This window comes from Labrus bergylta, chromosome 8 (genome assembly GCF_963930695.1).
Source record: "Labrus bergylta chromosome 8, fLabBer1.1, whole genome shotgun sequence".
NCBI classification, from domain to species: domain Eukaryota; kingdom Metazoa; phylum Chordata; class Actinopteri; order Labriformes; family Labridae; genus Labrus; species Labrus bergylta.
The window spans coordinates 22,177,750-22,321,928 of record NC_089202.1 but is presented as its reverse complement, the minus strand read 5'-3'; the positions used below and the strand labels follow the sequence as shown (position 1 = coordinate 22,321,928).

The 144,179-nt window shown below is 42.6% G+C and overlaps 2 protein-coding genes across 2 annotated transcripts; both read left to right on the top strand.

Annotated features, from left to right (window-relative positions):
- Positions 1–32,525: 32,525 nt before the first annotated feature.
- znf385d (zinc finger protein 385D) lies at positions 32,526–125,549 on the top strand. Its single transcript, XM_020640391.3, has 8 exons — positions 32,526–32,789; positions 44,083–44,225; positions 76,089–76,196; positions 93,043–93,211; positions 108,932–109,324; positions 113,044–113,225; positions 116,882–116,983; positions 123,469–125,549. The coding sequence occupies exons 1-8, from the start codon at positions 32,768–32,770 to the stop codon at positions 123,721–123,723; spliced, it is 1,374 nt and encodes a 457-aa protein (XP_020496047.2). The 5' UTR covers positions 32,526–32,767; the 3' UTR covers positions 123,724–125,549.
- On the top strand, positions 84,114–84,963 carry LOC136179794 (tetraspanin-8-like). Its single transcript, XM_065957861.1, has one exon. It carries the CDS (start codon positions 84,114–84,116, stop codon positions 84,810–84,812), a length of 699 nt encoding a protein of 232 aa, XP_065813933.1. The 3' UTR covers positions 84,813–84,963.
- Positions 125,550–144,179: the final 18,630 nt, after the last annotated feature.

Genomic DNA, 144,179 nt, shown 5'->3' with positions numbered 1-144,179 from the left:
ACGGCTTTAGGAAGTTAGTGTCCTCATGGACACATACTGTACAGGGGGATCAGCAGCTCCTGAGGCTGAAGAAGTTCACCCTCTGATGGGCTTTTGTCCTCATAGTGTCAATGAGGGAGGTCCACTTCAGGTCCTGGGAGACTGTGGATCCCAGGACCATGAAGGTGTCAGTAGACACAGTGCTGAGGATGGTGAGGGGGAAACAAACCATCGTAGAGTTTAGGAAACATTTATCTCCAGTTTATTTCTTCTGAGTTTTATTATTTCAATAATTCTATCTGCACTTTGACATTTAAAATCATTTGATTAAAAGTGACAATAAATGGATGTTGGAGTCTCACAGTTACAGCATCCATATAAGTAATTGCCTCTAAAGTCTCTCGTGCAGCTATTTTCCTCTGAATTTTAATGGCATCGCTGACAAAGGACAACTGGGGCAGTCTATTTTTCAGTTTGAGCCTCTGTTATTATTCGCCTCGGTTCAATGTGTCACTAGTGCACTGTCAATGGAGCTGTCACTTTGACAGGCGCAGGGCTTTGCTGAATGGAGAGCTGGTTAGAGACACAGGAAGCTGTCAACCATATTCATACCCTTCAATTCTGAGCATGCGAGCTCCTCATGCTGGCTTTGGGGAAGAATCCCAGCTCTGGACACAGCATGATGTTCGACCACCATTTATTCTCTTTCAACCACAAGGACAAGTGTCTTTTATTATTCGTCTTTTAAGAGGTTTTATTCCAAAAATGCTAATTCAAAGGGAAAAAAATCTAACCACACATTAAGAAGTCTAAAGGAAAAACTGTCATGAATGTAAGAAGAAACGGCTCCCCTCCTCCCTCCTGCGCTGGGTTTTTATGTAACATTATGTTTCACTGATACTTCAGATATCTTTAATTCTGAACAAAGCTCTTCATTTAAGGACGGTTGTTCAGAAACAAAAAAAAAAAAAAAAAAAGAATAGATCTGGGCTGAATCAAAGAGAACTGCCAGCGCTTTGACAAGCAATGGAAATCTCTCGTCCTGCTTCCCTTCACTCATCACGGAATCGTTTAAAGTCAAAACATCTTAAGATTTGATTTAATTTCTTGCTGCTCTTGCTGCTTCTAAAGCCTTTTGCAAGAGATTCTGAAACGAGTTATGAAGATCAGACAGTTCACTTGTCTCGCTTAGCGGAGCTGCCCTGGGGGCCTAAGTGAGGCCCAAAGCGGAATTTCTTTATGGAGCCCCCTCAAAACCCGCCCCCGCCCTGGCTCACATGACACACAAAACTTATGGTGCCCCTCCAAATTGAGTTCATAACAAGATGTCAATTTAAAAGCACAGTGTGTAAAATCCACCACCAGAGGCTCTCAATCAAAACAACAACAAAAGATGACGTCAAGGCTAGCGGGGAATCATGGGAGTGATTCTCTCTGCTACTCCCCCTGATGAAAACGAACTCCGTGTTGACCGTAGTCATGACAAACAGGCGAAACCGACCTGAGGAAGAGAATATGTTTACCAACAATGTATCCGAGTATAATTTGCATGATGTTTTTATCAGAGCAGCACATACAGCAACAGTACGGTAGCTTTTAGCAGCAGCTCACGCTTCCTTATGCAGCAGTCTTTGACGTTACATCCGGTGTTTCCACAGCAACTATAAACATTTTGTCTTTATCATGCCGAGACAAGACGCGTCCCTTTACAACTATAAAATTATGGATTTTTCTTTATAACTGTTGGAAATATTTGAGGTAAGGTAAGTACTCAACAAAACATTATATATATAACATGGGTTTAGATATTTGAATGTAAACATTGTCATAAACTTCTACATACCATAACTTTAACTTGGCATCCTTTATTTGGAAAAACAAAGTATGGGTAAGATAAATAAACGTGGAATGAAACGGCCTAATTCTGATTCACGGAGGGTTGCCGCTTGGTTCAAGGCAGATTTGACAGGGGAAACAGTATCATTGTTAAATGTCGGAATTGGCAGGAAGGAACTACGCAGTGTCTGTGTGTGCATGTCAGAGTGTGTGTGTATGTGAAGTTTGAAGTTGTTTGCATGTCGTGCCTGTTTTGCTATCATCATCATCACTTTTCATCATCAAATTCAGACCCAAATCTGAACTTTATTACAAAAAAAATCCATCCACACAATAAAAATTCTAATGTTTCAAACCCTAAAACTAAAATGAAAGAAGGGTCAGTCTTTCTGCTTTGAAGAAGCCTGATCTGGGTTTTTATTTAACATTTTGTTGCACTGATATGTCAGATATCATAAATTTGGATCAAAGCTCTTTGTGTGCAGACGGTTCAGAAACAAAACAAACGTGGATCTGGGCTGAATCAAAGAGAACCGCCAGCGCTTTGACAAGCGATGTAAATCTCTCATCCTGTTTCCTTTCACTCATCGAATTGTCTTTTTAAAAACATCCAACGTTTGATTTCAGCTTCATCTCTACCTGCTCACGCTGCTTAAAACACTCCTCGTAAGAGATCAGGAATGATTGAGTTATCGGGATCAGACGGTTTATTTGTTTTACTGAGTGACTTCTCGTGTCTGGCGGGGTTAAGAGGTTGGAATCTCCTAATTTTACAGGAATGTTAAACTGGAGTCATGCTGCTTTCACGAGGGTTGACAGGAAATTAAATTCATCTGTCACTTTTTTTTCCCCCTCCGTCTCGGATGTCATGGGGTTTGTAGTGGAGACAGAAGTGACTGAAAACACACTAATAATAATGTTAGAACAATAAGCTTGTGCAGCTCCAACCGGCTTTGTTTATTATGAAGAGTTTTTTTGTATACAAATCTTCAACATCCTCATGAGATGAATGTGGCATTAATATGAAGTCTCAACACAGATGGAATAATATAAACACTGAATTCTTCATGAGCTTGTTTGGATGTGAGAATTGCATGAATTGGACCTTCACTTCGTTTATTGTGTGTTTTTATTAGCTGACGGCTAATTCAAGGGAATTATAACAAAATAATCAAGCTACTAACACACTCAGAAGTGAAAGGTCCATTTGATTAAACTTGTGTTAACAACAAGGGCAAAAAAACATGGACTTTAAATATTAAAGGACGAAGAAGCCTGAGTGACGTCAGCCTTCTGTTCCTACAGGGGGCTCTGGAGGCTCATCAGCAGCAGCAGAATGTAAATTCTGTCTCAGTCTAAATTTCAGTCAACCTAACGACAGGCTGAGAGCTGGAGCTGAGGCGGGTTTTAAGCCTTCTGACAAATCGTTACACCGCGCCTGCCTGTCAATCATGCCAGCTACACGTCTAACTACACTCGTCAAAGTGCAGGATTTTCCTACAGTTTGCAATGCACTTCGGCATTGGGTTCATTTTTCAACCCGAGGTTGCTGCTGGGACTAAAACAATCATTCATGAATCAACGCTTCTTTTCTTGGTCAAAAAGCTGCATTTTCTTCACTTAGCTGTGACTTTACAAAACAGCATGGCGAGCTTTTAACTTTCAAAACTGTCTCCAACAATAACCCTGAAGTGTTTATCTTACATTAAAAATATTTTTTTATTGTGATGCTTTAAACACAAACTGTTCTGCAGCTGAAACAGGATGTTAAAGGGGGGGATACAACCGAGCTGCCATTGGATTATTTTTAGCAGCTCTGTTTATTTATCTGCAAGAATAATTATGCTTGATTATTCACAAGGGGCAAGATCCACAAAGCTCGACTAGACTCAACAACAGAAAAAAGCAGGTTATTGTAATGTAAGTGACTAGTGCGCTGCTTTGCTTACAGCTGGGACTAATGGAAAGCTCTGCATTAACATACATGTTTACATGAAATACCGATATGGACCGCAGTTTGTCCATGAGCTCAATTGTATTTTATCGCTTCTCTGTACCCATCCCTACTGTGAACAGCCAAGTACAAGTCAACTTTAAACAAACTCTAAGCGGGTAAAACCTCAAATAATCCACAAAAACAACCCCTGTACTGTGAAAAGACGCTATAAACAAAAATCCCGTCTGCAGCTGTTATCATCTCTTAAGCATTCATCCCACTGATTCCTTTGGTTGAGTCCTCTCCTTTCTTTCTGTAAAACCACAGATGTTTCTCAGCATACAATGAAAGTGATGAAAACCCCATTCCAGTAATGTTTCTGTGAATTCAGTGGACCGAGCCCCAGTTACGTAAACACCAGTGAACATTGGACTAACATTCAACAGGTGGAAGGAAACAGGAGTCCAAGAGGAGGTTCATGTTCCCTTGGCTTGTTCTCCCAGTCTCAGTTTGGCAACACAAACTCAATAGATTAGTTTTGGAAGCCGCTCTCTGTCCTCTAGTGGTCAGAAACCAATATGGATCCCAATACTGGCAACAGCAAAACTCTGAAAACATAGCTGCAAGCAGAGAAACACTGTTTTTAAGGAATGGGGCTCCTCCATTCTGCTCACTCTCTCTGCCACATAATCCTCCAAAAGTGAAAAACAATCTTTATGTTTATGCATGGAGTACACTTTTTAAGCACTCATGTTCATTTGTCACACTCCAAATCTGTAAACATGTGCTGCTGCTTTCACTGTCTGAGCTTTAAACCCTCCATAACTGTGGGCACCTGCGGTTAAGTTACCATAACCATTCAGTAAACCAGAAACATCAGCGGCCAATTAAAAGACATAAAACAACACCAACAAACCATGGCTGGGATGATGCATGACGGAGGTTTGCTGAGTGAATTAATGAGTGGATTAAGAGACTTTGCATGGCGATAAATGTGCTGAAGTCCTATAACAAGCTTAGTAAGCCGTTTAATGTGTCTAATTAGGGGAAAAATAGATGTTAGCATGCAAATAAATACCAGTGGTAAAGGAGAAGAAACCTCAAGGGATGGCCTGGTTTGTTTGTATGAGTATTTTATTTAAATGAAAAATCTCAACAACTGTTTGTTTGTTTACCTTGCCATTTGGGAAAGACGTTCAAAGTGCCCAGAGAATGAGTCCCTATAACTTTTGTTATCCCCTGACCTATTAATTAGCACCATCTGCAGGAAATGTTTGACCAATCCAGTACAATACCCAGGACAATTGATAGAAAACGTAGAAACCCATTGTCCCCAGGAGATTAACATTAGCTTTGATGATCCCATTATGTGTCTTCTAGCACCAGAATGAGGGTGAATTTGTGATTTTCTTGGGTAAAGAAAAAAGTTGGTTACATTCATATTTTATGGGCCAGATCCCTGCAAAACTTGGGACATACCCATCAGCTACAGCTCAACCTTCTCAAATGACGGTACCAATTTGGATCAATCTTTGGTACAGACTGAAATATATTGGATAGATTTCCTTGAAATTTGGTACAAGCTTTCTCTGGGCTCAGAGGATAAACCCTTCAACATTGGTGATCCCCTTATTATTTATCTATGACAACCAGCAGGTCAAAGTCTTTCTGTTTTACTCTGTGGAACAACTAAAAGAGCATTTTAGACATTTTCACTTATTTTTAATTATTTACCTTTTAATTGTTTTAACTACATATCTTTTATTCCTATTGGTGTGCATTAGTCTCTATTTCTAAATCCATTTTTGTAAGTCCCATGTTTTGTCACTATTTTTATGGTTTTTTTCTTGTTTTTCAGTCGCTGTAAAGCACTTTGAATTGCATATGATTTGTCTGAAATGTGCTGCATAAATAAAGCTTGATTGATTTATTGAAATTCTTCATGAGATATTTTCTTCGATGAGTTATCTTCTAGAAAATGTTTTACAGAACTTTGACATTCATGTTCTCCAGATGTTTGGCTAAAGTGATCCTATTACTTGTCTTCTAACTCTAAAATTACATTTGCATATTTTGGTTATGAAGGAAATTTCTCTACAAATGGATGAGTTGCCCCAAAACTTGTTACATATATCCACGACATCCAAATCTAACTTTTCCTCAAACTGCAAACTCCGGTGTTCAATGCAGAAGTGCAAAAACTGGAGTTCCTTAAGTGTCCACCTGAGTAGGGCAGCAAAAGCCCCAGAAGTCCTATTAACACCACTTTTAAAAAGTTACAATTGACAGAATGAACACGTGCTTACATGGAAAGCATTAGGCAGGAACAGCACACATTCCTGCACTGAAATGCCTAAGGCAGGGAGAGAAGCAGCAAAACCCCAACAGAGCAGGCATCAATGACAACAGCATGACATTGATGAGCTGGGGTGGAGGAGGGTTGCATCCTATTGGTGTGATTGGCTAATCCAATAGGTTGCTGCTTTTTTTGGATGCTTTAAAGCAAATCAGCTGGCCATGAGCTGATGAGGGCTTGCATGAGATCAGCTGTTATCAAAACACTGGCATGATGGCAGAGCGTGACTCTGTGCCCTGCCTCAACTAACGCTACACTCAGCGACCTTCCTCATTGGGTTTAAAAGTCTGCCACATGAAACCAATGGGTGACATCCATGTTTTATACACTCTATGCTTTTTATCTGGCAATGTTAATGGACTATTAGTGGTATGTTATTTAATGATCAGTTATCTGCAAAACTAGTGAGTCCCGTCATTCATGGTTCCCAAAAGATAGATAGTATTTATGGCGGTCATATTTCTCGTCTTCCAGCGTCAGCACGCGGTTTACATTTTTGGTTTTGGGTCAAAATATTTGCTGTATTGCTCTGATATTTGGTGCAGAGAATCATGCACCCCACAGGATGAATAATGATAACTTCAACAAGCCGCCACTTTTTAATCGGCACCATTATCATTCTTTAAATTGGTGCAATACTCTAGTACTAATTGCTGGCATGCCAAGCTAATGCCGTCATTAGCAATTAGCTTAGAGAGCGTCTATGGCTTTGAACTCTTGATCCAGTTTCACTTAGTATGTCCTCTTACCTGACAACACAATGAGGTGTTTGTTTTTCAGTTGGATGAAAAGGTGCAGTTGTGTAAAAGGTTTTCCTGCGGGACTTTAAAGCATAAAACCAAATCTTGCAACAGGAAAGGAATGAGTAAATTGCACCAGATTGTACACATAAATACAGTATAATGTCTCCCAGGAGACCATTGAATTGAAATTGCAGCTTTCTTGATCCATGCCTTTATGTTCTTGTAAATAACAAAAGTGCACTAAGGAGTAAATGCACATGGGTTATCGCGGCTGCAGAGGTTCAGAGTAGTGTTTGGATTCATGGTTATATCACGGCTGAGGACCAAAAAGACGTCGTCATACTGATGTCATCAAAACAAAATAGCTACCGTGACGACCCCAGTGTGCTCTCTGTTATGTCTTCAGCGCTGAGGGGAAAACCAGCCCCCCATCCTAAAAAAAAATCTCACAGCATGAATAAAAATTAAAAAAAACATGTGCACTAACTTGCTCTTCATTTTACAACACACATTTTCCTTTCACTTCAATCCCTCTGTAATAGTCGCGAGGGTACAACTCAATAAAATTTTTTTTTTTAAAAAGGCCCAATATAATTCATTTGTTTTAATTCGATTCACACCCTTCAGTCATTCTCAAGGGGAGCCATCTGGTCCCAAATTCATTCCTCTTTCTTTCCCCCTCTCTCCTGTTCCTTCTGTGGAACTGAAGCGATGAAGAGAAAAGGCGTACAGCTCTTCCCCCTTTTACTCGCTCAATCCGCTGACACACAAATTGCAGCGAAAAGAGTAAAAAAAAAAAAGCTTCAGGGTTAAAGCTCGCTCATCAGTCGCGCTGGAGGTTAACAGACCAGATGTTTCAAGACAGCGCTGCTATGAAGCACTTGACTTATGTCCAATAAATTCCAGTCGCCAAAAACCCGCAGTCAGACTTTTTTTTTTTTTTTTTTTTTAGTGTTTTGTTGTCAGTGAGTACACGGTCTGAGAGAATTAGCCAACCTGAGCCAAATTGTTTCCATCTCCAGGAACACGGTGTATTAGGTCTCTCAGGGCTCCACTGTATCTCAGGAAAATGTAATTCTAGAGGCTTTGTAATGGATTGGGCTGTCTGTTTTTTTTTCTATTGTCTCTTCTATAGCCATCCACCATAGTGGGTGAAGCTGCGCCAACCATGTGCTAGAGCGATGCAGAAAAATGAGCCAGTTGTTTGCCTCCTTTTGTCCCTCTTTAAAATCTGGGCCAGACAGGCAGCACACTCTGCTCCAGTGCTCTGACGCTTCTCTGTTAATGGAAACTTCATCCCTGCAGTGCTTCTTCCATCAACACAGCAGTTCTTATTCATAATTAAAGCATCATCATCTGATATTAATAATCATGAATTCATTAATTTAATGTTTATTTTTCTAACTGCTTAATTTATTGTATCAGTAAAAGAGGTCAAGTGCTTCCCAGCGTTTTGCAAATTTTACAGCAGCTATAAAGAATGTCATTACAAACAGCCTGAATAGGTAAATAGCCACCGACTGGAGCCAAACCTCGAGGGGTCACTTTGCACAAATGCATTCTGAGCCAAAAATATTTATGAGCCATTTTATGCCAAATGCAATTCAGCGCACGTATGAAACGTCTGCGGAGGTTAGAGATCAGATTTGTGATTTGAGAGTCGCCGTTCCCGGACTGACGGGAGAAAATGTGGTTAGAGGAAAATAAATTAACAATGCTTCCCGCTCCCTCGACAAACATTGTCCTCATAAGAGCCCCATCAGCGAGCAGCAGACGGCGGGCTGTGATGTGCTGGGAAACAGTGGAAGTGGGTAAATGAGTGGAGAGAGAGAGAGAGGGGGGGGGGGGGGGGGAGGGCGCTGTGCTTGGCTGACACTCCCCTGATAAATAAAACCCTCCAAACAAACTCGGAGAGATGTTCTACGAGATTACGTTACACCTATCAGGAAAATTTGACACAGCTCCCGGAATGCAATGTGTCTGCGGAGCTGCGTTTTACCGAAAATAGAGCTGATATCCAACAGGCCAGATCTTCTTTTTCCTTTTTTATTTTCTCCTCTGAGTCCATGCCTGACAGCAGTTAGTCAAATAGTCTTTTAAAGACCCTGGGAATCAAAACGCACAGCAGCCTTTTGACAACACAATATGGGACGTTGTTATGAGTATAAAGGTAAGCATCTAAAAGCATGTTAGAGATGACTTTCAATCCAATGAAGAATATTGTCATTTAAAGTTCCTGTGTGGAGTTTTTATCTGGTTATGAAACTGACTGATGCCTCTTTTATGACCAACAAAAGCAAACAAGACCATTATCAAGAAGACTGATTATTTCTTCATCATTCTTTTAAATGCCTTAACCACTGCTGAAGGAGGAGGTGTCAGTGACAGTGATTACGTCAGGTTCTGCCTCCTACTTTTTCCCGGGCCAAAAAGGATTCATCATCCCTTCATCGCCTTACACATCCCGAGGTACTTTGAGCGCCGGTTCAGACGAGACAGCGAGACTTTCAAGTGGCCGATGATTACATTTTTAAAATGTAAGCACTTGGTTCAACTCAGTCAATAAGCTAGTGATACACTTGCCTTCAAACTCAAACTTATCTTTAAAATAAGAAGTTACATGACTTCAGTAATGTCAAGGTGATGCTGCTGTGGGGCGCCGAGCAACCAAAGGGTAAGGGCGGGAACAGCTGGCGACTCAGACAGGAAGCCCTATGTACACCAGACCGTCTTATTTCAATTCAGCCTGAGCGGTCGACTCAAGAAGGATCCTTTGTATCCCTAGGTCTACCCCTGAACCCCTGAGCCAGCAGCGATAGCAAACCTTCGGTGACCTTCAGAAATGAATAGTTTGCCTCCTAAGCACCATGGTTGTTAGATTTGCGAGGGAGACGTCAACCAAAATGTGATTGGCCACGCCCACACAGTCTTGCAAAAAAGCCCAAACAGCAAAATGACTCTCTTAAAAAAAAGAAAAGAAAATCTAGGTTCTTTATGAGTTAAAAAGGTTTATTTTTTTCTACGATTTCTGCCTGTGATGAGACTCCCAGCTTTGATATCATAAATGCCTTACTTTCCACATTCACCGCGCTCGACGCGATGTAAAAATACACCAAGCTTGAAACTTTTTGACTACACCGCTGAGATTTGATTTAGATTAGCACAGATGCGCCTCTTTGGAGAGTGACTTCCCCATAAGGCTTTGCAATCTGTATGCAAAAGCATCATTTTATTTATTTTTTTCCCATTTTCCCCTCAGATGATAAATGAACGAGCCTCTGCGTTGTCAGCTCCTATTTGTCAGGTGAGGGGTTAGCAGGCCGCCTGTATGTAAAAATGGCACACGCTCGTGCCGTCGCATGATTCAAACGAGGGTTTAACTCATCTATTAGGTCTCGGATGACACGTTCATCTGATGAAGCGGGGAGGATTCAACGCTAAAGCAGCGGCAGTGTTTAAACACATTACCCCCTGTTTGTGTGATAACGACTCAGACACAGTCGGCTCTACAAACGCCGTCACATTTCTCCGCTCGTGTGTTGGCAGATATGGGAGTGGAGCGGGCGCTCTGCGTGTTACCGTGTTGCTGCAGATAAGGCTTCAGGGAGATGCTGTGTTCATCACTTTACAGGAGGGTGAAATAAGATGGTGTCTCGCTGTCTCCCTGACGGCAAGAGCAGATCTCATCAGAGGAAAAAAAAAAAAGGAGCCGTCTGGAAAAAAAAAAGGATCTTAAAGGAGAAAACGAAAGAAGTGCGAGCGCTGTGCCAGTCTTGCCTCTCGCTTTTGTCTCACCTCGACGCCTCATTCAGGCTCCATATCTCTGTAAATTCACCCTCGCATTTTGTCCCTGAGTTTTTTCATTTCTCTTCCAGCCATCTTTTTCTTTACTTCCTTGCTTGTGATGATGTGAGTGCACAAATCAGCTCCTCTTTTCAGCCCAGAGTTTTATACTAACAATGCCCCCACAGTCTTTAGGCCTTGTTGATAAGTGAGACGCTGCAGCTCCCCCAAGGACCAAAACAGAAAGTCTTTACATGCTTACATATACATACATACAGTGCTTCTATGCTGTCCTCGTTCCCAGGCTGTAGAGAGTTTGCATTATATTTCGTTCTAATTAATCTTATTGCATTGCATGCTTCTCTTCTTGATTAATTTCCTCTCTTTGCTCTGCTGGATTGTCGCCTGCAGCTTCGACCACATGAAAATGGATTTGATGTTTTTGCAGGTGAGAAGACGCCTAAGCCTCAAGGGCGAACTCAGTAGCATGAATGGTTGAAATATGAAGGGTTTTTCCTTTTTTTGATTAGGTTTTTTTTTTGTTGGACATCTTCTTACCTGCAAATCAACAGAACAGTGTTCACATAGAAACACTGGGAAGAAGACGCTCTGCATCAAAACAGCTGTCGAACAAGATGTGCTCTCCATTTCTGTCTCTTGTCAGTAGTTTGAGAGACTATTTTTCTTGTTCTTGTAGATTAATTGGTGAAAGCGAGATGAGAACACATTAAGTATTTTCAGTGTAGCCGCAGTTTTGAAGCCATACAGTGAAAAGAGGAACAAAACCTGACAAAGCATTGCTAAATTCTGCTTGCCACTTGTCCTGATGGGATCAGCCCTAAGTTCCCACATTTCTAAGAATTTTCTCAAAATTAGGCCCTATGTTCCCACAGGGTAGGGTTAGGGTAAGTTAACTGGTACAAATTTATGAAAAAGGACATGTGGGAACATAGGGCCTAATTTTGGAAAAAAATCTTAGAAATGTGGGAACATAGAGCTGTGGGAACATAGGCACGCTCCCGTCCTGATAATCTCTGAAATGTAATTGCAGCACATGTTAATAAGCGACTGGACTTTGATTATGGCCTTGCAGTGAAATGCATAATGAATTTTAGGTTCACCAGTTTTTGAGCCTGTGCATAAAGCATATGAATCTATAGCTTATATAACCAAAGGAGAAACACTTAAATTAAAACAAACTGTAAAAGTAATTATTAGATATACGTATAGTTGGTGTCTTTGTGCTGTTACTGTAAATATTTAGCGGGACCTTTTCTTGCTGTGTGATACTTTCATACTGCTGCACACGGGCAGTCTTCTTCGGCTTAAGTTCGGGGTGTTGAATCAGCAGCCTGGACCGGAGCTCACTTGGCAGACGTGTTGGCTGGACAGCCAGCGCTTATACCACAAACTAAAGAGTCTATTGAAGAACTGAAAGTTTTAATGAACTTGCTGCTAATTTGTTTTCACCTTCATTATGTTGTTGGGCTGGTGGTAATTTGCCTGTTGAAGCCGGTGTGGTTTCTGGATTGTGCTGAATCGAGGCTTGGCAGGTTGATGCGTCGACGGAGCCAGCGGAGAGATAAACGTTCCCTTACTGAGGCTCAGTGTGGAGAGAGAAGACTGTTGTTAGTCTTACTTTATAGCAAAAGTTTAATGGCAAAAATTATCTAATTATTGTATTAATCAAATTCCCGAGCTTTACTGGAGCCTCCTGTTTTTCATCTATCATAATTTTCAGAGCTTAAAATACCTGAAGAAAACACAGGGACGACGTTGTTCCCTTAATACCGTCCACATGGTAACAGTTTATCTGATGTCTTACTAAAGCCCTTTTTTTTCTTTTTATTTAGCCTTTCACTAAACATCACATGGAGCAAATGATGAATCTGTTTACTCACATGGCAGCAAGGTCTTCTTTTTTTTAATCTCTCCTTTAATGCTTTTAATTAAAAAACTCTCAGAATAAAAGAAAAATGTAACACAGGTGTTCACATGTTCTCCCGTGAATGATCTCAGATTCATTTATGATGATACAAACATGTTTTGACGGGTAAAGGGAGATGAAAGCACTGCGGTAAAACATCACAAGCGTGTCGTGTTTGTGTGGGCGTAGAAGCTGAAAGCTGCAAGGAAGAGGTTAAAAAGGGGTACCTGCATGTCCAGGTTCATGCTCATGAAAAACTACAACTAAAGGACTACAAACAGCAAAGCATGCTCTGGGAGTTAAACTGTTCGACTCTGATACATGGCTGCCTTGATTCCTTTCACTTTGAGGATGAAGCGATTAAACACAAGCTGCCTATGAGATTCATGCAAGAAGACACATTATCCATCCATCCATCCGTTTTCTTCCGCTTATCTGAGGTTGGGTCGCAGTGGCAGCAGGCGCAGTAAGTCAACCCCAGCAACCTTCCAGCTCCTCCTGAGGGATTCCGAGGCGTTCCCAGGCTACAATGGGTTATAAAATCCCTCCAGCAAACTCTGGGTCTACCCCATGGGGTCTCCTCACAGTTGGGCGTGCCCGGAAAACCTCCAAGACACATTATACCAATTTATATTTAAAGTGTAAGCCTCTGTTTCTGCTCCTGCTTTAAATCTTTCACATTGTCTTCAGGGCTTTAAACTAACACCCGCTAACTGGCCAATTGGGAGTAAAAATTAACTTTGGCAGGTAACATTGTAGAGTTACTAGCCATTTTGGCTGGTGATGAATAAAGCAAATATAACTGCGTCTGTTTAAATCAGCAGGCTGCAGAAATGATGCAACAAGTCAGTGTGGTCAGATTGGGCAAATTTGGCTGGTAGAAAATCTGGTTGGCTGGTAACTAAAAATCTACTAGCCATGTTGGCTGGTGATCAAAAAAGTAAATTTAAATCCCTGATTGTCTTGCTTTATTTTGTCCTTTGTAGACTCCAGTTTCGTATTTCTTATAAGTTGCAATTATAAAAAAAGAATTGGACTACTACAGAGTCCCAGAAGGGACATGAAGAGATAAAAATAAGCAGTGTGAATATCAGAAGAAACACGGACTACATGTCTGATTTAGCTCGCAAGCTCAGAACAACTCTCACTTACTGCACAGTCAATGCCTCACACAAATGAACCAGAGGAATATGTTTAAAGAGGACATATTGTCCCCCTAAATGAAACATCTGTGCTGTGCTTTGGTCAAAATATAACATGAATCAAGCACCAGAGGAGGTTTGTGACCCTGTATAAACCAGCTCTCTCAGAACGCTCCGTTTTGGTGTGTGTGTCTCTTTAAATGCAATGAGCATGAGGACCAGAATCCCACTGTGACATCACAAGGAGAGCAAATTAGAAACGGAGTATTTTTCTCTGTGTTGTAAGACTCATGTAAACAAAGGACTGGATGGGTTTATTTCACATTTTGTGGGTCGGTAGACCCAAATAAATGTTCAAAAACACTGTACAAGTGGATTTTTCATAATATGTCCCCTTTAAGTTTTAAAGGATAACAAACTGCCTGCAGGACTTACACTTAACTAACACAGTGGAATGACTGTGGAAAATATGGTGCTTGCTATGGCTTTTAATTACAGGTAATAGTTTTTAAATGATATTAATCATTTAATCATTAATCATGCCTAAGGCATTTGTCTTTGGAGGCTTTGGCTTAGTGGTAGAGTTGGTCGTCTCTCAACAGGAAGGTTGGTGGTTTTATCCCCAGCTCCTGCAGTCACATGTCCTGGGTGTAATTAGGGGTGTGGGTCTAGCTGAAAGGCGGGAATGTTACAGCTGATTGTTGGGAGGCTGACTCTCCTCAGCTCCACCGCAACATTCCAAAAGCCCAAACTAACATCACACAGGACTGCATCAATGCACAGACCTCCATGAGTTATGAAGTACAGGAAGATAGTTACCATAAAAAACCAGCAATGCATGATCGGCTCACCCTCTCATGCTGACACCTCGGCCAAGCCCAGTGTTTAACATTCATGTATTGATTTTAAACGTAATCAATGTTCCTGTTCCATCAGTTGAAGGTTTAGCTTTATTGCGCTCTGGGAAAAAAAATGGTTTGTTGACTCTGTCTGTTGAGATTTAACCAACCAATATGATTATTTGAGCTCCCGATGCAGCTGTGTTTGTACAACCAAAACACCAATCTGTGTGTGAGATATTGTGCGTGACGAGGGAATGAAAAACAAATGAATGAGAGGAGGAAGTCTGATTTATTGTCAACCTCCGCTGTATTTTAAATATTTAGTTTTTTGCATAAAAGGAAACAAAGAAAAGCGCTAAGATTAAGTGGCCCTGGTAAATTTGGTCACAAACATTGATTTGTCTGTAGACAACGGAGGGAGATGAGACTAGAAAGACCGGATTTTAGCCTCTAATGTGATAGCTTTGATGGCAAAGTAATTTCCCATCCATCATCTGTGATCCCTGCGAGGTGTTAATGTTGATTTTCTCAGCTGACATCTGGAAATCCCGCATTTATCCCCCACTCCTTCAGACGGGACATCTTCCACTCCAGCTGTATGGATTTCAGGGCCGCGATGATGGAAAATAAAGAGTGCTGATCCCTCCCAAAGTGCATCGCTCTCTGTAACCTTGACAGTGACTGCTGGTGGACAGGGGGGGTTGCAAGTACTTCCAGCGGAGAAGGTTTCCATTTATCTTATGGTGCAGTGGAGGCAGCGGGATTTATTGGGCTTTGGGTGTCATCCTGTGACAAGGTGCACATTCTTTCCGAGCATTATGGTCGGGGATGATAGTAGTTGTGAGCTCCCTGTAAATAACCCTCGAGGTTATGTCTTTTATTGAGTTATACATTCTGATAAATTTACGATCGAAGCCCTATGGAGGAGAATATAAACGAGTATACGAGGAAAATTCCCAGCGAAGCATGAACAGAGGTGGAGGAACATTACGGCCTGCTGGAAAGGTGATAATCAGAAAAGGATGCGATGGCAAGTGTAAGGCAGCATTGGCAAGAGAACACAAAGCCAACCTCCGACATGCAAACCCGCCTGGTATCAAGTGTTTGGTATATCTATAATTCTGTCTCATATAAATGACTTAACATGTTCTGTATTTGTGGGAAATTAGCCAACCGGGACCATATCTGTTTTTGGGATTCATAATATTGCCAAAACACATCCTATCACTTATCACAGAACAAACTGGAGATTTCAGCTCGTCTACTATCCAGGACTTTGTAGATTAAACGATTATGAAAGAGTTTTAAAGGACAGGTACAAAAACAACTCTTCCTACTGTAAGATGGAGATGAGGTTTATTTTTCTGAAGTTTTATGTTGTAGATCTTTACTTTTCCAATGGTTGAGATGATATACATTAAATGATGTATGGCTAACCTCAGCGGTCTTTGACGTTACATCCTATGTTTCCATGGCAACGATAAACATGGTGGCTCTGTCATGGCCGCTTCCGCAAAAGACATTACAACTATAAAATGAAGGAGTTCTCTGGCTTTGATAACTGTTGGAAATGTTTATGTTTGAGGTAATGTACTCAACAAATCAATTTTAGTGTAAAAATTCTACATATTACACCTTTAAACTTGCTGGACAGCCCTTCTTTCTTCTTCTAGTTATTCATGAGTAACAACATTTCCTACTCTTCTACTACAAAAGAATTTGGCGCTGTTATCTGCACAGTTTTGTTTTCACACTATCTCTTTGTATGGTAATTAGCCTCCACAGTCAACAAGATGTAACACGGATTGCTGCTGCGTGCAAACAAAACAACACACCTGACAATGAGCTCTGCAGCCACTCAGCTCGATGCGCTGATGAGATCAGTTACTCGAGTCCTTTTGTAGTGAAATGAGTGGCTCATTAAGCAGAGGTCTGTTTGATTCGTCAAGTCGAGCACGCTGTAGTGCCGACTCGCCGCCTTCATTTTTCTGCTGCTCCTCTTCTCGGCTCACTAATCCAGTGATGCTGGAAAATACAGCAAACATTTTCTCAGATGGTTTACAAAGGCAGCCTTTGTTGCCCCAGCCAAGAAAATTTTGGATCGGATCACAAATGCATTTTAAGCACGGCAAGTGGATGTATGACATGCTTGTATAGGCAGTGAAGTGCTTACTCAGGCCCGTGCATTCCTGATGTCAAGGAAATTCTCAGTTTGTTGAAAAACTAACGAAGACAGATTTGATAGGAAAATTGATCTTTTTAAGCCCTGGATCTGCACCGCTAGTGAGGAAAATATCCACTGGGTTTTGTTCTGCAATGAGATTTCCACAGTTTGAAAAATGAGACACTTACTCTGAGAAAACAAGTCTGTGTCCAACATTAATTTATAGGCAACCTTTACTCTTTCATAATTAATGAGGCAGAGGATGTTCTCAATGTGTTACTAATGCTACCTCTAATTAGTTTCAAATACTACTCCTGCTAATGAAAATAAACAGCCATGTTTCCACATTCGGCATGTGAAATTAGAGTTCAGGGGGATTCTTTTTTATTGCTTTACCTGTAAATGAGAAGTGAAAGAAGCACTGACTCACAGACACAAAGCTTAAATACTAGTTCATGGAACTAATACACAATTACACAAGCAGAATCAGCTGGGATCAGGCGTATGGATATATATATAGGGCAGTATATACTGGGGCAGTAGCTCAGTCTGTAGGGACTTGGCTTGGGAACTGGAAGGTCAGAGGTTCAAGCTCCGGTGGGGACCAAGTCTGGAAATTGGTCTGGTAGCTGGAGACGTGCCATTTAAGTGCCTTGAGTAAGGCACCAAACCAACAACTACTCAGACGTCTCTCCATTAGTGCATGTCTATAGGATCCTGTTTGTGCATGTGTGTGTATTTCAGCCTATGTATGTGTAATGTTTAAAAGTATAATTATTAATCTAAAGTATAAGAAGTATGAAAGTAGTAAATATAAATGGACAAAGCCTGAGTGACGTCACCCATCTGTTACTGTAGAGGGCTTTTGGAGTCCCATCGGTCTCCATGCTGGAAATCCTGTCTCAGCCTAACTTTCAGTCAACCTAACGACAGGATGAGAGCTGTACCTGAGGCGGGTTTTAAGCCTCCTGACAAACCTTTACATCACCCCGACCTGTTAATCAGGTGAGCTACAGTTTTCAAAACATTCAGCCTCCGCCTCTAGGAGACACCCGACAAACTGCAGGATTTTACACTTCTGCATTGGCTTCATTATTCAACACCGGATTTTTCCACTTTCACATAACTCTACCCCTCCTCTGTGCAGGCCTTTATTATCTTTTTTCAAAGTGGAACCAGTGGTGTAGTCTATGTGATACGCAGGTTCATACCCCCCAGGAAAGGTCCTGGTTCTCTGTACACCTCGTAAATTGTGAAAGGATAAGAAACAACCCACACTCATTGCACACAGATGCGATGGAAGCGAGCAAGAGAACTGGTTCAAATATAACTGATTCTACCCGTCCTAAAAAGCAGATGCAGAGCTTGCTAAACACTGAAGCCTCAGTGTCATGGAAGTCTGCATGAGCATTGACTCTAGGGAGTAGCGGGGTCGGGAGGGACGGCTTTCTCCAATGTCAATTTGGACTGCAGTACCCACTTTAAACACTAGGTGTCAGAGTTACATATTCCTCCTTTAAGAACTATGACAATTCTAGCATTTCCAATAGAGACTTGGCTCCTCTTGGTATCTCAGCTTGACAGAAATGAATGAAAACGATTGGGAATAAAATGACAAATACAAGCACAAATTGAAATGGAATAATGCCGTGATGATGTTTATGGAGTGTAAAAGATTTAAAGGCGTTGACTTCATTGTGTGTGTCACTCTGAACCATTTTTTCCCCATAAAACGTAAAAAAGGGATAAACTTTGGCGAGAGTTTACTGAAACTACAAAACAAGTCACCAACCAAGCAACCAAACAAACAAGATGAATTTCTGATATCTTCCTGCTGCTTCAGCACTCTGCTCCAATTCGGATGGAAACACAATCAAACTTGAAGTGGAGTAAACATAAGTCTTGGTTTGTCTCAGCTGTCATTTCCTCTGGACGCTGTATTGACCTTAATACGCTCTCAGCAGCCACACTAAGAGTGCATGTGGAGATTTCAGGGGGGGAAACTTCCAACTCAGTTTTCTGAGACGCTGATGCAAATCAGATCCGCATTGACCCGACATTCTGAAGGCTTGGCCGAGCCGACCGTGCTGCAATCGATACGACCGCACCAAGATCGGCTTTAGGTGCCACGGGTCCGTGTGTTCCTCAGTGAGCGCTCTGATTTATTCCCACAGAAACATCCTTATTCCTGGCCGGTTTAATTAAACTGTGAGATGTCCAACAACAACAACAGGGAAAAGAGTCACAGCCAGAGATCAAGCGGGATAAAGCGCAGACTTTGGGTGGACTTTGATGTTTGAGTCATCGAGGTTGGCTTGACAATGTCACGCCAACAACACAGTCGGCCATGAGCGCTCGTAAAGCCGTCTCCGGTGCGTAGCTAATGACATTCCACTGTTAATACCTCCTCGGCTTTCATATAACAAGAGTCAGATGATCAGCCACGTAGTCAGCAGTAATATTTCATCTCTCAAAGCAGCAGCAGCAGCAGCAGAGATCTCCTCCAAATCCAGAACTCTTTAATGTAACGACTTGTTTCAACGTCCTTGTTTGCATCTCCAGTGGTTACAAACAGCAGACCGCGCTGCAGAAACCACAGTTTACTCTCCATGTTCCTCGCAAGGACAGATGTTTAGATATCTGCCATCTCTTGCACATGTTGCTCTCTGCCTGATTTAGTGCAGGCGATGGCTTTTAAAACGGGGAGTGCATGAGAGAGGAGACGGTCAGGAACACATAAGTCTCCAATTAGACGCTGTTAAAACTGGGAACTTTGAGTGTAGAGTTTGGCAGCAGAGGAGGTTTTTCGACCACACTTCTCTCGTGTCAAACTGGGAGTGGAGATTTAATAATTACCGCTGTAGTTTGGGACATGACGGGCGCTGGCCGACGAAAACATAGGCGAGCAAATTTAATTTTGGACGCCTGTTGTCTCGGATCACATCATTGCTGAGTCCAGCAGACTTCCCTTGTTTTTACAGATATTGCAGAACTTGTTTTGACTCTCCTCTCCTTACCCAGAGTGACTTCATAGCCAAAGGCCTCTCTGAGTTCTCTATTAAAGCCTTTCATGTTCATATTAAGCCCCAGCACCAAGAAGCAAGGAGTAAAACGGTCCAAGATTAGATCAAAACACCAACTCTGTTGACTTCAGAAAGCGCTTCCCTTTTAATAATCCTTAAACTTCAATGCCGTTTTTGTCTAAGCACTTTGCTTAATCTTGTCTTTTTCCCCCCCCCGTCAGATCTTCTCTGAGCGCTGGTAAACATTTATCTGAGGCAAACTTGTCTTTTAGTCGAGTGATGAGCTTTTGACACCAATTTGTGTTTGTTAGACTGCAGCAATCCTCCCTCCCCCTGAGATCAATACCTCGACTCGTCTCTTTTCTGGCTGCTCGGCTTTACAAGCTGTAAAGACAGATAAAGTGGAAAGAAAGAGGGAGAGCGAGATTGAAAAAGAGAGAGGGGGAAATAGGGGTGGTGGGAATCACAACAGCCAACCTGCTGGGTAAATCTGGAATTGGTTTTATCGCCGGAGCATGACTTCCCCTGATGTTTCCTGCTCGGCCACTGTGATGTTTCAGATCAAGGTTATTGGGCTTTTTGAACTATTGTTAAATTCATGGGCCAACTTTACCGCCAACAAGGGTTGGGAAATAATGACATGCAATTACTTATGTACTTTCCATCAGTGTTTTTGTTCTGACAATGTTTTACTTAGGCGGCCATATGGGGCCAAACAAACCAGCTAATTAGACCAATAAAACACATCATACACCATCTTACCAAAGACAAATCCAAGGGCTTTATTATTAACAGACAAACACAAACATGAAACAAATATCAACTCAATAACTAATTCGACAAGACAACACTCAATCCCTGCCTGAGAGACACTACACAGCCATCCCAACTCCAAAAGCATCTCTCCTCCTGACCTCAGCACTTGGCTTTTAAGCTCTGAGGCCAGGTGCACCTCGTCAGGCAATCAGGGGCTTCACCTGGGCAGAGCTGGAGACTACAGGAGGGGAGAAGGGACAAACAGTACAGAGAACAGAAATGGTAAATGGACTTGAGCTTATTTCGTTTTTTTCTAGTCTTCTGATTACTCAAAGCTCTTTTACACCGCAGGTCACACCTACACATTCACACACTGATGGTAGAGGCTGCTATGTAGTGAGACCATCAGAAGTAACTAATCCATTCATACACATTCGTACACCGCTGACGAAGCGGCGGGAGCAGTTCGGGGTTGTCTTGCCCAAGGACACATCGGACATGTTGCTGCAAGAAGCGGTTGAGAGACGACAACTCTGAGCCACAGCCGCCCATACATACAGCCGTAACAACCTCCTACATTTATTTTTCGTTTTGTATGCCCTTCCCAACTTTAACCGTGTTTTTGTCCTTGCAAAAAATTTCCTGAAATTTTGGGTTGGTGACTGAAACTGCTACATCATGCTTTCCGTTTGCCATAATCAATCAATTCATCTTCATTTGTATAGCGCCAACTAAAAAAAAAAAAAAAGAATCTCAAGACACTTTGCAAAACAACACCCAGCAAAACCACAGTGGCTGTTTGTGTTCACACATGCATCTCACCCAGAAACGCACCAAAGGAGAGCGTGTAGCCAAATGGATGGAAGTAAAGCAGTCAACATGGCAGATGATGTTAGAGCCAAGTCAGACCAACCAGACATTCCCCATGAGACTAGTTTGCAAGCTTTTGAAACAATATTATTCAATTTTTCAGGCTGTTACCGTGAAGACATGAAAGTTTCAAAATCTACAAAATATGATGCAAGGTTCAGCTAGCTTTGCACAGAACAGTTGGTAGATATATACTCCAAATGGCAATTTTTTTATTTGACATTTTAAGTACATTTTAGTTTTTGTGTTTTTCCCATTTCTACTTTAGTAAAGAAGTTGAATCAACACTTCTACGTCTCCCAATCCTTTTTTCACGTACCTGTACTTCCACGTGAGTAAATAATGTGTCTACTTTTGCCACCAGTCCTGCTAAAATATATTTCTGCCTCTAACGGGGATTTCTGAAGTCTAATAATAACTTAATGTTTGAATAAAAAAAACCACTGAAACTCTTAAAGAAGTCAGTGTTTCTGCTGAAAAAGGAAACCTCCGTATCACTGACGCTCATGGGAGTCGACAGCTCTCCTTTGAAAGTCAGACTAATCTAATTTTTTTTTTTAAAGAGATTAGCAACTTGTCAAGGAAGGGCAACCCACAGAGTGTATGTAAGGAGTCTCTGGAAAAGATTAGGCCTCTAAATGAAGAATTCACTTACAAAACATTCAGCGTAATTAAAGTCTGATAAATGCATTGAGATGAAACGAAGGGCGTTCCTCCTTCGTTTTTCGCATTCAGAGCGTCTTCTCAACAATCTGACTCCATTAAAAGCTTTGCTTCGAGGCCGTGGACACTTCCTCTTTCTTCCTTCTATGATTGAACAATTAAATGAACAAATGAAATGTGTGCAGAAAATGAGATTTCATTACAGAGTAACAGCGTGGAGCTTCACGGTTGGCGACATGACGAGGCGATTTAAGACACGTTTAAAATGTCTCGACTGCACCAAAGGAAAAAAAAAAACAGCTTTACAGGGCGTCCAGCAAGGGGTTAATGTCTGACGGTGTGATGTAGTTTTGGCCATGCCGACACCCGCTGCTTCCGTCGTAGGGCGCACTTGAGGGGCCGATTACGTCAAAGCAGCGCGTCGGAGGCTGTCCCATTTTGGAGGCTCTGATGGCATACAGCACAGTTACAGACTTAGCACGAGTTAATTGAAGAAATAAAACACCAAATGAAATGAAAACAAATCAGATTAATAGTGCGGTACGAATACCCCAGCGGGTATAATGCCCACCACATGTACAGAGACAGAGGTTATAGCCCTCAAAGCGGGGGTTAGACTCCGACCTTCAGCACTTTGTCATCTCTCTCTCTCTCTCTCTGTCTCCCTCTCTGTCTCTCCCTCTCTCTCTCTGTCTCCCTCTCTCTCTCTGCCTCTCTCTCTCTCTCCCTCTCTCCCTCTGTCTCTCTCTGTCTCCCTCTCTGTCTCTCCCTCTCTCTCTCTGTCTCCCTCTCTCTCTCTGCCTCTCTCTCTCTCCCTCTCTCCCTCTGTCTCTCTCTGCCTCTCTCTCTCCCTCTCACACTCTCTCTCCCTCTCTCCCTCTGTCTCTCTCTGCCTCTCTCTCTCCCTCTCACACTCTCTCTCCCTCTCTCTCTCTCCCTCTCTGTCTCTCCCTCTCTCTCTGCCTCTCTCTGCCTCTCTCTCTCCCTGTCTCTCTCTCTCTCTCTCTGCCTCTCTCTCTCCCTCTCACACTCTCTCTGCCTCTCTCTCTCTGCCTCTCTCTCTCCCTCTCACACTCTCTCTGTCTCGCTCTCTCTCCCTCTCTCTCTCACGCTCTCTCTCTCTCTCTCTCTCTCTCTGCCTCTCTCTCTCCCTCTCACACTCTCTCTGTCTCGCTCTCTCTCCCTCTCTCTCACGCTCTCTCTCTCTCTCTCCTAGCTACAATAATAAAAGCATGAAAGCCCAATAATAAATGTAGTGTCGTCCCGGGCACTGATGGCCTGCAGCGGTTAGCCCCATGCATGGAGGCTATCATCCTCCTTCCGGGAGGTTCAGGGTTTGAAACCGACCTTTGACATGTCATTCCACACACTGGTTTTCCTAAACCATCCGCTGTAATATCAAACAAAGGCATAAAAGCCTCCGAAAAAATGTGTCACAGACAAACTGCTCTGCCTTGGAATTCCTTCAAAGTGCTTTTCAATCATTGTGCGTTCACTCTCTTGTTCCTGCTCTGGATCCTCCCTGCTAACAATCACAGTGCCCACGCTGGGTGCTGTAACTTCTCCATGCCGTTCACTATCTGTTTTCAATTACCTCATTGGGTAAGAATGGGGAGGGGGGGGGGGGGGGGGGGGTGCGTGCTGTTGAACAGTGCTGCGAGTACGCTTTGATCCTCTCTGCTGAGAAACTCCAAGGCATAAAAAAAAAAGAAAAGCCAGGATGAGAGACGGATCAACAGTTTGGCGAGCGGTCGAGCGTTGCCGAGTATGCAGGCGCAGCATTTTCAGGCTGATTACCTGAGACCCCATTTCTATTCCATTTTCAATCTAACAGCAACTGGAAGTGTAACTGCAGTGGGTTTTTACGTGACATATTATTCTTTTACTGCTGCAGGCTGCCATAAAAGGCCGACCTGGAAACTCTCAGAGAAGAAGAAAAAAAGGTTCATAACGTCGGACTGTATCTCATGGTGCCGCTGATATCCCGTGAAAAAGAAAAAACTATTTCAAACACAGGTCTGCAGATGACTCACGGCTGTAACTGGAAACAGCTTGAAAGCTTCTCTGACATGCCAGGTCCGTTTTCGAAACACTGCCACTTGTTTCAGCCGGCGCATATCAGATTTCTGAATAAGAGCTCGTCCAACTTCTCTGTTTAGTAAGTGTTCTAGCCTACAGGTACGAGCGGCTATCTTCCCGTCTGTTTCGCTATGCGCCGGGTGATGTAAAACACATGGAGAGGAAATGGTGGGAAACCAGATTCAATCCCAGAAGGGCTTAGTGGGAGGGACGCAGGCCGCAGCACTGCCGGCGCACATTTAGATGGGTTACACACAAGCCACATTTGACTTAGTTGCCGTTTTATGTAGCAGTGCAGTTCATAAACCCTCCATCACGGTCATCAGTCATCAGTGTCATACTTTACTTTAAGAAGAGTGTGCGGTTCAGTCGAGGCGGGCCACAACTTTCTCATCTAGTGTCGGGTTTCCATTTATGCAGTTATGACATTTCTCTCTCCGTGAATGACTCATATAATCGCTCCTGAACCCAGGCATATAAAAATGAAAACGCTCAGCTTAGTAATATAAGGTTTGTGTTTTGTTTTTTTTCCTGCCTCAGTGTTGTCATGACATTTCGGTTTCGCTGCCGTAGAGAGGTGTGGTGGTGTGTTACAGGGGATTACAACATCTTGCATTGCACAGGCGGCTCCAATGAAAGATGTGCGGTCAAGCTCACACGAGTATTCATCTTATAACTGCTGCATGAACTGGACCTGGATACAAACGTGCTGCTAAAACACTGACATTGCTCTCCGTTCACTTCTGTGTTGGTGATTTTAGGATTTAAGATTAAAAATTAACCTAATAGAAGAACAGGAAATTGTCCGTCTGTGGATGAACTATTTACTGCAATGAACTGAGCATCTCCCCCTCCCCCTCCCCTTTGCACTAAAGTACAAAAGTGAAGCCAAATACCATCATGACAGGCGCTGACATATTGCACATTTGGAGTCACAGTCTGTGCAGTTAGGGATGGCCTGGGGACGTCCCGCCAGTCCACAGCAGAACAGATTCTTGTGTCAGTTATGGAAAGTTCTATTACTCTGGTGTTAGTGTTTGTTGAGTTTCCTCTCATTGTTCCTCCATTACTCTGCTAATCTGGTGCACACGAGTTGTCAATCGTGGCTTTATATCTTATTTTATAACATCAAATAGCTCATTGAAACCGCTGTTGATATAAAAATTAAAAGCATAACAAAAACATTTTTCAACTGCAAAATAATGGAAGTCCAATCCATAGACTGTGAATATTAATAAATGAAGCCTGAGTGACGTCACCCGTCTGGTTCTGTAGGGGGCTCTGGAGTCCCATTGATGGCGGTCAATCTGTCAACCTGTCAGTGTGGATAACATGTATCATTCCTATCAAAACGGATGCGTTGTTAAAAAATATAAAATGTAAATTTGTAATTTAAAAACAGGCTTTTTTGAATGGGTGTGTATGTGACTTCCGGTGTTCCTGGAGCCAGCCTCTAGTGGACACTCGAGGAACTGCAGGACTTTGCAAGTCATTTTTCAAAAAAGGAGGTCTCGGCTTGACGTGATTAAAAATTGCTTTCATTAATTTAATTTCTGCGATTGTGATTTAAAAAGTAAATAATTTGAAAGCCCTAGAGTGTGTGTGTGTGTGTGTGTGTGTGTGTGTGTGTGTGTGTGTGTGTGTGTGTGTGTGTGTGTGGGGGGGGGGGGGGTTCTTTCCTCTTCGAAGGAGGGGGCATTACAGAAAATGAACCAGAACCACTGATGTGAATGTCGTAAATAAAAGTGAGCAGACATGGACACAGAGCATTTCTACAACTCGTTCTGTTGGGATATCTCACATTCAGCCTTACATAATTAGCTCTATTCTGATAAAAAAAAAAAAAAAAAATGAGGGAATTACTCAGCTTTTAGAAGCTTTCTCTCTTCATGTTTCGGCGCAGTCGGAAAATGCGTCTCAATTGCAGTTTTATTTTTTTTGTGCCACGTTTTTCAACTCATGGCCTCTTCTCTGTTTACAACACGCTCTGTTGGCTGTGAACAAAACCTAGCAACCAATAGTTTACAAGTCTGGGGTTAATCATGGTAGAAAGCCTCCTGGAGGAAACGTGGTGTGTGCACAGGCAGCCACATGATACAGGTCGGATATGGCTGAAAGAGAGTTAACGTTAAAAAGTGAGGCTGATTACAACGAGAGAAAACTACAAGAGTAATGTACTACATAATGTGGATTTTTCATTTATACGTCAGCTTGACTTGATATAGCCCACTCTTCCTCTAATACTGAGGTCCTGGATGTAAAATGGAGCCCCGTTTCCACCGGGCAGTCCGGTTTGGTTCAGTACAGTTTGGTACGGTAAACCCTAATCTTGCTTGCGTTTCCACAGCCAACCGTACCCTTACACATCAAAAAATCACAGCGGCACAACATAGTGCATAGTGTAGACAGCCAGTGAATCCAACAAAGAAGACACAGTAGACAAAGCCTTCTCCATAGCTGCCCCCTCCCTCTGGAACTCAACGCTGCACTGACCTGTGTGTTTGTTAGTTTGTTATTACTGTGTTGTCTTGATCTTGTACAGTCCGTGCATGCACAGTGTCTTTGAGTCTCTGAGTAGTGACAGAATGGGAATCAATGGGAAGTCTATTGCTGGAACATCAACAACAACCATAAAGATGAAGAGTCTAAAGGATTACAAGTTTAACTGTGCTGACGTCTCGGCGAGGACGGTTCATTTCAACCCCCTGTCAGACACTTTTTTTCTTGCTTTAATAAAAGAGTCTGGATTGGGGATTTATCAAATAGAGACACAATGTTCCAAACAAATTACAACAACTAACAAACACATGGACTAAAGTCCCCTTGATGAGATTATCCCCGTCCTGAAACTGTGCATCACATTGTGTTTCTGTTACAGGGTCAGCTGGTTGTTCAGTGGCGCCACATGGCTCGACCTCACACAAGATTCTGATTTTTGCTTCAGGCCAAGACAATCAGAAGCCTCCCTTTGATTTTCTCACAGCCTCATTTCTCTCGTTCCTGTGTCTCTTTACAATCCTCCAGCTCCTCTTCCCGTCTTCCCGGCTGCCGGTGCACGGCTTTGAAAAGTGGAGAGTCTTCCTGTTGATCAGATAGCCCTATAACTAATGAAAAGCGTCATGGAAGTGACAGCAAGATTAATGAACTATCCCCGGCTGCACTTGCATGCGGCGCGCTGGGGCTTTTCCTGCGGTGCTGCCGCCGCTGCTTAACCGCTATTTATGGTGACAAATAATGCCCCATTCTGCCACGGACACCTGCGAGTCAAGGTTAAAAAACATATTTGCCACAGCCGGTGCAGGGCGGAGGACGACAGAATGGGGGGAACGGGGATAAAGAATGGGAGAAGGAGAGGAGGAGGAGAGGGGACAAAGAGGAAAGAAGAAGAGAAAGGAAGAGCTGCCATTTCAGACAGAGAATGAACTTATTTACTGGAGGTGGACTCTGCTGGGGGGAGTCGGCGGGGGTCAGTGGGAGGGGGGGGGGGGTGGACAGGGAGAATGTGAATTCAGGATTAATTGAAAACATCTGTGCGGAGCAAAATGGCCGCAGCAGAGGAGCCTGAAGAAGATGATAGCAGAGACGAATCACACAGGGCGCTGGAGAACACTTGTTATGTTTGATTCAAGAATTTATTTTCTTTACTCGTGAGGACACGGCTGATGATGTCACCAAAGGGTTGTCTGTCTGGATGGATATCTTAGTGAGTGTGTGTGTATGTGTGTGAGAGAGAGAGAGGGTTTGTGTGCACAGGCAGACATCGCTTTGATCAAGAAAGCATCTCATTCACAGTCGATACCAGCGGGCCGGAGCTCAGGAGCGGTCAATTCTGTCTGACCTTCACCGTCGGCATTACAGTGGGCCAATCAGACAGAGTGTGTGTGTGCGTCAATGTGTGTGTGTGTGTGTGTGTGTGTGTGTGTGTGTGCTTGAGATCAAGCCAAACCCCAGGTGGTTGTTAAGCACATGCGGGAATACAATCCAAACATTACATTCACACAAAAACAGAGATTAACACTCTGATACACGCATGGACGATAATGCTTAAACCCATGAGACTTGTTGAATAAACACAACACATCTGGACATAAATACAGATGCAAATATGCTTCTGATGTACATACACGTGCAGAAACATGCATACAGTCCTCCGTCAGCAGAAACAGCACTAGGAAAATATCTCAAGCAACGTTTGACATTTAAATGGTTGTCGAGGAAAAAAATTACGACTTTGCAGGTTCCATCTTCTTTTTCTTGTTTTTTTTTTTCAGCATCACACTCTCTATTCTAGGCTCGAACACTGGAGGTGTGATGAGTTGCCATTCATGTGAAGTGAACTTCAAAATAACAGCCTGACACCTTGAACCCACCGCGTCGCAAATGCCCTCGAACACAAACGAGACCGATAAGTGGAGAACTGATTGTTATCACTTTGATTTCCTCTGGAAACAAGCACAGATGTTTTCTGTGCTTCATAAACATCCCGTCTTCTCCCTAAATCGAGCTAAGGAAAGCCCCTGATTATTTGAGTTACAACTTCAAGGAGTGGGATTGGAAAACACAACGAATGGAAACACATCACTTGGAGAATGTTCCTTTGAATCAAGAGCTGAATGTTTAAATGATCCACTCAACAATCAGACACCTGCAGTCTGTATCTGGATGAAAACAGCACATTGATGCCAGGTGAAGATCCTGGCACTGTGGTTGTGATTGGATTCAATTCGTCAAACCACTTTCAGGGATGATCCCGCCCTGCAGGTTATCGTCCACATGCCCGAACTAAATGTGGTTTGCGCCTTGCTCCGGTCGATATGCAAGTATATCCTGACACAGCCCTCATACGACTTCATCTCCATTTTCTGCACTAAAACCCTGCTAAACCATGCCGCTCGGCCCGCACAAAATGTCTCACTACATACAGGATTATCATATTATCACGGAAGTCCGCACAGTCGATGCAGACTGAGCAAATCCATTATTAAAACAACACAGGTGGGGAGAGGAAGTGATGACACGCTCTCAGTTTGTGTTGATTATGAAATCATGAATTTGTAGTCATGATTAAAATATCAACCACAAAATCAAAACAACCTTTTCATATATTGAATCAGTTTTTTTAAGGTTTATTTTTGGGCTTTTTCTGCTTTTATTTTAGAGATAGGACATTGGATGGAGTCAGAAATGAGAGAGAGAGAGAGAGAGAGAGAGAGAGAGGAAAGACATGCAGGAAAGGAGCCACAGGTCGGATTCAAACCCGGGCTGCCTGCTTGGAGGACTTGAGCCTCCTTGCATGGCGTGCCTCGCTAACCCTTGGGCTACTGGCGCCCCCGCAGATGGAAATGTTTTGATATATGAATGGTCATCTTGTTGCTATGACTTGTTGACATTTTTCTATGCAGGCTCATTTTCCCCTCTGAATTCATCATATTTTCTTGCTTGTGTATGTGTGCTTGCATCCTGTTGTGGTGTGCGTGTGTGTCAGGGGCTGTGTGGGCATTACTCAGCTTTCATCATCATCTTTTGTGTTTATCTTCGGTCAGTGTGTTGTGCAAATAACTTGGCATGTAAGATTTTAGTGTTTCTTTAACTCTATGTGTGCTTTAAAGCAGCTTCTTCATATCCCAAAATAAGCGTCTCTGGTGAAGCATCTGCACCCGTGTGTGTGAGTGCATAGCAGATGCATAGTCGTAGTTTGTGCATGTTTGACGCCCGTGGACGGAGGTTATCATGTGTGAGTGTGACGGCTACAGATAGAGAGCAGCAGCTGCCCTGGCTCATGGCTGCAGGAGCAGAGCAGCAGCCTGATATCAGCTCCTGTTGAGTCTGATTACAACCAGCCAGAGAGCGAAGAAAATACAATTCATGACAAGGAAGAGACAGAGTGAGTAAGTGAGAGAAAAACAAGACAGAAGGGAGCGCAGTGTAACAAAAAGCCTGCCTGGGAACGTGTGTGTGTGTGTGTGTGTGTGTGTGTGTGTGTGTGTGTGTGTGTGTGTGTGTGTGTGTGTGTGTGTGTGTGTGTGTGTGTGTGTGTGTGTGTGTGAGCATCGGAGAGAAAACAAAAGAGTGAGTGTCATCAACAAAGGGTGAAATGAGAGTGTGGAAGAGGAGAGAGAGAGAGAGAGAGAGAGAGCGAGAGAGAGAGAGAGAGAGAGAAACAAAAACCAAAAAGAATCAATCATTGCACTTACATGCACTTAAGTAACTATGTTACTGTCGCCTTTCTGCACTAATCTGATTTCTGTAACCTCATATAAACAAAAAACCCTGTTTTTATAATTAGGGGTAGGTGATTGGAGAAGCATGATAGCGTCTTTGTGTTTGTGCTTGAGACAGGACTTGGGACAGGAAAGTATCTCTGTGACAGCAGAACTGAAAATGTTTTGCACTTTCAGAAAAACAAAGTTGCCTCCAAGAGCATGTATCAGTCTAAAGGCTCATTTCTGCTTCCTTTATATCCGTCACTATGTCCATACACTCCCACGCATTCTTCACGATGGCATGGATGTTAAAAAATGCATCCACTAGAGGGCGCTGTCGCGCACAGACCTCTACTTCTCCTTCCCTTGGATCCGATTGTCTACTGTACACTGCCTGAGTGACATTACCCATCAGTTCCTGCAGGGGGCGCTGGAGGCCCATTGGCGGCGGTCGCCATGCTGGAAATCCTGTCTCAGCCTAACGACAGGATGAGAGCTGGAGCTGAGGCGGGTTTTAAGGCTCCTGACAAACGGTTATCAGAAAATTAACTCCCCGTTCAATGTGTGCCTATCGAGACATGAGCTAATCAGACCAGTGTTGTTGTTTTTATAACCAGGCTGTAAACACGTTTATCTCTGCTGTAAAAACAAGCTTTTTTAAATGGGTGTGTATGTGACTTCCTGAGCTTCTGCAGCCAGCCTCTAGTGGTCACCCGATGAACTGCAGGATTTTGCACTTTCACATTGGCTTCCCTTTTCAACACCGGGGGTTGCCGCTTGGATCCAACTGACATTCGGTCCCCGTCTGACCTCCACCCATCTGTTAGGTAACATCATTTATATGTTTATATATTACCATCCAACTCGCACAATCTCTCCTCAAAAAGTTCCTCCATGTTCCAAAGTATTCTTCTGCCTTGAGTTTGGCTGGTTTGGCTTGGACTCTTTGGCTACGCTGCTCGGCACTGCCTCCATGATTTCAGGTGGTATCGAAGAAATCAGGAGGCTCCGTCTGTTTCCGTCTTCGATCGGGCGTATAGCACATTTGAGCCTTACCAACTACAGCTCTTGTTAGGAGTTTTAAACTGGTTATGAAACAGACTGAAATGAATGCTGATGTTTGCTATCATGCTAGTTAGCTTATTTCTGTATTTAGCCATGTTTTAAATTTTACACTACTAATGAGACAGCTGTGATATTATATCGCGTACATATAATCACCTTTCTGAGCGTCAATGACGTTTTAGGACACAACTGAGGAGTAACACTTTGAACAGATGTGCATTAGCATTCCAACCAGGCAGAAATAAGTGAGCTGTGAACTCTCCCTTTAGCTCTGCCTGATACAGATGTCTGTCTGTGCTGCGACTGAGGTTGATAAGAGCAGTGAGAGTTAAAAAGACAAAGTTGTACATGATAATAACAGAAAGCTATGCCCGATAAGCTACAGCCTATTTAGCTTAGAGCTCCATAGAACCATGCCACACCACCGTATGCACCTTAAAGTTAGGGACTGATTAGGGAAGATTAAGATTTCCTTCAATTCAGTTAGTTCATTTTTCTGTTCTGTTGTTGTTACACGTTTTCTGAACACCTGAGTGACTGAAAAGCCCAGGCTGAGGACTTTAATACAAAGGTTTGATGCTCTATTTCCTGTGAGTCTAATTTCTAACATGACCTGATTTCTACCTGCATAGGAAAAAAAACAAAACTTTTTTGTATGCATGTGAACGTGCTGATTGAAAGGAAGCGGCTGATAAGAGACACAGGAGGCAAAGAAAGGAAAAGCAATGAGAAAAAAGAAACACAACGCAAACAGAGAGAGAAAGAGGAAGGGAGAAATAAGGAACTGGAAGAAGTCGAGGGAACAGTCAGAAGAAAAAAAAAGAGCGGAGAAGAGAAAGGGGAATAAGATCAAATAAAAGAGAGACAACGGGAGAAAGCAAGGAGTGAGGGGAGTGAGTGAGAGGGGCTTGGTTGACACATAAAACAAAGATGAGACACCTACAGGGAGAGTGAAGAGAGAGAGGGAGAGAGATTTGTGGAGAAGACGGCTGTTGCTGGAAAATGTAGATAGACACCTCGGAGAGAGAGAAGAGAAAGAAGCGACGGGATCCAGCGTGTGGAGGGGGCAAGAAGGGAGGAGGGGAGGGAGACAGAGGGAGGGGAAGAGCTAAAGAGGAGGGGAGGGGACGAGACGGGCGAGGGAGGGAAAGAGGACCAGCGCGAGTAGAGAGAGAGAGAGAGAGGCAGATACGGAGGTCCACAGACAGACAGCAGCAGCTTGCAGAGTGCAGCATGCAGACTGGCCACTGACGCTGCTGTGGGATTGAACACACACACACACACACACACACACACCCCTGAGGAGTGTACGAGACATGCCCAGGCTGCTGTCCATGGACACACACACACTGGCAGGGCACCAGAGAGGAAATACAGCAGACCCCCGAGCCTGAGGAGCGATGGAGAGCAGCATGTTCTTTGGTGAGTTTGTGTTTACATCTCTCTCTTTTTAAAAAAAATTCTCCCTTCAGATTTCTTCTTTTTTACTCTTAAAGTACGTCTGCTCACTTCTTCTGGATACATACAAAGCAGCTCAGGCTTCCATGAAAAGAAGAGAGCGTGAAGTTACACACCTAAGAGACCTGTTTCTGGTGGTGTGTGTGTGTGTGTGTGTGTGTGTGTGTGAGAGTGTGTGTTCACTGCATGTGCTTTGTCACACTCCCCCTTCTTCTGAATGTTAATGTGCTCAAGCCTGGATGTCACTCGTCCTGGAAAAACTGCAAAAGATGGAAAAAAAAAAAAAAATGTAAAAGGAAAAGATAAACGCGAGAAGTTGTTCCTAAAAATGTTGAATGAACCTGCTCCCCAGGTAACCTCCCTTCCTCGTGCTCATCCTCGCTTCCCCAGCTGGCTTGGCTGTTCACTGTGTCTGTGTGACCTCCTGACTGTCCGTGGGAATCCAGATCTCCAGCCTTTGAGAAGCCACTTGAAATTCTGTGTAGGATATTTAGATACATTTTAGAGAAAGCCCCCTCCGTTAGTTTTTCTGGAGGAGGCTGGTAGGAAGACTTAATGTGCGAGCGGCTTCCCGTCAAGTGCTCCTCTCACGGCTGGCTTACTGTCACACAGGAGGAATAATTACACAGGGATCCTGAGTTCTGAGGGGGTGATTTGTTAAATGAAAGACCTTTTTTTTTTCATCCCGGGGATTAAAGCGATCTGAAGTTACAGAGCGTGGCTTGTAGGAGCGAGCAGGATTTTCTCTTGTTATGCCATACACAGAGGAGGAGGAAGAGGAGGAGGAGGAGGAGGGGGGATTGAGTGCTAGGAGCTTATAAATGAATAAGCTGTCAGGTGCAGAGACAGCTTCAGTTCTGTGAGATGTTAACGCCGATGACGGTCAGGTGTGCAGCTTCTGAAAAAGTAACGAGAAAATAGAGGGTGATGCAAGGCGAGCTGGTTGGAGGAGTTTGGAATTTGCCCTCGTTTCACCCAAAATCATCAAAAGTTTGCGTAAGGAAGCTTGTCAGCCTCAATCAGGGAACAGTGCAGGCAGGTTTCTTTGGTTTTATTTGCAAAGATTGCAGAGTTGTTTCAATACCGACTCCAGAGTCTGTATCAGCTCACCATCAGCTGCTGCTGGTCGATAAAGGGCGAAGGGCGCCGCCTCACTATACTCCCCAAAAATTAGTTTGAAATATATGGATACGTTTCTGAACAAGCGAGGTAAATATTCTTTAGTTGGTGAGTGAAATGTAGAATCTGCAATTAAAATGCACATTAAAAACGTTCTGTGTCTTAAATCGATGGTCAACCAGTTCTGGACCGGGGAGCGAGAATTTGCGCCATTAGCCTCCAAGTTGCTCATGTGCATTTTGCTCCCCTTCAATTAAAGACACAAGAACTTTTTGGGGTGCAAATAGTTTGCGCCCATGACAGCCTTACACACCACCAGAAAGTCGGCTGCAGAGGGACGCGTTCCCTTGAAACGAGACATAAAGAGCGGGCCATGTGGTGTCACTGGACTCAATCAGAACAGACTAGAAAAGCAAGTCAGCAGTTCTAATTCTGTTTCCATAGAGTACATAAAATATTTACCTCTTAGTAAAAGTGCATATTGTGTTGTATAGATCAAATAGAATAGATGATTATTTACGTTAAATTTACAGCTATCGGTTAAAGGTAATTCTAATTACTTGTTAGCATCAAGCTAACGACTTTAAGAGCTACATCTGTAAGACACAGGAACGTCTCTAATTGACTGTATATTAGGGGTGGAATTAACCTCTTGGTATCAAAAGTGAAGCGATTGCAGAAATGCATTAATTATTACATTATTACATTCAATTAGCATACCTTCTAATGGCCAGCAGGGGGCGACTGCACACTTAATGAAAATAAGTCAAATCGTCAATAAAACTATGAAAAGTTATAATTCTTTTTAATTTTCCCTTCTGAGTTCATCGCCTCAATCTGGTTTAAAATCTTCTCTTACAAAGCATATATTCATTTTGTAGATGACGGTGCTTCCTTAGACTCAAATATCATAAGAAGAATATGCCTTTGATGGCTAACTGTGACCGAGTTCAATCTTAATTACAAAAGGAAAAATATGTCTTACAGCTCGGTAGAAAAAATAAACATTTTAAGACGACTGAATAAAAATACGTACAATTGTAATTTAAATAGTTTTTCTCACATACATGAACCAAGGAGTGCGTTACAGGGACATACAAAAATGTCAGACACAGTCCCCAGAAACAATGAAACAGACAGAAATAAATGCACGAGTATATCCACTAACAGGAGGCCTCAATGCTTGTTGAAACCATCATCAGTCAACGATGGTGAAAAGGAAACTTTTCATCAACAGGATCATCCTGAGAGGTGAACAGTTTGATGGATTTCAGAGATGCATATTTTAAAGAGATATTTCTTGGGTCATTTTTGCCTGTATTGGATAGGACAGCTGAAGAGAGACAGGAAATGTTGGGAGTAGAGAGCGGGGGGGGGGGGGGATGACATGCAGCAAAGGGCCTCTTGATGATGCTTTAAAAAAAAGAAGGATTTTATAAATCTTGTCCGAGCTGACCTTGGCTTGTCTCGATGTGATTGACAGGTCACCTGGATAAAGATGTACCGATGCCTTTTATCCCTTTGATAACATATTGTCACTTTGATGGCAAACATTTGAAAAAAAAAAAAAAATAGCAAAGGCTGAAATAACTTAAAGCAACGATGAACAATCGGTGATGTCACAGTAGACAAGTGAGCCCCTGTTACAGAGTCAATGTTGTGTTTTTGTCAGACAAAGTGTTATGAACCATCTTATCTTCAGCGCTCGGCGTGTAAAACTAGAAGAACTGAAGGAGTAAAGGTCAGTGTTTGTGTACAGGATGTGCGTCGCTTTAACATTTATGAATTCACTCCTGAGTGCACGAGTCCGCCGCGGCTCGGGAAGAAAATAGATGGGCACGTCTTAAAAGATTAATAACACTGTTTGTTCAGCAGCTCTGCATTTGCTTGCTATTTAACTGGAACCTGTTTTCTATTAAAGTGATTAATATCAGGAGGTATAGCATGAAGAGGACCGCCAGAGTCTTGACCTCGTTTGAAATGAGACTCCGAGATGGAAAAACTTTAAAAAAATAAAATAAAATAAACAGATCAAAAGAGAGAGCATTAAAAGCTGTCAAAGCATCAAAGACAGGCAATAAAACAAGCGTTACCCAGCAGGCTAATAGGTCTTGAGTGTGTGCTGCAATCATACAAGCTATTAATGTTGTTGAGTTGAAAGGCCCGGTGGAAAAATCCATCCGGTGTGTCTGACTTTGCGGTCAGCGTTTAGCAGCACGTAAACGTCTTTTTGGTTAACCTCAGATTACAGAGCTCACTGGGAAGTGATTTTTGGACCCGATTCAGAGACAGCTGTGTTTATTAGCGAGGCCTCACTCATGACAGCAGCGAGAGCTACAGTATGCTAATCTGAGGAGGACGGGGGCGGGGGGGGGAGGCAGGAGTGTGGTTGTTGTGTAGCTCGCAGCCAAACACACGCCGCAATGTGCCACATGCTGCCGAGATTTATGAGCTTTCATGAGAATACGGAGCTTATCCTGGAAAAGGTTAATTGGAAAATCAGCACAAAGTGTAGCGTTGGAGAAAATAAGAATGTTCCAAAATCTACCCTTTTGTAGTCACTTTGTTCCGAGTAATGGGGGTGAAATGATTTTATCCTCCTCGCTTGAAGGGAAGTGCTGATTTCGGAGCACGCTAAGGGTCGCAGAATACAATCAGGAAAAAAAAACCCCACAAAAGTCTTAATCACATCCGGGGCGTCATCGGCATAAGAATGACTTTCAGTGGATTCAGATTTATCTAATAATTGGATTTATGTTTGCTCAGGGAGAAGAAGGGTTTTATTTTGAACCTCTCAGCCTCTCTGGACAGATCTTATCGTCGGAGCAGCCAGGTTCAGGACACTAAGAGGAGGCGGGCGGTGGAGGTTAGGAGAGATGATTAATTATTAATGCCAGTCTGCGTCCTCCAGACATCGTTTTTACTCGCGCCCTCTCCTGTCACGCTGCCGCAGGAGTAAAAAACGCTTGGACCCAGATCAGTGAATCTTTCAAGGAAGGGCAAAGCAGAGGACAACCGGAGTGAGAAGTACATCATGATACAGTAGAGATACACACATCCTGCCCAATGAGCTGATCATAACGTCTCTTACTGTACTGTTCTGCATCATTAAACGCAGCCTCAAAGGGAATGGGTAAACAAAGGCCAGTGGGTAAAAAAACGTCCATCCATTCTGAGCCCATTCAAATAGATCCAGAAGTCGGATCACATCTCGGTTCTGCATCGTTACACTTCTGGGCAGAGCGAGTAAAAGAGCATCTCCAGAAAGCCCCGGGTTTAATGTGTCAACTGGTTTGTGATAATTTGATTAATTGGAATTAGGATTTTTAGAATATGCACGCCTGCAGGTTGATATCAACTGGCACGATGAAGTCCTTGTAGCTTCAGTTGTTTTGTTCTGCAAGAAAGAACTCTGAGATGAACTGAAATTCACACACACATTGTCTTGTCTTTTAAATGTTAATGAGTAATGTGAAAGCAAAAGATCACACCTCAAGAAAACATGGAGCTTTAATTTCGACTTGTGATTCTTGGGATATAACAAATGCAAAATCATTCAGGGGGGGCTCAGCTGGTAGAGTCGGTCGTCTGTCAACCGAAAGGTTGGGCGTCTAATCACCAACTCCTGCAGCAACATGTCTGATGTGACCTCGGGCAAGACTCTTAAGATAAGATGAGATAAGATAACTCTTAATTGTCTGTTTGCATGGAAATTTCACTTGCATTACAATCCCCAATCAAGTCACATCACACTAAAGAGACAGAACGAACCCCAAATTGCTCTCGCTGCTTCGTTGGCAGCGTATGAATGAGATCGGTTACTTCTGATGGTCACTTTACAAAGCAGCCTACGCCCTCAGTGCATGAATGTGTCGGTGTGACCTGCGGTTTTACACTGCTACTACTTTGAGTAGTCAGAAGACTAGAAAACCGCCAAACAAGCTGAAGTCCATTCATTCTCCTTCTGTGTGTTTTTTTTGTTCAGCTGCTAAATGTTAACATGTTAACAAGCTAGTTGCCAACTTCTGCCAGTCTGATGTTCGGTGACATGAACACGGCACTGATTTTTTTGTCTTTGTTTTTTTTCCCTGAAAACAGCTGCGCATTGCATCTGTGAGGAGAGGGAACCACAAGCTGACAGATGCCGAGAAGCTTCATTATATATATCGATAAGATCAAAACTAATCGTAGAAAATGTAAAATGTAAGGACACCAGCTCTTTGCTGTAACTAAGCTAGTAGCAGAGAGATCTCCCATGATTCCCCGCCAGCCACGATGTCATTTTTTGTTATCGTAGTATTGATCTTTAAGGCGTTGCAGAATCGCAAGAGTGCACGGCACAGCAAAGCTCCACATACACACACACGCGCGCACACACACACACACACACACACACAGCCCTGTGCTCCGTCCCACTCTCTCTGCTCTCTGTTACGACCTCAGAAGACGGTACAGAGAACACTTGTTCCCACACTACACCTCTGAGACAAGAAATGACCTAAAATGACCTTTTGCTAAGCTGTGATGATTTTACTGAGGAGTAAAAGGTTTCAAATCTGGACAAGATGATACCACTTTTAAATCACCTGAATATGATCTTCTGTATAGAATACTCTGGAAATTAAAAGTGATGATGCAGCAGGTATTTTAGTCTTATTCATGATTTATACTTTTTTTGGAGTGTCTGGTCTAAATTGGTTCCTGGTTTGCTGTTGGGAGAGCTGATGACAGAATGAAACCGCTGTTTGCAGCGTTCTGTGTGGCCTGAAATCCAAATCTGTGGCTCAATTTTTTTTTGCATAGACAAACAGTTTACAACCTTATAAATCTCACGTTCAACCGTCGCATATTTGCTGTCAGCGGCTGCATGAGAAAACTCGGAGTGAGACGTTTCACTCAGCAACAAGACGCCATTCATAACGTAAACAAATCAGTGCTGGGAAGACTGTCGAGAGGGGAATACTGACTTATAAACAAGCCTCTCCTTCAAATAATTACACTTTGAATTATAGTTTGTTTCGACCTTTTGGAATACATTTGTTTTTATGATCTAAATACAACCGCTGACAAAAATGCAGAACATAATTAAAGACTAAGCTGTAAAAAAAAAAAGAAAATCGTCTTTTTTCTTTGGATTTCTGCTGTTTCACTTTCAGGTCACTCAGTCAGACTTCTCTGAATGTATTTTAATGACTATCACCTGCTGACCTTTCAGTTTGGAGCGACTCTCCATGCAAAATAGATGACAGGGTCTGCTGGAGAGACTCGGCTCACCTCCGCCCTGCACGCTGCCCCGAGGAGTCAGGTTTTGAGGCCATCGGCAGAACTCAAATATTTTATTTTTTCATCCAAACTGGAGTCAAATATTGACACTCCAAACAAAGCAATAATTAGAGAAGCCATCTGCTCTCCGAGAGAAGACTCTAACAGCCTGTTTCTCTGTCTTATAGCCTGAGCATCTTTAAGTCACTGTGATGCTCACAGGTCTAGAGTTCAGATGAGCAGCCATGAGCTCTTTCTGCAGCCCCTCTGCTCCGTCTTACATTTTGCTCTGTTACTGGTGTTGACAGATGATCGGCCCTCAGGGAGTTGAAACACTAACCTCTGCTGCGGGCAGGAATGTGCTTTGTGTTCAGGCATGTTGGCTGGATTGAGATTGTTTTGTTCTCTTTCACAACACGAGACAAAAGAAAATCAATTTGAGTAGATAGAGCCTGAATAATGTGAGCTTAAAGGGAGGAATGTTGAGGGGGAAAAGGTTAAATCCAGTAGAGATTAGACACCGTCGAGTGCATTTACTCTGAGTACGCATTTGTTTAAATTTGTACCTAGTGGGGCGCCGGTGGCTTAGAGGTTAGTTCGTGCGCCCTGTGTGCAGAGGCTGTGGTCCTCCGGCTGGGAAAAGGTTGGACGCTTCTCAGCACGTCTCTGTGTGTGTGTGTTTCTAGGTAGAGGCAGACAGGCACAGTGGCGATTCTGGAGTCTGTTGGGGCCCGAGCAGAGGCGCTGCTTAGGGCCCCAGACCAATAGGGGGCCCCCAAGGGCTGACAAAATTTGAACTAAAACAGTGACCCATAATGTGCAAATTTTTGCAATGACAGTCAGAAACCTCCTGGGGCCCTATCTGTCAGCATTCACTTTCATTGCCCTGCTGAACGCTGGTTGGAGGGACCATCAACTGATTTTTGCCTTCGGCCCCAACAGACTCTAGAATCTCCACTGGAAATTTGTTTTTACAGGGGGCCCCTACAAACAGCAATCGTCCCTATTATGTTATAAATAATCTGACACCATCACATTTTTTTAGAGGTAGTTATGTTATAAAAGTGTCTCTCCCAATGGTTAGGGCTAGATGAGCATCAGTTACTATTATATGAGTGAGTGCTGTCAGATGGGGGGTTTCCTACTGTTGTTGTAAACGTTGCACCTTTTTGAGCCACTGCTGTGGTTTACAGTTTATCAGCCCTCGGGGGCTCCCTACTGGCCTGGGCCCCCCAAGCAGTTTCCTGCCTTGCCTATTGACAAGCACCGCCTCTGGACAGGCATGGGAGGAGCGATCGAGGGCAGGATGCTTATTATTCGATCCCGGATTGTGTTAACATCTCCGATGGATAAATTATAAAATCCCAAGAAATATTTTGCCCTTTTTTTTTGTATTTAGTCAAAAAACGCTGCTCTGGACCGTTAATCAGAGTGCAATCACTCTGTGTTACTTTTTTAAATTAGTTCCTTTTTTTTTCTGTGATTAATTAATCAAAATGAACGTGATACATCGACAAGAAAGTCAAACTGTTTCACACTTTCAACAACCTGAAATGTTGTGTAAGTTTCTAATTCTGATCGACGCAGGACTCTCATAGACAACATGACGGTCTGTGGATGCAAGAGCAGAAAAAACCCTGAAGGCAAACCCCTTCCCCTCGCTGCCCAGTAATTTCAACACGTTACATGAACCCGTCGTGTAATCCCGTGTGAAAAGGTCATGGTCGTTTCATGAGTAAGAAAAAAAAAGAGAGTCCATATTCACAAATTCAGGAGACTGCTTTTAAGCACAATTTAAACAAGCTCAAGCCCATTCACCATTTTATAGACGTAAAGTTTTGAATGTTGCACTCATAGCTTCTTGGAGTGGAGTGTGTCAGTAGAAAAAAACTTTGAGACTTTATTGTGTTTTCTCTGCTCAGCGCTGGAACTCATCTCTGTGTGATGCCACGGAGAAAGAAAACTCACAGACCTCAGCCGCAGTGACACGTCAGATCTCATCTCCCATCACTCCAAACCAAAAAAACAAACACGACCCTATCAAAGAAAATCACATTTCAAGTCTTCACTCCTCATCTCGCTGCAGAATAAGGCCCACACATCAGCCCTGCTGTGTGTGTGTGTGTGTGTGTGAGTGAGAGCGTGGCTGTTTTGACTTTACACGTCGGGCAGTGAATGGTGGATTTGACTTGGCGCGAGGTGCGGCGCGCCTGCAGGCTGACGTCAGGCCCTGCATGTCGAGAGATGGCACGGTTGGATGCTCTTTGCAGAAGGACATGCTTTGCTAAAGTTGGGACTGGGACGTGTCTCCACATGAGACGGCATGTGTTCTTTTTCCAACAGATGGCAGCGCTCCGGCGACTGCAGGGAGAAGACTGAGGATGGCGCGGTAGAAAGTGGCGGGGGGGGGGGGGGGGGATGGGGGGCAGTCTGTGGTTTCCCCTCTTTACGTCTTGTCTTTATGACTTTTTGCTTTTTATTTACCCCTTACCACAGCCCGGGGACAGAAACGTGGCAAACCTTTTGTTTTATTTGTCCCAAGACGGTGGTTTGATCCTGGATGTGCCAGCGCTCTAGAGCCACGTTGGCCTGCAGTTCCACCGTTGTAAAAATATGCAGCAATAAAAGAAATCATCCTTCTGGTTCTCATTACAGCTTTGCAAAATGGCTTCTTTAATTCCTAATGTTTTAGAAGGCTGTGACAGTTTTTCTCCGCTGTTTTTTTTTTGTGTGTGTGTGTGTGTGTGTGTGTGTGATCACTCCGTGTTGAAATCGTCCCCGCGCTGGTTCCAATTGGTGGTTTTCTGACGCTGCACTGCTGGCGTGGCGCACTCACATGACAATATAAGTGAAGTATTTACTTTCTGTTTTTCCTGGAGATGTGTGGGCCAGACCTCTGCTGCCGTTGAATCACCTCATCAAGACGCTCTGTACCGGCTGCAGTGATTCCACATCGGCCGTTTGCGGGGACAGTTTCAGAATGAGAACATCTGTTTGCAGAGATAAACATCATCGCAGCATCACGGTCAAAGGCATCCACAACTGGCTCTCTGCGCGCATTGTTTGTGTCTGAGTGTGATTAAGAGAAGAAATTAAACTCAGGAATTTAAGAAACTGCACCCAGTGTGTCAGAGACAAGATCTACGAGCCAGGTCATACAGACGGAGACCGACGACTGATGCAATGTGCCGTCATGATACAGGATTTTTAAACTTTGAAATGATACAAGTAGAAATCAAATCATATCAATACCTATGTTTGATACCAAAACAACAAATACAGCAGTCCTAGGCTCTTAATCTTTGGGAATTTTGAGTGGAGAGTGGAAACTGTTGATTGTTGTTTGACATTGTTTGTGTTTTGTGTTATGTACTGTTTTTTTAATGGGAATCCTCTTTTGGACAGAAGCGACGCTGTAAAACGGGGTTTCCTCAAGGGGACAGTAAAGTCTAAAGTTTATGTTAAGAAGGGTTCAAAGTTTCATGGGCAACTATCACCATGAGCATCGGGTCCGGATGAATGAATCCAGCCAGGACACTTTATTTGTGGTTTTCTAGATTTATTTCCCTCCATTCAGTTCAAAAGGGTTCAAATAAAGAGGGAAACAAAGTGAGTGAGTGCAGTCTTTAAATAAGCAGCAATCAGGTGGATTCAATCTAACTAATGGTGCTCAGAGGTCGTAGGGGTCGCGTGCAGACCGTCTATGGTCCTGCACCAATCGCAGAGACTAAACGTCACCACTCCCTCCTGATTATTTCCTGCTCTGTTCTCAGGTCCGCTCACTCTTACTTAACTTTTTTTAAAGATTTATTTTTGGTCTTTTTGCCTTTATTGGATAGGACAGTAGATAGAGCAGGTCACCAGGGAGAGAGAGTGAGGAAGGACATGCGGTAGAAGGAGCCACAGTTCGGACTTGATCCTGGGCCGCCCACCTGAAGGACTGTATCCTCCGTACATGGGGCGTAACCTAACCGCTAGGCCATCTGAGCCCCTCACTCGGCCTTTCTGTGGAAATCCTAGGGGGCTGACGGGTGAAACACAGATTAGAGTGTAAAAGTGTGGTTTTTTACATTCACACATGCAGCTCAACCTGAAAACTTCAGGACTTTTTTACGAGTTTTTTTTTTGCACAACGCAGTTTCAGTATGCACATGCATAAACTTCATCACCCCCTTCCTCCCTTTCGCAAGTTTTCCTGAATATTACCTGCTCACACAACAGCTTACCCGGACTTCATGCAGAAAATGTGGAAGGAAGAATTCCTGGTTAAGTTGCGATGAATGAACTGGCCGTGTGCATTCACTTAATGGGACACACAATGGGGCACTCAAAGTAATCTGCTCTACACACAGTCTACGAGCCTGCTGACACAAAGCCTGCTGACACAGAGCTTTCAACAGACTCATTTCATCTTTAGAGCTTTTTCTGCAAAGTGAATTGTAGAATTAAAATCTCAGACAGAGCTTGTCGATAAATGTTGAGGAGATAATTTTGTAAGATTTTTTTAAATGAAGTGCTGAAGACTTGAAATTCCCCAAATTTGAGATAGAAAATTAAGTAGAGAATTTATAAAGTTGGAGGTTCTTCCACGGTTTAATCGTTCAAATTATCAAAAAGATTTATTTTCTTTCCGTGCCCATTAGACGAGTCAACACACGGTACAGAATTAGCAAGTTCTTTTACTCCTGACATCGATTGAAAGTGACTTGACCTGAAGTGAAGGATGTCTGCTTGGCTTCTTTTGTGTCTCAGGTGCTAAATATTTAAATGGCTGACTGAATAACGCTGCGGAGAGACACAGACTAAACAAACACCAAGACGGATGTAAACTGAAAGAGTCTCAACATGTTGCCTTTTGTCCCCTCCCCTCCCACAGGTAACACGTGTCAGAATGGCCTCTTGCCCGCTCTGATGCGTCCCACCCTGCCCGCCGTCCAGACCTCACTGGGCATGAAGCAGTTTCTCCCGTTTCCGTTGGACGCAGCTTCGGCCGTCCGCCTCTTCCCAGGATTCAGCGCGGTGAGTGTCCGGTGTGTCGTGTGATTTTATCTCAGGCTATTTCACCCTCATGAAGGTCATCAGATGGATAACAGAGTTGGTGTTTTTTAAGATTTATTTTGGGGCTTTTTCTGCCTTTATTGGAGAGATAGGAGAGTGGATAGAGTCTGAAATCAGAGAGAGAGAGAGAGGGAATGACATGCTGGGAAGGAGCATCAGGTCGGATTTGAACCTGGACCGCCATTGTAGGACTAAAGCCTCCGTACATGGGGCACATGCACTAACCACTGTTCCAACAGCACCCTGATAACAGTGTTTTTCAATTTGAGAAACACCTGATTACTCGCTTTTCATCTATAAATCCCAGATGTGTGTGCACGTCTGTGTCTCTCATCTTTGGAGAAATGTTCATTTTAATCAGTTTTCACTAGAAATGCACTGATATTGAAAATCATACAGATTGTGTTGATCATGTGTTATGTTTTACTCCTTCAATGGATTTCATACAATTTCTGGTAATTTGCAGGGGCGTGGTTTTACCTTTGTTTTTTACCTGTTCAGTTGAGTGGCAGGGGCAATTGAGAACGGGCTTCAGAGATAGTTAAAAGGTATAAATCCTGGGAGCGAAGGTTGTAACTTCAAGATAGATAGATAGATACTGAATTGACCCCGAGGGAAATTCAAAGCATCCAGTAGCAGGTAACAAAGACGTACATGACATGAAACATTTGTTACAAACTAACCACAAAACCGACGCAGAACCAACACAGAATACCCCTAGATGAATCAAACTTCAACCTGTGCAATTAAAAATAGACTTATACAAGAAATGTACATAACCTGTACCCGTTCCTGTAATTTTTTGTGTGTAGCTCCGTTGGTAAGGTGGAAGCAGACCGAGAATACCCTTATAGACCGGCCATATTATCTGCATTATCTGCCGATATCTGCTGGTAGCGATGTTCCACCATTGCATCCATACAGTTTTCATTGTAAGCTGCATACAGTCACAAGCTTCACACCATCTTACGTTTCAGTCATCTGCCTTTTTTCCTTTCATAAATGTATTCCTCTTTCATCAAAGGCTTTCTCCGAAATCTCCTCGTGAAACATCTCATTGAAACGATGCTTTCAGATCTCTAATAGAAGACTCCTGAAGGAGAGCGAGGAGGAAAGTGGTGTTGACACTTAAGAAGAGTGCATCTCTCTGTGGCAGAAAAGTTACTTTTATTTAACACGTATTTATTCAATTTTTACATTATACAAACAGTTCAAAGTGGATATTCTGCCATTGGGTTGTACTCCTGTTATTGAAAGCGTATCATTTAATCATGCATAAATGCAGAGGAGCATCCATGGAAAACATTAGGTTATTGTGATAGTGCACTTACTCTCTGGATCGTTTGCATATTCTGCTCTGTCTTGGTGATTTAATGGCAGCTCTGCCTTCAGGGCTCTAAGACCAAACCTCATAAAGAGAGAGAGAGCGAGAGAGAAAGCAGGTTGTTGCTCTGGGAGGAATTTGGCTGCAGAGTTCGACTCATCTCCTTGTTAACATTCACATCTGTTTTTATTTTCTGCACAAAACACGGACATGTAGCTTACCATCGAGAAATGTTGGAAACCGGTCGGCATCCTTGTTGTCTGGCTGCAGTAACTCTGCCCGATGTCTCCTTGAAGGACTCGATTACTTGACAGGCACTGCAGCTAAAAGCATCTTTGAGATAGGACGTCTTTTGTGTGAGATTCTCAGAGCTGTAGAAGTTTTGCAAAACACACTCCACATTGCACCAGCAGTATTTAGACACTCCAACATTGTGCCTCTTTAAAGAGTGGCTTTTTTTCTAAACCACCTACTACTGTACATACTACTATAGATGTAGCATGCCTTATGTGCTGCATACTGCCTTTTACTGCGTAGTAGCTGGTATGACTGCCTGTCGTGGTTATTCTACAGCATGCCACCCCTGGTTAAGCTGGTTTCTGGTGTTGTAATGAGGAAGCAAACAACAGCCCAGCTGACGGCAAACCCTGCTACTTCACAGTCTGACAAAAGCTCACAAGTTATTATTTTAGATTTCCATGATTTTGAGAATCAACAAAGATAACTGGTGGTATCTTTGTGTGGTTTGGTCTGATTGGGATTATTTCTCCTGTTGATTTCTGTCTTCTGATCTCTGACCTGGCGCTTTGCATTATGGGAAACAGTACGCAAAGGAGACAGGTCTGATGCATACTGTAAGTTTTTTCCAGATTCAGTACGACATCAGGGTAATTTTGGCAGACTGCAGATCTTGCATTTGTTCGCATAATACACACTGCATTGTGGCCGCATCAGTGAGTACTACTTGTAACGGTAGTGCCTGAATGGGCGGCGCCGTCTCTCTTCCTCCACATGGTGGTAGAGCTGACAGTTGGAAAGGTGCAAAAAAATAAACATGTTTGAGCCTCTGAGTGACACATAAAAAAGCTGAAGGAAGTGCGGTAAATGGATGTAACTGGATGTATGCCACAGATGAAGCGGAGGGACCAACTTGAGGTTAAGTGTCTTGCCCAAGGACACATCAGACATGTGGACACAGAGCTGAGCACAACAAACCGAGATGGAGTTTGACTTCACCCTCTTTATAGAAAGTCATATATTGAGTTCTGATATATTTGATATCTGCTAATGTTTAGTATGTTCTACCTTTAAGAGCTTGCTGTTTGTTAAACAGCGCTGATGCATTTCAGAGACGCACTCTTGAATTGATCTCTCCTCCAGTATTGATAAGTGGCATAAACAGCTCTCTGAAATGCAACGTTAGCATGTGGCTACAAAGACCTTATTGGATTTGCAATCTGCGAGGGCGCTACCCTGCAAATGGAGCACTCAGCCGCTGCTCACTCACTGTAGCAGGACTCGTGTGCACGCCGCTATTTACCTATTGATTTCTCTCCTTGAGTAGAAAGTACTCACGAGGAAATATGTGGCCTTGCGCCGTTCAAATCAGTGCGGTCATCAAAAGTATATGATGAGCCGTGGAAACTAAGAACACTCGAACAGATAAAAAAAAGGCTTTTATTAGTTTTTGAGACTTTTTCTTTTCCAGCATCTTCTTTTGAATTACAAGGAGAGCTTGATTTAAATAAGCTGGATAAAGAGTTGAAATATGGATCACAGCTGGATAAGAGAGAGAGGAAAAAACACGCAGATGAAGGGGGGGGGGGGGGGAGGGGGGACGTCAGGGAGAAAAGACGAGATAACCCAGGGGAGGGACGATTGTTTCTGTGAAGAGAGTTTCATGAGAAAGTTCAGGAATCCGCGTCCCCCTTTTTCTAATCTGTATTTAACAGACTCGTCTGCAGATAATGAGTAATACACTGGGAGGCCTCCAAGTGGTGGAAAGCTGATACTAGATTAACACAAAGTAATCACCTCTCGCTCTCTGCTGCGCGCACACACACACACACACACACACACACACACACACACACAAACTCCTCACTCTCTCTCAGACTCGTTTTCTTTCTCTTTTTGTCTCTCAAACTTTCCTCCGAGCTGCTGATCGTCTGATCAGCTGCAGAATGTGGAGCAGCCGGGTTGATCTCTGAAACCTTTAGAAACAAATGTTCTCGTTCTGTTTTGCTACCTTAAGAAAAAAAAAAAAACACTTTCAACACCGGTGCACGTTGGGTATCAAGGGTGCGACAGAGGAGCCTGTTTGCCAGCGCGGAGGTCTGATCTGGTTTCTTTGTGACACACAAGAAATGTTTGACAAATCTTGGAAACAGAGCTGGGGGGGGGGGGGGGGGGAACACCTGAAATGACAAATCTGAAAACCAGAAAACCTCGGAGAGTCGTGGGAAGTTAGAATTGGAGTGAAATAAAGGTACACTTGTAGAAATGTGTGCTTTAGAATCTGAAGTGATTGTCTCCTAAGTGGGGAGTGAATACCTTGAATAACCAGAGAAGGTTATTTGGATTAGTTTAAAAAGAGAGAGATGAAAGATAAAGTGGAAGAAAAGAAGACAGAGCAGGATGAGAGTATGAGGTGATACGAGTAAAGTGAAGGACAGGTTCAGGAGGGTTTTAAAGGAAAGTTTAAGGTCATCTCACACTCCGTTTTTCTTCTGAAATCGGAGCATGTTAAAAAATAAATTCGATCACATTTTATGTCAATCATGTTTGACTAAAGAACTTTCTCCAATTGGATGATAGGTTGTGAAGTGATAGGGTAAGAGGTCAGAAATAAAACAAACAAATGTGGGTGATATTTTGATGGATGCATTGTTAAGAAAAAAAACTACTGTTATTATTTTTGGAAATTTAAAATGAGGATGCAATACTCTCGCCTCTCTCCTGCTTTTTATGCTGAGGACCTTTGATTGGAAGTTGGCTTCAGGTGATCTCGATCACCAGCTGCAGGATAGAGAGAGCACCGACCTGCAGAGCAACAGGAGAGAGACAGAGAGAATCACACACACACACACATGCTATAACGCTTAACACACGTGTTTTTGTGTGTGGCTCCGGTCAGTCGGTTTATTAAAGGTGCAGATCTGTGATTATAATTGCGCACAGAAAGCAAACAGCTGCTGGAATCGGCTGCAGCACATTTCAAGAGTTAAACATCAAACTGAAGCGAGTTTCCCGCTGAGAGCGCACACTTTGGATCTGCTGGGTGAGGTCAGACTTGTTTACGTGCCTCCAGGGATCAATAAACACTTACACGTCCTCATCCAGAGAAGGAAAAAAAACCTCAAATGATGGTATAGACGATGATGACATTTGTTCCATTAATGTGCTGCAGAAATGAGGACACACTTCATCCAGGGAAAATCACATTATTGGAAGTGTTTGAACTTAAAAAGCAGAGAAAGTGTGTCCACACCTGCATGAAATGGGACTAATACCAAAGTCTCATGTCAAGCCTTTTTGCACAATCTTGTTCTAGGCTGAAAGACACGATCATGAAGTCCTTAGCCGCAGGGAAGGAAAAATATTTGTTATCAGATTTTCTCTCCTCCTCCTCCCCCCCCCCCCCCCCCCCCCCCCCGATGGGTCCTTTAAGAAACAATGAAATGTTACAGAAAAATGTGGCTTCAGGACATTAAAAAAAAAAGGCCTCGTGCATGTTACTACACGTGCTCTCAGATACTCACAGAGCGGTGAAAAGGGCTTTGAGGAGGCTCCAGTGTGATGGGCGCTTCTAGAACAAAAAAATTAAAAGCAGGGTGGAGGAGACGTTCAGAAACATGTCGTCGTTTAGCGGTCGTGTTTTATTAGCAGGTGTCGAGCGGTTTATGAGCAACTTTTATGTTCGTTCACTCACAACAACACAAGAGCTGCTGATTGATTTAACACAGACTGTTTTTATTGATGTGTAATTTATGTTTGTCATGTGGCGGTACAGGTGTTGTCCTTTTAGGATCCATCCGCCCGTCCATCATCTAATTATCAGTATCTGCAGACGTACGATTTTTGGCCTCTTTCAGAAATGTTGCACAACTAGTAAAAAAAAGACTTCTCTCTGGTCAGGTTGTCAAAATGTTCAATACTTCGCTATGGCCTTTTTAAACGATACAAACTCCATTTTTCAAATCACCAGAAGTACAAAAGCTTTTGTAGAAAACTGCTCTTGCTCAAGTCATTTTTAGTGCGGAAAAATTTCCAACATTTTTGTGCAATGACGACAGTGTGCAGCTTTCAGCAGTAATAAAAAAAAACAAGACATCTCCAAATATTCAGGACAATATTCCGAACTAGGACTTTTATTTTTTGTTGCTGTGGTATCAGAACAGGCATCAGTATTGTTTGATTTTTACTAGAACCAAACCTTAAAAATCTGGTGACCAAGTGGCAACCAACCTGATGAAAAATGAATCCAATGTCGGAGTGTTAAATGCTGAAATTCCTCGATTGTCCACTAGAAGCTGGACCCAAACGGCCCACAAGTTCTATACACACTCCATGTTAATATGTCTACTTGGATTGCAGAAATAAACGTTTTAAACCGGTTAAAAAAACATCAGCACAGAGGATCACTCCCGCAAGCCTCTACATCATCTTTTGTTATTGTTTTGATTGAGAGTCCCCTGGTTTTTTTTAAAAAAAAGCATTTTGTCATTTATTACAGAACCTGACAATTGAGTTGCACAAATTGGGTTCATTCTCTTTCTTAAATGTCTGCACTTTTTTCTTTTCTACTACTTCCTGTCTCTGCAACAGACTCGTTTTCTATTTTCGCTTGCATCTATCTGCAGCATCTCAAAAAATAATTCACTTGTAACATGTTTTACAATGGCACAATTGAATCTCCTTTATATTCTCCATCCTTTATAATGAGCATCAAACTCTCAGCAGCAGCTCGGCTAGTCCTGCAGATGAATACATCAGTGACCCTCCTTCATGGAAGTCATGGAAAAGAATCTGTTGCAATCAGCATTTTTTGGCTTTGTCCAACCTAACATTCATCATCATCAAGGAAAAGCTCCAGTGTTTTGCTTTGTTTCACTCCAGAACCAGAACTTGGATTCGGAGCAGCTTAAATGACCTCATGTTTTACTGCAAACGCTTATCAATGTTTTGTGAAATAATTTTCTCCACCTTTTAAGGATAAATTTTATCTTGTTTTCTTTTTTTTCCTCTGAAGATTTATTTGTGTTGTGGAGAGAGAGAGAGAGAGAGTGGGGAATGGCATGCAGGAAAGGAGCCACAGGATAGACTCAAACCGGGCCGTCAGCCTGGAGGACTACAGCGTCCATACACGGGGCACGCACACTAACCACTGACCCACCAGCGCGCTAAGAGAAATGTTATCTTTTAGCTGATGGGAAAATGTCACAGTACACTTTGATTAAAACAGAACATTCCAGTTAAACTTTCAACACTGTCTGTGACTGGACGTTAACCGCGTCTGAAACTCTTGACATAAAGAAAACCTGAGGATGACATGTGGTTTGTTTGCTGCAAAGAAACAGAGCGGGATCTTTGCAGAACTTTCAGGATTGCTCTGCAACTTTCCGCTGATTCAATCAGACAGGAGTTATTGAAATCGCCACCTGGAAAGAAATGGAGCAAACCTGAGAAGAAAAGGAGGGGGAAAGGCAGTGAGAGCTCAAGGGGAACGAGGGAGTTTTGGAGTGTAATGGAAGAGAAAAGTGAAATTGGGGGAGGGGTGGATTAGTAAAGAGAGAGAGGGAGAGAGCGAGAGAAGGAGGTGTGTGTTTGTGGGTATTTTGGTCATCTCTCTCTGGCCCTGAAAATAAGATCTATCTCACCCGGAGCCTGCATTTGTCTTGGAGAAACAATACAAACTCCATTTCCCCCTGCAGAGTCATCAGGAATGTGATTTATCGATTCTGTGCACAGATCTGCACGCTGGGAAAATTGCTTTGTAGTCCTGCAGCAAGAGCAGCAGCAGCAGCAGCCGCGGCGGTGACACATGGGCCTCAGTCTGCACGCACGACGGCATCACAGTCCATTGCAATGTGTACCCACCCGCGCTAAGTCAATGTTAGCATCGATGGCTGAAATGGAAATGTGCTCTGTGACAAAGCAGATAACACAGTGAAGCCAGAGGAGTTCTTATGTTCTGGAAGTATAAATCCTGGTTACTTTTCACAGAGGCGACGATCAGGGAAGAGACAGACGAGGCGAAGCACGCCGGCCTGACCTCCAATCCCATCTCTGGTTTGTTTGTGGTCCGATTAGGTCGTGTTTTCTGCTCACTGACTCGAGCTTTGTTGGTGTGATTCTCGCTCCTCTAGTTTTTAACTTTTCTGTCAGCTTTTCAGCAGGTAGAAAAACTCAAAGAGAAATGTACACCAAGAAAAATATTAAAATTAACAAATAAGAAACAGCGGCTCATTGCCTTTTTAATTTATATATTAGAGCTGAAACAATTCAGGTCAATAGTTGGCTATTAAATAAAAACCAAAGATAGATTATTGAATGTCAATATATGTTCACAACAATAGATTGAGTCACTAATCTGTCTGGCAAGTGTAAAGCTCATGACTGAAACCAGCCGTCACTCACAGCTGCAGTGCCAGAGGGAGACACTAGGGGGAGACACCAGGTGGAGACACTAGGGGGAGACACCAGGGGGAGACACTGGCTCTGCTGGTGTGGGTAATCAGAGAGAGAGACGACCGCTGTGAAGTCTTTCCTTAAATACATCGAATATGGCGCGACAGAATCACGAGTGAGACATTTTAAAACCAGGAGGCGTGCGGGCCCTTTACGAGAAATTGAGCGGGATTTTCACCAGTAATCTTCACTGTAAAGTTCAAATTAACGGCTCTTCACAGGAATTTACAGTCAACACTGTGAAAAAAAACTGCCAGGAATTGCTGTAGATTGGCAGTATCAAAGTGAGAAGGGCCACCACCCCCCCCCCCTCCTGCCTCTTGGACTGGGATCCTCGAGAGGATTCATGATGGTGAATATATTTGCAGAACCAGCAGCTCCTCCCTCCGCTCCTCTCGATGCTTTAGTTTTCTGTTTTTATTGTTGACTTTCAAATGACAAATGATTGCTCAAAGTGTGCCGTGTGCGATGGCATAATGACGAGAACAAAGGGTGAGTCAGGCCTGCTTGGCAGACTCTCATTTGATTTACACATGTCCCATAAACATCTAATGGACTCTATAAATCGTATTCCCGGGGGAAGCATGCGAGCCCACACAAAAAAAACCGCGGGGGAAATGATCAAAGCGGGAGAGAGCGAGCGGGACCACCACGGTGCCACGCAGTCGCCTGCCTCCAGCGACTCACACCTGCTGCAGAGGAGAGGAGTGAATATCTGTCTAATGTGCTGCACGGCGGCTCTTATCATTTTTTTCGCTGGAGCTCTGGGGCTTTTTAACCCCTGAACTGAGTGGAAGCTTTATGTTGGCGGAGCTCGTCTTGATGTGTTCTCCCACGATAATAATTCACTCTCGCTGGAAATCTGCCAGCCAGCTCGCCGCTCTCGCTCTCTCTCTCACTCGCTCTCTCTCTCTCTCTCTCTCTCTCGGGTGGAATGCAGCGATAATAGAGGGGAGCTCAAGATGATTTTTTATGGAGGTGCTTAGTGCCAGCTTCCCAGGCAAAAATCTGAGCTGATACTGTAGTCTGAAATAACCTGCTACTACTGTTCACTGAAGTCAGGTTAACAGCTCGCACACTCCTCTGTGTGTGTGTGTGTGTGTGTGTGTTTAAATCCTGTGAAATGTCAACCACTGTGATAATTAATGATCACAGGAGTTTGAACTGAACAAGAGCGATACGTATTTGTTTCAGAGCTCTCTCTCTCTCTCTCTCTCTCTCTCTCTGTGCACATCAGAGGCTTGGATGTAGGACAGAAATGGAAAACAGAAGCAATCTGTTTTTGCTTATTCGACGGCGATGCCATGTGCTGTGGGGTTCTTTGAGGCGATAACAAAAATATGTCAGCTTTAACCGCCCATCTGGTCATCTTAAAACGGAATACTTCTCAATTTGAAAATTCAAGTCGGTATGCAGCAGTCAAAACACAGCAGAGGGTGTTTTGGATTTCAGATTTAAGGTTTCGGGAAGAGTCGAGCATGTACGGTGAAGGAGTCGCTCGATTTCTGCAAAACGACAACTTTGAGATTCATCGAAGCAGTCACCTCATTGTTTGACTCGTGATTTTAATACAGATCCGCGGGCAAACAAGACAATGTCCTTTAAAGTTACTGATCATATGATCACAAATGAGATGAGATGAGATGAGATGAGATGAGATGAGATGAGATTCAACTTTATTGTCATTACACATATACAAGTATAGAGTAACGAAATGAGGTTTGGCATCTCACCAGAAGTGCAAATAAGCAGAAAGTGCAAGAGTCTGTGCTATGTACAGTAATTACAAAATTTACAGATGTAGACTAAAAAAAGTGAATTATTAGGTATATATGGATGGCTGGATTAATGAGATGCTATAAATATAAATAAATGCTATAAATATAAGTGTATTCTCAGGATTATAATATACAGATTAAGGTGCAGTGAATGTGAAACACATTATCGTGATGTTGACAAAGTTTGATTGAGGTCAGGATGCTCACACGAGCATTGAGCTAAAGATAGCATAGCAAAGCAGTGAGTGACTAAGGTCTGGATGGTATCTTAATATTTGATTTTTTTTAAAGCTTAAGGCTTCCTCTTTAAATTAAACTTTATAGGGAAAAAATTACTGAAAACTAATGAGCGTTTTCTTTGAAAGACTAAATCTCAAAAAAGCTGCCAAAATTTTAAAAACTGCAATCTTGCAAAAGGATCACCACCAGCAAAGTTGGTAAATCTTTGTGGAAAAGTAAAAAACCTAGCCCATCTGATGAGAGGTCAAGAGGCTCCCTTTACTGAAGAGAGGTACAGTGTTGTAGTACTCCAAACCAGTCTTGGTCCAAAGGTCTTGATCCCTAATTGTCTTGGTCTCGGTCTAGAATCACTCTGGTCTCAGCTCTGTCTTGGTCTCAGTTAGTGTGCTCTTGACTTCAACAGTAGCACAGTTTCCTGCACACAACCCTGCAAAGACGAGTCAGATTAGCGTCTCTTCCGCCTTTGTTGCTGGCAAAGCTGATATCAGAAGTCCCGCCTCTTGTTGATTTTGATTGGTCGTTAAGGGGGAAGTGACATTGAAGAGCGTGACGCTGTTCTAAAAGTGGAACTGTTTTCAACTGAGAGCGCTGTGAGGGCAGCGAGTAAAAACAGCTGACACAGAGGGCCTTTTATACACTGAACTAGAATTGGTTTTGTATTGAAAACGCTTTCTGTGGACACGCCCCCTTATGCTTTCAAGGGTCACAAGTCAACTTGGTTGGGATCTGTTGTCATACACACAGAGTTAGTGGTAACACCATAATGAAGCGCTGCCTTCACGTCCACACTGAACCGAAAAACACTCTCACAGTGCCGCATCAAGTGTGTGATTTGAACCAGTATTAGGTCGTTACTGTAGCCAGAGAGGGGTGACGTGTAATCGTCCAGCCAGCGCCCACATTTACACAGAAACCAAATCCGCCTCTGTGACTAACTCCACTCTGTCTTTGTACCTTTTAAATAAAATGGCGAGCAGAATAAGAGTGAGTTTATATAAAGGGGCTGTAGATGATTATGGGATGGTATGGCTGGGTTTCATTTAGGCTGATAAAAATATCAGTAATGACATTCGATAAGCTTATAAGAAATGTTCTGGCTTCACAGATTAATCTTCCTTCTCTCACACATTTACAGCCTGTGCCACTGGAGGCCCGCGTCTGTTGTTGCTTAGCCAGAAAAGATGTGGTTCGTCCTTCCCCATTGAGGCGGCAGAGATTGATTCTGCCTCCAAGGAATGTTTATATCAAGAAACTATAACAAGCTGCACGTTGCCAACATATGAAAAATGGCGAAATGAGTAGTATTACCCTTAAAGACAGCTGTGGAGTCGAGTTTCCCAGCGCTGAACGAGCCCCAGTCTGACATCCGTCCCTCAGTAATCTCCTGTGCTCCGTGTGTGCGTGCAGCGGGGGTTGGCCTGGTGCTTCACCATGTTTCATCGTCAAAGCAGAACCATCTGGATCACGAGTTCAGGCAGTTTGCACCTGCAACACCATTGTTCCCATAATGGAAAGTACACCGGTCCCCAAAGGGAGACTTCAACGGTGTCTTTTAGCACGAAGACAAGGTTGACCTGGGAGTTTACGAGAGCGGAGGACTCCAAGGAAATACATCCAATTTTTGATGAGGGTTGGAGCAGCTTGGTGCCAGTGCTTCCAGGTCCAAGCACACACCCTCACTCATGTGTTATTCTCTCATGAGTGAGTATTTCTCTCTGTAAGTTCACATAAATGTGTCCTCTGTGTGCTTAAAGAACTCAAACAAGGGTTGACCATAAATCATTTTGGATCAGAATCCCCCCCCAAAGAAGAGAAGTAGAGTGAACTGGTCATATGCACAACATGCAATAAACTGTGATTGTGTTGCAGTTTTCACCACAGGGAAAGCCCCGATGATGCAGCACTAGTCCTTAGCTTTAGCTATAAGAGGCTAGAGTGTAGCAGATAAAGTGTAAATATGTATAAGTAAATAAATGAGAAGCCGTGAGGCAGGGAGAGTTGATAAATAGCGTGCTTGCTCAGCAAACTTCCTGCATTAAGTGAAGCTGAAGAACACCGTCAGTGGGAGCAGGATTAGAAACTTGATTCCCTTCAGGGCCTGTAATTTACGGGGGAATTTCATCGCACACGTTGCATTGTTGAGACTCGGTATCTGCAGGTGGCTCATGCATTTTTCTATCCCAGGGCATTGATTTTGGAAATCCAATAGATGGCCACACTCCTCGGGCTCCTCTCTCATTACCAGCGTATCAGCCCGGCTTGATATTCATGCTGGAATATTATGAGAAGATAAATCGTTTAATCTTAGTTTTCATTGAACCCTGTCATGAGCGAGACACTCCCCTTCACCCTGTGGGTGTAGCTCAAGCAGTCTGATAGAATGATGGATTAGAAATTAGCCTGTGAGGGAATCTGTATTAAAAAAAACACGATCGAACTGCATCGGCTGGAGTTTCACTGCACGGATGGTGATTTATATGCAAAAACACTCACAACAAAGTCCTGACGTTGCACTATTTCGGCTTATTAGGGATATGCTAAAAGCCAAATACATTTTAGTTAAGCACATCAACCTCATCAAAAACTAAACATTACACACCAAACATGACCCTACTCTGTCTCCATCGTACATCGTTTGTCTTGCTGACCTCAATAGTTCTCAGTTACATTTTTGTTACATCGAGTCTGACAGATCCGCTGACACTCCAAAAGATTGTGGACGGGTCTTAGATGTAGTTGTTTTTTTTTGGAATGCCTGAGTCATGTTGGGAGTCCTACATCGGTGCCTTACCTTGTAAATACACTATGAGCCTGTTTCACAAAAAGATTGTGCCGCTTTCGCATCTGCTAAACTTGTGCAAATGAGTCAAATAAATGGCTTTGAGCTTGTATAGCGCTTTTCTAGTCTGACTACTCAAAGCACAGGTTACACCTACCCATCCACACTCTGATGGCAGAGGCTGCTATGTAAAGTGACCGTCAGAAGTAACTAATCTCATTTGTACGCATTCATACGCCGCTGACAAAGCAACTTGGGGTTAAACGTCTTGCCCAAGGACACAACGGACATGTGGCTGCCGCCCCGTAGACACTGTCCAATTAACAAAACACACACTGGAGGTTAAATACACCTTGAACCAAACTGTGCTGCAGAGCAAACAGCATCACTAGTTCACCAACTGAGCTAATGTGCAGTCATTTTCTATGCAAGGAAGCCTCATCTCAAAAAGCATCTAAATCACAAACACTGGCGCTAACAGCCATGCACAGTTGGAGTCAAGTAAAACAAGTGGTAAACAGTATGTTTCATGCACAAACTCTTCCTGCTTGAACTTACGCTGAGCTCCATCTCTGATTTATTCAATATGGTTGGCTGGAAAAAGACCGGTTGTTTTGCATCAAAAGGCCACAGCGAGACGCCCATTAGCTCGCCGTAAAATGACAGTGTAAGGAATAATTACTACTTAAAAACAGACTCAGAGGTAGTATTGCCCTCAGCTTTAGCACCGTACGAGCTTGACACTTGGAGAAGTGTGAGGGTGCTATATGGAGTGAGATGCTGTAAGGTTATGGGAGGGGGAGTTACACTGTTACATTTTTATCTTTAATCCCAGCTGGACCAGGGACAGACTGAGAGGCTGCCAAATGCCTTTAGGGAGCTCTCCCAGTTCAATATTTCATCCTGATGGGGCCCGTCGGTGTAAGAGGGGTCAGCGGGGTGAAGAGCGATGGGAGAAATCCGGAGGAGACATTCATACCTGGTGAAAAACATCGTGTCTGAGAGAGAAGTGCAAAGAGAGGTAGGGAGGGCGCATAGAAATGTCAGGGTTACAGAGATGTAGAGAAAGCAAAGTAGAGGAGGAGAAGAAGAAGAAGAAGAAATGGTATCTGTGGAAGGGAAGAAAAGGTTGAGTGTTGTAGGGTGAAGAGTATTTTCATGTCGACAAAGACAAAGACAGACAGTGGAGGAAAATGGAGTGCAATGTTTGACCTGCCTTACAATAAAACACAGCCATTTTGGCCAATTTCTCTCTGTCATCTGCCTCTCCCCTCATTTTGCAATTGTATTCCTTCATCGCCATCACTAAGCAACCCGGCTTTAAGAAATATAATTAGAAGAGTTCATACAAATAAGCAAAAGGGACATGATTAAACATTGTTCTTGCTCCCAATTAGTCTGTGGAGAGAAATGGAGTAAAAAAAAAAAAAAGCTACATATTGGTACCTGAGTGTGTTTTAACGTTCCTGAGAGCCTTCACACAAAAGTCAAAGCAGACCAATGAATGGAGACAGACTTTCCCCCCCCCAAAAAACTCTGAGACGTTCAATCAGATCTTTAGTAACTCGTTTAAAACTAATAAGACATGAAAGAAGCCTTTGAAGACGGAAAGCAGATTTTATGAATCTCATTCAAAGCACAGGCAGTGTGAATTTTCCGATCCAGTGAAGCGCTCCACAATGAAATCTCTTGCTTTTGTCTTCTTCCTATCCATCCATCAGTCGGCTCGTCCTCGTGTGTGTGTGTGTGTCTGTTAAAGTCATTATGCCCATCACACTGCACACAAATGCTTTTTATAGTTTCTGCAGATATATATAGAGTATCTAGTATTGTCTGAGCCATCTTTCATAACGGTGGCATATATAAGATAGAAAAATGTCCAAACAAAAAAGCTAAACAGTGCAAAACTTTTCTGGCTGTGTGCTTGCATGTCCCTATGACAACGGCCGCTGTATGACCGACACTGCTCCATTTCTTTTTACTGCATGTTTTAGATTTAAGATCGTTTTAACCCGAGCAGACACGGCGCAAAGAGGATGTGGGTACAAGACTCGATCAGTAGGCGGCAAACCTGCAGGTACTATCATACATTTGGAAAAAGATTTGGAAGTGATGTCAACAGCACCTTTCTGAAAAGTTGAAGTTCAACTCGAGCGCTTGGAGTGTCCGCACAAAAAAATTGGAACGTTTGAAAGAAATATGCTGGGCGCTATGCTTGTTCTCCGGGGGGCTGCCTGCTTTCTAATCATTGAAAAATATTGAAAAAATAGCAGCTCAGAAAAAAACGCTATATTGACAAGGGGCCTTACTTGACAAGACAGTCAAACTTTTTGGGTCTTGCCACAGCTTTAATTTTTATTTCCATGTAACATTGTCTTTTCTACACCACGTTTCCAGTTTTTCTTTTGCATCTGTCACATGGTGGGTGTATCCAAATGTGCAAGATGTGCCAAGCTTTGTATTCTTTTTAGAGTAGTGTCTCAAAAGATGAAGAACATGCATACAAGCTTGTAACATGTGCTTCAGATGTAATTGTTGACCGCTGCATTATCTGGGTGTATGATGGTTTTTAACGAGTCTGCACTCACAGAGGCTATTCAATAAAGTTTATCACCACATGTGACATTTTGGGGGTCTATAGCCCTTCATTAGACCACCTATTAAGTGTTATGGTTTTGCAAATTGGCCCCTAACACATGCAGCACCATAAATTGGAGATGTGGCTAAAATTAGTGGCATGGCAGGTTGGAAATGTCACGTTTTGGAGGAGAACAAGGAGATGGCTGTTCCAGCACAATCCAGGAACCGAAACTCCAATAACAAACAATCAAACTGAAGAGGCCGGGAGCATCTCTCTACCGCTGAAGTACATCAAATTATCTGGCGGTGAATGGGGGAAGAGTAGATAAGTAGATGGGGCAGCGGGTGAGGGATTTATATTTACACATTTACACATTCAAAGTTGAATTGATCAAGGTCACTGTGGCCTTAAGTCTGTCCCAATCCAGTAAACGCTTCACCTCATGATCACCTTTATTCCATCTGGTTTATCTTTTTATTTACTTTAATCAGTTTAGACCAGTGGTTCCCAACCTTTTCTGGGATGACATTTCTGCACAATGGATGACAGACAGAGTTTCTTGTTTTGTGTTCAATATATCTTAATGACACAATATATGGGGTTCTAGTCTGATAGTGTCACACAGTGCCTTTAATTCTGAAATGCTGAGGTTTGACTTTTCAAACCTTACAGCTGGACCCCTCGCTTCTTACTTTTTTCCTTCCTGAAATATTCCTCCCTAAACACTTTGGTTCGTCCCTCCTCGCTCCCCCGTCTCCTAAATCACCATGCTCTTGTGTTTTTCTATGAACACCTGGAAGCCTGCTCTGCCTCATTATAATCCAATGAAAAGCCCTCTTCGGATTTGATTTGCTAATTCTTGAAGTCCCCCCCCCCCACCCTCGGTGGCAACGATGATGAACTAACGGACTGGGTCAGGCGGCGGAGGTAATTGGGAGACACATAGGTGGGAGGATTAGATTTGACAGGTCATTCATCCCACTTTAGTTAATAGTAAGCGAGGCTGGCCGACGTGAACGCAGCATTTAGACCTCAGCGGTGGATTCTCATCGACCGGACAGTCTGTCGCTCTGCACGTGTTTAATAGATATGAATGTATATTTTACATACCTTTTCCTCCTTCACAGAATAGATTCCTGAGCACCTTCGGAGCATGTGAAGAGAACACCCTGTATAAACACCACATGCCTCGCTCATACATGTATTTCAAATACAGCCCTCGTTGTATATAGAGGATAATAACACAGGCGTCTGTAGGACAGGTACGTATATGTGCCACCCAGCAGCCCCACACACTTAAAGAGTATAGCTTGACATATACCTTTGCAAGACCTCATTATAAAGTCTCCAGAAAAGAGATCAAATTAAAAAATGTTCCAACTCTTTCACAGTGCAGGCGCAAAATTGATTTAACTCCTCTTCCATTTTTCTTTATTTCTTTTTTTCTCACAGCGCTTTACTCTCAACTCTGGGGATGTATTGCAGCAGACATCAGTGTATATATTCTGGACGTCTGCACCCCCATGGTTGCTTAGTTTTGACTGTGAAATCTTGGAAATTAATCAGAGGTTTAACACGACAGGAATTATTTCTCTCAAATTTCTTATTTACACATTTGCACCTCCATGGTCTGTAATTTGTTTGACCACATTAATTATGAATAAACAATATGCATGCATAATGGGAACAGGGGTTGAGTTATTATGTGGGCGAAAAACCACATATTGTGTTTGGCTTATCAACCAAATACACACCTGTTTTAATGCTTTGTTAATGAAACACTGGTTTGGCTGATGTTGCTGTGTCAGAGTGAAGAAACTCTAGCTTTCAAGGTTCTCTGCAAGGCGACGACTTTAACTGTTGGCAGTTTGTCTTTGACAACATGATGATCTGCTTCTGGTTTGTTAGAGGTTTCCAGTAACAGCTATGAGAAAATCAGGTACTCTGTCTTTGTCATTAAGACCAAATCTGCATACTAAGATGTTGAACAGTGAAGCCGATACAGAAGAGTAAAAAGGTGCAATTCCTCGAGTGACCACTGGAGGCTGATTCCAAACGACAAGGAATCCCCTTTGGTTCCCGTTTTAAATAGAAGAAATAAACATATTTACAGCCTGGTACTAAAACATAATTTTGTATTATCAGTCTGCGTCTGCGATGTTGAAGTTGAGGGGAATCATGGGAGTGATTCTCTCTGAGAGAAAATAATCATCCTTGTTGTTACCCCCGATCCCTACATACGCCGCGGTCTGTTCGCGCTACGGTCCCTCTGGATCCGTTTCTGAAACGTGAACACAGCAGATTGCACCCATGATCAGCTGTAAAGACATCACAGAAGAACTACAAGATCACGCGGGAAGAAAGAGAAAAATGTGCAAACAACATGTTGCTTTGTCTTTCTGAGGATGATTTGGTGTTCATTCGGTGAATATTTTAACATCATGTTGATTAATCAAGTGATTAAAAATACGATCAAGAGCCGATATATCGTGTTTGATTTTTAAATCGACCAGACGCTCTGTTTGTTTCCTTGTCTGACTTCCTGTCCGGGTTGTCATATTCTGTCCAGCTTTACGCGTGCCTGCAGCATAGTGGCACGCTCCGGAGACGGACCGCGGCGCTCGCATTGGAAACACAATGATTGACTAGAGTGGCACGGTGTAGTGCGGGGTGTTGACGGACCGCGGCGCACACGGAGTACGTGGAAATTTGGAGTGAGAAACTAACTTTACGGTCATCCCATGTTTGAGCATTCAACCATCTGTAAGGTAAAGATGGATTTTAGTTAAGTGTTTTAACTGGACTGTTTTGTTCCTAAAAGGAATAGACATCCCAAAAATGTGTAAGAAGCCATAAATTACAGCACTGAGGTAAGAAGTGGTTTATTGGTATTGAGGTATTGATCTGTCAGCTCTCTGCAGTTTTAGTCCTTTTATTCTGCATACGGCAGTAAAATGTGACTTTTTGCTTCTTCAAAGCGAGCGTAATCTCCTCAAAAAAAAGAGTTCAGACAGTTGAATTGAACCAAAATGTCACCGAATTGATTATCTGATACTTTTTATTTTATTTTAAGGCCAACCTGTTTGTGTGACACTAACTCTCTCTGTCACACACAATCCCTTATCAGAGGCGGCTGGCGTGCGAAACGTTGTGAAACTTAAACAGACAGCACTCACTGCGGGTTTTCTGTCCCTTTTTATCAGTCGTCTGCTGCAAAAGTCAGCCCGTCTCTGCCGCCATTGCTGCTCATCACTGTCTCGACCTGTCACATTATCCGGCAGCTCTGAGTGGGGGAGCGTCAGCGGGCGGCCGCTGTGCTGAACTTTGAGACGGACAGGCCTTCTGTGGGCTGTCAGATAGCATCCAGAAAATGACCTGCTTATTCTGTCTCGCTGTCGACACGGTGACGGCGTCTCCCCAGACAGAGAGACATCAGTGCACATCGCAAACAGAAGAGCCAATGAAAGGAGACACCCACAGACAAACGGCAGAGACACATAGATTTATTTATATTGCTACAATAACTTTACTTTGATGTATTTTTTAGAGAACGGAGACATTAAATGAACTATTTCACTCATCTGCTACCTTTGAAAGCTGCCTGTTGATCAGACTTTAAGGTCAAATTCTCATAATATGTAATGACCGCAAAAAAGAAAGGAGAAAACATAAAAGATCAGACAAATTAAACTGTAGAAGAAAAGTGTGAGATGAAGATGAATATAAGTAGTTACTGAAAAAAGTGAGCCTCATTTCTCAAAAGGTAAAGAAAGTTGCCAAGACAAATCAGCTCAAATTTGTCTACAAACCCCCCAATGATGAGAAAAGTCCATCGTCTCCGTCTTTTACCTGCTCCACTTTTCAGAAAATGTGTGCTCAAACAGGCCGTCTGGAGATTTTCCCTTCATGACATCACAAAGGGCAGTAGCCCCTCCCCCAGGTGGGTGACACTCCCACAGCTAGGTGTTTGTTCTGCCCTCTGAGTCTGCCTTCTCACCGTAAACAATAGGACATGGAGCGAGAAAGACCGGGACACCCAAGCTCTTCCAGAGAGGAGGCGTGGTCAGACACAGCTCATTTACATTTAAAGGTACAGACACAGAAACAGCCTGTTCTGAGCAGGGCTGAAATAGAGAGGTTTATAGGCATGATCAAATACAGGATCAGAGTGGATTCAGAAGAAGAAACTTCACAGACATGTTTTGAGGAGCTCTGAGACTTATTTAAACTGGTTGTTTAAGACATTAAGAGATATACAATTAAAGTGAGTGATGTTAAACTATATATTAACGCGGCTGTTTTTCAATCATACTCGCAAATAATCACACTGGCTGATAATCAGTACTACATGATGACCTTAGGTTGTGACTTTATTTCTATAAAAAGTTCTAAAATCAGATAATATTAATAAGTAATAACAGGTTTTTTTTTATCAATCAAACTGAAACTGCTCTGTTGCTAAGCAACCCAAACATTCTCCTGCTCTCTGCTACCTTGTTTCTCTCCATGGTTACCAAGGACCAGCCACGTCTTTGTAATATAGCAAAAAGTAAGGTCTTTTTGTAATATAAAAATGAGTATGGTCTTTTTACCTGCTGTTTTGTAATATTAAAAAACAAAGAGTAAGGTCTTTTACCTAAATCGTGGCACTGTCAGGTTTCAGAAGACTTAGCTGAGGCGGAGTGATACATGTCGTGAGAAGTCCCATGATGTTGTTCTTTAAATCAGCACTCCTGAAATATCTCTTGTACAATCAGGTTGCTTGGTGGAAACTAACTGTTGTATAACAGTGTTTACTCTCAGAGTAGTAAATAAGCTTAACCACACATTAGCTGCTGCTCTTTAACGTCTCCAACCCTCCGATGTTAACCAGGTTTTTCTTTGTGATGATGTTAAGGCTGTCTATAAGAACAGGACATTGTCAGAAGCGCAAACATTTCTTCTTCTTTAATTGCAGATTGGCATCAAAATTGTGTTTGCCATCTGCTCCCTGATCATCTGCGGTGGCTTTAGGTTTACGTCAGCCTCAGGCGAGGGGTTGTTTTCATGGCAGACAGCTCATCAGGATGATTGACAAGTGTTGCTGCTGGAAGTCAACCAAGTGAGGAAAAATGGCATATTAGCGCTTCAGGAAGTGATTTGAAAGATCACACTGGATTCGCTGCACTGTACACTGCTGCAGGCTGAATATGGGCATATGTGATACGGTGTGTGATTTGTGTGTGTGTGTATTTGTACTCTGGGCTTGCATGGGGGCTTCTCTGTGTGTTGCGGTCCATTTGCTCCGGAGAACATCTCTGTCCCTGGCGGGCGTGGCCCATGTGGAGAGTGTGTCTCAGTGGGTGGCTGATGGGAGCGGGCTCGGGGAATAACATGTCCCAGGCGCTGCAGCTGCTCTCTGCAGATGAGGCCTGAACAGAGTGTGTGTGTGTGTGTGAGTGAGGAGAGGAAATAAATTGCTAAATGACAGGGGAATTTTTAAGTTTCCAGAAAATCAATATAGATGTTTGTTTGTCTTTTATTTCATCAGATATGTCTTGCATTTATCTTCACTTTTTTGCCAGTATCTTGCGCAACAAAGAAAACCAATTTTGTTGGTGATCACAATCATTCTTAGAATTCACCTTTTGCTGGAAAGCAGCTTTATTATTTTTCATGGGTCATTTCACTGATGCATAAAACTCCTTAACATGTTCAGGGTGAGCTGCATGTGTGGACGTAAACGGACACATTTTTCCCTCAGAAATAATTCTTCTCTTTCCAGTCTCATAGTAAAGTGTTCGTTTGAAGACGGGTGAGCAGATGCGAGAAGGCGGCAGGGAATATTCAGGAAATCTCTAAAGGAGGTATTGATGAGGTTTGACCTTTGACCCGTGCATGTCTATAGACTGCATAGTGTGCAATCTGTGCAATGTCTGTGCACATAATGAAACTGCTTTATCATGTTTTCTGTTTGCCAGGATGTTCTTATCCGCTTTGACTATATCAACTCATAGCATTGATATAAAAGCAAAAAAAAAAAAATGTCATCACAGTTTTGGACTTTGTTGATTCGTCCCATTGTAAATGGTAAATTGACTTGAGCTTGTAGAGTCCTTTCTAGTCTTCTGATAACTCTGGAGGTCACACCTTACACATTCACACACTGATGCCAGAGGCTGCTTTGTAAAGAATCCATTAGTATTTACTAATCCAGTCATACACATTCACACTCCGCCGACAAAGCAGAAGGAGCAGTTTTTGGGTTAAGTGTCTTGCCCAAGGTCACATCGAACATGTGGCTGCAGGAGCTGGAGATCGAACCCTCTGACCTTCCTGTTGAGAGACTACGGATTCTACCAACTGATCCAGAGCAACCCACCAAGCTCATATGCATGAACAATTAAGGGGCAGCCTGCCTGCAATGTCTTTGCATTTGTGAGGACATGCTATGGGGAGATGCTTGAGAAGTATTGTAGTCTCAGTGCTTAATGTGGATAGGTTAGATTCACACCACCAAGAATAGCACAGTGGAACAAATGAAGACAGAGCTTTCAATCCTCTTCTCATTACTTTACCCTCAGTGAGAAATGATTCTGCCACAAACCCACACTTAATCTGTTCGGATCCTTTTGTGGGATTGTGTCACTCCTTGTGGCCTCATCACTTCACATTCATTTCACAGCATCTGCACCAGTGTGAGAGAGCAATAACATGTTTGAAGCCCTGTGCGTGTTTCCAGTACAAGGTCATCCTTTTTTCTCGTGGCCCAGATGTTTTTAACCGGCGTTCGCTTTCCAGAGCTCAGGCCCCCATTTTCCCAGCAGGCTGCAGTGCGCCTGGATCTCGGCTGCAGTGTGTTTTCCCCCTGCCAACGGACCTCGCCAACTCCATGTGTCATGCTCTGCTCTCTTCCCAAATCTTGGGTGAGATTTACAGTACAAAGGTAGACTTGTTGCATAACGCTTTCTTTCCCTCCAGTTGCGGCTATAAAGTGGGTCAGGGCGAAGGCAGGGGAGAGTCCCCGCTCTGCTAACGTCATGCTGAGTCTCTCTGCCAGGCTTCACTGTAAATCATCGCATGCATTTCAATAGAAGAGGTGGGCGTCATTTGCATCTGCCTCTTTGACATTGCCCACACATTCAGTGCAGCGTGTTGCATAATGCAGTTTGTGTTTAGCACGGCGATCACTTTACACAAGAAGACAAGAACAGATGTAGTTCATATGAAAGTGATATGAACTCTGGTATCCAACAGCAGCCGCGTCCTTCCCGGCATTATGTACTCAAAAATGGCCTCCTGTATATTTTGACCGTTTCATTTTTTTCTCTCAAACACTTTACGTAAATGTATTCTCCATTAAAAGACGATTATGCATCCCAATTTGTCATCCAACTGTTGAGTGGGTGTGCTGGGTCATTCCTCCTCTGAATGCTGCTAAAGCTGTAAAAGCTGTTTTTAGCCTGGGGTTTCCATGTTTGCCTCTTTGCACTTTTGAGCTGTAGAATTTAGAATAACCAAACATTTTTAGTTAAGTGCAAAAAGTTTGAACATAAGAGGACATGACTTTGTAAAGAGTTTGTTCTTTAAATTCAATTCCCAGTTATGTCTGCATCAACCTCAGGAGAGAACTAAGGTAACAAGAGAATTTAGGCTCATTTATGCTTCCTCTCAGGATGAAAATAAACAACATGGCCGTCACTACCGTTGTACTCCAATGCGTCCTTTACATTGGGATTGGGACATTAAAGATTGCATCCACTACAGTGCATGGCCTCGCATGGACCTCCATTTCTCCTTCCCTGCTAACTGATGTTCAGGTCCCATCTGATCTCTGCCCAGCTGTTTTTAATATCTGTTTATTTAACAGGGACACATGCAGTATGTTATGTTAAGTACAAAGTAGATGCCATGCATAAAGGTTTCTAGCCTTGGCTAATTTGCAACCCCCGTCCCTGGCTAGGCCTTTAGGATTAAAACGGAATTATTAGACTAAAAGAAAATACAGAAACATCAATGCTATACAAATATAGACATTATGAACTCAATACAAATAAGAGACTAAATGAGATTAAACAGTAAAACAATTATTCTAAGAGGAAATGTTTAATGTTCACAAACTTGCTTCAGTTTCAGCCACTGTTTTCCTTGTATCTTTACTTGTATCTGTTGTCTGTCCCTTTGCCTGGGCGTGGTAACATTATATTTAGGGCCCGAGCACTGACCTCAGACCCTATAGGGACCCTCAGGCTGAAGAATTCTGCAGCCAAATGAATACCATTTCAGGTGACTTGAACATGCCTGGAAACTCCCCAAAATGTGCACAACATGCAAGCAGAAGTCTAATTTATGTTTAATAGTAGTTGTAGTAGTTTTGTGCAATGGCTCCAAAGCGCCCCCCTTAAATCAGCCCTGCCACTATGTTTAACCTACATGCATGAAAATTGGTGGGCATACAAAACAAGTGGAGGCAAACAAAAAAGTCTATTATGGCCATGATTAAAAACGTACAGGAAGTCCACCATTTTGATTAGAATTTAGAAATAATGATGTCTGGATTAGTATTTAAACGAACTTGTCCTCTGGGCTTTCATCCGATCATCGCCGACTTTGTTTAGTGTATTGTTCACACCTTGAAGTTGAGCTCAGCATGACTTTTTGTGAATGGCATGGTCGTGGTGAGAGGTCAAACTCTACAGTTTGCATCCTCTACAGTGCACGGCCTTGCATGGATCTATATATCTCCTTTGCTTAAAAAAAAAAATGAGTGGTTGAAATTGTCAAGCTACTTTAGATGTCTTAATAAGCGGTACATTTTGAATTTGAACGGCTCACTGCAGTTTGAATGTGAACTTTCTCCCACTAGTTCAAATGAATGTTCAAATTTTGTATAAAAAGGGACAGCCGTATACATATCGGATAAAGAGAATAAATTAGCCTGGAAGGATCTTTTCTTTCTTTACCTTAAATTTACTTTTGGGGTTTTTCAGATGATTTTGAAACAGTCATACTCAATTAATCCAATAATCAGATTTATAGCACAATTTTATAAAATATAAAAGCCTTTCTTTACCTTTTTCCATTCCAAAGTTTCCCAGTGAGCTGTGTGTCAGTCACTTGAAGAGAAGCATGGCGAGTTTCTGTGCAGGAGATGAATCAGGGCCACAGGTGCTATCAAAGTCGACACAAAATGAAAAGTTCCTTGCAGCTGCTTTTATAACATCTTTTGGCCACATCATGGAAGCCACTTATATATATTTACAAAGGTAAACACCTCATAAGTTGATGTGATGATTGTGCTGGCAAACAGTAGCGGTAATTTCACACCCAGCAGATGGTTATACGCCATCAACCTGCCAGGAGCTGCAGATGGAAATTAGCTTGTTTGGCTGAATCTGGCACATTTACATGATGGAACCTGCAGGTGCTTCTGTTATTTAACGTGCATTGAAATAAAATAAGTCTAACCCTGAACACAGTGCTACATAAGCATTTGTCTGGTTTTGAGTTCTGGTCCCCGGATGATCTCGGTCCAATCAGCTCTCTGTCCTTCTCACTGTTTTTTGGTCTCTTTAACTCCTGAGTGAGAACCTACACAGACCTCCTGAGGGAAATTTTTGACTCTTTGATTTCTGAGTGCGCCAAAATGTTCAATTTGCTACTTGTCTTTTGCTCATCAGATGGTTCTATCTGAGCAGATTGGGTAACACTTACCTTAATCCAACAAAAGTTGAACCTTTTGGTTTATAAACATGCAACGCTCCTGAGAGGAACTTTTCGTTTGTGTCGATCTGGCGCCCCCTTATGGTAAAAGCAGTCTTTTCTCTTAAGGCCCTGACACACCAAGCAGACGGCAAAGAACTTGTGGTGACAAAGGCTGGCTGTGGCGTCGCCTCACGTCACATCTTGGCCAAAAAGTTGCACTAAAACACACCACAAAGAATACAGCTGACGGCCAACCACCACGTACGTTCTATGTGAGGAAATAACCTTCCATGCCAGCAGGCGGCGGTAGTCTGTTGTTATGATACGAGAAGACCATTTTCACACCGCTGTCGGTCACCACTCGTATTATAGATAGCCTACTAATGGAGAATAATGTCTGATAAAAAGTTGAAAATGGCGCTGGCGTTGTTAGCCCCTTTGTCTTTTAGTGGACAAAGAAAAGAAGAGGCGGAGGAGACAAATAAGAAGAAACCACACTACTGGGTGAACGCATGGATACTACAGCGTCATGCCCAAGGGGCTTTCCTGAACCTGTGAGGAGAGCTGGAGAGAAATGAACCTCCAAACAGACAATCAGAGAGATTCCTCTCACCGACCGCCGATTCTATGTCCAATCGGCCAAGAAAAGGCCAACTAAGCCGGACACACCGCAAGTACGAGGGCGACGACCGCTCAAAAAACGGGCCTTTATACATATGTAAACAATGTTTCCTGACAAATAACCTTATCATTCTGTCCTATAACAGTTAATGCATTCCTCTTCAAGAACCTTTGGTGCGGAAAATGTAAGAAACAGAAGAAGTGTATTCCCCCACACGCTCGGCAGCTGTTTAAGGCATTGGAAATTACAATAAATAATCAGTGTCATCACTGTTGGGCTTGCCTGATTTTAAAGGTCATAGAGAGTACACAGTATTAATTTAGGTCTGTTTCATAACCAGTTTAAGACTCCTCACAGGAGCTTTAAAAAACAACTCCAACACACTTTATTGCGGCTGTATGCATTAGTTTTTTTACAGCATCTTATCTCTGTCAATAAATATTTTACATAAAAAGTTGCACTCTCCTTTGTGGAGTTTTTTTTTTCTCGTTATGAAACAGACTGGAATTAATACTGACGCCTCTACATATCATTCAAAAGCTAACAAGCAAGAAGATTGATCATGTCTTTATTATCTTAAAGTCTGCAAATGCTACAAGGTCGATGTCAGACAAGGCGATTAAACGAGCCCAGCCGCTTTTATATTTCCCACAGAAAAGAGTCATTGTGAGTGACATGTTTGACTGTTAGAAGGTATCAGGATGGGCTTTTTCATCAGAAGGCATTACTAAGGCATTTGCAGGACAAGATCAGTACAGCGATAAGATGTATGTCATCATCCACACGGGGAGTGAACTTCAATACATACCAGGAGACGCTCTCAGGAGATTGAAGACCACTGGCTTCTGAGCTGATGAGATCAGTCAGTACGTTTACATGCAGTCAGAAAAATTTGAGCTAACGGTTAGTCTGACTAAAACTGGAAGTCAAAAATTGCATCCCACCGAGATGTGATACCATGCAGCTATACCATGGATAGGGGCTATTCGTCTATCCATATATGCTTCTTCTGAAATCTAAAACTAAGGTTTTATTATAGAGTAATGCAAATTCTTGTCCATTAAGATATGCGTCACCTGAAATCTTCAATAATAGAGCACAAAACTTGCAAGGTATATGTAGTGAGTGGTAAAATAATCAAATGTTTTTTTGTTCTGGTACAGCATTTTTTGATAAGGGATACGGATAGCGTCTGCAATCGTGTCACACTATGGTAGCATTTTTTCACAAGGCAGCACATTTCTACAGAACACCGGCAGCACAAGTTCATGTTATAGCAGAAGTTGGGTTGTCATCTGCCTTCAGATATCACCATAAACATGACGGATGGCGTGCATCATATTTGTACTGACAGTAAAGTGTAGAATACACATTTGCTGTAAAGTTGTTCATGTTCTCATCGTTAAACGCAAAACCAGTTTGTCGATTGTTTGGTTTGTGATGTGATAGGTCAACCTTAGAAAGGTCCAGTAGTAACTAGCTGAAATGGGAGCATAATACCCCATTAGTTGCGGAGTCTGACAAACTTGTGTCAAGCCGAGACTATAACTTGACCTAACTGAGCAAATGTACTGAGTGAAGGCCTCAGCCAGCTGTTGCTTCGAGTAAATTGGTGGTCTTCTTTTTAATTTGTTGTTCCAGCTGTGTATTAAACTGGACCACTGACATCTTGAAATACACCTGGAAGCGATCAGGATAAGTCTCCAGATTCTTTATGGACAGGTGAAACTCTCCTCGCTCTCGTCTTGTTTTCAGGAGAGGACGGACAAGGTTTTTTTTTTTTTTTAACAGTGAAAGAACCACCGACTCATCTTCACTGCTTGATTTCTCTGCGTGATGAGTTCCAGACATTTCATCTCAGACTGCAAATTTTCTCAATTAATGGAATAATAAACGCAGCAGACTCAGTTAGCAAAGCGTCTGTTTGAACGTTTTTAATCTGCTCACAGATCGGAAAAACACATCCAAAAATGGACTGACTCGATTTGCAAAGGCCTCGAGAGTCAAACAAAATCAGACAATGAAGCTACAGGTAGGAAGACAGAAACAATGAGCTTAAAGACACTAAAACTCCTTCCAAACTCTGAAAGTCAGGTGATAATAATCTCTCTGAAGTGTTAGTGTTCATTTTCAATTCATGTAGCTCCAAGTTTAGAACAGCAGACTTTCTTTTTCTTATCTGCTGTAACGTCCCTTAATTCTTTCTGACTGCTACTCTGAGATCCAGTGTCTCCGGCACTCTGTGAGTTTGATCCTAGACCATACCCGTGTGCTGACAACAACACATAATCCCCCTCAAACCAACACCTTCCTGTGGGTTACACATATTCTGTGTCAACACACTGTGCGGAGACGTTTCCCTGTCAGAAACATTTCACTAAATCTGCTGCCGAGCCGAAACACAATGCCATTCCTCCAAACCTTTTTTCAAACGGAGTGCCACAGCGGATCACAAGTGTCTGTGAACGCCCACCAAGGACTCCTCTGTGATACCGAGTATTGTCTGTGAGCATAACTACAGAGTGTTCATGCGAGACTCCCTCAATACACTGACAGCAAAATTGCCACCATTGTTTGGCTGTGCAAGGAACATGTTATTGTAGAACCATTTTGATTATAAAACTGACTAATAATTTGCCCAAATGGACACACTTCTGTTGACAACCTCAGAAAACTGCACCATTAAAAGCTACAGTTCCAACTCAATGTCTTCACAACATATTGAACTATGGAGAATGATAGATTAATACAGACTCAGGTGAAAGATGTATGAAAACTACCAGGATGTTTCAGTCCATCCAAACAGATTTGAGTGCAGACGAGGTGTAATCATGCGGTTGCCTGTCTTCAGGTGTGCCATGTTATTCCACATAATCTGACGGGATTAATTAGCTGATATTAGAAATTGCGCCCCTTTTTCCTGATTGGTCGGAGAGGGAGAAGTGACGAGCACTGCGGTGTTCCAAAAGTTGAACTGTTTTCAACTGAGTGCAGTGACAAAAAACAGCTTATGCTGAACTGCACTGGTTTTGAATCGTAAACAGGCACTGCCAGCACAAAAATGGAAAGCGCAATTTGTGGACACAGGCCCTTTAGCGTCCTTAATTTCTCAGCTTCAGTTGTAGTTTGTCTCTATCCGTCTTTATCACATTTCTCTCTACCGCTCTGAGTCACTTTTCGTTTTTTCTCCTCTGTAACCACTCAGTCCCTCGGTGGCTGATCTTGTGTCCAAGTTCTTGGTGGCACCCCGACCTGCCGGGAGGAGAGCCGAACACAGTTTCTCCCTCTTTCCCTTTCTGCAGCCTCCTTCTGCTCACTTGGCCTTTTAAGGAATTTTTCCATTCGCTGTCTCACCCTCTGCTCGCCCTCTCGAGATCACCTGACCCCGTCACCTGCCTGCCCAGCTGCTCCTCGTTCAGTCAGTCACAGTGTAAATACAGAGACCTGCTTTCAGTTAAGTCTCTGCCAGCCGGGCTGCTGTAGCGTTCCAGCTATTGCTGTCACCTGCACCCAATTACTTCGCTTCCTGCTCCAGTTCAAAATTGTTTGCCTCATTGTACCGCCTGCCCGTTGCAGTATAAAAATCAGAAATACCTTCAAAGAAAGCCGAGAAACAAGACTGACCTCTCTCCAACACACAAACTATACTGTCCTTACAGTGGGCTGAATTCAAAGAGAGACAGATGGCTCACAGTTATCTGTCCATTAGCACAAGGTGTAACTTTTTACTCTGTGTGTTTTGACATTTATTAAAGTATCCGACAGTTTGTCAAACTGCAACACAGATAAGATCAAAAAGTCATACTGTTAGCCACTAGCTAAATACAAAACCTTTATACAGATAAAAACTGAAGTAACATATTCTCCTTTTGTCTCTAACATCTAAAAGTCAAAAAAAGAATTATACTCACAGAAATAAATTGTCTGAGGAAACGATGTTGAAAGTATTTTTTTTGCAGCAGCGGCTGTCTGACTCCACAACACTTCACTGACATGAAGGGAAATGAACTCCCTATATCCTCACAATGGTCTTTAATAACCAGGAGGGGGCAGTATAGAAACAAAAAAATACAAATCTGTTAAACTTAATAATTATAAAATATAAAACTAAAATGGTTTAAGTACAAGAAGGATTTGTTTATGGCCTGCTGTCAGAGCTGAAATAACTGCGAATTAATTTTAAACTACACAACCAACCTTTTTTTTACAATCGTTAAGATTGAGTAACAGGCAATTTTTCTTTTTCCTCACAGAAAATGTACATCATCAAGCACGCCTCTGATACCAGTGCTAAGCTAACAGTGGCTGGGCTAATGGCCCCTCCTGTTGGAGGCGTTGAAGAATCCCTGATTTTATTTTATTTTTTACTTTTATTTTAGAGGTTTACTTGATACATTTAGCCTACATTAGAAAAAGGAGCTTTAAAAGTGCGATGGGAGTGGTGCCAGATGGCCTGGCGGTTGTTTTGCGCATCATGTTTGGAGGCTAAAGTCCTTGCAGAAGTGGTGGGTTCAGATCTGACCTCAGCCTCCACTCTCTCCTGCCAACACTTCCTGTCTCTCTCTCTAGCTGCCCCAAAAATAACTTTATAAAAAGCATGATGGGAAAACACTAATTAGAGACATTTTGCTAGCTCTGACCAGCGCTATGCTATAGTACACAGTGATTATCAGGCTAATGGGGAATTCCATTCAGTATTTAGAGTTAAAATCCAACAAGCTGTAACTTTTATGTTTATTAGCAGCTTAGTCCTCTTTTTGTGTAATTAAATCAATCACAGTGACAGTATCGTGCAAGTGCTCTCTGTAGAGTGTTTTATCGACAGGTATTTGCTAACAAACCAGAGGTACTACTAGAAGCGTCCTTGTTGCACGTCCGACTTGAACCAGCTCCGAGATCAGAGCTAAATGGAACGCACAGAAATGTACCGCCCTCTAACTACATTCAAATAGTTCCAGGTGATCACCTTCATAATGTTTCAAACTTTTCTCACAAAGGAGAATATCGCTGCAGACTTTTCCCGTCTCTGCACACAATCACTTTGATTCCAGCCAAACGGGGTCCAGAGAAAGTGACAGTCTAACATTGTTGTGCCTACCTTCTGCAGCACTATTGTCAAAGTGGATTAATCCTCCCACACAGTGCAGACACCTTTTCTCCTTCCAAAGCCAAGTGGCTCCTATTGAGACACTTTGTGAGCGAGGCAGATGTGTTGGTGCGTTAGCCAAAGCCCTGGCACAAAGGAGACACACACACACACACACACACACCAAAGAAACACAAAGTGGGGTGCAGCCAAGCACAGGCAGGAGAAATGTATGGTGAGGGGTGGTCATGTGGAAGAAGAGTTTTACGGGCACGTTCTATGTGAGTCACCTATTCGGGATGTGGGTTTACAATAACTATGGCAAGGTTTCCTCTTTTTTCTCAAATACAAACATTGTCTCACATGCAAGACGATCATATGTCTGCCTTTGCATGAAGAGTATTCAAAGTATTTCTACTCAGTTTAAAAAACTAATTTTTGGCAAAATTGTTAATTGCTGTTGAATATCAGCAGGCACAATATAATTGACTTAACTTGGAAAACTTACTAAGGCGCTGGCAGGAAACATTCAGGTAAAAAAAAAAACTGTTTTGGCCACCCTAGGCCTGGTGGAGGCTGTGGTCCTCCAAGCGGACGGTCTGGGTTCGAGTCTGGCCTGTGGCTCATTTCTTGCATGTTATTCCCGACTCTGATTTCTGACTCTATCCACTTACCTTCAATCACAGATTTTAGTCTCATCTAAAGATATACTGATGATAATACTAATGCCAGTGTTGCCTCAAAATGTTCCCGTTAGGGATTCTGCATGTCTCTACATTAAGATCCCTTTATTCTCACACTGATGGCATGTGCCTTGAAGAAGAGACCGGGGACTTAATTCCTGATGTGTCTTTGTTAATGTCGCAGCCAGAGAGCAGTGGTTGAAGCAGAAGATGGATGGCTGGTTTCCTAAAAAGCTGCAGGCACTCTGTTTTCTCTTTACAGCCCAGTGAGCGATGGAGGGGTGAAGCTGAATTACAGGTCGGCTTTGGCTCGGTTTTTAATTAGCCTCTTTCTGTGTCTCTGCCTCCGTCCTACAGATGGACCCGGTGCAGAAAGCTGTCCTCCATCATACCCTCGGCCTCCCGCCTACAGCGAAGAGGAAGCACGTCTCCTGCAGCGTCTGCCAGCTGAGGTTCAACTCACAGGTGAGCGAGTTTTTCTTCTGAAGAGAGTGAAAGTTCAAAAGTTACTCGTATACTTCTGCAAGAGATACACACAGAAAAGAAAGAGATAACCCCTGATATATATATATTACTACAACAGAGGAACGACAATCAAAAGGAAACATTATAACCACAAACTTCCCTCACCTCAGTGAAGACCAGAGTATCTTAACGAGATGCTATTTAATTTTCAAAAGGAATTCATGACCATGAGGGGTCAAATATTCTCATTAAAGCATCACATAGAGGACTCTGTTTCTTCACCTGCTACTTCTGCATCTTACTTCAGGAGTCCCGCCCCCACCCCTCTCGTCTGACAAAGATAGTCTCCCTGTGAGGAGCATGTGTGAACAGCCAAGTCAGGAGAATCTCAGGAGCAATCCTCCTGAAATGATCTAGATATTTTCAGGATTGCGTGGGTGAAAGCAGCTTCTGTCAGGCGTTTTAAAGACTCAAGTCGTTTGAATTGTTGCACTGACACCGGTTTGCTTTCCGCAGAAAACACGCTGCAGTACAAAATGCAGGAGTAATAAAATAATTAAGCTTTTATGCAAAGTATGCAATTAAACACGACACAACATGCTGCAATGATGACAGTACAGAGTAAAACAAATGAAAAAGAAAGTCGATTTTTAGGGTTTTTGAGGAGAGCTGAGAGGATGTGGAGTACTCAATTTGACTTAATTTTCTCTGTAGCTGAGAGAGGACAGAAAAGTGCAACTCAAATACAAAACATATTCATTCTCATGTCGGTAATGGTGCTGAATAAGAATCAGACAAAATGTAGAATGTGAGGTTTTGATGCATCAGACGGACTAACAGAGACCATCTGAAGGCAGCATTAGGAGTTACACGTTGGGTTCTTTGGACAGGGTAGTGGCTTTTCTGACACTCTAACCATCTTCCACTTTTTCATTTCTGGTTTGGTCTCTCACCCGCCCACTCCCTTTCTTTGTACATTGTTCAGGAAGTTGGCTTTATAACTTTTGTTTTAGTGTCAATATGGGAACGCTCCCACCTTTTTTCTCCATTTGTTTTGGTAAATGTATCACATTATGAAATTATCTACTGAATTGTTCTGTGCTTTAATATTTCCATGTTGGAGTTTTTTCTTTAAAGACAGAGTCAGCATCTTTTACCTTAACGAATAAAAAACAGATTTATACAAAAGTAATGTCGCTCAATCCTCACTGAAGGGTCTCCATACATACTGTAAGTGGTGGTGCCTGTCTCTGCAGAGACTCAGTCTTATAACTGGATTTTCATCTTTTGGTTTGTGTTGGTTGACTCGGGGTCTTTCTGGGTGGGGAGCTGGTGTGTTTCCTCCAGCCAATGACAGTGCGCTGTTGAGTTTAGGAGTGGATACAATTCAGTGATATGACGCAATTCAAACCAGCAAATATTGCAGAAGCGGCAAAGCCTACAAAATAGTGATCAAAGTGAGCCGCACAGATAAAGCCTGTTCTACAACAAGGGTGACCTTTGTGTTGTTATGGAGTTGGTCTGCTTTCTGTTGGACAGACCGGTGGCAGACATCGGCGGTTAGCTTGCTAAATGATCAGCTTTTCCATTACAACAAATGTAATATTCTCAGGCAGCTTGCAGATTAGGTACGAGCAGTAACCGTAGATGATAACCCTGCAGATAAGATAGAGGATAACCCCTCCAATATACAGAACTACAGACGCTAATTTATATCTTCTCATGAAGTTAAAGACACTGTCCCTCCCGACACTTGGTTCTCCTTGTTTTCCTCTTTGTGTCCCAAACTACAGCATTTTATGTAATTAAAAAGGCAGCATTGCTATTCTGTGAATGCACTTTTTGAGTATGTTTTTTTCTGTGTCAGCGGTTTAACAGCGTATTTTGATGGTAAATGGTCTTGAGCTTGTATATTTCTTTTCTAGTCTTCTGACTACTCAAAGCACTTTTACACCACAGGTCACACCTACACATTCACACCCTGATGGTAGAGGCTGTGTGTAAAGAGTCCACCAAAATTAATTAATCCATTCATACACCGCCGATGAAGCAGTGGGAGCAATTTGGTGTTAAGTGTCTTGCCCATGGACATGTTGCTGCAGGAGCTGGGGATCAAACCCCTAATCCTCTGGTTGAGAGACGACCGACTCTACCAACTGAGCCACAGGCGCCCCTTAGATAAAGGCAAAGATTGTTGATCGTTTGCATGATTCTGATGGTACTAAGCTCCGATACACAAGTTAGAAAAACACAAAAAAACAACAACAGCAAGTTGTTCACACAGAGCATTTTTTTTATAAACCAGGCATGTGATTAGCAAAGGACAAGACGGAAACATACAAACCCAGAGCAGGGTACGGCACATATCTACATTGTATTTGCATGCAATTCAACCTATTTGCATTGAAGTGTAGTAACATCTGCATCCATAAGCTACATCTGCTAGTTACTTCAGCACAGTGTCATTCAAAGTGTCTCTGTAGCGTTTAATAATACTGTAAATATTAAGTTTTGTATCAAATTACTTGAATTATTACAGATATTTTGCAGCAAAATTTGAATTCCTGTAAAAATCAAGTAGAGTAATTACAGAATGCTCATCACTGCATCACGTATCTGTTGAGCACTTCCTGTCTGGCGTGCATAAAGGACCCCTGTGTTAGGCTCTCGAGGGAGGTCAGCAGCATCATCGACGTTCCAGTCAGCCAGGAAGTTGTCTTTGTTGGTTTCACAGACGTTGTGCAGTATGCAGCAGGCAGCAACAATGTCAGGCATGATGTAAATGTCCACGTCGTTGGGCTTAGTGAAGCATCTCCAGCCGCCCTTTAAACGTCCAAAGGCGTTGTCAACCACCATCTGCGCAGAGTTCAGACGATGGTTGAAGGTGTTTTGTTCAGGAGTCAGGTGGCGGTGAGGGTTGAACCCTTTCAGTAGCCAGCTTTTCAGAGGAAAAGATGGACTGGCACCTCCACATCAACGACAGTCATGGAATTCTGTGAACGAACATTAGATTATAACATGAGTTTCAACGCAGGTTTTGAGACTGCACAAATATCATCAGAGGGACGATAGAAAGAGATGGGCTCAGGCTGAGGGGCAGCAAGTTGGTTAAAGTTGGGTGTTCAATCTAAACTTTGAATAAAATATTGACACAGAAAAAGACCTTTTATCTAGAGATGTGCGTCTTTTGTTGACTAAATATTATATGTCATCACCCCTGCTAATCAGAACCAGAACTAGTGTGTTTTATGAATTCAAATCTTGTGCTCAAACTGCAACGCAGCCGCCTGCCACTAGCTGGGGCTGTATCTCCGGTTTATGGGCCTGCTCTCCGCGCTCTACTACCTGGATGTCAGCAAGAACAGTGAAACGATAGCATATTGTGGGAGCAGCGCAGTTAGGCAGTATTTTGTATCTTTGCTAAAAATCGCTTAGTGCTCATGCTCATTAATGTTGGGTCTTTGTAGATACTATTACAAAGAGTAAGGTATTTTACCTGCTTTTTTGATATTTCCTAAATAAAAAAACATGTTCAAACTTGGACACATTTCAACGACTGTGCTGGTGAACATGCATATCAGCAAACCTTACCTGGGAACAGGTAGCCATCTTGTTTTTCAGCCTCCAGGAAGATAGCAGAGTTTCTGAGCACTCTTGAGTCATGTACGCGTCCAGGCCACCCGATATATATATCTGTGAAGCTGAACAAAAAGAAACTTAAGACTTAAAACTTTATCCCAGAGGGCAATTCGGTTCCACGGTCCACCCAGACCATGCACACATTTACAAACCAACAACAGAAAGAGTTTATCACAGACAACAGTCAAATCAGTACTTGACAAAGATGAGCGCTGGCATGCTGGTGCCCCCGTGCTGTCTCTTTGTGCAATGGCACCCACAAAGGCCAGATGAAAAACACGGTTTAAATCAGTAATAAATAAGTCAATAAATACATAACCAGGACATTCTAGGAGGCACCGCCGTAACACTGAAACAACCTTGAGATAAGGCACCTCTTGGCAGTTGAGATTTTGCAACAACCATAAAATGTTTCGCCTTGTTTATGAAAAAATCTCACCAGCTGTTGTGATCTACGATTCCTTGCAGTATGAGGGAATGCCATCCTTTATGGTTCTGATAAGACACAGGATCTTCCTTTGGAGCGATAACAGGAATATGGTGTCCACCAATAGCACCGGCACACACTGCACACGTGTTAGAGCGGCTTTCACCAGACGTAAAACCTGCTCTTTCCACCGAACGTCGTTAAAGTTCTGCAAAACATCGGCCCAAAAAAAGATCCCCACTCTGTGTCTCGCGCCTCCTCGAGACCTTCTCTCCCTGCTGCTGCTGGACACAGAGCCAAAACGCTGCAGCTTTTCCCCTCCAGTGGAGCCTCCATGCACACCGGGAGGCAGCTTCAAACTCCCTTCTGCTCGCCTGTATCTTCCTTTCAAATTCTTCATTGATGCTGTTGATGCGTATCATGGCACGTAGCATTGATGCAACTGCAAAAATGATCACGGCAGCGTATGTCTCTGTTGCTTTGTCGGCCATTGCATCGTAATCATTACACTGAGACCGCCACAGCATGATCGTATCTTCATGTAGTGCCTCCTGAGACTCACCCCCCCCCCCCCCCCCCCTCCTTCCCACCCACCACACCCCTCATCTGACAGGAATAAAACTCATGTAAGTGTGAAGACGCAGCTCTAAGAAATTCCCGGGACAAGAGTGCGTGCGTTAAATTAGTCTGCTGCTTTTTTATTTTCACAGATACTGGAGACCATTTTTTAGTTTTCAGTCTTAATAAACAAAGTAAAGTAGTTAGCATGGCGTGGCTAATGATTCTATGTATTTGCAATTTTCTTGAAAATTTAAATATGTGCACTTATGCATATGCATTAAATTGATATTGACAGATATAAATACAAGCCTTAAATCCAAACTGTTGCTAGTTCCCTTCAAAAAAGCTTACATTTCCAAAGTTTCTCTTTCGTTCCCATGGCCTTGCTGTGGTTACACCCTTACATGGCCGTAGAGATGTGCTGAAGGACCAATTGGTCTATTTGCATTCAAAACTAAAACAAAGAAAAGATGTTATCATGTCAATGGATCTTGTCATTGACCTGCTTGTTGAGAACCATTCAAATTCATAATGAGTCGTTGAACGGTGTTGAATCATTGAGTGTTTGTCTTGAGGTGTTGAAGATGTAAATGTAAAAAAAAGCTGTTTGCATGCTGTTCACTACACTGTTGAGAACCCAAGGAGTATTTCACTTTAGTACAATTTGGAGTAACTGCACTCTACTTGAATTTCATGAGAGGTGTTTATGCCTTTATTGTAGAGGGGGACAGCAGATAGAGTAGGGAAATGACAATGGTCAGAGTGGAAGCCGGGCTGCTCCATGTTTCCATAAATGGGGTGCAGGATATAAGGCCTTGTTTAAACTACAACGATGTCATCAAAAACAGCAACCTTTTGTTGCATTTTGGCAGTTCGTTAACACAACAAAGGCTATGCATCGGAAACCTTTCAGCGTTCTAACCTCTCTCCATTTTTCAAAATCATCTCCAATATTGATCCTAGTTTGAGCACGTTTCTGCTCGTGGAGCTTATTAGAAACATGCAGAGGCTTTTTAGGTCGGGTACAATCACTTCTATCTGAACCAGTTCTCTCACCCGCTTCAATCGCTGCAACACCTGTTGGTTTGACCTGATAACTGCTTTCATATCTGGCAAACCAAGGGGCGTCCAAAACGGCCGTGTGGGGGTGCCTTAAAACCGCCTGCCTTCTCTGGTTTGAACAAATCCAGAGCATTCAGGACCAGAATCTAAAGTTAGAAGGAGGACATACTGGCTGCTGCATTGTTGTCAGAGAAGCCAGCACTTCAACATAGCATGTTTCCTTAATGTCTGATCATATAGTAAGGACACTTTATCATTTCACTCAGTAGATATCTCACAGATTGCTTCTTTTAGGGCATTTTTCTGACACTCATGATAGCTAAGTTATGTTTAAACGTTGTGTCCTAACCTTTGGTCTTGATATATTGCATCAAATATGGATGCTGGACGACAAGGCGGAGGTTGTGTTACAAAAACCACAACTGGGTATTTTTTAAAGGCATTAGCTCATGTGTGCAGTGTACAATACAGTCTAATGAAATGCATTAAATTAATACTGGCTAAATCTAAATCTCAATGATGGATACCAGGTGGGTTTCATATTGCTTAATCTCCAAACTGCTTAAAACCCAATCAAAACACTTAAAAAGAGAATCACTGCTGGTGCTGCATGTTGTTAAATCAGCAGCATCCCCAAATAGCGATGTCATCGCTCTTTCATTAAGAGAGCAATCAATCCTTCGCTGACACCCAATGTGTCACTGATTACTCCGGATGAGCTTATTATGTTTTACATAGGGAAATCTATCTCAGTGTATATTACTGTTCATCATCCTTTAATTTAAACGCTTAGGAGAGAGTTAAGACCCTGTGTTTACCTGTCAATCATCGCGTACTGTGCTGTGTTTTTTTTTAAAGCTGAACCTGGGTGCTGGTGGAGCAGTGGTTAGTGTGTGCGCCCCATGTATGGAGGTCCTCCAAGCGGACGGCCGAAGTTTGAATCCGAACTGTGGCTCTTTCCCGCATTTCATTCCCCTCTGTCTCTCGCTTCCTGATTTGTGATCTACTGTCCTATCTCTCCAATAAACGCCCCAAAAAACTAAAAATAAATATTTAAAAGCCAACGACACAAAAGAGTAAATGTATTGTGTCAACAGTTTATCAGGAGGTGAAACTTGAGACTGAGAGACGTTAGAGAGCAGAGAACTGGAGCTGCCTTGCAGGAGAACAGAGAGTTTTTAATGTCCTGAGATCACAAAGAAAAACAACGACATTTGTTTTCAAAGATGTTAACATGTTGCTGCTGTTACAGGGTGCATTTATGTTTACGAGACGAGCTCACAAAGTGGACTAAAGTCTGTAATTTGCAGAAGAGAGTGAGTGAGTCATCGTATCCTCTCAATCTGCTCGGTGAACAGGAACACACACACAGGAACACACACTAATACCTGTTTACATCTGATGCTATTTCAGATTTATCTCCTTTACTTTGCATGTTAAGCTTTTTATGAGATAAGAGAGAGATTAATTCATCCTGAGGGGATTTCTTGCACCAAATCGCTCCAACATACACACATAACAGAGCTTAATATATGAAGTGTTTACAGTAAGTTTAAAATATTTCTAAGCCAAGCAGAGAAGTTGCTAAGAACATTTCTAGTGGCTGTGCTGATAAGTGGTGATGAAAACACCGCTGCTTTACACTTTTTTTTTTTTTTAAAGATGAAAACTTTGCAGATAAAAACACTCAGATTTGCCACACAAGATGCCAGGGTGTCATGTGCCATGAGATTGAATATGGGGATTAAGATGAATAGTTTGTGTCCTATATCGAGGGTAAACATTTCTTTGAGTATGCATTGATGTTTAAAACAAGTTTGTACTGAGTTCCAGAGCAGACAGGCAGCGTGTGAACGAGATCTTCAAACATGAACTAAGAGACACAAAATGCAATATTAACACTTGGAAACAGGAAAGGGTCCACATAGAGTTTTAAAAAAGTCCATCACAGGAGTGTCTTTAGGGCTAAAGAAATAACAGTCCCCTAAGTTTCTGCTTTTTCCCTCCGTGCTTTCCCATAGTTTCAGTCGGGGGCCATAAGAGACCCCTTCATGTCAGTTTTCATTGTTTTGGGCTTTCAACAAGGTGATATCTCACCTACTTACCCCCCCCCAAATAGTAAAGTTCCCACCCCCTCTTTGAGGAACATTTTAATATTTAAGCAGGAGCTCCCGGGGGGCTCAGACATTCTCCTTTCTTAGCTTCCAGCTATGCAGAAGAGTACAACCATGGGTGCCAGCAAGGTCATCAAATACCTGCTCTTCACCTTTAACTTTTTCTTTTTCCTCGCTGGTTTCTTGGTCCTCACTTTGTCCATCTACGCCAGCAACCACAGGGCAGACTACCAGATCACAGACGAGCTGCTCCCCGCGGTCAACCTCCTGATTTACATCAGCGCGGTGACTCTTATTTTTGGCTTCTTCGGCTGCTATGGATCCATCGTGGAGAGCCGCTGCCTGCTAGTCTTGTTCTTCGTCGGTCTGTTTAAAATGTTCCTCACACTGGTGGCTGTGGTAGCGTTGGGAGCCTTTGCGAGAACTACGGAAGCCCAGGAGGCGGTGGGGGAACACGTGCAGCAGTTTATCCCGCTGAGTGCCCAGACGGAGGACATCCAGAAGTCGTTCCAGGACATGGAGAGGAACGACTTCTGCTGTGGTATGTTTGCTGGACATCTTGACTGGGGAAACTCATCGCTGGTGCCAGAGTCCTGTAACTGCAAAGACACGACCAGAAACTGCACGGTGTTGGACGGACGCGAGATCTACTCCACGCCGTGCATGGTGTACGTGATGACGTGGATGGACAGAGTGTCGGTCTCAGTCATTGGGGCTGTGTTTGGACTCGGTGCTTTGATGATCCTTGGAATGGTTTTCTCTTCAGTGCTGATTTGTAAGAAACATTTTGGGAAGAGCAGCATCAGCATTTGAACTCTTTGTGACACGCCATGACGTTTGCAGGCTGATGGACTGATGGTCATGGTTGTATTTAGCATCTTACCTGAACATGGACGCTTGTATGTTTGGAAATATTTCTTCTCTTTTGTGTGGTTTGTAGATTTGAATTTTGATTTTTATTAAACTTTTGATCATCATATATTTTGAGTTATGAATCCTTTTTGTAAAAAACAGTTTGAAATGTACATGAATTTATTGGCTCACATACATTTCTTTCTTCAAGCAATTGAACCAATGTTGACGTTCTTTACTGTGATAGATTTAATGTCACTCTGTACTTTATTCCACTGTAATTTGTAGAATTATCTTCATCCATGGTTTCCATAACAAGGTCTTACTTACAATCTTTTACCAACCAAAATTATTACATAACATTTAATGTTTCAGACAATTCAAGAGTAAAGTCAGGATCAAATGAGACATTTATACATTTATATCCCAATACACAAAGACAATTTCCAGTGTCATTTCAAAGTAGACATTGAACGCCACATCTTTTGCATCTACAGATACAAGTTCCTCAGAGATAAATACTCAACATGTGATAAGTGAGTTGAGAAAAACATAATCTTAAATGAAGCTGTTTCATTGCATGTGCATTGATTGCAAACTGTAAACTGCAGATAATAATGAGTAAAGTGTGGTATTTTTTAAAGATATATTTTTGGGCTTTTTGTGCCTTTATTGGAGAAATAGGACAGTGGATAGAGTCAGAAATCAGTGAGAGAGAGAGCGGGGATCGACATGCGGGAAAGGAGCCACAGGTTGGATTTGAACCTGGGCCGTCCGTGTTGACGACAATTACAACTTACAATGAGTAAGTTCTTCAACTGTTTTTTTTGTAGTGTCTTGAGATAACATTTGTTATGAATTGGTGCTATACAGATACATGACTGATTGACAGTCTATGGCCGAGATTTGTCTGTGGTCTATTCTCAAAGCTCTAGAGGTGAAATATTTGCTCACATTTGGTCAAATTTGACCATCATTGGTGAGTCCTTAAGATTCCTGATTTCTCCCCCACACCGGGTCTTATGGGTAAAAACAACGAGCGGTGATTCTTTGTTTTTGGTGGGGTCCTTACCTCTCCACAGGAATGTTGGTTGATGGTTCAAGTTTTGCATTTGTGAAGCAGCAATAACCCCGCCCGCTCAGAAATATCTGAAGCACCAAAGGCTTCCATTTAAATTGGTGTTCTTCAAAACTACTCTTAAAAAGCGGGGTCAATACAATTCTCGACCATCTGTTGGCTTTATAATAAATGAACTCGATTTAAAGTCTATGACAAATGTCTGTCTTGAAACACAGACTGTTTGTGGTTTAGACAGAACAGAGAAAAAGCAGATTTGTTGCAATGGAGGGTACACCTTGTGTGTTTGTGGAAGCTGTGCTCCTTATCTTTGGCATTGGAGAGGTTTTTATTTCTGGTTATGATTTAATGCTCCATTTTTAGACAGTCATAAATCTTTATGACCTACATACACAGAGTATATACCAAGTAGTGGAGTAAATAGTTTCACAAAGATGCTGGGTTAAGAGGGAGAGAGCTTGTTACCCATTCAGAAAGGTGAATCAAAGCCCACAGGGATGCAGATTTTTTTTTGGGGGGGGGGTTCACCTCAGCAGTTAAAAGGGTCGTTGGTCCTAGTCGTTAATTTAACCATCACGACTGATGTGCACAACCTCGCCCATCCACCCACATTCCCGTGGAGAGGTAAAGACCCCGGGAAACGATTCCCAGCTCACAACAAAGAATCACTCGTCTTTGTTTGGAGCCTTTAGTCCCAGAGAGTCAGGGTCTGGGGATGAGCAGATCAGGTATCACAGGAGGCGTCTGTGCCGCTTCGTCTGATTGAGTGTGTGAGTTAAATGTTCTGTGACTGATCTTTGAAAGTGAACAGATGAAAACACATTCTCAAAACACTTTGACCTCCTGTCCTCTGAGACCAAGCTTTAGCATCAAATAGTTACACTGAATATTAATGAGATGTTGTTTTCACACATGCAGCTCACCCTAAAAAGATTTAGAATCTTTTAAATAATTTTCTACATTACCTTTTCCTGCTAGCCTCCCAATAAAATGTCTGCATGAAGTCAGGTTAGTGCAGCAGGAAATAGTAAGGTTCACCACTGTCAAGCAAGCCAATGTGTTAACATTTCTATAACATTAAGTGAGCAACTAGTGTGCTCATTGCACAATTAGAAGCAACTGATTCCGCTTCCTGCTCACCAGCATGCTCCTCTCCGCTCTTTGGTTGAAACTATGGATATGACCATTTTTTTTAAAAAGCATTGATATAAAGGCGAATGCAACTTGAAATTGCCTGCTCTCTTTTATATCTTGTAAACATTATACCTAAAGTATCCCTTTCATGTGACTCCTGAGACCCTCCTCCTGTCCAACAGGGAAAAAGTGTGAATAACTTCGGAAACTTTTGAGGGGCAGGAAGTCCTTACATTTTTTTTAGAAGATCCCCAATGTGCATATTTTAAAACTACTGTGCCCTTGAAGGCTCAGATACATAAATAACAAAAAGCTGTTTGCAAATTTGTTCCAACAGTTTATAATTCTGTGCACATGGATTGGTAAACCATTTGAACAGATCTGCAAATGGTTTTTACATTTTTCTCTTACCTGATCCAAAACAAATCAATTCCTACACAATGCAAATCCAAACAATTACTAGGGGAAAGACCCTGAGAAATGTGAAGTTTTCTTAATGGGTTACATTTCGTAAAACCACCACTGCTTTGTGCTCCTTCTTTGGGGGTATTTTTTAATACTTTGACGGCCTCGATGACAAACTCACTGATCTGAAGCTCTAAGCAGAGATACAGTTCCTAAAATATATGAGGAATGCCACACAATATTCAAAGGTTATTAGACCCTAAAATACTCAAATATAAACCAAGGAAAACAGGATGATGGACCCTGGCAAAAATTATCAAAAGGTGTTATATCCCAGCAACAGTGAAGACGTGTGTATGAGCATCTTTAAACTAATTGACCTCAAGCATTTTTATTCAAAGATAGACTCAGCAGATGGTTGATTTCATTGTTAAAATATATTTTATTTCAGGTCATTCTTCCAACCTACAAACCACACAAAATGATAAGTTTTTCCTAATGTACAAGAGTCAATGTTCAATAAAAAAGCCAAAAAATAAACAAGATCTGTCCTTCAGTTGAAACCAATAAACATCATGATGTGGGACCAATAGTTCATATGGCACTATTCTTCCCAAACTTGTTGTGACAAAACAGCACTGAAGAGAAAACCAAGGATCATCAAGGCACCAAACCTAGAAGCCACCCTAATGACGGAGACTGACAGTCTGTCCATCCACGTCATCACGTACACCATATACGACGTGGAGTAGATCTCGCGTCCCTCCAAAACCGTGCAGTTTCTGGTCGTGTCTTTGCAGTTACAGGACTCTGGCACCAGTGATGAATTTCCCCAGTCGAGATGTCCGACAAACATACCACAACAGAAGCCTTTCCTCTCCACTTCCTAGAACGACTTCTGGATGACCTCCGTCTGGGCACCCAGCGGGATAAACTGCTGCACGTGTTCCTCCACCACCTCCTGGGCTTCCGTAGTTCTCGCAAAGGCTCCCAACGCTACCACAGCCACCAGCATGAGGAACATTGTGAGCAGACCAACAAAGAACAAAGACAGCAGGCAACTGCTGTCATGGATGGCTCCATAAGAGCCGAAGAAGCCAAAAAACATAATCACAACACCAACGTATATCAAGAGGTCGACTGCGGGGAGGAGGTTGTCAGTGATCTGGTAGTCTGCCCTGTGGTTCCTGATGCAATGCCAGCGAGGAAGAATAACAAGTTAAAGAAGAAAAGCAGGTATTTGATGATCTTGATGGCCGGCATTGTTGTCCTCCCTTCCCCGCTTCAAGTCGAATGAGGCCTTAATAAATGAATGTTCCTGTCACAGTGGGCGGGAATTTAACCCATGGGGTGAGGTGGGTAGGGATCACCTTGTTGATAGCACAACACAATGAATACCTGACCTGAGGGGGTTTGGAAAAGTGTTCACAAGTTTTGCCCTGTCATCCAGAAACTGTGAAATACTGGCATCCAAGGGTGTGACTTGTTACTTGTTACTTGTACACAAATAGTGTGAACTTCCCAAACACAGCAGCAGTTAGTTATTCAAAATGTTTCGACTGGATATCAAATGGTTTGGAGAAAAGGTGAAAACCCAAGTAGCATCCATCAGCTTAATTTAGCGAGATCGTATTAATGTAGTGTACAGATGAACTAATAAATGTAGAGATACATTTGGTAGTTTTCGTAACCCAACCTCCTTCTCGTGATCCCTGATCCTTCCAAGTAAATCTGGTAAGGATTGGATAAAACACAAAATCCAGTTGTAACCAGATATGGTGTTGAAACTGAAATTGGTTCCCCTGCCACAGACACGCCCTTTAAGGAAACTTTGTAGATTTCACTAGAAAGCAAGAAAAAGATCTCAAGAGTTTTCAGAGCAAATTTACGGTGGATATGTTCAACCAGCAAGAAACTGTGCTGCTTAGAGTAGCAGCATGACATTTCTTCTTGTAACTCATGGTATAATGTAATTTTTTATTATTTAACCAGGAGAAAAAACCCAAGACAGGCAGAAGAATGGGTAAAGTTTCTGTGCAAACAACTGGCAGCCATACTTACAATCAATATAAAAGACACAAGAATACATTTACAACAACAACAAGTTAAACAGCCTCACATAAACAATGAAGCCGGCAGTTAAATATACGATTACAATGCTTTGATGGGCGCCGATATCGATTCTCCTTTGGTGCATGTATCCTGGGACAAAGGCAGTATTCAAATTAAATAGCCTAATGTTGAAAATGTTAGGCACACAAAGTGTTGGATGTTAGATAGGCTGTGTGGACAATGGGAGTATGGCATACTTTTTTAAGTTCTCTGTCCGTTGATGCATAGAGTGAGATTCAAACTGTGACCTTTTGGTTTCCAGACAGCCTCCCTAAATCCCCCAAACACCTCCTGTCTCTGGTTAGTTTGATGTCTTTTCCCCTTCACAGATCACCTGGAGGGAAAACAAATGATTTCCTCTCCACTTTTAATCATGCATGTGTCAGACTTTGGAGTTCAGGTCATCCTTCCACTTCATTGCTTCTAATGAAAGATGAGTTATTGGCGTAGTCACATTAAACAACCATCCGTATCACCTGAGCCCTGTGACAGAAGGAACAAGTTATGTCTGCGGTACCTGGAGAGTGATGAATGTGAGGTCAGAATGAATAGTTTTATGCAAAAACAAGATGTGCAGTATTTGAGAAAGGGACACATCATCCAAAAAAAAAAAGGTATAAGAATGAAAGGAAAAAACATTCAGGGCACCAAAGCAATTTCACAACCTTTGCCAAACCATGGCTTGGCTTGCTTCATGAACCATGAATTTTGGTAACTTTATTCTCCTCGTATAATGAAACCTCTTTACTTGTCTTGTTTTATTAACTTGTCTGAGACTTTTAGGTGCAAAATCAATGCTGTAAGGAAATGATGTAAATTTAAGGGGCATGTTTCCCAAACAAAAAGCCTTCAAGTTCATCATTAAAGAACAAAAACAATCCGATCTCTGCCAAGTCAACAAACTCTTGAACCAGTTTACCGAAGTACAAGTACAGGTGTTTGTTTAGAATAAGACTGATAAACATGAGAATATTCAGCATGAAATAGCTTGTCAAAAACATTAATTACTGGGGCGACGGTGCTGCAGTGGTTGGTGCACTCGCCCCATGTGCAGAGGCTGTGGTCCTTCAGGCGGGCGGGCGGCCTGAAGTGTCTTATTTCTCCAATAAAGGCTCAAAAAAGCCCCCAAAAAACCCTGAAATATCAGGGTGGACAGATGTGCAAAAACTTTTTGTCTCAAAAGCTGGGAAAAGAAGACAAGATATTCTGTTTAATGAGAGTTTATCTTCCTTTTGCTTTCTTTTTCTGTCCAACGACAATGAAGAGACATCCTGGAAGGCTTTAATTCATGGTGTAATGTAAGCTTGTCCTGGCTGAGCATATACATTTATGTATGTCACAAGAATAAAATCAAAAACTTCAAATTTAAGCTCCTGAGATGAACGTTTCATTTGTGTTGATTTTGGCACCCCCTGTGGTCAAAGCTGTACATGTTATCTCGTTGCTAATTTAGCCATGAGGACTGGCTACAGCAAGTCCCTTCCTGCTTACTCTTAATAGTTGAACTTACTACTCAGCAAGAAACTCTTCCTCTGAACAAAATAAAACATTCCATTAAGCAGCATGCAGTTAATCACTTCATCTGCCACCTACCCCTGCAGCAGCAGTTACAGGCGTCAAAAATAACAATAAAGAAATAATCAATCTTCTCGCTAGTAGTCTCATTTGCTTTTGCGGGTCCTACAGATGCATCATTATTAATTTGAGTCTGTTTCATTACCAGTTAAAAACTCATCACAGCAGCTTTAAATGTGTTCAGTACGTAAGGAAAAAAAAGCCCACTTAATGATTCTTTATTGGCTGATTCTGAGCAGAGCTTACAGAACTTCATGAGATATTTGGGTTCAATCAATTAATATGGAAAGTGTTCGGGTTGGGAAATTGTTTTGATGACATGAGAAATATTAGCGGTATCGCTTAAATCCATATGGCTCCCCTGTGTCTGGAAAAGCTACACATAAGATTACAGCAAAATAAGTTATTAAATCAGCAAATGAAGCCCAAAAAGAAGATCAAATTAAAGATACAAACAGAGGATTAAGAAAGAAAGAAAGAAAGAAAGAAAGAATATCAGCTTTGGCCAGTAAGCCAGTGGTTTTTGAACTGGTGGGTCGGGAACCAAAAGTGGGCTGTGGAGCTGTTTTCAGTGGGAAATGAACATGTGACAAGAAAAAACAATACGTCAAATAGTCTATGAAGCACTCTTCTTAAAAACATATATGCCCTTGACAACTAAGTCCGGTTAATTTTATCAGTGTGAACACAAATGTACCGTACTCAGGTAGTGTGCCCAAACAGTGCTCAAACCAGGAAGTGGGCCGCTGTATGACTTCATCGTAAACGGCTCTTGTCGCTTCAAAAACTGTCGTATCAAGATTGATTGAGTAAATTAAATGTGTTAAGAAATTACAAAGTTGTCAGAAAAATATATTCCTATCCACAGAACAGATCAACAACTGTCCTAAAATACAATCATAAATTATGTTTAGCCTCTATCTCTGCTAATAACAGAACGAGAACAGAACAGGATCTATTTTTGGTCGTGTTAATGCACAGAATGGTCTCTTTGTCCCAGCAGTGTTTAGTGAACACCCCCTCTGCGACCCATAAATAAAGAGGCTTACAAATTTCCTAGGGGGCGATGCGTGTTTGGTGCACTTATTTATTCCGAGAGGCAATCGCATCTCTCCTGATACCTCCCCCCCCGCCACAGGCGAGGTGTGCAGAGAAGTCTGCAGAGGTAAACAAGGACAGCTCAAAGTCTTTGCATATGTCCCACTTCTGTGCGCCGGGCTGAATCTGCTGTGAAGGTGAATCCTGGTGGCACTACGTGTTCAGACTCTAAAGCAAATCTGCCGTCCCTCAAATAACACTTCACGGGTGATTCTCCATCACTGCCATCCTGGTTTTATATTTGTTAATAAAGAAAGGGGCTTCATATTCGCACGGCATGGTCATTTCATAATCAACCTTTTACGGTTCGAATTGCTGGGGAAACTTGAAATCTGCTCAGCTTTTTAGGGGCTGGAAACAAGAGAAAAAGATTGATAAGTGGGCAAATTTGCAAACCTCTTCGGAAGAAGGAATAATTCTGAACTCCAAAATGCTGAGTTCACTCATTTAAAAGCATTTGGATGAAATGGAATAGCTGATTTGGGGGTTATTCTCTCCACAAATCCAGAAAATAGAGGATTTGAACTACTTTGCAAACCAATCATCTGAGTGTTTCTCATTTCTGAGGGATCAATTTTTTTTCTCAGAAGTGGCAAAACCACAGTCAGAGGTTGGCACTTTTCTGCTGGGCTACAATGTGTATCAACCATCCCTTTCTAATTGTGTTTCGTCTGCTTCATTGACTCTGACCGTGTTCCTTTAGTTTTCATATTTTCTTTCATCCGGGCTCGGCTTGTTTAGCTGATTTTCCCAGCGTTAAATCAAGCCTTTTATTTGTTCTCCTTTCAGAGCCAGGCCTTGGCCCACTACAAGGGGACCAAACATGCCAAGAAGCTAAAAGCCCTGGACGCTCCGAAGAGTAAGCTCAAAGGCTCAGCGGTCACCAAGGACACCGCCAACCAGGAGATCGCCAAGGGCATCAACACCTCGCAGATCCCCAACGGCACGGACAGGAAAGGTTTGTGTTTTTCCCTTCGTGCTGCACATTCCCAAACGCACACGCTTTGTTGTTCTCTTTACATAGCTGCTTCTCCTCCGCTCAGAGTGCACGTTGGACCCAACAAATGCCCCCACCTTTTTTTGGGCTTTTTTAGATTTGCTGAACACAACACAAAATCACTTCAGGAGTTGGACGGGCTCAGAGTTGATTATATCAAACCCTGTGTTGGCCGCTCATAGAATGTCTGTCTGCCAACTTAGAGCTCACTTATTAAATTTGTCGAGTTGGGAGATCTCTGCAGGACAAACAGATCAGTCAGACATTAGAGGAATGAGGAATATACTTATAGGTTTGGTTAATTAATGTCGATTTTTTTTTTGTTTAAAATTCGTCATATTACACCTTTAAGATTGCCATGCCAACACATTCTACTTTCAATAGTAGCAGAGTTGTTTTGCAGGTAGAAAAAGGGAGAATCAAAGAATTATCACAGCCTTTTAAATGCAACACTGCTTCTGTGGTCCGTACTTGTTAAGCCCAAGCATTAGACTGAAAAGGTTAGACTGAAGCATCGATGTTAGTACTTTTTTTCACTTCAGCTCTTTATCTCATAATTAAACCAATTAAATGATTGAAGCTAACCTTCCAAAGTTGTTCAATCCTGTCAGAACTGTAGGCTTTTCAAGGTGAGACAGGGAGAGCCAAAGTTAGTTGGGCAGATCAAAAAAAACATCCAAAACTTTAGAATAAGATGCACCACGAGGTGAACTGAACAATCAGACAAAGAGTGGAGCCAGGTATATATACTGCAGGAGCTTCATGAGTTCATGGGTTACAGGTGAGCAGCAGGAGTGTGATTGAGTGCCACGCCCAGACACAAACAGAAACAAACAGGGAAACAACAACACACACACAGGGGAGGGAACACATTGGAAATACACAGAAACACAAGGAATGAGGAGAAGGCACAGCCGAGACCATGACGCCTTGGGCTCTCCAATTTCTGCCAACGTCAAAACTTGTTGTATTAGGAACAAACTTTCTTCTGAGACCAAAAATGCATCGATCCGCGACCGTAGACTGGGTCATAACACGATGAATTATGATCACCAAGGCCACAAACTGAAACTTTTTTTTCTCAAGATAAAGTTTTTCTTTCTACGTTTGAAGTGTTGCTGTCAGATTTTGACCTCCTCAAAAAAACTTCTTGTCAAGCTCCTACTTTTTTCCTTGAACAACTACTTTTGTCAGTTATTGTGTTGTTTGCAAAAAAGAAAAAACGGAGGGCAGCTTTGTGAATGCTTTTAGTGAGAGACTTTCTGAATGGGTTGCAATTTGTACAAGCCACTTTCACTGACACCACAAAGAGCAAGAGGAAGGAAGGCTGTAATATTTCCCTTTTCATCCATCCTTCTTTTCTTCACACAACGTTTTTTTTTTAAACTTGTTTGTTTGAAGCAGTTTGCGAAAATGTTGCTACTTCTACAACCGTTTGCCTCTGACATCACGCCTCCTTCCCTGTTATTGGAATATGTACTTTGCATTTGCCTTTTTATACCATTTTTAATTACCCCTTTGCTGTGTTGATATCCATCTCGTTGCAAACAGGTGGCTCTCTAAATCCCGTCATCTTGTGCAGGTGTCTGCCATTACAGATCCTTATCCTCTGTGGACCTTCTGCTTAAAAACATGTTGAGGAAAGTCAACACAAACTTATTGCAACTTCCAGCAGAGACGGGAAGCAGCTGCAGATAATTTTTTAATGATTTTATCTGCTGTGCAGGGACTCTGCCTCGTTCCCTGTCTCCCCTCCACTGTAATGCTTTCTAAGCCGCCTGTAATTATGTCATGAATTGGCCCAATGAAAGTCTTCCCCTTTAACTGCAACAATGGAGGAGGAATTGGAAACACATTGAGAACACGTCGCGCTCTGGGATTAATTTCAACTCAGCACAATGTTCCACAAGTATTTAAATGAAGAGCACATTTTCTGAAGCTCATCATGTGCCGTGACCCATTTGTGCAGTCTGACCTCTTCACGGTCTTACTTTAAAGGTCGCTTCAGGTGAAAACGTCTTATTTTATGGCTCAGAAAAAAACAACTAAGTGTTTCTATCATGGTTTATAAAAAGCCAATTGTCAGGTCCAGTGATTTCAGCTCATAAATGTTCACTGTATTCTTCTGATGAGTTCAAAAGTAGGCGAGAAAACGAGCACTTAATGATGTATATTTACCCTCATGTGGGCCACATGCTTCTCTTTATGTTGTTTTAAGAGCTTCACACCTGGCAGCGTTCGGTCTCACATCCCACAGAGTTACTAACCTGACACTCAAAAGTCAAACCGTTAAGTGGAGCAATTTGCACTCGAGCTTCCACTGTGCTAATCCGCGCTGCAGTGTGTCCTCTTTAACAGCTATGGTGCAAAAACTCGGAGCGAGCTGCATGTGTGAACGTAAGGAGGCAAATTTTTCACTCCGACTTTTTCCTGCTAGCCCCCCCAAAGTAAATTTCAGGATGAGATTGGGACGAGCTGACGTGAGAATGCAGCAGGGAATAATCAGGAAAATGTACTACAAGCGAGTGGTGGGGAGTGATGACGTTTATATCCTGCATCTACAGACTTTATTTGCCCAATACGATCACCATGCTAGTAAAAAATCTGCTTCATTATGTTTTCTGTTTGTTCTCCTCTGTTTTGTTGATGTCATGAATAGGTCAAACTACTGTATATGAAGCACTGATACACTTTGATATAAAGACAAAAATGGTCATGATTGAATCAGACTCTTTACAACTTGATCAAGGATATTAACTGTGGGGCGTTCATGTGCCGTGGGAACCTTGAGCATCCTGAGTTCAATAACTATTTAGTTAATTGCACTTTGAAGGAAAGACACGTCACAATACCCTTTTTATGTTTGCTGAAATATCAATAGAAAACTAATGAACGGGAAAGAACACAGCATAGAGCTCGGTTTTTGTAACTAATGAAAGGAAATTTGATTTAGATTTATTTTAATTTTCCCATCCTAAATGAGTGTTTTACTTGAAGCTAATATCTTAATGAGTTATCTTGCATCCAGGGTCATGTATTCATTAATCCTCGTACTGAGAGCCAAAGAGTTCAGCATGAGAAGATCAAATAAATACAGAAAGTTTAATTCATGTTTGAGAATTAATTGAATAAATGCTGAAAAACGAGATTCATTATTTTGACATGTTATTTCATTCTGCTTATTAAAACATGACTGCAGGCCATTCATGCCTGTCTATTTTTATTCAACAAGACACATTTCATATTGACCTTTCATTTCATAATTCAACTTGTCATCCTTTATGTGATTGGCGGCCTGCGAATTCTGACTAAAGGAAACAGACAGCCACATAACTGATGCAATAAAATGATGAAATAAAATGATGAAATAAGTCCAACAGTGGGAACCAAAACAAGTTGTAAAATAAAGTTGGTACTGCAGTCCAGATTCAAAACATAGAGAGGTGTCTCCCCCCGCCCCCTCCTCTTTAGAGTCGATGCTCACACAGGTTGCCATGTGGTGGACACTGAAGCTTCAGTGTTTATCCAGCTCTGCATCGGTCTGTAAACCTTTCTGTGTTCTAACCTCTCTCCATTTTTCAAAAGCATCTCCAATATTGATCCTAGTTTGAGCACGTTTCTGCTCGTGGAGGTTATTAGAAACATGCAGAGGCTTTTTAGGTCGGGTACAATCACTTCTATCTGAACCAGTTCTCTTGCCCGCTTCCATCGCTGCAACACCTGTTGGTTTGACTTGATAACTGTTCTGATATCTGGCAAACCGAGGGGCGTCCAAAATGGCCATGTGGGGGGGCCTTAAAACCGCCTACCTTCTCTGGTCCAAACAAGGATGGTAAGGTCATTTCTGACAGATTGGACCTTTAAGTTTTACATGGGCATTTTTATTTATACATACATCCTCCAAAAATAAATGTAAAACTTGAGCTTGAAACCATAAAGAAGGTATTAAGACCTCCTCCTTCTCTGTTCTGGGTTGTCTGTGATTGACTCTGCACAGCCAGACATTAAACACACTCACCCAACACAAACACGCAGAACTGTAAACACATTTCACACAGGCAGAGACCTCAGAGACCTTGAACAGCACACCATCATAACCAAACAGACAAATGACGATTAATCATTTCAGTGCCCTTAAAAAAAAAACACACACACCACGGCGTATTTCGACACCATCTCGATATCGTATCTTCAGCGTGAGGGGGTGGCGGTCCGTCACGAGTGGCGCCGGGTAATGAATATTAATGTTCTCAGATGTCACAAGAATTAATTGTTGAGGCGGGTAAATGCTGCATTATCTGCAAGGCTGAAGTATTTGATGGTATATCAGCGGCACTGAACTCGCTGTAATGAAAAGACGAGTTCAGGGAAGAGTAATGGCGGCAGTGAGAGCGGGAGAAAAACAACAGGAAGGAAGAGGAATGTTTCCTCTTGAAGAGTGGGCTGTCAGTGAGTTTGTTCTGCTCTTAATGTTACCAGAGAAAAATAACATATTTGTTCTGTGAATCATTTTTGTCCAAAACACCCAAAGGTCATGCTGGGAAAAATGAAAGGTGTATGTTTTTGTCTTTGAAACACACCTGGTTTTGTCTGTAGGAGCCGATCCAGCAACAATAGGCCTGATTACTTCATGTAGAGTCAGTGTTTGGTCTGTGGCAGATTTCATTTCAAGAGCATCCACCAACACAATCATTCAGAAAGTCCCGCATACAGAATACAAAACAAATCAGAGCGGAGAAACCATAAACAGAATAATTAGTTTTGCTGGACATTCATTACACATTCTGAAATAAATCAGAGGAGTCGAGGTCAGCTTGAATTGAATGCCATCGGGAAGAGATGTTACTTCAGCTGTGACTTTTTGCCAGTACAGTCAAGTTTGTGATGGAAGTGGTCGCACTGTGGCTCAGTGGAAGTGTCAGTCTCTGAACTGGAAGCTTGGGTGTTCGATCACCAGCTCCTGTAGCCTTTGTATATATGTACAGTTTATTTTAATTTACTTAGCTGTTACTACAGCTTTTTTTTCGTACTTTTCTACTCTTTTTTTCTTATAATGCTATTCTATTTTATATATAATTTTAACTTTTTTGTAGAAGCTGACACAAAATTCCAATGTACCTGTACTGTCTTGTACCTTTGAAAATGGCAATAAACATCTATTCTAATCTATTCTGTATGTAAATGGTAAATGGACTTGAGCTTGTCTAGTTTTTTTCGAGTCTTCTGCAGGTCACACCTACACATTCACACACTGATGACAGAGGTTTCTACATAAAGTGACCATCAAAACTAACTAATCCCACTCATACACAGTCAAGCCCAAGCTGTGGACAAAATTGTCCTTTGCTCAAGCTGCATTTGCCTGTGGCCTGCATTGTTGTGTTAGCATGTTAATGTTAGCGCTCTTTAGTTAGCTCATAGCTTCACATTGCATGTTAATTTACACAGAATGACCGTGATCTAAAGAGACTTACATTACATCCAAATAATCAGTGAGTATGTTCTTCTTCTTCTCTCTAGTCCTTGACTAAAACAGCTTTTATACACAAGGGGAGGAGCCGGCCGTCCCGTCCATGTAAACACGGCTCTAAAAACAACACAGCCAGCGGGACTCGAGCTTCTCACTCATTGTAGACAGTCATGACTCAGAGAGACATTTACAGTAGATATTCATGATTTCTGATATATTAATGTGTAAAATGTTGCACATTCTTCCTTTAAAGGTACAGGTGCTGAAAAGTCTGCAACAAACCTCTGAGATAAGCTTTGTTTTAGCTTTGGTCTCCTCCATGATTGTTGGCAGTTTAACAAAGAGAGATAAAAATTGATGCAGCAGAAAAAGATATGTGGTCTCTTTTATTCTACACATTATTCTTCCTTGTCAAAACCTGCCGCTTACATTACCCACAAAGCAACTCGACCGCTGACGGATCAGTCTGAGAACTCGGACGCGTTACGCTTGTAGCTCGTCTGAAGGTCTGTGCTGAGTGTCTTCCAGTGTCTTTTTGGAAAGTCAGCATGAGTGAAACAGTGAGACGCAGACTCCTTCTCGCGTAACACAGTGGAAGAAATTAATGAAGTGTAGTGAAATGTAATTGTTCCTTCAGATTTCATAACTCCATCCACTCAGGGAGACTTAAGTTGATATGCAAAGAACATAAGAAGCGCTGTAAATGAGTGTGGAAGCGTGTAATCGCAGGGTAGATTTCATTGAAAGCACCAAGCATCCCTCCTCGTCCTTTACTTTTCTGTTGAGCTTGTCTGCGTTCTGTGATGGATGGACAGCTGGACGCAGCGGATACTATAGATTAGCCAGATGACTCAGCGGCTGCCTGTCAGATCTGTGCATGTGAGCTTGTGTTGTTTTTTTTTTGTGTGTGTGTGTGTGTGTGTGTGTGTGTGTATGTCAGGGCCAGAGAGAGTAGTGCTAGAGCAAGTCAAGGCTAAGAGAGGAGAGAGAGAGAGAGAGAGAGAGAGAGAGAGAGAGAGAGAGAGAGAGAGAGAGAGAGAGAGAGAGAGAGAGAGAGAGAAATGCCCATAGCACGGCCTGCCATCTCTCAGTTCCAGTCCAGTGCCTGAGGAAATGTACCCTGATATTAGCTATTAAAGAGCAGATTGTCAGGGGAGCCATGCCAGCACTGACAGCAGCTGTACAATGGGAGGCGGCTGCAGGGAGGCAGGAGGCTAGCTCAGGATTACTCCCTCAACAGCCCTCATCCTCGGGTCCCCGTCGGCTGCAGACGCCCTCCTATCCCGCCATCATCCACCATCATGTGCCTAATTCTCCGTGCGTACGCGCTGGGTTGGAAAAAGCCCTTACACCCAGAGCGAGCAGCAGACCTGATGAGGGTGTGATTAGATTTGGCTCCATACCTGCAACCGCTTCTGCAAAGTGCTCTCATTTGCGGGGATTTTGGACGCCGATGTGTAACCGCAGAAACTTCCCAACTGAAATTAGGTGCGGATCATTTGCTCTCAGAGGAAATTGGAAGGAGATAAATCAGCGTGAATTCAAATCAATAACTCCTGCTTCTGTTAAATATCTCGTCGATGCACACTTATTTGTGAATGCAAATTCCCCGCCTTATCAGTCTTTTATTCTAAGGATATTCAAGCGTGACTCTTTTCTCATTTACTCACTCTGAATACTGACAAGAGAGGGAGTGAGATATAGAAAAAAAAAAATTACACACGTCCAATAAAATTTGACAGAACTCAAGAGCCACGAGGGATTTCTGTCCTTTAAGTTGTGACAGCGTATAATAAGGCGCAATCATTTTAATTAAAGAGCTTAATCCAGCTTCATTGAGAAAGGTAATCAGATCTCTGGGGGGTTGTGTGATTGCCTGAAAGCCTAAGCAGAGTGGAAGGATTTCAGAGCGGCGTTTCTCCGCTATCGCCAAAGCAAATCTCAGGGGAGAGAGGCGGGAGAGGCTCGGGGGGGGGGGGGGGTTAGGAGGGAAAGAAAAGAGGCGGTGTCCTGTCTGGAAGGGTCGCAGCACCTGTCCTGGTCTCCTTTTCATTGGATTTTCTCCGTCTTTGTTGCCTTTGCCACTCCCACCTTCTCGATTTCTCTCCCTTTAATAATGTCCCATACTCAATTACTCTCTTTTAAGCGTATCTTTCCTCTCACCTTCTCACATCCCTCGCCTTTCTTTCCCCCTTTTTTATTTCATTCTGTCTTTTTCCATCTGTTGTTATGGCTCAAACTTTGATTACTTTTCACTGTAACGTTTTCTGCCTCCATCTTTCTTTGTCGAACTAATCTCTCCTCTTTTGTTCTTGTCCGTCTCTTTCTCTTACCTGGCCTCAATCTCGCTCTCTTCCTTTCTCTTTGCCTTCCTCCGACTTTGCTGTCGGGCCCGGCTCACCCGTACCAACTTTAGATTGATCACAGTCATTACCTCCATTAATGAGAGGGGATTGAGTTCTTAACTGGGCCTCGCAGAGCCCCGTTAGGTCACACTGACTGGGGATATGGATTACCAAAGGCTTCCCAGAGTGCGCGGCGTCCTAGCCCGGCCAAAGTACACTTTAATCACCTGCCCTTCCAACAGCAAATGGCTCATTAATGACACCGTGGTGGATGGGTTCACCTCGACACAAGGACAAAAACAAGCATGACTTAACATGGGACGACCTCAGCAGACGGCTTTGTAAGAAGCAGACTGCTACACGGAAAACACAAAGAAATAAATACAAATATTTGTTTTTATCATTCAGAGTTAGATCAAAAGATCAAAATCTTTATATATTTTATCTCTGGAGGAATATCATGGTTGCGTTAGCCTAGCTTAGCATTAGGCAGGAAGCAGGAGGACACAGGTAGTCAAGCTATTTCCAGCTATTTGTTCTGCCTTCTCACCGTAAACAATAGGGCATGGAGCTAGAAAGCCAAAGCCACCCAAGCCCTTCCAGAGAGACTTATTTAAACTGGGACTGAGACTTATTTAAACTGGTTGAAAAGAAGGAGAATATGTGACCTTTCAAAGCATGCAAACACAAACTAGATAATCTTTTAAAGTTAAAAATCTGAATAAAAAGCTTTTATGTGTTTCTTTAGGTAAGGTTACACAAAGATTTTAAACTTCTGTTTCTAGGATTGATCACAATCTATCATACTTCATTTAAAAAAGTGATGGAAGGTGTATTTATGTCTCTTTTTGAGGCCAACTTTTTATTACTTTTCTCTTTGTTCTAAGTTTGGGAGACAAATCTTGGGGCTGTCTCTTTGCTGAAGTCATACAAATGAAATTGATATTGATTTCCACACTCGTGGTCCATCAGAGCAAACAAGCAAACTGCCAGAAAATGTTGAAGTATTCCTTAATAATGGTACCCAAAGCAAATTACCCTCCCAAACTGCTGGTTCAGATTCAATGTATAGCAGTTCATAATGGCTAATGTACGCTGTTCAAAACACGGAGTCAATCTAAACCTCGTTTTTGGGACATTTTGCATCCCAGCTGTAGATGAATGAGAGGCAGAGAAAAGCAAAAGCAATCGATGACATTTAGCAGCAAAAACATTGTGGGGTTTAGAAAATAATCCCTCACATCGAGTCAGGCAGAAAATCTCTTATAACAACTTCACGCTCATTCTGATTCATTTCAACTCGTTCATGTTGAGAAAAAGCTGCTAAACGACGTCTCACAGATAAAACAACCCGCTAGCTCACACAGAACACCAAACCTTCTTGTTCTCTTTTCCTGGAAACACACTCGTCCTGATGACCGTCAGGTTGAGAAGCTGCCCAGAGAAGCAGGTGTGGTGGCAGGTTGCTGGTCGCCACGGTGATCACAGAGAGTTAATCTGCGTGATTCCAGGTTGTTTGGACGGCTGGCACACAGAGACGAGCGGGAGTAGGCGGTCGTTAATTGCAGGGAGCATCGAGGTCGCTGCAGCTCTGCTCGTGGCATAAACATTATTCATCAGGAGTGACAAGGTCAGACACGTCAGGCATATATCACACGTTCATTATTGTTCTTGTGCTAATGTGTTGGGCTTGATGGGACGTGGAAGTGAAAAGTTACGCTTAGGAGCGACGGCTATTAAAACATTAGAGTTTTATTATAACTGATGGCTGTCAAAATGAACGATGATAAGGTTTTACCCAAAGGAGAGCACTTCTGGAACTCTCAGGGAGATAATTTAAAGGTGTACTTATGTCTCTCATAATATTGTGTTTTGGACAAACTCAGAGAAATCCTATAGAATCTATAGTTTCCATGTTCAACATTTAGCAGACGCTTGTATTCAAAGTGACGTACATCTCAGAAGTTCGTTCCACCACCGGGGGACGACAGAGGAGAAGAGACTAGTTAGCGTCTTATGGCCCTTTGTGAAGGTTGGATCAGACGCCTTTCATTGGCTGAGCGTAGAGGGCGGGGGGGGGGGGGGGGGGGAATTATAGAGTTTAGGTAAGGAGGAAAATTTAACACCACCATGCGGCCCCTGGTAGATGCCAATAAAAATAAAATGTAATAAAAACGCCGGTATGGTTTTTTCCTGTCGCAGAAATACTTCCCGCCCCAGCCAGCCATGTTCTCTGGTATGCAATTGAGTGGGGCTCCCTTGTGCCAGACATCAGGTCATGTTAGTTTGCCTGCACAAGTTTGCAGGATTTATCACTTCTAGTACAGCGTCTACAGCCGTTACACGTCGTCATTTCTTTTTGTCTTTGAACATGATATTTAGTTAAAATATTTGGCAAACAGCTTGGCCCATCAACATTGAAAAATATAGAATATAATAAAAGTGCCAAGAAGGACTGGAGTGGGGCTTTAAATCTTAGCCGAGCAGTTTAGAGTCTGGAAATTGAAAGAACTGGACAGATTTTCTGGCTCTCGCCTGCAGTGAATCCAACTTCAACTCAAATTAAACAGAACATAAATTAGGAACAACTAATATCTGAAGTCACTGGTTCCTTTTCATAGTTGAGTCCACAGACTTTAAATAAACGTCCCAGTCATGGGATCGAGTGTAACAGCCGGGAATAATGGCCTTTTCATGCCAGATGTTCTTCTTTACATCAGCTCACAGGCATCTGCAGCGTGGACTCAAACGCACACACAGATACACAGGTAGAGGTCAATCAGATAAATCTGCAGCACGCTGAACACTCAATCCTCTGGAACAGTGATCAATACAAGCGTTTGATTAAGGTCACCTGGTCGTGTGATGCCCAGATCCTGCCCAGAGAAGCTAAAAGTAAGAGCTGCTGGAGCAACACTCAGGGCCCGATTACACAGAGACGCATCGATAGAAAAGTGTCACTGGAAAAAAACATAATTTTAGTCTCTTGGGTGTGCATTAAAGTTTAAATATCCTCAACTTTTCAGTTCAGGATGTGAAGTCACACATCTTTTGTCCGAAGCAGCCAATCAAGTCAAGTAGGAGGATTGACCTCTGCCTTTTATTACATTTCCCCCCCTCTTCAACTAGGAGTAAAGCAACGGGGAGCGCTCTACTTTTGCTCAAATCCATTTATTCCCACTTATTTTATTTAGTCGCCCTTATGCACACGCTGCCCCTCTTCACAAGTCCACAGGTGCTCTCAGCTGTTTTTTTACTCGGCCGTTTTTTGGGGCGGCCGCACCTAGCGCGACATGCCTCTGTGTGTGATCGGGCCCTTAGAGAGTAAAAAAAAGAAAGACAGCTGCTCAATCTTGTTTCTTTGACCCGCTCTTGTAATTTAAAGGGTCAACTTACTCTGTGCACATGAAAAAAAAACGTCTGTCTTAAAGTCTTAAGGGTTGTCTTCTTGGTGTTTTGTAACAGTGAGTCATCGCCCCGAGAGAGGAAGTTCAAGCAGTGGGGGTTAAGATGCAGCCTGAGATGGACAGGAGGATTTAAGCTGTGTCTGCACATATTCAGAATCTGTACCGGACTGTCAAGCTGAAGAGCGAGCCGAGTTTATGGAGAAACTTTTTTGATATAACTGATCTGTGGCCTAACCCTTTACCTACTGCGATGAGCTTTGGGTGATGACTCAAAGAAAGGACAAAGATTTATTCAGAGTTTCCTTTCAGCAGAACACGAAAGAACAAACAGTTTGCCTGAGGCAGTGTGGACTCAGGAGCAGCCAGGAACAGATAACTGGAGACTACAGATGTCATAAAAAAGATGTCAGGATTACTTTGATTACCTTCTGTATCAAAGTCCTCTCTCACATTTTTCAACCATATTGAGAATTTGTTGAAGCCCCAGTTGGATCGCTGGCCAGAGTTACAGAATTCAATTCAATTCTCACAGTGATAGCTTCCTCATCTTGCAAACGCCACAATCCTGTTACAGGCTGTCCTAAGAGCGTGTGACGCGAACAAGCGTCAGCGACAAAATCAGCTTGATTCTATTGTTTTCTATCGAAGTGTCCTAACTCTCCCACAAGAGAGGAGGGGGCTTTACATGACAACATTTTATCAATCAATCAATCAATTTAGGTTTTAGCATTGGACGATGCAAATGGCTCAGTTATGTCCCTGAAAAATGTAATCATGCAGCCCCTGCAGTATGCTTGAACTACATGTAAGAATTTTTCTGTGCATGATGTGGCATTGGTAATTTTCTCCAGAAACACTTAATAATTAATAATTCATGTGCTCTGAAAAAGGAACAAAGAACATCCGTCATCTGTAGCAGTTTTAAGCCTGTAAAAACTTGGACCAATGTCGGCCACAAGGTACCAATCTGATAAACCAATCAGGCGCCTCCCCTGTCTCCCCGCTCGTTCTCTACCTCCTTGCGTGCACGAGCCCACACTCAAAGCGATGAGCTGAGATCCGCTTCTGGACCAATGGCGCTCGTGCATTTAAGTGAGGGGCGTGGCTTTTGAGGGAGCACAGAGGGGAGGGGGTGGGTGTGCAGACAGTGCACTGAGGGAATGCTACTTTCAAAATCATGCTAGCTTTAAAAAATGACCAACACTGCCTTTAACCAACTCGTCACCTAGAATAAAGCCTCTAGGACCCATGTCCAAAACCCGACAGAAAGTCTGCCTCTTAAATATAAAGAAGATTTACTATTATTAAAAAATTGTGAGAACGCTGAGAATATTGTCAACATTGGAGCTGGAACTAAACATGTTAAATGATCCTGCTCTATATGTTCTTTAAAAACATATCCACTTGTTACACCCACAGATGTGTGAAAGGCATACATTGGTTTTTATTATCTACGAGCTAAACATTTATCAGTCTGGCTGTAATGCAAGCTGCTATGGCTCACAAAGCTCCCCCAAGAGACCACAGCCTCTCTCTCTCTCTCTCTCTCTCTCTCTCTCTCTACTGGAAATAATGGCCTTCCTCTGTGTGATGCGGCATTGCACTTAAACTGTAAAAGCTCTGTAAGAGAAAAGGACGCTGCTGAATACAGCTGCTGCTCTCTGGTGTTGAAAGGGGTCGGTTGATGCATCTGACCAGGATACTTCCTGGATGATTCCCATGTGGGGGTGTGTTCATGACCCCCAGGGAGGACCTCTAGATGGAACATAAAACACAATATGGCCTTAAGGATCTCCCTGCAGGAGGAGGCTTCAGAGAGAAGGATGTATGATGTGCTCTGCTTTGCTTGCCGCCACCTGAATGGAGAAAATAGAAGAAAAATGTTGGGTATGCTGTATTTGCCTCAGTTGCACTCGGTGGGGTTCCAGTATTTTCAGGATTTTCCTTATTGTCTCTGGAGTCTCCTCGTATCCATCTTGAGTGCATTTTAGATGCATCAGGTCATATCAGTGAAGCATGTCTTCAGAGTGGGGGATTATGAGGCACATGAAACTGTTGCACACGAGCAGCCTAAATGGTGAAGTGATGAACAGCTGTGTGATGTGTTTTAATTTTGATGGATGGAGTCTCTGAATAAAACAGAAGATAAATTAAGTAGAAAGAATCTTGTCAACTTCAGCCCCTACACACCTGTTTGACCAAATGTTACTCCTTTGCACCTCAATAAATTGCGGTGATTTGTGTGCTCCAGTATTGTCTTTGGATTCTGCCCGTGTGAAGGAGTCTGTTGATTCATCTTTTAGAAGATAAAGAAGGCTGGATGTCTGCACATTTGTCTGAACTAAATCACAGAGTGGTGTGTTTTTTGGATGCTGCTCTCATCAACCTTGAAAACAATTTAATTTGCAGTGATAAATGTCATGATTTCTTTTACATATTGGTCACAAAACATCCTCTCATAGCTTCCCCTTTACATCATTGTTATGCAGATATCACATATTCATGTGCATTTATCTGACTACTGCTCCTGTTTTACTCTAAAGATCTGCATTCAGAGCATGCAGCAGGTTTCATAAAAGTGCAAACAGATTTCATAGTTGGAGTCAGTCAACTGTAGGAGCAGAGTATAACAAGTAAAGTAAAAATTGTGCCTCAGAACTATTTCAAAAGGTTAATGGATTGGTTGCCCACCAACACAGAAGAAGCCCTAAATGAATACATTTACATACATTTCAAGTGTTTAAGCTGAAGCATTCATGCAGAGTGTCAGAGAAAATGAGCTTCAACTCCTCCGCTTGATCACAGAGAAAGGTTTGACGAATCATGCTCCCTTTATGTGCACCTCTTTCAGCTTAGGTAAAAACAAACATACCTGCTGCTGCTCCGACCTTTTATGTGTTAACCTTTTGCAGAAGTGAACGCGTTAACGCTGTACTCGCAGTCGTTCTTTTTTTTTTTTTTTGCGGCACCCACCTCCGACACCTCCGCTGGGATAAATAAGAAGCGTATATAATGGCTGACAAAAATAGCATGACATAATTCAGTATTGATTTGCTCGCCTGGCTGGCTGGCTGGCTGGCTGGCTGGTCTTCATTTTGTGACACCGGAGAGCAGAGAACTCGGAGACATTGGCATCGATCAGGCGGTGCGGCTGAAGCTAAATTTCATTTCAGTGAAATGAGGAGGCAGTCCTCTGTATTCCAAACACTGAAATGTTTGATTATGAGTCACATCTATTGATTGGCCGCCGTCTTTGTGCTAAAAATATCAGACGTTTCTTTTTGAACTCTAACATGTTAATGTAATCTCGTGTACTGACAGTCGCTATGATTATTCTTGCAGAGTTGTCATACATTGATCAGCCATAACATCATGGTGTGTAGACCCCCCCCCTCTCCTGATTCGTCGGGTCAGGCCCTGACCTGACGGGACATGGACTCCACTTGACCTCTGGAGGTCTGCTGCACCAAGATGTTAACTGCAGATCTGTTAGTTTTGAAGAGGAGCCTCCATGGATCGGACTTTGTTTGTCCCACAGACGCCTGATTGGATTGAGATCTGTGGATTTAGGAGGTCATCTCGACACCTTGAACTCGTTGTCATGTTCCTCCAGGCCACCTTCTTCCATTGCTCTGTACTCCAGTCCTGATGCTTACATGCCCATTGTAGAGGTCTTCTCCTGGGGCAGGGGTCAGCATGGACACCCTGACCAGTCTGTGGCTACGCAGCCCCTGATGCAACAAACTGGGATGAACTGTGTGACCTGACACCTTTCGGTCAGAACCAGAATTAACTTGTTTGTAGCAATTTGAGCTCCAGGAGGTCTCCTGTTTGTTCACACCACACAGGCACTGCCTTCACTCCTTACGCTCATCAATAAAGCCGCCCATGTCGCTGTCGCTGGTTCACAAATTCTCACTTGGACCACCATACTATTAGGTACTAATGACTGTAGGCCAGGAATCCTCTGCAGACCAAGAGCCGCAGAGTCGTCGTCTAGCCATCATAATTGATCCTTGTCAAAGTTGCTCGCGTCCTTGGACCAAAGAGAAACTGGCTGCACACGATGTTCACTGACTGTATGGTTAGTTTTCGCTACCTCTTTCTCTCGCCTTTTCTGCTAATCTGGTTGAGAACGCGCAAGGAGCTGCATTTGTCGACAGAGTTGTTGATCATAATCTTGCACTCGCTCTTTTTTTGCATCAAGACAAAAATGTATTTGACATGTATTGTAAGTTTATAGTTTGACTGATGTCCTGTTTGTTAACATGAAGGAGGTGGGGTTTATGACCTATACTGCAGCCAGTCAGCAGGGGGAGCTCTACATATTTTGGCTTCACTCTCAGGCGGCTGTTTCTCCGTCCATCTTAATATACAGTCTGTGGTTGAACATGGAATAAATGGAACATTTTTCATAGTTTATGTAATTCCAAACAAATCATGTAATTTCTCTGTACAGATGGACTTTCTGGAGCAACACCTCTCCCGCTCTCTCCTGTGCTCAGACTGGCACCACCGCTGGCCTCCCTGGCCTCCCTGGCCCCCCTGGCCCCCCTGGCACCCCTGGCTCCATTGACCACCATCACTACGCCAACGCCGACACCTGCCGCCCCATCACCTGCAGTCCTGAGCACCCCAGCGGCGTCGGCCCCAGAGACTACCTCAGCTGCTGGAGGGGACGAGGGGCCGGATACAACTAACTCCTCCTCAGAAGGAGACCCGGAACCTGAGGCCGAACCCGAGGCCGAGATGGACGGGGAAACGGAGGAGGAGAAAGCTCGACGTCTTCTGTACTGCTCGCTGTGCAAAGTGGCCGTCAACTCTGCGTCTCAGCTGGAGGCTCACAACAGCGGTGAGTAAACAATTACCGCACACATTTTTTACATAGGAAAGAAAAAAGTGATTTTTCCCTGCTGTGTTTCTACGTGTGAAATGACTTAATCCTCTTTCCCCTTTCAATACACCATCCCGAGTGTTCAGACTGTTTTGTTGTCAAGTCATTGTGTGAAGGTTGTTATCTGCTGAGCTTCACAATCACACAACAGCAGTGTTGAAGCCTTCTTTGTCATCCTCGTGGAGTTATATTTTTTGTCTTCAACAACAGCTGTCAAGCCTAAAAATAAATAAATAAATGTTTTGATGTATTTTTTAGTATTGTGAGAGAGGCTTTGATTCTGAACGACTCTGTCCTACAAGTGTTAAAGGACAGACCGGGGTCAATATGTAGAGTCTTCAGTCAGAGCTTCATGCACAGAAGTGCACACTGACACTTTGTTCACATTCAAGTCCCTAAAACTTCAAAGTTCAAGGCAGACTGCTCCTCAAATCTTCCTGAGTTTGTTGTTCAAACATGCACCTCAGAGCAGGAGACTTTCCCGGTCGGACATGAGTGGAAGGTGGGGTGTCTTAAGGAGGCAAGACCTGATGTAAAAAGAACAACAGAGGAGTGACGGACGAATGAGTAGAGTCCGATATGGTGATAATTTCTGCCTTTATATCAATGGAGGATCTAAACATCACCAGCCCCTCACAATCTCTCACGGTGACACTTTCCTGAACTTTTCCTGCTGGGATCTCAAATCAGCTCATCACATCTTCACATGCAAATTTTTGAAGAAATTGGAAGTAAAGTCAGAGTTGCTGAGTTTTCTCCAAGTGTGACAGCACCATGAGAGTGATTAGGGTCATTCGGCAGAGGAGTTTGACTTTTCTGAAAGTCTGTTCTCAAGCCATCGAATACTAATGCTTTGTCACGGCCCACAGTGTCCTAAACAGAGACAATAACTATCCTTCAACATCTGCATTAGACACTGCCTAGGGCCCCAGCAGACTCTAGAATAGCCACTGCCAATATGAACATAAACTGTTTACAAGACATTCTTCTGCTGTTACAGACTTAGTAGAAAGGATGCTATAGCTGTGGTGGTTAGTGGACCTTAACATTGAGACAAATGTTTGAGTTAACCCTCATGCATCATTATGGACATTTTTGTCCATTTGGGCAAATATTTCCTCTTCATCTGGCCATCATTTTGGCATAGGGCATACTTGTTTGTAATAAAGTCTCTCTCTTGACAAATTTTCAAATGCAAATTGTATTTTTTCCAACAGATGAATAGAACACTGTGAAAAAAAATTGACAGCCCTCTTAAGTCATTAAGGACAAAAATGCCCACTTCTCAAAAACTGCTTTGAAAATGGTACAGATTAATACTTTTTTCCTATTTTATTCTGCATAAATCTCTTAAAACAACTTCAGACCTGCTCAAAACTACCAAACATTCAATTATTTTGTGGATTTTAACCCTTTAATTGCCAGTTTGATTACATGATTCTGGTATTTGAAGGGTTAAAATCCTGATAATTATTCAGTCTTTGATAGTTTTGAGCAGGGCTGCAATGTTTTGGAAGTGGACATTTTTGTCCTTAATGACAAAGAGGGTAGTGAACTAAACCGATGCCTGAGGGTGAAGCTGTTTGTGTTATCCCTGGATGTGATGTTTTTCCAAACCCTGAGGGCAGAGGATTTCTAATCTTATCTTAATCAAAACCAAACAAAGCAGACCATTTTGCCCTTACCAAGTGTAAGAAAGAAAGTAGTTTAAGTTCTGAGAAACCCATTGATGGAGACCCCTCATTGTTAATAAGAGGAGATACAGTGAGAGTAATCAAAGAAAGCCAGGGGGTTAGCTATAAAAACGGATAATGGAGCTAGACAAGGTAAAGTTCATTATATCAAAAGGTAAATGTGGTTCGGGGAATGTGTTTTCTGCACTCCCTTTGAGCGGCTATAGCACATAAAACGTTTCCTTACAGTGAAGGAATTTTCTGTCTTTGGGTTCACTCACTGACAGTCGTGCAAAGACTTTCAATGGCTATTCAAAGAAAAGCACCTGCTGGATATAGCAAACCTAAAGCTCTGCATGAGTCATAAATACAAAAGAGTTCTTTTGTTCGCAGCTCTTTCTGCCTCTTTATTACTCGTCAGACTTTTGCTCTCTATGTCGGCTTTGTGCTTCAGTGACTTTTAATTCTCTCATATTCTCATTTTTGTCTCAAATTCAAGAAAATTTCGTCTGACTGTACTGACACAAATCTGCCTCCATTAAGACCGGTTTCCATTTAAGGTGGGGTTTTTTCCATTGCACTGGCAGCACCCATTGTCAATACACAACCAGTGTAGTTCAGCGTTTTTTCAGCCCTCAGTCGATGAGCCCTAAAACGTCCTCAATGTCGCTGCACTCACAGCGCTCTCAGTTGAAAGTGCAACTTTTCGATCAACACTGTGCTTTTCAATGTCACTTCCCCCTTACCGGCCAATCAGAATCAAGTAGGGGCGGGATTTCACTGGTGGTGTGTCTCCTTAAATGCAATGAGCCCCCCCCCCCCCGAGTTTTCCCGGTAGACATCACTCCTTCACTAGCGAGAATAAAAATGGCGGACCTGCTCAAAAGTTTTACTCTAGGCTTGGGATGGAGTCCATGGGTGGAGATACCAGGAGAGGGGAGGGAAGTGCCAGAATCCCACTGTGACATCACAAGGAGAGCACATTAGAAACAGAGCATTTTTCTCTGTGTTGTGAGACTTATGGAGACCACAAACAAAGGACTGGATGGGTTTATTTCACATTTTGTGGGTCAGTAGACGCTCAGGTTACCCAAATATATGTTCAAAAACACTGTAAGAGTGGATCTTTCGCAATATGTCCCCTTTAAGCTTTTAAAATTTTACTAAAGGCTTTCTATTCTATTTTATTTTCTGTATTAAAATCAAATATAAAGCACACTGACCTATTAAAGCTGACCTAAAGGTAACAATCGAGAGCAGAGGAAGTTGACTTTTGTAACTTAGCAACAATGAGCACTGTGAAAAGCGCTCTGAAGCTGAGGTCAACAAACACATAGCCTGAAGGAGTCTATATAGTGGTGAATAGGAGCTGGACTTTGGTCAGCTCTGTGCATCGATTAGAGATGGCAGAGATGAGGCTCATGGAGTTTTTTAAGTGTTTCTGGTAGAGTGAAAGCTGGAGGACTCAGAGCAGTTAAGATATTTAAAAAATCTCAGCTCCACACTCCAGCTGATTAAAGCGTCCAAAAAACCTCTTCACTAGTAGCAGTCACTTCTAATAGTTCAAACATTTGCACAGAGAACAACTTTGAGAGACCAAAAATATTTTTAGCATTTTACAGTTTGAACCTTTTCTGACATGGTTTTAGGCTTTCAAACTAAAGACAGAGTTTCATAATAAATCTTCTCTGTTAGGACGGTTTTCTTTGGAGGCCTGAGTCAAAAGTCCAGCAGCAGTACAATTTGAAGTCCTCCCCTTCACTTCATACAGACAACACTGTGGTTAAACTCATAAATTCACCAAGAATGAGTGTCTCTGGTCTCTAAGCTTTATCAGTGACGCTTTAGAATAATTTACAAGGCGACCCTTTCACCCTCATATTTCCCTGATGAGAAGAGAGATAACAGCCCTGACAGACCTCTGATCTCAACCTTTCCTGCAGGCAGAATCTGTGAGGTTAAAATTCACGTTCTGACGGCTGTGCTTCCCGTTTGAACCCGCAGGAACGAAGCACAAGACGATGCTGGAGGCCAGGACGGGCGTGGGCTCCATCAAGTCTTTCCCCCGGCCCGGAGTCAAGAGCAAACTGGTGACACCCACCAAGTCAGCGACGGGCCTGCAGAACAAAACGTTTTACTGTGAGACGTGTGACGTGCATGTCAACTCGGAGACGCAGCTAAAACAGGTGAGAAGACAGAGGCTTTGAAATGTCATCTTAAAAATCCAAACTTTGCTGCACACAGAGCAGCTTTTAGTCCTTCAGTTCTGTTCCCCTCTGGCAGCCACTTCAGAGTACCATTGGCTTAAAAGACAACATAAAAAACCTTTTTTATTCGTACTACAATTTGCAATTTAAACAAGGCTCTATGAACACTACTTTTTAATGTGCTTTACCTATTAATGGAACTTCTGGTATGATTTGATGTGAGTCTAATGGGTGTGAATGTTTTATTTGAGCCTCTAACCAAGGTCATTTTCTGTCACTATGTGATAGACAACAACGTTTTTTTAATCTTGCTGTTCAGATCCAGCCCATTCCGATCAAGAGGGGTGTTTTAGACCCCGTGTCCACCTAGCGGTTTCTTTCCAGGCAGAAAAGCTCTGGCTGTGTTTGTGCACATCCGTCCTGTCTCTATGACAACAGTCTGTTGACAACAGCCGCAGTATGACCAACACTGCTCTGTTACTTTTTACTGGATGTTTTATATTTGCGATTGTTTATTTCCCATTCAGACACAGAGCAAGAGCGCCTTTGTGAAAAGTTCCCTGAGTGGGCAATGATGTTTCCTCCCCCCCGGTTGGAGAGGGATGGTTTCACTCAAGAAAAAAACAAACACGTACAAAACATGTTTGAGCCTCTTAAGGGAAACAAACAGTCAGCAGGAAGTGCTGTCACTAACCCTAAAAATTGATTTTCCTCTTGTAATATCTTGAAATACGACCTGTCAGGTGAATGTGGAATAAATTTAGCGTAATTGGATATCTTTGACTCGAGATAAAGTCAAACACACTTGCTAAGATTTTAGTTTTTGCAGTGTAGAGCTTTAATTCCTATTATTGACTCCACTATGTAGCGTTTTACTAAGTTTGCATGCACACATGGCACTGTATTAGTTGCTGGGAGAACATCCTGACAAACGCACTGACATGCACTGAAACAACCTATGAAACCTGCTTTTACCTGTGGCTGCTTGGCAACCAGATTCCTACGTCACTCCCTGCTGGAGCTTATCTTTGAAACTAGGGTGGTTTGTTCGAATTTCATCATAGCATGTGAAGCTGCAGCAGGAATACGTTATCTTTGAACACGCTTACAGTAATAACACACTGAGGACCTGTGGAAGGAGAAAGAACAAAATTAAATGTGTGCATGCATCTGCTTATTCAGACTCATTTACTTCAGTGTCACATTTGACTTTTTCTTGCGTTTTCAGATTGTTGTTTCTTGATTCAAAGATGCACCGCTAATAGTAATGATCTTTCCTTTCATCTGTCGCCGCTGCTGCTGTCAGACAGAAGCTTTGAAAAGCCTTTGTCATGCAGATGCACTCCTGCAAAAACTCAGAAAAAAATCTGTTCTAGCTCGCCATGTACACAGCCAAGAAATTAGGTTTCTCCTGCAGAAATAAATCCCAATCAGCTTCTCCTAATCCCCCCTCTCCAAACAAGAAAAGGGTTTTCTAGTTGATGTGATGGGATGGAAATCAGGTTACTAAGAATATCTGACGATAATCTGATCTCTGTGTGATATTTTCCTCACCGGGGCTTGGCTCTAAAGTCCGCCTGGGAACCTGTGTTTGGGTTGTAGCTTCAGGGCCACTCCACAAATCTACTTCCTCTTCTTCTCTTGTTGCTGCTGATCATTCTGTCGGGGTTTTGTGTGAGCTAACCTTGAGCTCTCTTACTGGAAATAGACAGGCTTTGTATGAATTTTTCATGCAGGGACTTTTTCTGATTCTCTCTGAAAAAGAATCCAGCGTGACAAATAATAGTTACAGCTTGAACACCAGAGGAAAGGAGTCATTTTTTAAAATCCGCTGCAAGGAGTTTAGACACAGCTAGAAATCCACTGAATTATTTATGTGCTTGAGGTTAAAGACTGTTTGTGCTTGTGTCGGTCCAGATTTTGAACGTTTAACTTGTTTGTTTGGATCCACTTATCCATAGCTCTCCTCTTAACATCAAATCCTGGATTTAATTTGGGACGCTGCAGTGTCGTTCGGTTTTCCATCCTGTATCCTTCCACGCCATAAGTGCCGCCATTTTCACCCTGGTGGTTTAGGTCACAATGAAACCTCTGTAGCAGTAACACTTACCTCCTTGAGAGGGGAGGTGTATATTTTTTGTACCGCCATCTTCTTCTCCCTTTAGTCAGGTTTCCAGCCTCCATATATGATGACCTTTCTACCCTGAAAGGCCACTTAGCCTGAGTTTGCGGTAGCATGCATTTACTTGTAATTCAAAGCAACATGACCATTTCTGCAGGAATAGCTCGTCTACAGAGCAGTATATGAAGCAGTATAAAGCAGCAGGTTATTATCATAATACTGCAGATTCAAAGAACCCCGGCAGCAGGGGGCATGTTCTGGCAGTGGCCCTGGTTAGCATGTGCTGTGCCCCCCGAAAATCTGACTGACCACCCTATTGGCTCTGATTGTGAGCAACGTTTAAGGGGCTATGTAGCAAAAATGTCAAAGCCCTGGCAGCCTCATGCACTCAATCACTTCTCAAGTGACGTCATTTAAGTCTTTAAGGGCTCAGGGGGTTTTAGGGAGGAAATCAAGATTCAGCCAACATCTTTACCCAATGTTAGCTGCACTTACAGGGAGATGTCTGTTTATACATATAAGCCAAATTGTCAATAAATGTTGAGGGTGTTCTGCTGCTTTTGCTCTCCATACTGACGCTTTTTACTGCATACAGCCGACTCCTGCCAATGTGTTTGTGGACAAAACAACCTGTCTAACAAACCAGCACGTCTGATACCAAGAACTATTATTATTTCTGTCATCTGTCAGTATGTTGGATCAAACAAAGCCTGGGACCCCTGCTGGCTTTTAGTCTATGTATTCTATGTGGATATCCCCAGTAGATATGTTACATAACAGCCCTGTTATCTCCTGTAGCCACACATTCACTCCCTACAGCCACACATCTTAAGTCTTAAAATCGGCAGGATCATCTGAGAACATTTGTACTTTCTTGGAAGGTAAACTGCTTTGATTTCATCGACACCCACAAATGTGTTTTGCTGATTGATGTGTTTGTTCGCTGCTGCTGGAGGTAGAAAAACAGTCATGTATTGTACACTTCTGCATTGTCGTCCTCTTGTGTGTTAGCAGTGGTTACCACGGTTACACAGCATGCTCCGGCTATTTAAAAAGATTTCAGCCATCATCATAAACACGGCGGATAGCTGTGCACGTAAATAAGAGCAGCAGTCGACCTCTTTCTCATCGACTCTATGATGATGACAAACACATTTAGACAAACAGTGGGAGACTTTCACTCAAACTTTTTCAGTCTTTCCTTTTTCACCTTGGTAGCCAAAGTTTACCCAAGGACACACCAACAGCAGGGGCGTGTCCAGACTTTTTTTTTACTGGGGCTCCAGAGGCTCATTAGCAGCAGCCGCCATGCTGGAAATGCTGTCTCACCCTAACTTTTAGTCAACCTAACGACAGGCTGAGAGCTGAGGCGTGTTTTAAGCCTCTTGACAAACTGTTACATCACGCCCACCTGTCAATCATGTCAGCTACGCGCCTAACTATAGACAACAGGTATCATTTTCAACATAAAAATGCTCCCCTGTCTGATGCCTGTTCTTTGTCTCCCTTTCAGCACATCAGCAGCCGGCGTCATAAAGACCGAGCAGCAGGTAAACCAGCCAAACCCAAGTACAGCCCCTACAGCAAACCACAGAAAGGCCAGAGCAAGCAGCCGGTGAGTCACCTTATCAGCAGCTACAGTCTGCTGTCGACACAACAATCACACTGACTCACTTCTATTAGCCCGTTAGCAGACACACGCATGCACACACGGGACACTGTCATTGTTTGATATCTGAGACTCTATTTATCGTCATTATCGCATTCCAGGCACTTCCTGTTTGTGCAGCTTGTAGGTTCTGGGCCAAAGTGTAACATGTACAGTTCACTCTTGCTCTGTTAACAGCAGAGAGATTGTTGCACAAAACCTTGTGCAGGAATTTGGTATGTTAATGTTTCTTTTGTTACAGGTGAATTTCCTGCACGCCTCTCCTAAAGCATTCATGTTTGTTCTTTGATAAAGCACATTCATCACCTGAGGGCAGGTAGTTCAATGAAATGTCAACTTTCATAACTGGCTCACTTGTTACCTGGCTTTTATTAAAAGTCTGTTGAAGGGAGCAGTGTGAATTAATTCAAAAGAACTCTGAATTAAAAAGAGAAAAATGCTTATGTCAATGCTGTTCTGAGGCAGCACGCTCGAGGCAAACTTCTTCCTAAGGTTTCATCTTATAGGTAATTATGAATGTCAGTTTGCGAGTGTTTAGCATACCTCAGTGTCTGGTTTTCTTCATCAGGTCAGTTCAGACAAGTTGACCCACCACCAACTCCTTTCTAAACCCAAGTTTAGAATATTTTTCAACCGATAAGATTTGTTTTATGAAAAATAGTGCAGTTTGGATCTCAGACGGTACAAAACATGACAGAGCACAGAAAGTTTAAAGTGTAAACGTGGGGCGCTGGTGGTGCAATGGTTAGTGTGCAAGCCCCATGTACGAAGGTTGTGGTCCTCCAAGCGGGCGGCCCGGGTTCAAATCCAGCCTGTGGCTCCTTTCCCGCATGTCATTCCCCACTCTCTCTCTCTCCCTGATTTCCAACTCTATCCACTATCCCATCTCTCCATTAAAGACACAAAAAGCGGAAAAATAAATCCCAAGAAAAGTGTTAACAATTTTATTTTGGCACACTTCTGCGACCCATTGACAACAACCCTGCGACCCACTTTTGGGTCCCAACCCTCCAGTTGAGAACCACTGTTTTAAACTACTCTGTGTTCTTAATATTTGCTGTTATTCAAGGAAATATCACCAAGAAAACACAACATGTATACGACACATCTCCTGGCATTAGCAGCAGCTCTACTCTGGAAATTGTTCCCCTCGAAAAGACGAGTCAGGCTAGCGCCTCCTCCACCATATTTGTAAGCTAATATCAGAAGTCCCGCCCCTTCTTGATTTTGGTTGGTCGGTGAGGGAGAAGAGACATTGACGAGTGCTGCGCTGTTCCAAAAGATGAACTGTTTTCAACTCAGAGCGCTGTGAGAGTAGAGACAAATCCGCTGCTGCCAAGTGCGTTTTATCACTCAGGACGCTAAAAACGCTAAACTACCTAGGTTTTGGATTGAAAATGGGCGCTGTCTGTGGAGGCAGGCCCTAAATCCATATTTTGACTGATACTTAGCAGAAATGTTCTGCCTTTACTACAGTTTTTTTCTCCCGATAGCTCATGAAAATCGCCACATGGTCAACTGAAAAGGGTTAAAAATCGTTCTTAACAGAGGGGGGTCTTTAATGCTCCAGTTCTCGCTGTCATATGTGGTGACCCTGAGGCGCCGTCTCCCCCTCAGGATGTTAAAGTATTCCGTTTTTTTTTTTTCCCGTGTGTCTAACGGCACAGGATCAGTAGGAAGCATGAAGGAGCCGTGCTGCTTCAATGTTGGAAAGATAAGCCCGACTTCCCGTCTCTCTGAAGACCTCGTTCATCACACCCAGTGTTCGGCGAGACGCAGCGTGGGGGTTTACCAGTGTGGGGGAAATGACTTTTTGTGAAACCCATCATTGACTGAGTTAACGGAGAGGAGCGTCTTTGATGAGCGGAGAGTAAAGAATGCTTCCCATAGGGTTGCGATGCCTGAGTCAGTGATTGATAACCCATGACAGCGGCTGCCATCCTGCCGCTGTGAGAGCGTAGCTTTTCCATTACTGATACAGAAGATTAATCCGGATAACTTTGGCGACCTTTTCACCCCATTAGGCTGCTTTTTTTCCCTCCATTTTGTCTGTTCGGGGTTTCTTCCTGTCCTTCCCTTCATTCTTTTTATTTAATCAAAAACTCTACACTCCCTCTCAAGGCCGCTCTTCATTTTTCAAGAGACAAACAAAACTCACCACCGCCAACACAAACAAACCAAATAAACAAACAAAGCAGACTTGACATTTCTTTCATTCTTTCTCTTCCTAAAAACTAACCTCATAGTCTCTCTTACGATACTCTTTATATTTTTACAACCAAGAAAAGAATCACCTCTTCACACATCCCGAAAAAAAGTCGTATTTGGCAGATATCTTTAAAAATAGATTGGTTTCAGGGATTTTTCTATTTGAGACAGCTTTCTGATGTCCGTCCATTATTCCTTTCTTAATTTTTTTCATTTTCTTCTCCTTCTTGCTAAAAAGTAACCCCTTAAGAACCCGTGTCCATCTGGTGATTACTCAAAGATGCTAGTATTTCCCGAAGCCTCAAAAGCAAGATGGAAATAAAACACAATCAAACCAATGACGCCTCGTCATCGTTGACTTTTGGTCTTCCTCCCACCTCTGCCTGCTGCAATGCAAAATTCATGAATCCTCCTAGTATATTTTGAGTCTTTATAATGTGATATTTATCTCATCATATGAATGCAATATGCCTCCGTAGATGAAACATTAAACTCAAATGTCAGGGTTTTATGTTTGAGAGACCTTTCTGTGGTCCTTCTATTTGTCATGCACCCAAGTGCATTAAACAAAAAGGCCAACGGACAAACAAAAACTTACTTCAAAATCACAAAGTCAAAAACCACAGAGCCACGAGTAGTCACAGGGAAATAATCTCACACAGGAACCAACATGAATCTCTGACAGTTGACACTGACAACTACAATGATCTGACACAGAGGGGAAGAAACACAGAGACTAAATAGACATGGGGTAATCAAACACTGGTGAGACTAAAGACAGGTGAAGACAATCAGGGCAATCACACTGGAGGGAAACACACTGAGGACAAACTACAAACTAAATCATGAAACGCTGAAGACACAGAACTCAAGAATGTAACAAAACACACTAGGATATAAAGAAACACTAGGATATCAAGTTACAAAATAACTCACAAAACACTAAAGACTAAACTAGACAACACACCAGGGAAGAATGAGAACTAAAACAAGATCATCTAAACTCTGAAAAACAAAACTAAAACAGACCAAATCATGATACTATTCTTTCTTGGTTCATTTTTCTTCTTCTCACAAAAAACTAGCCTTGAAGCCAGTTCCTTTTATTTTACTTCCAATCAAAGGACTCACCCTTGTAAACATACCAACAGATGCAGTTTTGACGGATGAAAAAAAGATCTTGATTGATGAGACTGCGCTACGTTATGTCCATCCATCCTTTCTTCTTGTGGTTCTTTCAGAACTTTATTCTTTTCTTTCCTTGTAAAACAATAAATCCAGAGCCAATAAAAAAATATTGACTTTTCATGTGCAAGAAAGAAAACTACTGGAGCATAGCAACAAAAAATGACAGCTTTTGAGAGGTATGAAAGAGGTCTGGGTTCAGGGAGTCTTTATTTCTTTCACTAAAAACTAACGCCATCACCACTTTAAAAAGCTGTCATCCAATTTTATCTACAAAACTAGGGCTCACCCCGGCATTCATACCAACAGATGCAGTATTGACAAAAAAAGCATTCTGGATCTAATGGTTGGACATGCAAGTTTAAAGGAGAAATCAGTAAGATGTGTAGTGAGTGAAACTATAAAGGTACCTTACTATATGATCAGACATTAAGGAAACATGCTATGTTGAAGTGCTGGCTTCTCTGACAACAATGCAGCAGCCAGTATGTCCTCCTTCTAACTTTAGATTCTGGTCCTGAATGCTCTGGATTTGTTTGGACCAGAGAAGGTAGGCGGTTTTAAGGCACCCCAACATGGCCGTTTTGGACGCCCCTCAGTTTGCCAGATGTGAGAGCAGTTATCAGGTCAAACCAACAGGTGTTGCAGCGATGGAAGCGGGAAAGAGAACTGGTTCAGATAGAAATGATTGTACCCGACCTAAAAAGCCTCTGCATGTTTCTAATAAGCTCCACGAGCAGAAACGTGCTCAAACTGGGATCAATATTGGAGATGCTTTTGGAAAATGGAGAGAGGTTAGAACACAGAAAGGTTTACAGACCGATGCAGAGCTGGATAAACACTGAAGCTTCAGTGTCCACCACATGACAACCTGCGTGAGCATGGTGGGGGGGGGGAATCAGCTCTCTCTAATGTTTAGAATTTGGACTGCAGTACCCATTTTAAACACTAGAGGTCAGAGTTACATATTGCTCCTTTAATTATTGTGACAACGTGCTGTTTAGCTGTCCATATTTTCTAGTTTGACTCGAAAATCAATAATTTTTTAAATTTGCAAACAAACACCAAAGGCATCAAACCACCAAACACCAGCAGGATGTGACCGATTTAAAAGATATCAGGGATTCACTGTGATAGTTTTGTGTTCAGGACGATTTCAGCAGCGCAATTAATTCTTTCCCAAAAAGCCTTGTGTCCAACTCGTAGCTAAGTTGATCAAGCAAACCTTATTTATCATGCAGAACGGGTTGACATGTCTTCTGCAGATTCACATAGACGCTCTGTTTTTTGTTTTTTTGCAGACCATCTGGAGCACTTTCAGTAATTAGCGTCTGATTTCTGGCACCTGTTTGATCTCCTGTAAAGCTCTCTGTGTGTTCCTGCAGACAGCAGCAGAAGTGTCCTCAGCCGATGTGTTCTCCGTTTATTCATGTTTCCTTTGTAATTATTCTGATTTACAAGTTAAGTCCTGTTTGTGACACCGCCATGTTGCCGCTGTTAGATTGGGATTCCCACAGGAGCAGTCTGATAAAACATAACTCGGAAACAGATGAACCGTAATGACGAAGAGAAGAGAAGTGTCAGAAATAATCGAAGACTCAGAAAGTTTTTCTTCAGATGACTTATTTGGTTTAATAAAGAGTCAAACAACCAAGGACACTTTTCCATTCATTCATTATTAAACCATTATTTTATCTCCAGATATCACCGTACATATAAGAGAGCACAGTGAGAACATACAGACGTTCAATTATAAAACAGCTGGATCCGATCAAGCAATCTGATTGGTCAAGAGGGCCAAGGCATTCCATGAGTGACGAACAACATCACTGCGACTTTTCACAGTGCGTCTCTCTCTTCCTCAGCCAGGAGCTCCGCACACTTTTTATTCACATTTACAGCTGACAGGAGTTTTTCTTCCATCCTTCTCAAACTTCAGAATCACAAAAATAATCTACTTTCACTGGTTTCATGATAACATTAATTTCTTTTAACATAAAAGTAGAAGTTCATACCACAGAGTAGCTGCTATGTGGTAACCATGGACACCAACAGAGTGCAGTAGAATAGAATGTTTGGGTTGCTTAGCAACAGTCTACTTTCAGTTAAATTGTGAAACTAGTTGAGTTGATAGAGTTAAAATAATCTGTGGTTAATTTTTACTTTTCACCAATATTTCTGCTTGCTGCATACCTGTAGTATAAAAGTAATATCAAACTCAAGGTCTAGAGTGATACAGGATATCAGCAGTGCTGTGATTATCTCAGTATCTCTGGTGTGATATTGCTTAAGAGTCCAAATCAAACTTTTAGTCCCTTATGCCCGCGTGAGGTTTGTCCGGGCAGTAAAAGCGTTGGTTGTGAGCTCAGGATGTGTTTGTGAGCTGAGAATAAAAGCACTGAGCGTCCGTCCTGTCTCTATGACGACAGTCTGTCTGCAATGGCCGCTGTTTGAACGACACTGCTCCGTTTCTTTTTACTGTATGTTTCTTTATTTTAGATTATTTTGACCTTATCAGACACGAAGCAGAGATGATGCTGGTACAAGACACGATCTGTAGGCAGCAAAACTAAAGGGAATATCAAATATTTGGAAAAGAGCGCTGGTGACGTCAACAGCGCCTTTCTGAAAAGATTTTCAACTTGAGCGCTCTGAGCAGCCGCACAAAAAAGCTGAGTCGCTGCACTTTTTCATTGGGCGGCCACCTCCTGCTGCAAACGCTCTCTACTCATTGGAAACTATTTAAAAACAAGACACTGATGCTCAGGAAAAAACGCAAGGTTGACACCTGGCCTAAAAGTCCAAATCAAACGTTTAGTCACTTGCATAGTTTGATGGAAAGGTCTTAACGCATGTCCAAAACCAACTAAAAAGAGGTTTTGAGAGGGACATCTTTATTTTTCTCAGATTGTGATTGTGGAGTGTTTTGTTCATCTGTTGTTTTATTAGAATCAGAACAAAGATATAAAAATAGTGTTTTTTTGTATCATGTTCACCCGAGCGCCTGTACTGACTGTACTCTGCTTTCCTTTTAACAGATAAAGTTAACCCTGGGAAAGGATCGTCAGGTTCAGACTCTGACTCCCCAGATCATCCCCGCTCACCTGGCAGCGGTTGCAGCCGCCGCCGCAGCAGCCATTGGCAACTCATTCTCCCTCCGCACGAACCATGCCACTAACCACGTCCCCAGCACCGCCCTCTTCCAGACTCAGACCCTCTCTGCTGCTTTGCTCCGCCCTGCCCCCGGGCCTGTCAGGACCTCTCACCCACAGGTCCTCTTTGCCCCTTATTGACCCGAGGGACCGCCTCCTGTCCAGGATCAGAAACCCAGAACTTTAACCCCGACCAGGACAAGGAGTCATGTCAGCGTGTGTGCTCCTTAATGTTAGAACTGTTCCAAAACCGATACCAATCTTCTGATGTCAACTTAGATGCTCTATAGGGTATCTGTGGATGCAACAACTCACCAATCCAATCATATGATTTACAATCCCTTTAAATCCCTCAAATTTAAATAATTTCACACAAAATAGCGATCCAAATTTTTATAGTGTAACCTATGTCCCATCTGTTAACATGGAGGAGGAAAATTCATGATCCATACTGCAGCCAGTCAGCCAGCAGGGGGAGCTCTAAATATATTGGCTTCACTTCCAGGTGGCTTTTGTGCCGCCCATACAGAGAGGAAACAAAATGACATGTTTTTTTAGGCCAACCCCAGAAGTTAGCATTGCCACGAGGTCTACCGGAATTTAATCTTATAGCGTCACCACAACTATGCCTCAGGATGTCTCCCACAAGTTAACTAGCTAGTTTTGACTAGCTAGCAAAAACCGTAGGCTGATTCATTTATATTTGTTGATAAATCTAAAGTTTAAAGAGGACGGTGAAACACGACTAGAGACTGTAAGGCGGACAAGTGAGAGAATGTGTCCGGGGTGATGACGTTAAATGTCCCCGACAACCACACTGTAGTTTTATTTAGCCAGTTGTTAGCAACCGCATTTTAAAGGACACATAAAACCTTTCAAATTCACAAGTAGGGGTATTCACTAATGTGTTTTATGTCATGCAACAAAACGCCAACATCTCTTGTGCTTGTGTTAACCACAGACTTTATTTCAGGCATCTACCCACCAACCCATTAAAAAAAAACCATTGAATTTCAGGCAAACGACCCCATGGCGCTAAAATGCAAACTTACTTCCTGGTTTTAGAACTTGTTCCTGTGGCGCAGTATTGGTATACAGACTGTGGTCAAAGCTAGCAAATGTTTTTCCACCAATAAAAGTACAGGTATCAGACGGGTACCGAAGGGCTTACACTAAAGTCTGGGCACCTGGATTGGTATCGGTACAACTCTTTTTTGTGCATCCACCCTGGATCCTGAACATACTGTGATCATCTCTCACTCCTCAACACTCCTCTGTACGGATTATCCTTCATTCAAAGCTATAAACTCTGGATTTATTTGTGTTCTTCCACTGAAAACTTTGGGCTAACGTCTCCATTCTGCAGCTCATACCTGGACCCTGAACCTGGACCTGGACCTACATTGTACCGCAATAATATAAAAGACTAACCCCGTGAACTATGCAGTGTCATAACGTCATGATGCAAGGCACAGTTTGAGCAAAAGAGCAGTACGGATATGCTTTTCAGCGCGGCGATAACATCATTGCTTTAGTGGAGGATTACTGTAGCTCCGGATTCAAAGGCTGTTACTGATCGTACGAGCGAGAGAGAAAAGGCCCTCCTCTGTTTCCTGTTTGCACTTTAAGCCCCACCTCTGTTGATGTCTACATTAGATGGCTAGACCGTGTTAGATTGTTAGCGTACGTGTCGTAATGTGTGTTTTTTGTATTTGTCCTTGCATATCTATGTGTGCGTGTGCAGGTGTGTTCTTCTGCATGTGTGCGTGTGCTTGTCCATGAGTGTGTGTGAGTGAGTGAGTGAGTGAGTGAGTGAGAGAGAGAGAGAGATCTACATCCATTCTAGTCGATATCCAGCACACACATTCATGTCTGGGGGCCGGAGGGACCACAAAGGCTTGTGTATATTATCTGTCAGTGTGTAAAAGATGAACAATTTCAAATAAAAAAGAGTCCTAATTTGTTAAGGATGGTGGTATTTGTAGCTCAGTCGGTAATATCACATGTCGTCATGGCAATATGTGCTGTGTGATGCATCAAGAAGACATCAAAGAGTGCATCTTTGCACTTTGAGGACTACCAGCAGGACGTGAAAGTTAATGTCAGAAGATGCTTCTGAAGAAAATCTTCCTCTGTTTTTTACCTCATAATGAAAAAAACAAACATGCAAAACATTTTAATTCAGAACAAACAACTGAAGCTCAGACTACATGTAGTTGTCAAGAGGCCGGAGGGAGTGGGACGCAGGTGTGTCCTCAAAGTTATCCCAGAAGGATGTCCACAAAAATCACAAGCGATAGATTGGACAGAAGAAAGACAAAGAAATTGTATAAAGCAAAAACAAGCTACCTTAAATAAATAATGAACAGAAAATGAGGACATAATCTACATCACAGAGCAGCTGACTGATAAACTTAAATGTCCAGGAGATCCAGAAAACAAAGTTTGCCAAAGAGGCCTGAACAGTTAACACAAAAGCCTGGAGTAGAAACAAAACACCCCAGCACCTTAAATTACTCTCTGACAGAGACGGGCAGTAGAGAGCAAATGACACAGGAAGGTGTTGTTTGTGTTTATGCAGTGTTATACACACACTACAAGCAGAAACACAGGAAGAACCTCTCACTACCTCTGCAGGTGAGATAATGAGCACTGGAGACGCAGAGTATATATATAAGCTCCTCACACCTAATCAAAGCCAATCAGTCACACACACCTGACTGCAGTGAGTTGATTCTGTCACCAATCTCACTGAGCAGAAAGAGTGAGCGTCCTCACAGTAGTTCATTTTTATTGCAGCAGTTAGCTAGAGTTAACTTGCGGACAATTCACATCAGAAAGTTATGAACCAGTTATGAACTAGAAAAAAGGGACAAAGTCCGACCTTCTCAAGCGGTCTTGGTACGGTTTGTTTGGTCCTCACCAGAGTCTGAGTGACATCTTTCACACCAGCGCAAACAAACCGCACGAACAGTTTGTTTCAACCGAACCAGACAGTCAAGGTGTGAAAACAGCCTTACACTTCATAAGGTTAATGTTATATCTCTCTCTCTGTTTATATCAAACCATGGAACATTTTGTTCCATACAAATATTTAAATCATATCTTTTTTTTTTACCACTTTTGGATCAGTCTCTGGAACTAGAGACACATCCCATGTGAAGCTGATTGATACATCCATGAGATATTTGTTTCTGTGCAGCCATTAATCTGTTTCTGTTGTAATAAATTGGACAGTGGATCCAGTGTATCTCTGTAAATACAAGCAGAGGTTTGATAAAAGTCGTACACGTGGCAGACAAACATCAGCCCGAACATCAACTTTCAGAAAAGAACAAGAATAAATCACAGACCCTGATGCATGCATGCACACGCACACACCATAAATACATCCATGATGTCTGACATCTTAAAGCCTCGATGGCTTCCCTCCATCCAGGAAATAACATCACTGACAGAAAGCTGCCCAGAGCGCCTTAACGCTGACATTCTGGAGGGACCCCAATCCACCACAACGCCGTAACTCATACGGTACATATTAAACTCAGTTGTTCAGCCTGTGAACTTTTCCATGAACCCTGAAGCTTATTCAGCCGGCCCTCTTTTTCTTGCACATCTACCCCCCGAAACTCCCCGACGCATGAAAGATGGACGTCCAACCAGATGAGGGAGCTTCTTTCCAGCGAGAGACCCCGATGGACATCCAAAGACAACACAGCCGCTTGGTGAGGTGAATCTCTGGTCATCATCTCTCTTCCCTTCAATCTCAACGGAGCAGTGATCACAAACATCTGTAAGTGGGATGCGGAGTCGATCTATCTGCTGCTGAGGAGAGATATCAGCAGGAAAACACGGCCTGACTCCTTCACTGTGAGAGAGAGGAGACGCTGAAGGAACAGCTGGACGTCCAACCAAGCGAGAACTGGAATGTAGAGCAGCCTGAGAGCGTGAGACAGTGAGGAGAAAATCTCATTATTCGGCTCAGATTGATGACCAGGCGAACACTGAGAGCGTGAACCTCAGCTAAAACGTGTTTGAAGTCAAAAAACTGACTTCAAGTTTTTATATCATGCACTTTAAGAGATTCATCAATCAACTTTCAGTCAGAAGACAAAAATATACAGCACACAAGAATGCCGAAATTGCTTATTTTTTATTTAGTCTTGAATATATATGATTAAGCACCTAGTATGTTTGTAATATATCACGTGACAATTCAATTGCAGGATTTACGGAGCTTTATTTTGAAAATTAGAAGCTCAAGGGGCGTGGCTTCATACCACCGGGCGAGAGCAGCCAGACGAGAGCATCCAGGGCTGCAGACATACACTATTGGCCCTTTGAGTCTGCCTTCTCACCGTCAATAATAGGACATGGAGCGAGAAAGCCAGAGCCACCCAAGACCTTCCAGAGAGGGGGCGTGGTCAGACACAGCTCATTTACATTTAAAGCTACAGACACAGAAATAGCCTGTTCTGAGCAGGGCTGTTAATGAACATAAAACCGAATCTAATATCAATAACCCAACCCCGACCCCGCCAACTCCACGAGAATACTTTCTTCTTCACAGAACTTTTATTAATGTTCATTATAATCAGTCGGCTGACATTATTCCACTAATATATTAAAATCACATATCGAGCCAGTCAGTAGGTTTTTAAGCATCTGTTTATAAAATGTCCTCAGTGTTGTAAATTAAATGTTTCAAAGAGCAACTAAGAAAACAAATAGCACGATGATTAAAGAGGAGAAAGTTTGTGGCTTTAATGGGAATAGTTGAGAGATATATAACCCTTTAGCCCTCTGTCTCTTTGGTTTTACAGAGGAATATAAATCTTTGATGTTTCTGTCTGAGCTCTTCATTTAAAAACAGATGAAGTCTGACAGAAGGACTTAAGTCCAGCTAAGAGATAAAAATGCAATGGACTAAAACTCTTTCTTTTCTTTTTTCATGTTATGATCAAAGTGTATTTACTGCATTTAATGAAAAACTGCCCGGTCTCAGCTCTCAAACTGAATCTTTCTTATTTTATGTAGTTTGGTCAATAAAAGTTAAAGGTCTCATATGATGCAAAATCCACTTCACCATGTTTCTCGAACTCTAATATGTGTCTCCTCATTGGACTTTTCCCCCCAACGAGGAGAAAAGTCCATCCTCTCCGTCTTTAGCCTGCTCCACTTTTCAGAAAATGTGTGCTCAAACAGGCTTTTTGGAGATTTTCCCTTCATGACATCACAAAGGGCAGTAACCCCTCCCCCAGGTGGATGACACTCCCACAGCTAGGTGTTTGTTCTGCCCTGAGTCTACCTTCTCACCGTAAACAATAGGACATGGAGTGAGAAAGCCCGAGTACACCCAAGCCCTTCCAGAGAGGGGGCGTGGTCAGACACAGCTCATTTACATATTTAAAGGTACAGACACAGAAACAGCTTGTTCTGAGTCAGCCACTCCTCATCACATCCTGCATTCTTCTACACCACCACCAGGGTCTAGACCAGATAGGGGGGGTATCCTATCCTGATGCATGAAGTCATCCGGAAGGAGTCTAATCCCCAAAGACATTGCATGTTTATCTTTTCTTTAACTGTTAATTAAATCATTTTAAACTCTTAATTAAGTCTCTCCTGATTGATATGATTGGATGGATAGGACATGTTCAACATTTCTAAAAGTTAGCAATAAAAAAGAGTGCAGAGAGGCTGTCATGGTTCAAGTAACGGAGATAACGACTTTTAAATCGTCTTGTTTAATCAACTCGAAAAAACATTAACTGTTCCAAGCAACCGCCGCTGCAGCTGCTCCGTTGAAGGGGAAATGATATCTGATTGGTCAGAACAAAACAACATTAACCCTCCCAAAGACAACATGATGAACACGAAGTCAGTCTAAATGAAGACCTGAAATGAATCAGCAGTTCAGTCGGACTAATGCGCTAAAAATTACAAAGTGTTTTCATCCAACATGACGGGCAGAGAGCTGACATGAATACAATTCTCACGTTTTAATTGGCAGATGTGACCTAGGTATCATCTGAAGGATCGTGCGGGTCCAGACGTGCCGCTGAACTTTAGAAGAAGAAGAAAAAAAAAAAAGGCCTCATTATTATCACATTTATAGCTTAAGAAGCCTGGAACACACTGTACTGGTGCAAAACAATCTTTTTCATTTCATTAGTTTTTAATGGGCAAAACCTGTGTGTCATTACGTGCAGGCCTGATGAAGCCGTAAGCAAAACACACAGCTCATTACGAGCCCGAGACGTCGAAAGGATTCTTTTCCAGCCGGCCTTGTTGTCACGGATCTGGAGTCATAATTATGTGGCACGTTTAGCGCCTGTGATAAAGAAAGCCTTGTCTTAGATACATTAACATACACTGACGCACAAAAAGAACAATGTTAACCTTTAGAAATGAAAAAAACACCACGGTCTGACACGGTTATTTATGACTGTCAGCGGCCTTACAAGCCCTGAAGTGAACTCACAAACAGGCGGTAACATAGAGACAGCGTGTAGACATCTGTTTTGGAAATACTTGGCCAGAGATAACTTTTTTTTACTTCACCAAAGGGATACACGACATTCCCAACACTGTGTAAAAAGTGAGCTAATTGTTCAACAGATTTACAGCAGGATCTTTTAATGGCACTGAGCTTCAAAGCCTCGTGAGTATCTGGCTCTGAAGGGTAAAAAGGCTTTTATGATATCGAAGTTTAGAGTCTCAGTATCCACTAAGATCTGAGTGAAAACAAACATTTGTCACAATCACAAAACCTGCATTAAAAACAGCTTATTTGGGCACAGTGGTTAGAGCGCGGGCCCCATGTATGGAAGCTATGGTTCTCCAAGCGAGCGGCCCAGGTTCAAATCCGACCTGTGGCTCCTTTCCCGTATGTCATTCCCTTCTCTCTTTCTCCTTAATTTCCAACTCTATCCACTGTCTTATCTCTCTAATAAAGGCACAAAAATGCCCAAAAATAAATCTTTATCTTTTTTTTTTTTAAGATCCTTTCTAATGACTCACATTTTGATTGACAGCTACCAAGCTGACGATCAGCGTAGTGTCGTCCTAAACATAAGGTGTGAGTCATCTCATAGGGCTTTCACACTTGCAGAAAATTCCTGAAAAATTCCTGATATTTGCCAGAGGAGCTGCACGTTTGAACACAAAAATACAGATTTTTCGCTCCGAGTTTCTCCTTAAACACCCCTAGTATTTCTTCCACAGCAAGTCCGAGTGAGCTGATGTGAGAGCGCAGCAGGATATTCTCTGGAGAATTCAGCTCGAGCTTGTGGGAGGGGGAGTGATGCTATTACCTCTGCACGGTGCATATGATGAGCAAGGCCACTACGATCTCTGAGCACATTAAACCATGCTTGCGAGCAATGTTTGCTGTTGTGTTTATAGGAGTCTACTCTACACATTTAAAAGGCTGGTGGACTGAAGTTTCCAGATGCTGTAGATTCACCTCCATGTGGTCTTCATTTCTGCACCCCACCCTTGATCTCTTCTCGACAGGGCGGTGATTTATGTGCAGGCTACCTGCTAGGCAATGTTTGATTCTGTGTGTGTGTGTGTGTGTGTGTGTGTGTGTGTGTGTGTGTGTGTGTGTGTGTGTGTGTGTGTGTGTGTGTGTGTGTGTGTGTGTGTGTGTGTGTGTGTGTGTGTGTGTGTGAGCCAAGTTCCTGTCAGATTCATCATCCCATGCCTCTCTGTCACTGTAACAAGAGAGAAGCTCTTCCCTTTTCATTAGTCATATCGAGTTGTTTTTCATTTTTTTTCATTTGCAGCGGGTGGAGAGGAGAAACCCCCTGAAGGCCGCAGCACTCAGGCAGGATGTTGAAACAGATACTCGACATGAGCTGCACTGACGATGCCCTCAGGACTCTTGGCGGGGGCCGGGACAGGTCCAGGCCGGTCCGGGCAGCCCCTGTTGCCATGTCCGTGTAAAAGCTTTGATTCAACATCATGATAAATGCCTCAATTAACATTCCAGTCCATTAAGGCTCCGACGTTTTTACTCCATCCGGACGTTCACGGTTTACAAAAAGCCTCGCTCGCGGGCAGCCATCTTTTTGAAACATGGTGTCGTTTGTGAACTTGGCTGAACACCTGCATTAAAAGTTCCCTGGATTTAGTGTCCTGTGTGTTTTTACAGAAGGCTTTTAGACTGCTGTAATGAAAGATAAAGGTTTAACGAGAGGGGAGGCATTCAGATGGAGAGTCACTGAAAGGTTTCCTCACCGGTTGCTTTAAACTTGGCAATTTTTTTAAAGTGACTCACAGAAAGCCTTAAAATAGTTTTGGAGCAAAAGGTTGAAGCCTTATAGGAGACACTTAAAGCACCTACAGTGTACTCAGAGAGGAATGCATAAAACATGCACACCTACAAATCTACTTATCCACACTCACCCACACATTGAACCATTTAAAAAAAGATGTATCAAGCAGCATTAAGGTGCCGATTTATGGTGAAGAAAGAGGTCCTTATTTGTGCAGTTAACAGGAATACTCTTAATGTTGTAAACACTTTAGATAAACAGAATGATTTAGAACAACACCGGGCGGTTGTTCAAAAAGTTTAAGAGTGAAAAACTTTGTAGGACAAGAGTTCACTTGAAGGTCACATATTCTACTCCTCTTCAACCAGTGTAAATAAGTCTCAGAGCTTCCCAAAACATGTGTGTGAAGTGTCTTGTTCTAAATCCACTCTGCTCCTGTATTTGATCATGCCTATAAACCCCTCTATTTCAGCCCTGCTCAGAACAGGCTGTTTCTGTGTCTGTACCTTTAAATGTAAATTAGCTGTCTGACCACACCCCCTCTCTGGAAGGGCTTGGGTGTCTTAGGCTTTCTCGCTCCATGTCCTATTGTTTACGGTGAGAAGGCAGACTCAGAAGGCAGAACAAACACCTAGCTGTGGGAGTGTCACCCACCTGGGGGAGGGGTTACTGCCCTTTGTGAGGTCATGAAGGGAAACATTCAGCTCCGAATTGCTTTTAGAAATGCAGTGCATGTGTGCGACAGGCTCATGTGTACTCTAGTTCAACTCCACTTCACTGCCAGCTTAGCATTCCCTCAACTTCCAGAAATGCAGCTGAGGTGGACAGTGAGTTTTATTTTCCCAGAAGCCTGGACAGAAAATGAACAGAATAACTCAATCTTCTCTGGTAAAAAGTAAAATAATATGGTCATTATTTACTTTGTATTCTGCATCATGCATGCTGGCCTCTTAACAGTAAAGTCAGTGGATTTAAATAACGCCATGTCTCCATTTACCCAAACGGTTTTTGAAAGAAACAAGGCTGAAACACAGCAGGGACTGATCTCTGCCTCAGCATGATGGAGTTTAATAACGCACCACAGTGAAGTGTCTCACTGTCAGACACACGTCTGCGTTTAGCTCTTGAAAATCTCAGGATTCTGCTAAGAACACGCATACATGAACAGTAGGAGTGCAACCCACAAAGATTTCGAGGACTTGTCTGACAGCTGTGTAACCGCAGCGCTCATGAATATAGACAGCCTTCTCCTGTTGTTGTGACTCACAGTTAGCAGCCGACACGGAAAATAATCTCTCAATTAAATTGCTGATCTTACTTAGATACAGATTTTCTTTTCAGTCCATTAAATATTTCTTGGTTAAATAAGAAGAGAATAATCACCGCAGTCAGGTCCGTCTATTAAAAGTAAGACTACAGTCTGCAGTTGGTTAGCTTAACTTAGCTTAGCACAAAGACTGGAAACATAAGGAAACAGTTAGCTTTCCTGTCCTGAAGCCTCTAAATCTGCCTGTACTACAACCTCCCAAGATTTTAAATTCATCTTGTCAGTTTAACTGGCAAAAAGTGGTTGCTAGCTTTAGCCTGAGGCCTAAATGAAACACACTTAATCTAGAAAGGAAATAAATGTATTTCTGAAGAGGTCAGTGAAGTATTCCTGTAAGCCTTAAGTCAATTTTAAAGCCTAATGTACGACTTATTGCCCAGTTATTTGGAATATTAGCACTTTTCCCTCCAGCCAGCACGATGTGATGGCGTGATTGGTTCTGACGGACGCTGCTTAGAGGGTTTGTGTGTGTTTTATTTCAGAGGTGTGGATTCGAGTCACGTTAGTTGGACTCAAGGCAGACACAAATTGATGAAATTTGAGGACTTACAACTCGACTTGGACTTTAAATTAATCATTATTTACATAGTGCCAATTCATAACAAATGCTATCTCGAGACGCTTTACAAAAAGCAGGTGGAAGACCTTACTCGTCTTTAAGAAATTAAGAATTTATGCACAGCCTATATTTATGAATGATTATTTCAGCGCGGCAGTGGCTCAGTTTGTAGGGTTGTTCATCTCTCAACAAGAAGGTCGGGGGTTCGATCCCTAGCTTTGTTACTTCTGATGGTCACTTCACATAGCAGCCTCTGCCATCAGTGTGTGAATGTGTCGGTATGACCTGTGGTGTAAAAGTGCTTTGAGTAGTCAGAAGACTATATAAGAACGATACAAGCTCAAGTCCATTTGCCATTTTGGAAAATAGCTATTTTCCAAACCTTTTTTCATCAGACACCATGCAATCAAACACCAGCTGTGTTGTTGGATTTGCTGAGTGAACACTCAAACAGGAACAGATAAATAATAATTGAAACAAACGTTTTTCACAGCTTTGAGTCCTTGATCAGTACATTCATGAAAAAAGCCAAATAAAAAGGAACAGAAACCGAAACTTGAATTACTTCACAAAAAGTGTGTTTTACTGTATCAAAAGACACAAAAAACGTAAAGGTCACACATTGTGAAAAATACTCTTCACCATGTTTTTCTAACACTAATTTGTGTCCCTAGTCTGTCTACAGAAGTCCATCCTCTCTGTCTTTTGTCTGCTCCACTTTTCAGAAATTGTGTGCTCAAACAGACCGTTTGGAGATTTTCCCTTCATGACATCACAAAGGGCAGTAACCCCTCCCCCAGGTGGGTGATACTCCCACAGCTAGGTGTTTGTTCTGTCCCCTGAGTCTGCCTACTCACCGTAAACAATAGGACATGGAACAAGAAAGACCGGGACACCCAAGTCCTTCCAGAAATGGGCGTGGTCAGACACAGCTCATTTACATTTAAAGGTACAGACACAGACACAGCCTGTTCTGAGCAGGGCTGAAATAGAGGTTTATAGGCACGATCAAATACAGGATCTAGAAGATTTAGAAAAAGAAGCCTCAGACATGTTTTAGGAGCTCTGAGACTTATTTAAACTGGCTGATAAGGAGGATAATATGTGACCTTTAATGTAGTATTTCTCTATACTGCAGAGGTTGTTTGGTGACCTCCTGTTAGCATTAGCATGCATTACAGACTGACCTGACCTCTCTGAAATCTCCTCGCCAATATGACGAGCACATCAATTACCGAGCCATTAATTATTGGCTCAAACAGATGTCAGTCAAGTGAGACGGACACTTTGACCCTGACGAACAACGCGATGCCATAAACACACAGCGAGTGTGTCCCAGCGTCCGGCCATGAGCACTGGAGTGTGAACAGATTTGAGAGGAGCTATAAATTTCAAGGACAGGGAGCCAGTAAAAGGAGAGCTTCTCTGACAATGACCGACTCGTATATCAGCCGGTATGAGGGCGTAAAAAACTCACACTGCTCCATTTCACCTCAAGTAGCCAAATAAGCAGTCCAGGAGATGATACTAGTGCATTTAATTTGAGCCATATGGATGGAAAGTACCTGGATAGACTGGATGAAAGATGCACTGCTGCTATGCAAGGTGATGGCGGCTGGAAGATCCCAATCTCTTAATATAACCTTCCTGGAGCTCTGCAGAGGTAGAGGGAAAAAAAGATGAGCTTAGAGGGTGATTTTATCTTCTGCTCAGGCTTATTGAGCTTATTTTAGTCAGTTCAGATGGTGGAGAGCTGCTCTCAAGAGTTCAGCTTTTATTCCCTGTGAGGCCCTGGACGCTGACAATCTATGTTCATTTATCATACTTGTGCTGCTTTGGATGAAATGTGCTTTAAATGGTACGTGTTGCGTAAGGCAGATAGGCAGAATAAATGGATCTTACATTTACAATGAGATCACTTCAAGTGAAGAAGTGTCAGAGGATAAAAAGCCAAATCCGACGAACATTTATGATCTGTTTTGTGTGTATAACATTTATTCAAAGAGCACATTTAAGTGCTTCGCAAACTAAAACAGCACTTACTTCCTTGTGCCTTAGAGCTTAATTGTTGCACAAGAACTATAAAAACACTCAATGATATAAACTATTACACTTCAGCACACGGCTCAAAACAGGTCCTGTTTGTGCATCAGTGTGTGAGAAGCATGTCGCTCAAGATAAGAGAGTAAAGCAGAGTTTTCCTCAGGGATTAATAAAGTAAGTAAAATAAAATTAAAATTAAAAGATAAGCGGCCCATTTACAGAGGCTGTAGTCCTCGTTGCAGGATCCGTGGGTTCAAGTCTGACCTCGGCCCTTTGCTGCAAGTCATCCCTCGCTCTCCTCTCCCAACATTTCCTGTCTCTCTTCAGCTCAAATGTTGCCTAGGTCGATCGTAACAGCATGCAACACGAGCGAGGTTCAATGACAAAATCAGCCTGATTCTATTGTTTCCTATTGGAGTGTCCTAACTGCCTGTGAGCAATGCAGCTGTTTATACCCTGACGCTCTGTTTCTATATTTCGGATATACACATGCGCACACAAACATTCGATTTTTACCATGTCTATAAACCCCTCTATTTCAGCCCTGCTCAGAACAGGCCGTTTCTGTGTCTGTACCTTTAAATGTAAATGAGCTGTGTCTGACCACTTCCCCTCTCTGGAAGAGTTTGGGTGTACTCTGGCTTTCTCGCTCCATTTCCTATTGTTTACAGTGAGAAGGCAGACTCAGAGGGCAGAACAAACACCTAGCTGTGGGAGTGTCACCGACATGGGGGAGGGGTTACTGCCCTTTGTGATGTCATGAAGGGGAAATCTCCAAACGGCCTGTTTGAGCACACATTTTCTGAAAAGTGGAGCAGACAAACGACGGAGAGGATGGACTTTTCTCATCATTGGGGGGTTTGTAAACAGACTAGAGACACATGTAAGAGTTAGAGGAACATGATGAAGTGTATTCTGGATAATATGTGACTTCACATTACATGTACATGTTTCCCTGAGTTGTAGAATAGTTGTCAAGATGACAAATTAATGCTGACAAGAATGATTCCTCAAAATCTTCTTTTTTTTTTCACTTCATGGGAGAAAGTGTTGGAGTTTGAGCAAAGTTTCCGATTAGTTGGGAGACTATTCCTTTCTTTGGTGGCTTTAAAAGAAAAAGCAGAGCCACGTTTGAGGACTTTTGTTAGAACCTCAAAGTTTTAACGTAGGGAAAGGTAAAGGTCACGTCTATGTATGACCATGACATTGCAGTTTACTTAGTTTTGACTCAATCTTATGAAGGCCATCCTGTTGCAAACACACTCACAAACTACTGCACTAAATGTATTCATCCACAACTCAATATAGTATCTAACAAATGCAGAATTCATTCCTCTTTGAATAACAATTTTTAAAAGTTAATAATAAAACAAGATCTGTGTCTTTTCAGAGTTTATCTATATTAAATAAAATGTAATATTCAGTCAGTCCCTTTCAAAGACCTTCAGCTCATCAGATTCTCAGTCATTCGGGTCATGGTGTTTCCAGAGGGCTAATATTGTCACCAGGGCTGAGACGACTCGGAAATATAATTAAAAAGCTGAAATATGGAACCGATTTAATGACACAGTCAAATGAATTTCTGCCTACTTTTTTCATATTCAGTTAAATGAGAATTCTCACTGTCAGACTCGTGATTAGATCCTGGTTGTATCTGCAATAACCGGTGGACACATTCAATCTAATAAAACACAAATATAACCATTTAGCAGACGGTGGTAGTGACCTGTAACTAACATGTAACAGTGACCTTTAGCGCCATAGAATACAAAATGAAAATATTTAGTATTGAAGACAAAAAGCTAGCGATTAAGGCCACACAGTCATCTTTGAAATATTTACTGATTTAGTCTGTGTTTGCTTTGTGTTTTGGCTCTTAGTTTATATGACAACAATGTTTTGGGTGCCTTAAAAATGCAAAGTTTTGACAACAGGTTCCAGAGTGCAAACTTTAGAAAAATGTCTGCATCATCATGTGAACTGGCATTATGCAGCTCCTCTGAAAACGGGAGACGTTTTGCACATGTGCATTATGCTTCTATCAATCATTATATGTATGGCGCCAAAACAAAACAAATGTTATCTCAAGATGTTTAAAAAAGAGCAGGTAGAAGACCACACTTATTGTTATGTTACAAAAGCAAAATGGGAGAGGGTGAGATGGGATAATACAGGAAGGATTTCTCCTTTGTATTCCTCACGTTCCTGTTGTCCACACTTGCTGAGGTGGAGGTCGGAGCAGGCTGTGCATGAATGATGACGACACAGTCTGATAGTGGTGTCAGGGCGTCAGGGATGTTGGGTGGTAGTAGTGCCCAATCACTTTGCTGTAGGTTGGGGGAGCTCCGTCTACTCGAGACCCCGGCTTCTGCTGCCGGGACAAGACCTCCTGGGCTTCCAGTCAATAGCCATGAGTGAGCAGTTGGACTACAACATGATTGCAGCTTTACTGACTTTGTGGCTTATTTTGAATCATGTTAGTCAGATACAGAAATTACACAACCATTGGAGCACTGGACTTTGAGGGTGAAGCGTGCTTGTGAACGGTACAGATCGCCCTTAGTCTTATGACCTCTGCATCCTGCTACTGTTGTGTGAATCGACCACAAAGTTATCTTTAAGTGAAATATCTTTATTACTAGCATGCATACATCCCACTGTATGACCTGTGTGCTGCGGAGGTGCGAGACGCTGGAGAGCACGCTGTATTCGATAAACATCAGCCACATAGTGATAAACTACAGGAGCTTATGAGCTGAAGCTGCTGTGGTTTCCTCTACCTGTCTTTTGGCCCGCAGGTCGTATCGCTCCACGTGGAGGAAATATCTCCCAGCCTGCAGGAGTGAAAAGTTTGCAGAAGCATCCCCCCCTCCCCCTCTCCCTCCCCTCTTTCTCTCTGCAGCCCCCGGTCATCACTGAAAACAGCGCACGGCGTAACATCACGAGGAACATAAAGGGAATGTTTGCAGCCTGCAGAGTTATCACTATAATGAGGCTGTCACCGTGGAGACGTCCCAGGGTTACCGGTGACAGCCAGGACAGGTGACGCATGCCGCCGGCTGTGGAGATCACAGCGGGCAGCCGGCGTGACTTTTAGGAGGTCTGACCTTGTGTTCACCCTGACAGATCAGACGGCGGCAGACAAACAGCGCCGTGATGTCACCTGTCTGCCGGCATTTCTGCTAACTGACAGGGAAAGGTGGGAAAAAAGAGGTTCTTATCTATTTAAAATATCAACTTATTTTCATGAAAAGAAACACATCTCTGATCAGGTATTCTTTGTACGATGTGGAAGTTTGACACTTTGGATAGAAATCTTCACTGAAAATGTAAATATTCCGGCTCACAGACTTCTAATCAGTGAAGACTTTAAAAACAAAACGACTACTCTTGTAAGTTTGAGATATAATTTCATCTCCGGGAATAAAGGAGGTCGGAGCCTAGACGTCAAACACAAAAAAAAATTCTGCTCCTACAAGAAACACTTCAGACCTATACAAACATCATCTGAATCATCTCTTTAAAGTGCAGCTTAAGCCCCGTTATATGAAGATCAATTTCAAACGCAGGTGTAGTCATGGTAATTAACATATAATGAGTCTGTACCGTTTGCTTTGTCAGGATCTTTTTTGAAGCATGATTAAAATGCACTCTCAAGCATTTTATTGAAGACTTAAAGAAACAAAGTCAATCTAACTTTATAAAGAATGTTTTATACAAAAGGTTTCAAATTCAGTGATGAAACAACCAACATACACACACCCATATACACATTCATACTGTGTACTGTAAATACTGACATCCAGTGGGGTAGCTCAGTCTGTAGGGTCCTGGGTTGGGAATTAGGGTCGCTTGAGGGTCAACGGTTCAAGCACTGGTGCAGACCAAAATCTTGAAGTTGTTCTGGTAGCTGGGGAGGAGCCAGTAGTGTTGTAGTACTCTGGTCTCGAGAACACTTTCTGAAGGTCTTGGTCTGATCTTGGAATCGAAAGCATTTTCACTCGGTCTTGTTTCGGTCTCAGACTGGGCGGACTCCAGATTTTAAATCAAGACCACCACTGATTTTTCCAAGTCAATACTGTGATTGGAAGAAAACGCCTCTTTCTAAAGGAACAAATAACTGTAATTCATTCGTAATTAGATTTATATCCACCGGTTACAGTCACAACCTTCCCGGTGTTACGGTCTAATTAAGTGACCCTAACCCTTGACTCAGTTTGATCTCTCAGTGTCTGGGTCTTGTCTTGGTTTCGGAGCATTCCGGTCTCTGGTATGTCTTGGTCTCAGTTAGTGTGGTCTTGACTACAACACTAGGTGCCAGGTCACTTCCCGAGTATTGCCAATGTGCCCTTGAGCAAGGCACTGAACCCCCAACAGCTCTGGTTCACTTCCTGTTTTGCAGCACCGCTCTGACATCTCTCCACTAGTGCATGTTCACAGGTCCTGTTTGTGCACCAGTGTGTGAGAAGCATGTCGCTCAAGATAAGAGAGTAAAGCAGAGTTTTCCTCAGGGATTAATAAAGTAAGTAAAATAAAATAAAAAGTAAAAGATAAGCGGCCCATTTACAGAGGCTGTAGTCCTCGTTGCAGGATCAACTTGGGTTCAAGTCTGACCTCGGCCCTTTGCTGCAAGTCATCCCTCGCTCTCCTCTCCCAACATTTCCTGTCTCTCTTCAGCTGTCCTCTCTAAAAAAAGGCAAAAAGGCCCAAAAAATATGTTTTAAATAAAAGGTTAAGCACAACATGCACACCACAAATGTTCACAAAGTACGCAAGTACTGTAGTCTAAGTACATTCATGAATCTCTTTGTAACAACAGATTTCAGTTTATTTCAAATAAATGTCATCTGGGTCACTTAAGGTTTTATGTTTCTGACGGTACAAACAAACAAACATAGTGTTTAGTTTAAGTGATATGTGATAAGTGCAGTGTAAACCCACCACTAATGATCACTTACAAACCAAAGTTTCTGCAAAACTAGAAGAAAACAATCACATTATTGCCCGTGTAAACACAGTCAGTGACTCATTGGATGACTGGTTTGCTTCGGGCGTCGTACCAACTCGACTTGTTCTGCATATTTTCTCTCTTTCCAGTCTGTGAACACCACTATTGCTCTGTCAGGGCTGAAAATACTAAAATACTAAAACTTTTCAGTGTTGGCATCAATTAGAAAATTATTCTCTTTTGGTTCAAGTGTTAAAAACCATTAAAACAACAGAGCAACAACATCAATTGAAATAACTTTCTCATGCAGCATTTCCAACATCAGGCCCTACACATGTTGCTGCTGAAGCTGATGAGTTGTGAAAATTGGAGATCAATCCAGCGCGCCAACATTTTAAGTGCAAATGACTCCGTTTTGTAAGAGAATGAATGATTCCGTTTTCTGGCACATTTTTCCCCCCAAAGATGTTTGGACTGCTGGGACTATTCAACACAAAGATACGGTGCACTGCTGCCCCCACATGGACACCAGAGGGAATGCTGTTTTGAACCTTTATGATCTGATCAGTCAGAATGTGCAAGTTTTTATAGTGTACTCGACATCATTAAAAGAAATAAAGGACAGCAAAAATCTCATTAAACTTCCTGGTTTGTTTGTTTGGAAGGACAACTTATTATCAACAGAAATCCACTAAAATGCAAAATTCACCTGCATGGAAGTATTTTTCAAACGTTTTACTCAGAGAGAGGACAGTAGAAGTCAGAAATCGAGGAGAGAGAGTGAGAGAGAGAGAGAGTGGGGAATGACATGCGGGAAAGGAGCACCAGGTCGGATTTGAACCCAGGCCGCCTGCTTGGATGACTTTAGCCTCTGTACATGGGGTGCATGCACTAACCACTAGAGGTTAGAACAGACCGATGCAGAGCTGGCTAAACACTGAAGCTTCAGTGTCCACCACATGGCAACCTGTGTGAGCATGGACTCTGGAGAGGAGGGGGCGGGGGGAGACAGCTCTCTATGATGTTTAGAATTTGGACTGCAGTACCAATTTTAATCAATAGGTGTCAGAGTTACATATTGCTCCTTTAAAATGTCAAACTTTGGTGCAGTTTTTAACGTTCAAACTTGTTCAAAGTTCAAAGCTTTGACATCCAAATGTGAATACAATTTTTTAGTTTTTTTCTTAACTCTGCTCTCTGTCAGGCTGCAGACAGTCACATCCTGCACAGTTCAAAATGTGATGTCGTTGCCAGGGAAACTGTGCAAAGGTCATCAAAGAGCTAAAGTCGCTTTAAAAGACTTTAATATCTTCAAACGAGCAGTTGCCAAAAACGAATTTCTTACAAAAAAGGCCATCCTGAGGGTTTTTTTTTCTTATCAATGTTTGCCTTTGATGGAAATAACTTGGATATGCTTCAATCTAGAGCTCGTTGGATGTTTGAAAAGCATCTGAAACGTCTCAAATTGAAAATCTGACAAGCAAGTAGGCATCATGCAGCAAACAAAAGAGTGCAGAGGTGGGAAAGTAACTCCTCTCTGAAGCTCTCTCTCTCTCACAAAGCGTGCATCTCAATGATAAAATGCTTTTAAAGTAGTCTTACTCCTGCTCCTCTCTGACACCTTGCGGCTCACTTCTCTTTGTGACTCTTTGAAACAGCGGTACACAGATTTGACACCAGACACAAATTATAATAATAAAAATAGACTCAGCATTTCAAGCTGGAAGTTTTTGTTTCTGCTGTTTGTGAAATTTAAACTTCCATTACCTGTTTTTTTGAGACACCTTTCAGCAGCAGAAAAAAAGGCTGCTTAATCAATACCAACAAACATCTTTCAGGAACAACAGAGCTGTCATTCTCGAGCTGTCACTTTGGGCTGTCATTGGCTGTCTCGTCAGCAGTACTCATCTAACCAATGGCATGGCTTCCCTCCGTCATTTTCAGCCTATCATCATTCTGCGCCCATTTTATTCTCTGCCTTTAGTTCCTTCATGCTGACGTTTCGTGCGCCCATCCACCTCTCCATCAACGCCCGTCTTCACAGAATCATCATCCAACAATTCTTCACCCACCCGGTCTCATCAAGTCATCAAATTCACCATCACCAGGATCTGGACTCCATCGGGGGATTTATTATGTCGACGCTCTCCAAACACATCATCCACCCCATAGAGTCCAAGCGCCAAAGTATTTCTGTCAAGCCACATTTCCATGTTATTCATTGTTATAAATAATTTTCTTAATTCACTTGCCACTTGTCACTTCCTGTCAGCACCTCTGGTCAATTCCTGTCAGCACCTGTGTGCACCGATCAGACTTAAAGCTGTTCGTTTGCACTTCCTGACATTGTCTCCTCCTCTCACTTACGCTCTGATGTACGTTGCTTTGGATAAAAGCGTCTGCTTAACGATTTCAGAATTGTGGAACCGTAACCATCTGTCTTACATTAAAGGACACCTTCAAATATTGAGGATGAATACACACACGCTCATTGACTATTTGTATGAAGCCTCAAGTTTGTTAGTTTGGCTGTTGCCATTTTGTATTTGATTTACTCTAAATGGGACCATTTAAAAACATAAATGAAGAAGACTTTCAACAAGCTATTCATATCATGAACCAAATTCAGAAAATGTTTTCTGCTGTAATCATTCAGAGGAGATGTACAGGCACAATTTACTCACAGACTTCTATACAGTTGAAGCTCCTTTTGCAACCATCAAGGTCGCCCCCTGGTGGCTGTTAGAGAGAAGACAGGTTAAAATGCACTTCCTCCTTTGCTTCACTTTAAACCCCAGAGGCTGCGTCTTCTTCTTTTATACTCTCTGTGGTAAAAGGACATCATCAAGGCTTCCGGAGGTCCTCTCCACTTTATAGATCTGAGCTTAATCACTTATCGATCAGCTCTGCAGCCTCTCCACTGCTCTCTCTTTCTCTCTTTGTCCTCTGGTGATGTGTAGGTGGTGCTGGATGAACAGGCCGGGTAATGAGCTTGTAAGGGCCATTATTGTCAAGAGTAGACGTTCTTTACTGCACGGGGATTTGAGCCTCAGCCAAATGTGATCAGGTCAGCGGAGATGAGTTCAGAGGACTCGTCTGGTCAGGACTTTGAGGACGAGGAGTGTTTTTTTTTTTTTTTTTTTTTTTAAAGAACACAGCCAAGAAGTGGGAGAAAAGGCGACAAGAGGACATGGATCAGAAATGTTCAACCCTGACAGAGACAGCAGAGAAAGACCAAGGAAGTAGGAGACGTGGTGCCGAGGTACCGCTGCATCAAAAGGCTTTTTATTCAGTCGACATAAACTTGCCTTGCCTTGACAGTTTGACAAAAATATTCACCTTAAATACAAATATAATTTGAACCCTTGTGGCTTTAGCTACAGAGGAAGCTGGATACGTATGAAGTAGCTGCGGTGGAGTTCTCGTCAGTCTTTCGTC

Bases quoted from the DNA above. Each gene is read 5' to 3' on its own strand.
- znf385d (XM_020640391.3), top strand. From the start codon at position 32,768: ATGGAGAGCAGCATGTTCTTTG. The intron at 76,197-93,042 runs GTGAGCGAGTTT...TTCTCCTTTCAG, and splicing joins AGCTGAGGTTCAACTCACAG to AGCCAGGCCTTGGCCCACTA. The intron at 116,984-123,468 runs GTGAGTCACCTT...TCCTTTTAACAG, and splicing joins AAGGCCAGAGCAAGCAGCCG to ATAAAGTTAACCCTGGGAAA.
- LOC136179794 (XM_065957861.1), top strand. From the start codon at position 84,114: ATGGGTGCCAGCAAGGTCATCAAATACCTGCTCTTCACCTTTAACTTT.